General features: G+C 54.1%; 10 protein-coding genes across 21 annotated transcripts in view; 6 read left to right on the top strand and 4 right to left on the bottom strand.

Moving 5' to 3' along the window:
- Positions 1-1,179: 1,179 nt before the first annotated feature.
- Positions 1,180-5,828, bottom strand: ISYNA1 (inositol-3-phosphate synthase 1). Its single transcript, XM_005531652.3, has 11 exons — positions 5,494-5,828; positions 4,526-4,650; positions 4,284-4,445; positions 3,769-3,898; positions 3,501-3,694; positions 3,268-3,417; positions 2,975-3,190; positions 2,733-2,897; positions 2,546-2,659; positions 2,249-2,466; positions 1,180-1,562 (listed from the first exon to the last, which is right to left on the bottom strand). The coding sequence occupies exons 2-11, from the start codon at positions 4,637-4,639 to the stop codon at positions 1,349-1,351; spliced, it is 1,677 nt and encodes a 558-aa protein (XP_005531709.2). The 5' UTR covers positions 4,640-4,650; positions 5,494-5,828; the 3' UTR covers positions 1,180-1,348.
- A 6,104-nt stretch (positions 5,829-11,932) lies between these two features.
- On the bottom strand, positions 11,933-61,657 carry ELL (elongation factor for RNA polymerase II). The gene is made up of 12 exons (XM_005531653.3): positions 61,500-61,657; positions 37,838-37,885; positions 32,903-33,024; positions 32,431-32,594; positions 29,377-29,630; positions 26,190-26,314; positions 23,136-23,232; positions 19,929-20,427; positions 17,385-17,451; positions 14,552-14,723; positions 13,609-13,653; positions 11,933-12,582 (listed from the first exon to the last, which is right to left on the bottom strand). Exons 1-12 carry the CDS (start codon positions 61,632-61,634, stop codon positions 12,478-12,480), a joined length of 1,833 nt encoding a protein of 610 aa, XP_005531710.1. The 5' UTR covers positions 61,635-61,657; the 3' UTR covers positions 11,933-12,477.
- A 618-nt stretch (positions 61,658-62,275) lies between these two features.
- On the bottom strand, positions 62,276-67,964 carry FKBP8 (FKBP prolyl isomerase 8). Its single transcript, XM_014260303.2, has 9 exons — positions 67,862-67,964; positions 67,086-67,364; positions 66,786-66,955; positions 66,442-66,530; positions 65,989-66,206; positions 65,743-65,915; positions 65,592-65,669; positions 63,525-63,662; positions 62,276-63,089 (listed from the first exon to the last, which is right to left on the bottom strand). The coding sequence occupies exons 2-9, from the start codon at positions 67,348-67,350 to the stop codon at positions 63,003-63,005; spliced, it is 1,218 nt and encodes a 405-aa protein (XP_014115778.2). The 5' UTR covers positions 67,351-67,364; positions 67,862-67,964; the 3' UTR covers positions 62,276-63,002.
- On the top strand, positions 67,914-70,441 carry KXD1 (KxDL motif containing 1). Its single transcript, XM_005531656.3, has 5 exons — positions 67,914-68,055; positions 68,349-68,449; positions 68,545-68,697; positions 69,056-69,102; positions 69,670-70,441. Exons 2-5 carry the CDS (start codon positions 68,355-68,357, stop codon positions 69,903-69,905), a joined length of 531 nt encoding a protein of 176 aa, XP_005531713.1. The 5' UTR covers positions 67,914-68,055; positions 68,349-68,354; the 3' UTR covers positions 69,906-70,441.
- Positions 70,442-70,972: 531 nt separating this feature from the next.
- On the top strand, positions 70,973-72,260 carry UBA52 (ubiquitin A-52 residue ribosomal protein fusion product 1). Of its 2 annotated transcripts, none has more exons than XM_005531654.3 (5): positions 70,973-71,085; positions 71,464-71,581; positions 71,732-71,818; positions 71,911-72,013; positions 72,120-72,260. In XM_005531654.3, exons 2-5 carry the CDS (start codon positions 71,479-71,481, stop codon positions 72,211-72,213), a joined length of 387 nt encoding a protein of 128 aa, XP_005531711.1. In that variant the 5' UTR covers positions 70,973-71,085; positions 71,464-71,478; the 3' UTR covers positions 72,214-72,260. The 2 variants fall into 2 exon arrangements, with proteins under 2 accessions (XP_005531711.1, XP_014115783.1); XM_014260308.2 differs by having other exon boundaries at positions 71,034-71,094.
- Positions 72,261-72,948: 688 nt separating this feature from the next.
- Positions 72,949-75,324, top strand: REX1BD (required for excision 1-B domain containing). The gene is made up of 5 exons (XM_005531658.2): positions 72,949-72,975; positions 73,543-73,625; positions 74,039-74,243; positions 74,328-74,416; positions 74,788-75,324. Exons 1-5 carry the CDS (start codon positions 72,973-72,975, stop codon positions 74,858-74,860), a joined length of 453 nt encoding a protein of 150 aa, XP_005531715.2. The 5' UTR covers positions 72,949-72,972; the 3' UTR covers positions 74,861-75,324.
- A 647-nt stretch (positions 75,325-75,971) lies between these two features.
- CRLF1 (cytokine receptor like factor 1) lies at positions 75,972-83,541 on the bottom strand. 2 transcript variants are annotated; one of them, XM_014260304.2, is made up of 8 exons: positions 83,401-83,541; positions 78,823-79,101; positions 77,711-77,840; positions 77,223-77,392; positions 76,888-77,045; positions 76,641-76,809; positions 76,223-76,405; positions 75,972-76,078 (listed from the first exon to the last, which is right to left on the bottom strand). In XM_014260304.2, the coding sequence occupies exons 1-8, from the start codon at positions 83,480-83,482 to the stop codon at positions 76,062-76,064; spliced, it is 1,188 nt and encodes a 395-aa protein (XP_014115779.1). In that variant the 5' UTR covers positions 83,483-83,541; the 3' UTR covers positions 75,972-76,061. The 2 variants fall into 2 exon arrangements, with proteins under 2 accessions (XP_014115779.1, XP_005531716.2); XM_005531659.3 differs by having other exon boundaries at positions 75,996-76,078; positions 76,227-76,405.
- Positions 83,542-87,705: 4,164 nt separating this feature from the next.
- Positions 87,706-94,041, top strand: TMEM59L (transmembrane protein 59 like). The gene is made up of 8 exons (XM_014260265.2): positions 87,706-87,864; positions 88,800-88,905; positions 89,123-89,220; positions 91,275-91,421; positions 91,514-91,613; positions 91,893-92,004; positions 92,125-92,242; positions 92,384-94,041. Exons 1-8 carry the CDS (start codon positions 87,706-87,708, stop codon positions 92,543-92,545), a joined length of 1,002 nt encoding a protein of 333 aa, XP_014115740.2. The 3' UTR covers positions 92,546-94,041.
- An 8,435-nt stretch (positions 94,042-102,476) lies between these two features.
- KLHL26 (kelch like family member 26) lies at positions 102,477-119,058 on the top strand. Of its 3 annotated transcripts, none has more exons than XM_005531660.3 (3): positions 102,477-102,602; positions 114,056-114,238; positions 117,342-119,058. In XM_005531660.3, exons 1-3 carry the CDS (start codon positions 102,556-102,558, stop codon positions 118,921-118,923), a joined length of 1,812 nt encoding a protein of 603 aa, XP_005531717.3. In that variant the 5' UTR covers positions 102,477-102,555; the 3' UTR covers positions 118,924-119,058. The 3 variants fall into 3 exon arrangements, with proteins under 3 accessions (XP_005531717.3, XP_087923967.1, XP_087923968.1); XM_088067841.1 differs by lacking the exon at positions 102,477-102,602 and adding an exon at positions 113,386-113,939; XM_088067842.1 differs by lacking the exons at positions 102,477-102,602; positions 114,056-114,238 and adding an exon at positions 116,280-117,162.
- Positions 119,059-130,465: 11,407 nt separating this feature from the next.
- The window catches only part of CRTC1 (CREB regulated transcription coactivator 1), a 43,217-nt gene continuing 38,453 nt past the window's right edge, over positions 130,466-135,229 (top strand). For 7 of the 8 annotated variants that reach the window (XM_088067839.1, XM_014260336.2, XM_014260337.2 and 4 more), the window contains exon 1: positions 130,477-130,642. In XM_088067839.1, coding sequence (XP_087923965.1) covers positions 130,517-130,642 — 126 coding nt within the window. In that variant the 5' untranslated portion in view covers positions 130,477-130,516. Of the gene's footprint in view, positions 130,643-135,229 lie in introns of all 8 variants that reach the window. The other variant, XM_014260334.2, reaches the window with a different exon arrangement.

Here is a 135,229-nt window from a genome sequence, read left to right on the forward strand (position 1 = left end):
GTTCTCCCAGTGCCCCCCAACCACACCCCAAAACCGGGGGGGGGGGGGGAGGGAACAGAACCAGCGCAGCCCCCCCAGTGTGGGTGCAGCCCCCCTCCCCTAAACCCAGGCTGGGAAAGGAGTGGGGGGGCCAAGCCGTGACCCCCCCCATGGAGCACCCCCAGTCCCCCCAGTGCTGTTTGGGGCAGGTCCCAGTGCAGAGGAGCCCCCCCAGCCCCGTCTGTGTGCTCAGCCAGCACTGTGACCCCCGGCCCCCCCCCCGAGCGCCAGACCGGGGCCCCCCCCCCGACCCCCAGGGACCACTTTTAATATGAAGGAATTTTTTTTTTAATTCTTTTTTTTGTTTTGTTTCTTTTTTTGGGTTTTTTTTTTTGGGTTTTTTCTTTTTTTTTGGTTTTTCTTTGCTGATTTTTTTTTTTTCCTCTTTTATAACAGAAAGGACCTCAAAGCCCCTCCTTTACCCCCCCCCACCCCCCCTCAAGAGCCCCCCCAAAATGCCGCCGCACACCCAGGCCCCCCCCTCCCCTGTACAGCCCCGCACCGGGGGGGCTCCCTTGTGTCCCCCCCCAAATGGGGGGGCAGCCCCCCACCCCCATAGGGGTGACCCGACCCCCCCCCCCCCCTCCCAAATTAGGCGTAGTCGTTCTGTGTAGGGACCCCCCCTCTCATTTCTAAGCCTCTAGAATCCCCTCCCCCCATTGCTTATCAAAACAAAAATGGGGGGGAAAACCCCGCCCCCCAAAAAAAAAAAGAACAAAAAAAAAAAAAAAAGAAAAAAGAAAAAATAAAAAAAGAGCAAAAAAAAGAAAAAAAAGCGCCCTAAAATGATAAAAAAACCACAAAAAACAAAAAACAAAACACTCCACGACCCCCCCAACACCCCCCTCCCCCCGCATCAATAAATGTAATTTGATTTTTTTTCAGAAGGCGCCGATATTTGGGTCTCGCTGGGGGTGGGGTGGGACCCCCAGAACCGGGTGAGGGGACCCCAAAACCACATGAAGAGGAACGAGGTGGACCCCAAGAACCAAGTGAAGGGACCCCAAAACCAGGGGAAAGAACTCGGAACCAAGTGAAGGGACCCCAAAACCATGTGAGGTCCCCAGGAACCACCTTGGGGGACCCCAAAGCCCCCCAAGAGACCCCAAAACCCAAGCGAAGAGACCCCAAAAACTGGTGGGGAGGTGAGGGAGGGGTCACTCTGTGCTCCGCGTTTATTGGTGGGTACAAAGCTTCACAGTTTGGAGTCGCCATCAGGAATCGGGGTGGGGGGTGGGAACAACCCCCCCCAAAACCCACCCCTCCGCCCCCCACCCCCCCTAAAAAGCCGCTCCGGGTGGGTTTGGGGTTACTCAGCGCCGTCGATGTGCAGGGGGGCTCGGGGGGGCCCCGGCCGGGGGGCACAGGGGTGCCCGTTGAGCTGGGCGGGCGCTGCCGGGCTCTTTTTGGGGAGCAGGGGACAGGCGGCCCCCCCGGGACAGGCGCGTTTGGGGCTCGGCGCCGGCCGCTGCATCTTGTGCTCCAGCAGCATGTGGTTCTGGGGGGGCAGCCCCAGACAGGCCCTGGGGGGCACACACGGGGGTCAGGGGGGCACCCCAGGGATGGGGGGAATGGGGTGGGTGTTCAGGGCACTGGGGTGTGCTGGGGGTGAACTGGGGGGCTCTGGAGAGTGGGACCAGCTGGAATGGGGCACTGGGAACGGGGACCCACTTGTGCTCAGATCCATGAGCTTTGGGCACTGGGACCTGCTGGAGCTGGGCACCCCGGGCTCTGGGAACCCCAAACTTTGGGACCCGCTGGAGCTGGGCACCCCAAGTTTTGGGACCTGCTGGCACTGGGAATCCCAGGCTCTGGTTACTGGGAGCCACTGGGGCAGGGCCCGCTGGGCACTGGGTACCGGGGTCTGTGTGTTGGGGCACCCCGGGCACTGGGACCTTGCTCCCCTGGGGCACCCCATGACTGGGAAATGGGGACCCTCAGTCCGGGGCACCTCCAGGGGCACTGGGACCCACCCACCAGCACGTACTGGAACCCACTGGTGCCACTGGGACCCACCCACCAGCACCGGGCACCCCAGGATTTGGGCTCCAGGACCCCCTGGATTTGGACACCCCACGGTGGGCACCGGGACCCCCCTGGCACCCTGGGTATCCCACACTGGGACCCCCTGCAAGCCTTTGCGTGCCACCGTGGGCACGGGGGTGGTGGCACTTGGTGGCCACGAGGCCAGACCCCCCTCCCCGGGTACCTCAGGATGTTCTCGATGCAGCTGCGCTGGCGGAAGAGCGCGTTGACCACGGGGGTGCCCTCGGGAACCAGCGGGGCCTTGCAGAGGAAGGCGAGGATGGACAGGACGCTGTGGAAGCCCTGGAATTCGGGGTCGGCCTCGGTGCAGAAGGTGATGCGCTGGCACAGCTCCGTCAGGATGGCCAGGTCCAGGATGATGGGGCTGGCCAGCAGCGAGTCCTGCGGGCAGCGAGGGGTTCAGGAGCCACCCCGGCACCGAGGGGACACCCCGGGGACAGCCCGGTGGCCCCGCACGCACCTCGCAGGTGTTGTGGATGACGATGGTGTTGGTGCCGCCCATCATGATCTCGGACGTGTACTCGTCCAGCGCCCGCTTGCTGTCCCCCACGTAGGGCACGTACTTGATCACCACCTGCCAAAGCCACGTCCCCGTCACCCCCGCCGTCACCTCCGGGTGTGACCCCACCCCGCGCCCCCCAACTCACGCAGTGGTCGGGTTTGTCCTGGGGGCCGTAGAGGATGGGGTTGGCCTGGACCGTGTCGTCCACCACGTTGCTCTTGGAGATCTCCTTGGAGCGGAACTGCTGCGGCGCCGACAGGTTCTTGCCGTCGTTGTTCCCCAGGTGGTTGTAGCTCACGATGGACTTGGTCTGGCCGGGGGGACACGGGTGGGTCACCCCCTGTCCCCTGCGGGTGGGAACACCCCCCCCCCGAGACCCCCACGTACCTTGAGCCCGGCGCCCACCAGGAAATCCACCAGCACCGACTTGAGCTTGGTCTGCCCCGACTTGAAGTCGTCTCCGCCGATGAAGACGCGGCGCTGGGCGGCCAATTCCACCGCGCCGGGCACGAAGGTGTTCTGGGGGGAGCCGTTGATGTAGGCGCAGCCCTCCAGGATGCTGGCCACGGCGAACAGCGTGGACGGCGACACCTCCAGGCCTCGCTGCGGGGACACGGGGCCAGCTCAGCGCCACCGCGGCCCTGGGGTCACCCTCCCGCGCCCCTCGCCCGGCCCCTGACCTCGATGGCCCTCAGCAGGTTGTCGGCGGTGTCGTTGAGCCCCGGCACGATGTCACAGAATCTCTCCGTGTTGGCCGTCCACAGGACGATGACTTTGTCCACCCCGCTGCTCTCCTTGAAGTCTCGGATGTCCCTGCGGATCTGCTCCACCTGGGACACGGCCGAGGACGCGTCAGCTCGGTGACACCGCCCCCGTGGCCCCTGTCCCGTCCCCTGTCCCTCCCTGCCCGGACCTGCTCGGCCATGGAGCCTCGCAGGACGTTGTCCGCCCGCTCCTCCTGGTTGGCGGCGATGAATTCGGGGATGTAGATGGAAGCTCGGGGCTTCATCTTCTCCATGTGGGGCCAGAGCTGCTCCTGCAGCGGCCACTCCAGCACCTCCGCCCGCCTCATGGCCTCCGCCAGGTTCAGCGAGGAGATGTCCCAGCCTGGGGGACACGGGGTGACCCAAGAGCTCGGGGTGCCCCGCGCCGCTCTGGGGTCCCCCCCGTGTCCCACCTACCGTCGAAGACGATGTCGTTGGGGTGCACCATGGGCAGCAGGTCCCGGAAGGGCACGTAGACATCACCGGAGGGGCCGGTGCCCAGGCACACGGTGGAGGCTTGGAGCAGGGAGCCGTAGTAATTGGCTTTCTGGGATGGGACAGGCAAGGATGAGGCGCTGGCAGGGGGAGGAGGGGTCCCAGCACCCCAAAAGTGGGCTGGGGACTGCAGAGCCCCTGCGCAGGGGCAGGGAGGAGATTGGGGTGCAGGACACCAGTGCAGCTGAGCTTGGTGTCCCCATCCCTGTGGGATGACCTCAGGTCCCCCCCGTTGGGATGTGGCACTTGCAGGGGTCACATTGAGGACACACCTCGTGCAGGGACCCTGCTGGGGACACCCACCTCGCTGGGATCACACTGGGGACATCCCCCTTGCTGGGCAATTTCTGGGGACACCCACCCTGCTGGGGTGACGCTGGGGACACCCCTCTCACCACGGTCACACTGGGGACACCCTCCTTGCTGGGGACACCCACCTTGCGCCCCGTCTTGGTCATCCAGGACAGCCCCAGCTTGTTGGCCAGCACTGCCGCTGTCACCGTGGTGCCGTTGTTGCCCCCCCAGCCCACCAGCATCACCCCCAGGCGCGGCACCTGCCGGCCCGTGCGGAAGGTGAAGCGGGTGGAGCACGGCCGCACCTGGGGACAGAGACAGGGGACAGCTGGGGACAGCGGGGACGAGCGGTGCCCCCCCCGAGCCCCCCGGAGCCCCTGCCCACCTTGGTGACGCCGCTCTCCTTGCAGACGTGCACGGTGCTGTAGGTGTACTTGGCCTCGATGAAGTCCTTGCTGTAGGTGACGTTGGGGCTCTCCACGAGGAATGGCTCTGCCATTGTTCCTGGAGCTGGAATAGGAGGAAATGGGTGTCAGCTCCGCTGGCCTGGCACGCCGGGCCACCCCCCCGGCCCTCCCCGGGCCCTCCGCCCAGCTGGGACGTGGCTTCGCCGCCCGTGGGGACCTTGGCTCCCTGCCCTTCCCCAGCGTGCTGGTGGCACTGGGACGGTCACTGCAGCCCCTGTCGCGGGACGCGGGGGGGGTTGGGGGGGACAGCCGCGCCCCAGGAGCTCACGGAGGGCCCAGAGAGCCGAGGGGTGCACGGTGTTCAGGGACTGTCCCTGGTGTCCCCTCCCCGGGGGTGGCACAGGGGTGTCCCTGCACGCCGGGGGGGGCTGGGGGGATGCGGGGGACGTGGGAACCTCCCTCGATCCCTGCGGGTGACAGAGGTCGCTTCCAGGTGACGTGGGGACAGCCCTGTACCCTGGGGTGGCGCACAGGGGACACGGGGACCAGGGGTGTCCCTCCTCCTCAGGGTGTCAGATCTGCAGGGGACATGGGGACAGAGGCTGTCCCAGCTCCCAGGCACGCAGAGAATTTGGTGATAGGGGCGGTCCCTACACCCTGGGGTGACAGAAGGGACAGGGGACATGGGGACCGGGGCTGTTCCCGGAGCTGTCCCAGGGGACATCGCGACCGAGACTGTCCCAGCTCCCAGGGGTGGCAGAGGGGACACTGGGACAGGAGCTGTCCCTCTCCAGGGGAAAGGGAATTTGGGGACAGCGCGTGTCCCAGCAGCCGGGGATGGCGGGGGACGCCGGGACGAGAGCTGACCCCGCCGAGGGCACGGGGGGACACGGATCCGCAAAGCCGAACCTCTCCGGGGGTCAGTCCCGCCCCGCCGGGCACTCACCGGGCCGGGCCGCGCCGGGCGCGCAGGAGCCGGAGCCGGTGCCTGTGTCTGTATAGGTGCCCGGTGCCCGGTGCCAGCGGCCGTGGCCGGTGCCCGCTGTCCGGTGGCGGGTCCCTGTGCCCGATGTTCGGTGCCCAGCGCCGACAGCCGGTGTCCGGTGTTCAGTGCCCGATGTCCGGTGCCCGGTGTTCAGTGCCCGGTGTTCAGTGCCCGGTGTCGGTGCCCGGTGTCGGTGCCCGGTGTTCCGTGTCCGGTGCTGCCCCGCGGGGACGATGCGATCGCGCTGCGGCCGCCCCGGCTCCCGCCGCTTAATCGGCTCCGCGGCCCCGCCTCGCCCCCGCCCCCGCCCGGCCCCGCCCCCCCGCACGTGCCCACCGGCACCGGCAGCCCCGAACCCCCCCGGACCCCTCCCGGACCCCCCCAGACCCCCCCGGGCCCCCCCGACCCCCGGTCCCGGGGCACGTGCGGGGCTCCCCGGACCACGCCGGCCGCTCGTACCGGGGGGTGGCGGGAGGTGACGGGCGGGAGGGGGAAGCGGCCGCTGACCCGGGAAGGGGAAGTGTCGCCGGGGCCGGTCCCGGCCCGGGACCGGGGGTCCCGCCGCCGCCTTCCGGCCATTGACAGCCCCGGGACGGCGGCTTCCTGCGCCCGGGACCCGCGGGCGCCTTCCCCCGGCGCCGCTCCCGCGGGGCTGCCAGCCGGGCCCCGGCACCGGCACCGGCACCGGCACCGGCCCCGGCTCCGGCACCGGCACCGGCCCCGGCACCGGCACCGCGCAGCCCCTGTCATCCTGCTGCTGCCCCCGGGCTGGGCGCCCCAAAAGTCATGGAGCCCCCGGCACGGACACCCCGAAGGTGGCGGCACCCCGCAGCCCCCGCCATGGACACCCCAGGGCTGCCCCAAATGTCACGGCTCGACCGAGACCCCGGACCGGAGCCCCGGAGCTCCCAGGGCGGACAGCCCGGTCCCCGCGGGCGCTGCCGGGGGGCACCGGCCCCTGTGTGAGGCCGCACCCCCCGCGTGGGCCCGGGGAGCGCAGAGAAAGGGGTCGTGGCCGCCCCCCCCGCTGGCGGCCCCCGGGGTCCCGCTGCCTTTCAATGGCCCGCCCCGCTTCAAAGGGGCCCCCGGAGCCGGAGCAACGCCCCGGCCCCCTCCCCACCCTCGCTCCCCGCAGACACGGCGAGGACAGCTCTGCCCTCCTCCGCCACCCACCCCGCTCCTCGGGGCTCGCTGCCATCGCCACCCAGCCTCCGGCACGCAGCGGGACGGGACCCACCGGGACCGACCCCGGAGGGCACCTGCGGCCGGGCGGCCGCGGGGAGAGGCGGCGGTGGAGGGCACGGCGGTGCCGGGGGCCCGTGTCCGGCCCCTTGGCCATGGAGGAACAATGATCCCTTGGTGCCGGGCTGGAGGACAAAACGAGCCCCGCGCTGGAATGCCAGTGCCTCAGCAAATTATTGAAACAAAAATAACATTTCTTTGTACAATAATCCTGGGGCGGGGAGGGTCCGGGCAGCGCTGCCAGGGGCCCAGAACTGGTATTTTTCCACTGCTTTTCCTCTTTTTTTTTTTTTTTCTTCCCTTATTTTTTTACTTTTTTTTTTTTTTATTCTCGCCCCCCTCCCATAACTCCCACCATTGTTCCTTCCCCCACTCCCTTCCCACTCCTCCCACGCTCGGCACCGCATGAGCGGGGCTCCCTTGTTCCCGCTCGCCCAACGCGTCCATGGGCCGGGAGCCCGGGCCGGCCGCCCAGTGCCTTCGCTCCCCAGCTGCCGGGGGCTGGCCGGGGGCCAGCGGAGCCGTAGCGGAGCCATAGCGACCGGCCCCGCTCCCCCAGCAACGGTGCCCACCCCCCGCTTCCAGCAGACCCCCCGCTCCAAGCCCGGGATGGGGATCCAGGCCACGCAGCCCCCGCCGGGGGGCTCCCAAATTCTGCAGCGCTTCATTCTAAGCAGGTTCAGCCGGAGATGCTGCGAGGGCTGGGGAAGGGCTCGGCTGGGGGTGGGGGGGTCCTGCCTCTGTCTCCCCCCACATCCCCGCCAGCCCCAGATTTGTGCCTTGCGGCAGCCTCAGCGTTCCCTTGCCACGTTTTCCTCCCTCCGCAGTTGGGTTTTTTCCCCTGGTGTAACACAATCCCAGGCCCTTCATTATCCCCGCTGGCAGCTCCTCATCCTCCTCCCTCTCCCTGTGCCATCGCCGGCCGGGCGCTGCGTGCCCAAGGTCGGGCCCACGCCTGCCAGGGAGGGAGCAGAGGGGGATTTTGGGGGTCGTGCCCGGCGCTGGAGGTGCAGCAGCTGCTCTGGGAGAGGGACCAGAGCCATCGGACCGTGGCGAGGACAAATTATTCTAATGAGCTTCCTCCTGTAAACGAGCCACGAGCGGCGAAAGGTGCCCAGGGAAAAAAAACACGGGGGGGAAAAATTCACAGGGGAAAAAACCCATGGGGAAAAAAAAAAAATACCCAACAGGGTTAAAAACCCACGGGAGAAAAACCCCACAGCGCTGTCACCGCGTTTCCAGCATCCCTGAAACCCGGCCAGGGCCTTCCCACGCCTGCGTGACCCCAAATTAGGGGCGGTTTGCGCAAGATGCGGTGCAAAGCGACTTTTCCCGAGTGTGACCTGAGTTATCAGTGAATTATCGGAGCGCGGGGCTCCTCCTGAGCTCGGTTTGGGCGGCCGGGAGGAGCCGGAGCGCGGGGATGCTCCCGGTGCGGCGCTCCCGGCTCCCGGCGGGGCCGATAAGGAGGCGGCGGCGGCAGAGCCCGGCTGGCTCTGGCACAGCAAACGCAGCCAGTAAATTTCCACTGGGGCAGCTCCGAGTTAATGAGCTCAATGCGTGACCCCGGGCAGCGCCGGAGCTGCCAGCGGTTGGGAGGAATTCCCCAGGAAAGCTGGGAGGGGATGGGGACCCTTCCTGTGCGAGCGTCCCCGCGGGGCAGGAGCCGGCCTTGGATCCGCTCAGAGCCCCGGGGGAAGCTCGCAGAGGGTGAAAAGGGGGTCTGGGGTGCAGAGCTTGACTCAGAAGCCACCTCTGAAACTAAAACTGGAGGATTTGGGGATTTGCAAGAGCCTGGGCTCAGCTCTTGCTCCGTCCCACCCAGTGTCCCCCTGTGCAGGTGCTGCCGTGTCAGCTACAAGGACAAGGACACCTTTTAAAAAATAAACCAAGACTCTGCAAAACGTCATTTGACCCCTGGATTATTGTCACCTTCTCCCTAGTTTTCTGTTTTGGAGGGACAATCCCGAATCCAGGACTCAAGCCAAGCTGGTTCTGGACACAGGGAATGCAGCACCTGTGGCCTCCAGCCCCGAGTTTGTCACCCTCTGCTCCAGGAGGGAGGCAGCAGGAACACAGCAGCGATTCCGAGGCCATTTCACTCCTGAGTAGTTTTATCCTTGATTTTATTTTGCCTGCTCCACGCAGCCCCAGGGATGCTGCTGAAGGCAGGGCCAGAGCAGTCCCGTGGTGACAGCACGGCCAGGGACAGCCCTGACCCAGCCCGGCTGCATCCCGAGCGTTTTTGGGATGGTTCAGCCAGGTGAGAGGAGGTGGGAGCTCATCCCCAGCTCCTGCTCCAGCAGCACCGCCGGGATGAGCCTCACACTCCCACAGAGGAGCATCCCCGAGCCTCCAGCAGCATCCAGCCTCTTCCAGAGCCGCTTTTCCTCCAAAATCCCGGCGGGTGCTGCAGTGGGAAGCCCCCAGCTCGTGCCAGGGCTGGAGGCCGAGCCCAGCGCGGCGTTCCAAGGAGCTGGCCCGCTCCAAACACCTCTTCCCTCTCCTCTTTCTTACCTACTCCCTGCTCTGACACTTGAGCTCACTCGAGTGACCCGGTTCCTTCCCGTTTCCTGCTTCCAAGCTCCACGCCAGCCATTTATCACCTTTCCCTTTTGAGTTTCCTTGCAGGGAGAAGCATTGAAAAGAAATCCACAACCTTATTGTCTGCTTGTTTTCCAATACAGTGAATTTATTATATGTTGCAAAATCAGCATTCAGCTTTTTTAGTGTACAAAAAAAGGACACTAGCTCTTAAGAAAAAAGATTAGGAAAGCTGAAGACTATGCTGCCTTGAAATTGTAACATTTTGGCAAAGTGAAAAGCTCTTTTGTAAACTCCAACTCCATGGCTCAATATAGTTTTTTATCCACAGTACAATATTACAAAGTAAAACACAGTATCAATAAGTTAAGATCATACTTAATCACCTAGAACTGGTTTCTATTAACCCAAAAAGCACAAAATTTTGCCTAAGCTTCGTCGTCTCTAAAAAGAAAAAAAAAAAATAAAAAGAAAAATAAAAAAGAAAAATAAAAAGGCAGATTCGACTACAATTCTTTAACACAGTCCAAAAGAAAAGTGAAGCAGGAAGTTGGTGGATGCTAATTGGGTCTCACAGTTTGGATAATTCATTAAATATTTTCAGGGTTTTTTTTTTATATTCAAATTTTTTAGAAGTTCCAGAATATACATGTAAATGTACACAATACATCTTTGTATACAACTCTGTTTGCAAAAATATCTTATAGCAGATGTATAAAGATTGAGATCCATCTCTATCCCCCCCTCCCCAAGCAACAACAACAACAAAAAAAAACAACAAACACCCCTCCTTGCAAAATATTAAGGATCAGGAGAAGTGTTTCCATGGAAGAATTTACTCATCCTGGGTTTGTAGCTGCTGCCTCTTCTGCCATCCCGAGTTCCGCCTCCTCCGCAGCCGGAACGAAGCCCCCACCGAGCCCCAGCACCGGGGAAATTCAGTTTTCCCACCCCAAACTGGTGGAGTTGGGCAGGTGCCGGGTTGTGCAGCGACGAGCCCGGAGCGGGGCTGAGGATTTGGGACATCCCAGGTTCTCCTCGTCCCCTCCCGGATCCCCACGGCTCCCCCCGCGCGCAATTCCCGGCTGGGATTCCCGGCAGGAACCCCACGAAGTTCTCCAGACAAAAACTCCCAGCATTTTCCAGAAGCACCAGAGGCAGCTGGTGAGCTCGGGGTTTGATTTGGGGAAGGAAGGGACGGGAGCAAAGCGTTCCTGACCCCCGGGATTCCCAGCAGGAATGCCCTGGGGGGGTTCTGGGGTGCTCCCCCTGCGCTCCTTGGGCACAAGAATCTCTTCCCACCCTCCTTCTCCAGGGGTTTGGGGCTGAGCACCAGTGGGAGATTGGTGGAATTCCGGTGGCGTTCCCAGGGCCACCGTGTCCCTCGGGCTGCCACCTTTCCCTGGGAGAAGGGGACGGCCAAGCCCTGGATGCACAGGGAGAGACCTCAGAATAAAGTGACAAAGCAAAAAGCAGTGGCCCTGGCTGTGTGACAACGATGAAATTATAATAATAATAATAATTATTAATCGTTTTATCTCCTATTTTTAATACAGCAGATGGACCCACGATTCGTTTGGGGCAGGGAAAAAAAAAAAACAAAAAAACCAGAAAACCTCCAAGTTACTCCTTGTTTGAAGAAGTGTTTCCCTCCTTAACTCTGCCATTCCTCTCCTTCAAAGGGTGAAAGGCTCTTCAGTGCAACCTCCAAGGGAAGGAGACTCCACAGGGAAGGAATCCTTTACTTTGAGATAAACGGAAGCGGGAAGAAGTCAAATCCCACAGGCTGGCAGGATTAAAAAGGGGAGAGGGGAGAGAAAGAAAGGAACAGCAGAGTTAAAGGACACCTTTGTGCTTTTTGGAGTGTTTCTCACACCCTGGCCATACTCTAAAACGTTCCCTTCAATCCAAAGAATTTAAAAAAAAACCCAAAAAAATAAAAATCAGGAAGCAGGACTGCAGGGAGAAGCTGGCTGAGATAAAGCACACCAGTGGAAGGGATCCGTGTGGGAAAACAGCACCTTGCTGCTCTCACAAGGATTTGCTGCTGCCTTGCAAAGACACACACACACAAAATAAAAAATAAAAAATATCCCAGGAGAGAGCAGAGCACCCCCCACCCCCTCCTCTCATGGATCAAGGAATAAAGTCACTCCTCTGGGTGACTCCTGGGTCAGTTTTAGTAATACTGCAAAGAAAAAGGTCCCAAGCACTTGGCCTAAAAGGAAAAGGGAGGCACAGTTTTAGAAAGAAAAAAAAAAAAAAAAGCTTTTTTTCTTTCCTAATTTTTTTTTTTTTTTGATACAAAAATAGACCATAGTCTCATTAGCAATTAATAAAACTGGTTGCCTCATTAGAAAATTAGAAAAGTCAAAAGCAGACGGGTTCTCCGACTTCCCAGCACTGGAGGTGAACTGGGCAGGAGGTTTGCACCGGAACAAAGCAAAAAGAAAAAGAAAAAAGAAAATAAAGAAAAGAAGGGGGGGGTTTGGGGTTGGTTTTTTTGGGATCCACCTCTGCCCTGGGCAAGGTGCTGAGCCCCAGGGGACCCCCTGTGCTGCCACCACCACCCCCCGAGGATGACAATGACAAAGCAGGGCCAGACAAGGAGAGCTCAGGGAACGTTGGTGTATTTCCGCGGAGCCGGGAGCACACAGCTCTCATTCCAAACAGTCCTAGCAGCAATTCCAGTTCCTCACCATTTGTAGGACAATTTGTAACCCACGTGGAGCTGGGCCAGGGGGAAATTACAACTTCATGCCAAACTTTTAATCCATGAAAACTACAGATTCTTAACCTTTGGGAGCTTCGGTCACTTTAGACAAGTTTTTCCCTTAAGTGTCAAACGCTGGCTTCAAAGAAGCAGAATTTTTGTTTGTTTGTTTGTTTTTCTGTTTGTTTGGGTTTTGTTTTGGTTTTTTTTTTTTTTTTGTTATCCATTTTGTTACATTCCAACATTCAGAGAGGCTTAAAAACTCGGGAGGAGCGTGCTGGACGTGGACATGACAGATCTGGCATCTTAAAGTCATCCCCAAGTTCTTCAACCACGAGGAATTAATGCTCGTCTCTGAAAGGGATTTTGGGTGTATAAAAGGGAACTTAAATGTCCAGGGTGACTGGATTTTGGTTTGCCCTACCCAGTCCAGGGGTGAGTGGCAGCTAAAACTGCTGCTGGTCATACTCTGCTATCAGTTTTTTGATGTGGGCCAGTTTGTTGTGGAGGTATTCGCAGCGGTTCTTCTCTTGGCTGTAGTTGGGGTTTGTCTGCAAAACAAAAGGAGAAAAAAAAAAAATGAAAATGCAGAGGTGGGAAAGGTTCTGGATAAATCTTGGCAGCACAGAGTCAGGCATGGGATGGTTTGGGTTGGGGGGAATGCAAAGATCATCTCATCCCATGGGAGACGTTCCACTGCCCCAGGGTGCTCCAAGCCCCATCCAAACACTTCCCTGGGAATTCCACCCCATTCCCTCCCAGGGAAGGATTTCCTGCTCATATCCCACCTAAACCTCCCCTCTTTCAGCTTAAAACCATGGAATGAAGCTCTTTTAGATCCCTCTTTGAAACAGTCCTGCTCTGATCAAACCCAGCCAAGGATAAAATCTCTTTTCAGCATTATCCAGCTCCAGGTGCCTCCTCACAGGGAAGGAGCACACCTGAGTTAGGCTCAGCCTAACTGGGCTTCCAACAATCACCTCCTGCCCTCTGCCCCCAGCTCAGAGACCCTGGAAGGAAGATGAACTTCCAACATGCAGGGAATCCCTTCAGAGAGCTCCTGAATCCCTCAGGACAACAGGGCTCAGGATAATAAACAATCCTAATAAATAAATAATTCACTTATATAAAGGAAAAAAAGCCCCAAATCCCCCATTGGTGTGTGGATGCTCTGCAGAAAAATACTGCAATTTAAGGTATTTTATGTGCTCCAAACTCCAAAAATCTGGGGGCAGAGCTCCAGAGGCTGATCCCAGCTGGGATCCCGTGTCCCAGAGGATGCTGTAATCCCTCAGCCTGTGCATCTGGGACACAAACTGTTCCTTCCCTGGGGAGATAAAGGCCCTGAGCGAGCAGAGCCATTGTGCCACGGCCACGGCTCAGCGATCCCCAGGACCCGTGGGGCACTCCCAGCTCCCCCCAAACCCTCTCTGATCTTTTAGGGACAGGCTGGAGCTGAACAAAGATCTGCTGGAATTGCCTCAGAGCCTGGGTTTGCTCTTGGCAAGGGCCCATCTCTTTCAGTCACACCAGGGGCACCACCCAAAAGCCTTCTGTGGCCAAGGACGTTCCCTTACCTTTTTAATTTTCCGATATTCCTGTAAAATTTGATCGTGGATGGTCTAAAAAAAAAAATAAAAAATACAAGAGGAAAAAAAAAAAAAAATAGGGAATTATTTTCAGTTTTGCAGCTGGCATTTACTGATGGCTCAATGTACACAATTCCTCCAAATTCCAACCAAAATCTGCTCCCTCCAGGGATTCCCTGGGCAGATCCAATGGCTACACCCAGCTCGGATCCCACAGATATCCTGGAGAAGGATGAGGCCCCACTCCCCAGCCATGAGAACTACCTGTGACAAGCACCTGGATTCCAGGATAATTCACATTTCCAAAGCCCCCAGCCCATTTTTTTCTCCCCCACCAAGATCTAAAAACAATCCAGGGAGGAATTTTGCAAGGAGAAGGGCAGGAGGCTTGAGGGAGGAAGCTGTGCTTAGCACAATAGGTACTCTGTAAAAATCTGTTTATTATCCTCGACGAGACTCACTTTTTCAAGCTAATGAATAGCTAAAACTCTTTTAAAAATCACTCTGACAAGTCCAATAATGCTGCATTATTAAGATCAAAGATTGCAGAGGAACAGATGACCCCGTGCTAACTCCCCTTCCAGCCCTGATACGCTCCCATATGTGCAAATATGAGTTTTTCTGGCTGGGATACACTAATAGCTTCCAGCAGCTTTTGGCTAAGGACACCAATTGTCTCACTGAGGCCTTTCCTTGTCAACAAGTCCCATGATGTGGCTCCAGCCTGAAAAAGGAGCAGCACAGAGCTGGGTTAGGAGCATTCCCCAAAGCTGTCAGCTGTGTGCACGTTCCCCTTTCTGAGGAATTCCTGAGGCTGGAATTTCGACACCCAAATTCCCCAATTTCAGCCCAAAGAGAGCAGATCAAAGCCCTGCAGCTCTGCCACGTGCACAGGGAGCTTCTCCCTGGGCTTTTTTAGCTCTGTTTCTACCTTGTACTCCTCAGAGCCTTGCAAAAGTTGCTTCAGCTTGGCGTCCAGCTGGGTGAACCGTCGGGTTATCCGCTCTATCCGGGCGTGCAAGTCCCTGTACTCGTTGTATTCCGCGTTGAAATCGTTTTTGTAGCTCTGACGCTGCTCCGAGGAGGAAATGGCTGCGTATTTTCTGCAGGGAAAAAGGGTTTGGTGAATGGTTTTGGGGGGGATTGATTTGGTTTTCGGGGAATTCTCTCTGGGATGTGGTGGTGCAGAGCACAGGGTGGGGATCAGAGCCTCTGCCAAGTGCCTGGGAACAAAATTGTGGATGATTTAGGATCATAGGATCATCTCTAAACGGGATATTGGGAAGGAATTCTTCACTGTGAAGGGTCTGGGATGGAATTCCCAGAGAAGCTGTGGCTGCCTCATCCCTGGAAGTGTTGGGAGCACCCCGGGATAGTGGAGGGTGTCCCTGCCTGTGGCACTGGATGGGCTTTAGCTCATTCCAGCCCAAACCATTCTGGGATTTAAGTGGGAAAAGCCCTCCAAGATCAAACCCCGGCACTGCCAAGGCCACCACTAAACCACGTTCCCAAGTGCCACATCCACACGGCTTCAATCCCTCTGGGGATGGTGATTCCCTGTCCCAGTGAAGAAATTCTCCCTAATATCCCACCCAAACCTCCCCTGGTGCAGCTTGAGGCCCTTCCCTCTCACCCTGACTTGTGTTAAAGTAGCGAATTATGGAGACATCAACCACCAGGGATTGCTGCCTTGACCTCCTGTTAAACAAACAACGTTTGCTCCCAAAAACTTCCTATCTCTGCCAGATAGGGTGGAATGAGCAGGTACAGCCAAGCCTGCAGCAGCTGGGGGTGGAGGAGGACACTCAGATAGTGCTGCTACAGCTCCTCTGACTCCTGCTGGCCCGCAGAACATGGAGTTCTGCATCTGTGCCAGGCACTGGAACAGCAGGAATACGATGCTTCCAGTGCTAAGAGTCTTTAAAGGAACACAAAAAGCATTGAGCCATCGTTGCAAAACGCTCGCAGGGTGATTATGTGGCAAGAGCACCACAAGAAACCACGGTGAGGAGCTTTACTCTGGTTTTTTTTTTCCCCACCAGTAACTCTATTTCCAGCACCTTGTGGAGACACTCGATGTGTCCTGAGCTCAGGTTGAACTGATGTGCTTTTGGGGGCCTTTTGGAAGTTATTCTGCTGGATAAAAAGCCATTGAAGCTGGCATTTGCAGCCCTCTCTGAAGGTAAAACTCACCTTTTGGCAGGTGAGGGCTCTAATTTGCCTCCTTGCTCTGGCTGCAGCAGGGCCAGCTTGGTGCATGGACATGGAAAAGCTGATTTAGGCCTCAAATTGAGGGGGAATTTTCAGTGCTTTAATTTTTTAAGTGCTCTAAATTTCCAGAAGTGACTCCTTGCCAGGGGCTGGGGTGCACAAAGCAGTCAGATCACACTGGGTGAGACCACAGAGCTCCCAGAGCTCAGAAACCTCTCCCAGTTTCTCTCTGGAGAGAGCCCAAGGAGCTGCAATATCCCTTTTGGGGAGGGAACATCATGTGGGTGAGAGAGAAAAAACACCCCCAGCCACCCAAATTCCCTGGAATAACCCTAAAGATGTCACCTTGAAGGCGTTGTTTGTATGGCTGATGCAGCCCAGCAAAGCAGAAACCACAGCAGAAACATTTATCTGCCCTAGAGCTTCCTCCTCCTCCTCCTATTCACTTAAATAAAGGAAAAAGCCCCAAATCCCCCATTGGTGTGTGGATGCTCTGCAGAAAAATACTGCAATTTAAGGTATTTTATGTGCTCCAAACTCCAAAAATCTGGGGGCAGAGCTCCAGAGGCTGATCCCAGCTGGGATCCCGTGTCCCAGAGGATGCTGTAATCCCTCAGCCTGTGCATCTGGGACACAAACTGTTCCTTCCCTGGGGAGATAAAGGCCCTGGGTGAGAGAAAAAAACACCCCCAGCCACCCAAATTCCCTGGAATAACCCTAAAGATGTCACCTTGAAGGCGTTGTTTGTATGGCTGATGCAGCCCAGCAAAGCAGAAACCACAGCAGAAACATTTATCTGCCCTAGAGCTTCCTCCTCCTCCTCCTCCTCCTCCTCCTCCATCCCTTCCCTCGCAGCGATCCCAGCACAGCCAAACCAGCTCTGATGGAAACAACCCCCAGGGCTGGGACATGCACAGGGAATTCCCTCCCTCCCACCCCCAGCCACGGCTTTTTCCCCACCCCAAAGCTTTGTTTAGAGCAGGTTTGGGTTTATGCAGATTCTGGCCTTCCTGCACTGGGATTTTTTGGGCTTTGCTTGTTTAATTAACCTCGAGGGGATCTGATTAAAAGAGTCAAGAGGTGAAACAACTCAGATCCTAACCCAGGGGTTAGAATATTTCAGGAAAGAATATTTCACTGCTTCATGGAGATGAGTTTGGCTCTGAAGAGGGCAAGAATTAGCAAAGCACCCCAAATCCTTCCTTGCCCTGCCTTCCCCAACACAAAAGCAGATTATTCCCTCTCACAGTTTCCAGCTGGAACGTGGAGATGTTTAATCCTTTCAAACCCCTCTAAGGTATGAAATGTTTCTTGAAGTACTTAAACTTATAGGAGATAACCTTGAACTCCTTAAGGAGGTAAAAACCAGCTTTGATAGCAAGTTTAGTCTCAACTATTAAATCTGCAGAGCTGGGTTTTACCCTTTTTCTTACACCCACCTAACAAAGTTCTATCAAATAACACAAAAAGTCCAACAAAAATCCCCAGCACGTTGTGATTTTTAGCCTGAAACGTGACCCCAAAGGGTTGAAGCAACTGATAAACATACTTACAATAAATAATCTGGCATTTCTGAAGTTGATGTTGGTACACTAGAATTATTGCATGTTCCATTTAAACCTGAAAAAATAAAGATTTGTTTATAGACGTTCTTAAACTTCAAAGCTCTTTGCAATTCAGCTTCAAACTCATAAAACTTGCCTGCAATGGACGGTTTATGGAATTCTAAAGGATTTCTGTTTTGCTTGGAACTGACAGAGGCAGAGGAGCCACAACAAGGTGGCTGAAAGTTCAAGGCAAAACAACACCAACGTCAGCCAGTGCACCGAGCAGAGAAAAAAAATCTGAATTTTTCTGGTGGATAAACAGTGCTTGGAGTGGGATAACACCGAGAGCACCACTGGGAACGAGGAAAACACAGCCCTGAGAGCTGAGCTGGGCACGGTGAAGCTCCTGTTCTCCTGCTTCTACACTTGAGAGATTCCTCTGGGGATTCTCCAGGGTGAGATTCCTGATTTAATATCTCGGAGTCCTGCAGGGCACCGCTGAGAGGGTTTTAGGGAATGCAGCTCCAAGCACAAATCTGAGCATTAATGAAGGCTCAGCTGAGAGTGTTCAGAAATTGAAGGAAGAACAGAATAAACCTAAAAGCAGACTCATCCTCCACATCCACCAAACGCTGCAGGAAGAAAGAATCCAAGTTTGGAAAGGGATATTTTCCACAAACTGTGAATTCCGTTCCAAATCCCCACACCAGAGTCAGCTGCACAACCTGAGTCAGCAGTACCCTGACTGTATCCTTAAAAAAAAAAGATGGATTTTCCTCTGGATTTCCACAGAAAAGCTTTCCTGAGCAGGATGGGAGAATGGCACAAACCCAGCGTTTCTAAAAACATCCCAATCCCAAATTCCTGCTGCAGCTCCTCCCGCTTTTCCTCCCTTCCCGACCTCGGCGTGGAAGATGCAGAGCAGGGTTTAAGGATGGTGGAAGGGACACAGAAGTTTATTTTGCCTGTGAGTGCCACCTACTGACTGAAAGGACCCCAAAGGCCCCTCCAGAGCCTCTGGAATAAAATTCCCAGGAGAAACTCCCACTTCTGGCAGGTGGTGGAACCAGATGAGCTTTAAGGTCCTTCCAACCCAAACTTTTTGTGGTTCTCTGCTTCCCTACAGCTCCAGGGGGAATTTGGGGAAGGAGAAGGATCAGGCTGGTGCTACCCAGAGCAAAACTAGGAAAACATCCCAGTTCTGGCTGTCCAGGATCCAAGCAGGACTGACCACATCCTGTTTGTGATTGCTCCCAGTCCAGCTCGGATTTGTTGCCTCGAAACAGCAGCAGGAACAAAACCCAGCTCCTAATAATTAAAAATCTGGGAATTAAACAGTAAAAAGAGAAGCAGAAAAGGTGGTGGAGGAGGCTCAGCAATCTCCCAAGAATTTGGGGTGTTTGGGGATTTCTAAGACAAAAAGAGAGAATGTGTGAGTGCCTCTCCAGAATCACTCCAGAGGCTCATGGGGAAGAGAAACAACGTGGAAGAAACACAACATTCACAGAAAAAAACTGGGATTAGACACAAAAGTAGAAGAATTCTCAGTTCTGCAGTGCCACACACCCATCAGCCCCACGGACTGTCCTTAGGAATCACTGCTAAAATGATCATTAATCATTTTAACGCATCAAAATGCATTTTGTCACTGCTGCAAAGCCTGTGGGGAAGGGGAGGGCTGGGACCGGTTCAATCCCAACACCCTGAGGAGCTCCCCCTTTCCAGGAATTCAGCAAACGAGGCTCCATTTCAAAATATTGTCCTTTTGGAGCCAAAACTGCAGGATTTTCATGCACCAAGCAGGAAGGGGAATGCAGGAAATAGTAAGAGGGTGAAGGAAAATGCAAAAAAAAGGGAATTTAACAGATATTCCCAGAGGCTGCAGGGAAAAGTCCCAGTGCTCTGGGGAGCTGTCACAAACAGCAGGGAACATGGAAGCAGCAGGAAAAGGAATGGATGGGATCAGCCAAGAAATATTCTCTGACTTCTAAGAGCGCATGGACCCGACTTTGAAACAGTGGAAAATGTTTTCATCCCACCTCAGTGGGGATTCACTGCTGTGTCAGTCCTTGAATAAATAAATCCCCAGCCCCAGTGGGATGTAGGGAAGCTTTTCCAGCCTGGAAGAGCTGGTTCTCCACTGCTTTAACAGCATTTATCACCAGGTTTATCAATCATTTCTTTTGTAGCCAATATTAAAAGCTTTTGTGAGTAACTTTTCATTAAAAACCCAAACAACAGTCATCACAACAGCCAACACAAGCGCTGCACTGCTCTTCCCACTGCTCCCAGCCTTTCATCCCCACAGATTATCCCAGCTTTTAATTTAACCAGGAGAAACATGACACGCTCTGAGGTGGCTCCGAACAGCACGAAAGGTTAAACAGGAAAAACCTGATACCCTCTGCGGAGAGGAAGCACCTCTGGTGATTTGGAGGGAGGGCAGAGCTGGCATTTGGGTCCCCAGAGCAGCTGGGATGGCCCAGGACGTGCCCATTCCTCCAGGGAACCCTGGCACCGCACCCAGAGCACCTCCGGGCCCCCACTCACCTGCCACCTGCTCCTGGGCAACACTAACTAAATCGGCGTTTTTTATTACTTCACAGTTCTGCTTCTCCTCTTTGCACTTCTCCTCGCTCTTCTTCTCCTTCCTCTCCTTCTCCTTGTCTTTGTGCTTTTTGGATTTTTTCTTGGATTTGACGTAGGAGCCGCAGTTGTGTTTGCTGCTCTGGGCACAGTCTGTGGGCAGGGGGTGACTCAGTCTGTCGGGAGGCTCCGTGCTCTCACAGTCTCTGCCGTTGTGAGTCAGGTCGTTGCTGACATCCGAGAGGGGATCGTGGGGCCGGGGCAGCTCCAGGGCCGGCAGGGAGGAGCTGGAGCTCACCGGCTCCGGCAGAGCCGGGGGCAGGGCAGGGGGGGCCGGGGTGTCCTTCCCGTTGGAGGAATTCAGCTTCCCGTTGAGAGTGGGTTGGGTTCTGTGAGCCAAATGTGAGATCCTGGGCTTTTTGTTGGCTAGAGGGTCGATGAACTCCAGAGGTTGGGATCGTTTCTGTTAGGGAGGAGGGGGGAAAGAATAAAAAATAAGAGAAATAAATGGCGTTGAAGGTGCAGAAGTGGAGCTGGATGTTGCCACTAGGTGGTGGTGCAATACAGGGGAGAAGGCAATGTCCATGGGAAAAGCAGTTTATCCATCCCAAACTGCTTCCCAGTTTGGTGGGACAGCTTAAAGAATCCCATCAGCAATTCCTGACCTCCCCCCATCATCCACACACAGCCCGTGCTGCCCCCAGCCTCCTCTCACTGCAGTTTATTTCAACCCCAGCAGTCTCCCCCTGTCCCAGGCAATTAGAGAGTGGAAATATCCCTGGAAGTGCCCAAGGCCAGGCTGGGCAGGACTTGGAGCACCCTGGGACAGTGGAAGGTGTCCCTGCCATGGCAGGGGTGGAACAGGATGAGCTTTAAGGTCCTTCCCAACCCAAACCATTCTGTGATAAAAACGATCTGTCCTCAGCACCTCCGAGTCCCTGTGACAGAAAAACGTGCTCAGCCCTCGGGAGCAGGGAAGGATTCACCAGTTCTGCATTTTATTCCCAGCTCTGTGAAGCCAAGAGCTTCACCCCTTCCCCGTTCCTTCCTCTTCTCAAGAACGAGGCACTGCCCGGAAAGGGGGAGGGAAGGAAGTGCCAACTGCTCAGTTCTCAGAATTTCAGGCAAAAAGGGGACATTTAAAAAGCCACGTCACAGGGGCCAACGTGACCTGAGCAACCCTTTTCTGAGCAAGGAAGTGGTTCCCAGCTGCCTCCAGCCTGGAAAAGCTGCTCCACGAAGAATCCATCCATCAGAATCCACATCAGCTCCTGCCAGCCAAAACCACCTCAGTGTGTGCCCACCTGGCAGCTCTGGGGCTGCAACAGCTCTGAGCCAAAGATTATTTCGTGCCCAGAGGAAAACAAGCGATAGCTTTGGGTATTTCTTTTGGATAATCCATTATTTTCTTTCTGTCTCAGGCAGGATCGCGACGTGTTTGCGAATGGAAATGTTCCATCGCTGAAACGCGGCTGGATGGTGGCTGGAGCAGCCCCTGATTCCCTCTTTTTCCCCTGGATTTTCTCTCTCTTTGCTAACTCAGGGGTCTTGAGGACACTGCTCAGTGCCAGGAATTCTTTCCACCTGTCAAGGTAATTAAGGAAGAGCTGCTGGTTCTGCTGCTGAGCTCAAGGGGCAAGGACAGCACGTCCGACCGGCTTGGCAACATCACCTCCCAGTGTCCATCTCCCCAAGGAGGGGCCACCTCTGTCTGCAGGGCTCTGAACAGGTGACAGAGCTAAAAAAATCTGCCAGATTTTACAACCTTTTCCCTAAAAACAACAAGTATCAGCTTCTCCAAACTCATCTCCCTGGTTAGGAGGGTTATATACATCCATTTTCTAGAATTACCAGACCAATCTTCTTCACCTTCATTCCACAGCTGAACTTTCCCAAAATACTCTGCATTCCAGCCTACCAAATCCCAATCCTCTGCTGGCACTGCACCCATTAAAAACCGTTTCTCTAAATAGAAATTACAGCCAGAGAGTATTAAAAAAAAAGTGAACAGCTCACAACGTTGTGGTTTGCTGTCTGACACGAGAGAACCACGCTGGAAACATTTATATTCCACATTGGATTGTCCTTGTTTCACCAGCCTTTCCCAAATCCAACCCAACTAACCACCCAAAGTTTCAACTGAATTCTGACAGATCAAAACCTCAAGACCTTTGAGTCTTTAAAATACAGACAGCCAGAGAAACAAGATGATTTTTCAAAAATCTTTTCAGATTCAGAAAAGACTTTCAAAAGTCTTTTTTTTAAAAAAAAAAGACACAAGAGCAGGATCTTTCCGAGCTAAATTGAAGAGGTGATCATTCTTCATTCACCAGGAACATGCCCACAGCACAGAGCAGGAGAGGATTTGGAATCAGCTACCTGGCAAACAAGTTACACAGTCCTCAACCAGAGAACTGCCTCCCTCTCAGTGCCAGAGAGCACATAATTTCTTTACCTGTTAATATTCTCTGCCACTAATCCTCGGTGCGTCTGTCCAGACAAGCAGGCATTACACATTCCATTGGCAGGAGAAGAATAAATACTCAACTTGTCTGGGCTGACCCACACTGGGAGAAGGGAAGGCAGCACATTTCACAACGCCAGCAACGCCTGCGCTGGGAGATGCTGCGAGAAGCGGGGACAAGGCTCCGCTTGACACGCGTCAAACGCGGCTCCTGTGTGGTTTATGGTCATGGAAAAAGCAGGCAAAATGTTCTTTTCACAGCTCCCTGCTCTGGCATCTCCGAGCCTGGAGCAGCCCAACCTGCCCCTGATCTGTCACAGCAATTAGGCTGCAAAAGGTCAAGGGTTTTAATAACTCAACCGTGTTTGGGAGCTGCTTATTACAGCTTCGTTCCACTCAATTATTAGTAATGAGGAAAACACCAGCGTGTTCTCCCAGGAACTCCGGGAGGGATGGAGGCACTGCAAAAGGAATTCAGCCCTTAAAACTAAACCTGAGCCTCATTGTCAGAGATCCTCCCCACAGGGCCCTCGCTGAGCCACGTCCAGAGGAGAAACAGATGCTGAGGAAAGCCAGAATGAGACTCCAACTTAATAAAACAGAAATAAAACCCCCCAAGCCCTCCTGACCCGGCAGCAGGTGATTACAGGGTGCAGACAGGCACAGCCCAGCCCGGAGCCGGGGGCTGGGAGAGGGGGATCACCCACCTGAGGGGGAGAGCTGGAGTTGAGGGTGTCCTTCGGAGGGCTCAGGGAAGGAGCTTCTCCCTGGAAAGCGCCGCTGTTCTGGGGCTGGCACAGCTTCCTGCAAAACACAACCGGGGGCTGGTCACGCCCCGTGCCGAGGGGACAGGTGGCACCGCACACCTGGAGCTTTGCTTGGGCTCAAACTCTGCTGGAAGGTGACATAAAGGAGCTCGTTCAGGCCCTGGGCTCTGATAAAATCTGGGGAGGAGAAAATGCTACAGGAAAACACCAGTGAGCAACTGGAATTCCTCGTCTCTTTCCTGCTTTGCCATGGTTTTTGTGGCTCTTTGGCAGTGGAAGGAACATCTTGGACCAACCTTGTCCAAGGCTGAGCTCCTGGACACATGAAAGGATTCCCTGTTGAGGGTGGAACTCCTTTTTCAACAATTTTACCTTTTCTCTCTTGAACTGGTGATGTAAGAATTAAAACAAATTAATTCCAGCCTCAGAATCGTAATTCACGTGGAGATCAGTGAAAGTGGCATTGAACTTTAAGGTGTAAAGGATATCACATATTATTCCTGCTGATTGAAATAAAGCTCAGGAAGACTTTAATTAAACACGTTTCTGCTCAGATTTTGCTTTCTGAGACAACTCAGAAAGCAAAGCTCACTGAAGAGGGGCTGAAACTCAAGCTCAGATGTTGAGGAGTAAGTTCTCCCTCTCATTAGCATCATTAAAACAACATTTTATGGCAACAGGAGCCCTTTCAGCAGTGAACTCCTCTGGGTCCAGGAAAAGCAGCACTAAAAACAAAAACTGCTGAGGTGTTATTGGTCCACCAGGATTTACATTTTGGGCTTCCCAATAATACTTTTAAGTTGCATCATGCAAAACAGAGCTACTCTGGGCAGTATTTGTGGTACTGGATAAATAAAAAAAAAAAACCTTTCTGTAGCAACAAAAAGGACAATTAGAATCATTTGAGTGCCTGAATTCTCCTCCAGGCTGGATCTCTGCTCCTCTGCAGATCTCAGAGTATTTTCCCAGCCCACTGGCTTTGTCCAACAATTCTGACACCAGACTGCTCCTCAATTAATCACCCATAAAAAAACAAAAAACTACTCTTGCATCAAACTGTGCCTGACAAACTGAAAAAATAATAAAAAATAAGAAATAGAATTCAGGGTTAAAGGTTTTAATAAAGCAGCTCTGCAGTCAGTTTGTCAGGAGCTGTGGAGCCTGAATAACCCACTTTTAAATTCTCCCACAAGAAACTTGAATCAGCATTAAAGCTCACTCATATCCTTTAAACACTGGAAAGATTTATCTCAGAGATAACGCCCAGAACTTGACAAGATTTGGCTTTTAACCTGAACTTGAACCTTGGGCTGTGTTGCAGCAATATTTTGACATCTGCAGTGTCACCACTGTCCTGGCTTTGTTTAATTTTATTTAAATCAACCTCAGCAGCCACAGATCAACTCAAGGACTGTGAAAATGGGGACTCTGATACTGCCCAAACACCCCAGTGAAAGTGGCTTTTGTGGGGGAGCTGGTTGATCACATGTTTAAATTGTTAATTATGGATTGAAGGAGTCAGGAGAGCACCGAGTTCAGCAGAGGAAAGATTCCAGAGGATGCTGGAATGGTTTGGGTTGGAAGGACCTTAAAGCTCATCCAGGTACAGGCTGGGGACACCTTCCACAGGGATGGAAAACAGAAAAAAAGGAGGAAAAACCGAGCTGGTTTAACCCAAGCCTAGCTAGACCCAGCTTTAATTTAACGGATGTGTTAATTACTGCAGCTGCTGAGGCACTGAGCGGCCACTGGCCCTGAAATCCAGAATTTGGAATAATTTGTTGGCGATGCAAACCCCAACGCCTGCTGCCCTTTCTCTGGGCCTGTTTTTCTCCTGTCTTCAACCCATCATGGGTTTGGTTTTTTTTTATTTTTCCATTTTGGAGCCTCATTACCTGCACTGCCTGAGCAGGGCTTTGTTTGTACAGTTGAATACATCCTTTCCAAGGTCTATTTTTAGAACCTCGCCCAAGTGAGTGCCACAATTCTAGAAAAAGCAGTAAACATGGCTTTTCTGCAGCAAGAAATTCACTTTGGCTTTTTTTCTTTTTTGAAAGCTATAAAGATTGCATGGCAGTTGTATTTTTCTTTTTAATTATAATTTCACATCAAGGCCATCTAAATGAGTTTTGATTTTCCTTGAGCACACCAAAACATTTAGAGTGCAAGTTCTCTGTTGGCTTTAAAAAAGTCTCATCTCCAAGTCAACTGTACTTTTAAATCATGGGAAGTGCTCAAACAGAGCCATGCTGTGCTTCAGCTTAACCAAAAGTGCAATAAAATAAAGGACGAGTAAAAGCTCTGCCTGCATGACAAAATCTGTACCAAGGCACTGAAGAATGTCAACACTCAGAGCAGGATTCTGTGTAAAACTGGGAGATCTGATCTCTCTTTCCCTGCCAGCCACAAGCTTCCAAACTTGGAGGCTTCACCTAAGGAAAATATCTACAAAGAGGGGGGAAAAATTTTCAGCAATAAGGATGAACTGAGTCTGTTAAGGGCTGCTCCAGGAGGGAACATGGGAGCAGAGATCACACTCCAAGCAGGAGTTTTAAGGGATTTATCCCTACAGAACAACCTCTTCCTTTTCCATGCATCCACCATCTCAATCAGATCTCAGATTTAGGGATGAAACACTTCAGCCTGCACAGGGAGATGTGGAAAAAAAGGAAGGAGAGTTTCAAAGGAGAGCTGAGCATTTAATCCACTCATCTCCCAGGATTTCAGACCAGCAGAATTAACCAGCTCTGCTCCCAGCCAGGTTTCCCCCAAGCTTTGCCTTTAATGATTCAAAGACAGGATGATGTGAAGAGTGGATCCACGTGGATTTCAAGTTTACTCCGCTCCTACAGGTCCCTGGGTGATGGACAGCTGGAAATTGTGTCAAAATAAGTCACACACTCAACTCACAGACCCTGGTCACCCTGATTTCCAGAACCTTCCCTGGCCCAGGATTCCCTGGATGCTATCGGAGAGAAGAAAATGGATAATTACCTAACGAGGATCCTCTTCAACAACTGCTGATCTCCTTCTGAGTAGCCAGGCCAGTCCTTCTGCACTTCTTTGTATACACAATCTTTCAGTGTGAAAGTGCTGTCCTTGGCACTCAGATTTGCCACCTGGAACAGAAGGAATTTGGAAAACCATCGTTAGGGCTTCATTTCCTCACTTCCTCGACCAAACAAGAGCTAAGATGAAGGCAAAATTCTGAGCAGACTTAGCAGCTGTTAGTAGTGTCAGAGAACAAGGAGAGACTTTAATATTTCATTTCCTCATTATTAAGATTATTTAATCAAACTGTGCCTTTCCTTTCGCCTCGTCACTGCAATAATTCATAATGAGTTTCTAAAGCACATCCAGTTGAGTGGGAAATAAGTCATATCTAAAGGAGATTATTCAGTTTGGGGAGCCTGGACCAGCACAGCACCACTTGATGGAAACACCTGGACATAAAGCCTTAATGGGAACAGGCAGTTCACTTATCACACCTGTCCCGTAGCCAAAATGGGGCAGTTTATGGCCAAAGAGGAACTCTTGGGGCGATAACTTGGTTAACGATTGCCAGGAGATAATTTCTCAATAACGAGCCAACAAAACTGGCCACAGAGAGCTGATTTCTCAGGGAGCTGTGAGGAGAATGCCCTGGGATCACCTGGATTTTATGGAGAACTTCTCCAGGGCAAGAACAGAAGCTGGGGGTTCCAGCTTGAATCCAGCAGAGCACTGCAGGGAGCTCAGCACGCTCGCACCAGCAGCTGCCTGATTTATAAGGTTTTATCCAACCTTAAGAATCCAACCATAAATAAGGTTTTATCCAACCTTACCCCATGGAGCTTCCCCACAAAACCCTGCGTGGTGCCTGCACGGAAACGCTGCTGGAATGGGCAGAGCTGCATTAGAATGGAAACCACTTGGGGAAGAGTTATCCCACTTGGATCTGTCTTTCCACAGCCTGACTGAAAATTTAACTTCTTGCTGTTGGTACACGCCTGAAAACCCGGAGTTGGCACAAAGCAAAGAGCCCCAGTGAGGCTTTCCCAGAGGGTGAACCTCTCCTGGGTGATCCAGAATGGTTTGCTTCCATCAAATTCCAAGGGCAGGGACACCTTCCACTATCCCAGATTGCTCCAGCCTGGCCTTGGACACCCCCAGGGATGGGGAAGCTTCTCTGGGCAAGCTCAGCTTGCAGAGCAGCGCAAGTTTCAAATGAAAATAAAGCCTTCAATGTGGTTTTGAAGGGGGATAAGGAGGCCCAGGTGCCAAATGCTCTGCCCACAGCCAGGCAAAGCCAGCAGCTGCAGCCCAAATTCCCTGCTGGAGCCCCTCAGCTCGGGGACTGCTCCCCTTGGAAGTGGAAAATGCTTTTATTCAGTGCATCTTGTGCATCTGTTTAGGGATTACTGTTCTCCATTCAGGACGTGGCTGTGCTCAGGGATTTCTATTATCCACACAGCAGGAAAATGCCTCAAAAACTAGCAAAGGAGTGGGAAGTCTTGAATGAACTGAAGATGCTGCTGATTCCTCTGCTTTTGCTTTAGGGAGGCTAGAACCTAGTATTAAAAAATACTAAAAATCTGGGAATTTCAGAGCAAAAGGCTGCACAACCAACGTGGCAAACTCTCCTGATAAGCGAAAAATAGAAAGCCCAGTTATCAGTTTACATGACAAACAGTTTGTTTTTCCTTTCAGTCCTGTCAGCTTTCCAAAATCCTGAGCCAAAATACAACAAGAATTTGAGCTGTGTTTTACATCGAGGTATCCCTGTAAACACACCCAGGAGACAAAAACCAATCCAGGTTCTCCTTTACCAAAAAACAAAAAAAAGAACAAACCCAAAAACAAAACAACTCTCCCAGAATTTCTCTGTTTCCTGCCTGTTCCTGGGAAGAACAACTTGGATTTTTCTCTGCACAGAGGCTGAGAGCTGCTACCTCCTTGTTTTGCTGGTGTGGGACTCTGCAAGCTCCACCCCAACCCTCCCAAAAATAGAAACCTTGCAAAATGAGGCAAAAAGGCCGCCAGGAACACCGAGTCCTGCGAGAGATGCAAGAGCACAATGAAACCCACACCTAGACAGATTTAGCTTTAACACAGCCTGTAATTTTTAGCTTATCTGTGTCTGCCCGTGGATGGGAGCTCTGGGAGGGCTGAGAGGGATTAACTTTACGAGCACCACGTTTACAGCTAAATCAGCGCTCGGCCCCGTGGCCGGTGCCGCACGCGCCGCTCACCTGCCGGGGGCTGGGGCAGAGCATCCGTCAAAAGTGGTCGTCAGAAAAAGGAGTTTCCTGCTCTCAAACTCACTGATAGAATTGAAAAAAGCACTCCAAAAAGCTGCTGGGAAATCGAGGGTTCTGGGATTAAAAAAATCTAAGGAAGGAAGGAGTTGTGCCAGCTGTCTGTTTTTAATACGACGTGCCCCTGTGCACTCCTGTCTCACTCTTTATGGAAATGAGTAAAAAAGAAAAAAAAATGAGTATTTTTTTTTTCCAGAATATGTTCCAATCCAGAAGAAGGCAGCTGCAGCATTTAAATAAACAGCCATGATGTGTTTAATAAAGCAATGAAGGTGTTTACTGCGAGGCCTAAAATGGCACCTTTAATGTGACTCAAGTGCTAGGAACTGATTCAGCTTGCAGACAGCTTTCACACCTGACACACAAATAATGTGCTTGGCAAGGAGCTGCATGATCTTCACACCTGACCAGTGGCACTCACAAGCAGGAAAGGCCCTGAGGAGCACAAAAAAAACCAAACCTGGGGACATCTTTTCTTGCATATACAAAATTTGTACCAATACAGAGCATCGCTCCTTCACCATGAGAATAAAATAGAGATTTAGAGGTTATAATCAAATAATTTGTAGATCCTCTGTTAAGAGAATCCTCCCCATGACCAAGCAGAAGTGTCCCTCTGAAAGGGACTGATCTGGTGAGCCAAAACCACCCAGCTTGGTTGCACCCCTGTGACCCGAGGCGTAGCCACGGGAGGCTCCTGCTATCTCTGCACCAGCACTGGGAGCTGAGAGCTGTGTCCCCCACAGCCTTCAGAGTCACATTCAGCTGCAGCCTGGAGATAACAGCTTCCACTGCCACGGGTGGGAGGTGCTGAGAAGACATTTATTTTTATTTTTTTTTTTTATTCCCTTTACCTAAATCGTTGCCTTCATCAGAGTACAAACCTGTTGCAGAAGGTTATCCAGCAAATCCTTGTCCTGCTGAGAAAGTCCATCCTTCTGCAATCTGAGAATAAGTTCAGGTTTCTTATAAGGCTTTAGTGCCAGTAAGTGCACAACCCTATCTTTGAAGGGTCTCTGGGAAATCGCACTATTGCCTCTCTTTATTGCACTGGCAAGGTTGACTGGCGTTGGGCGCTTCCTGGAGGGAACAGCATCGGAAGCTCCTGGTGCAGGTTTACGCACCTGAACCTTTTTGCCTAAAATGAGATGAGAATAGTGAAGTGCAGCAGTCGCCTCGCAAAGGCCAGTGGGCTGTCAGCACCAGAGCTCATCACGCCCCTGGGAAGTGCCACGAGGTGACGAGGAAGGACAAACACCACCAGCACACCCCCTCCGTCCCGAGGCGCCGCCACAACGAGCATCCCGTTGAGGTTTATGGTTCATGACAAGCTTGTAACAAGTAAACAGCAACACCAAGCTCTGGAAACCTGAGTATTATTGGCCACCAGCTTACATAAAGCTCCCTTTGTTTGCCAGCTTTTCATTTATCCCAAGTGCACGTATCCCCACGGTTAATCGAACTGTTTTTGCCCTCCCTATGAGAAGAAAATTCTGCATTATTATGTAGGAGAGTGGGAAATACAGAGTGGAAAGACCAGAACTGGTCAACGAGCGGCTCCCCGCTGCTGAGCTCAGCAAAAACGCTCCTCCAGCAGATGTTTCTGCTTTTAGAACAATAGGAACTTTATGGGGCTGGGTCCACCTCCCTTCCCCCTCCAAACACGGCCCCATGAATGGGGCTGACACTGGGCCATCAGCCTATTCACGAGGGTGCTGCCTGTGCTGATGGAACAACCCCTTCTCCACTGCGCCTGCACACGAGTGACAACATAAAGCTGGCTCACAAGTGCATCTCAGCTCTGTCCTCACTGGGGTTCTCGGCTGCTGACAGCACAATCCAAGAATTCATTCCTCCCAACAGAACCCTCACGCCGTCTCTTAGTGGATCCCAAACCAAAGGATTGGGACTGCTTGAAATCCAGTTCCTGCTACCAAAGGCAAAGCTGCAAACAAGACCTGTGGGTTCCAAGGTCTGAAAACCTGGAGAGATCAATCAATAATCACTTGGGCTGGAGAAAGTGACCTTCACTAGGACAAACAACATCCAGCATTTACTGCAAGTGTTTGGGAGGTCTATTCCAGCAGGGCACTGCTCCATTGCTAGGAAGCAACGTTTTCAACTGAGTCATCTGAAGATACTGAGGATTGTCTGCACTGTTTGTTTTACTGAGCTGCACATTGTGTAACCCAGGCCCCATTTCCTGGCTTTTCATTATACACCACAGTGCTGGGAGAGGAAGCACGACCCATCCTCGGCAGGGCTGAGGGGAGGTGAGAGGGGGAACGACACCAATTCGCACGTTAAACATCCCACAATCCAGAGGTCAGCTGGATTTTGTTTCCAGAAATGGGACAAGAGAAGATTCGTCAGCTTTCTAGAACTGCCTTAACTCTTGCCAGGTCACGAACAGTAAAAACATCACGTTGGGAGGTTTCCACTTAAAGGCTGGAGCCAAAGTGAGCAGTGATAGGACAAGAAAAAACTAAGTTGAGCCAGGACACAAAGGATTTTCAAATATTTATACATGTGCATGTCTATGGATGTATGCACACATTTAGTGTGGCTACAAGCATACATCCCCTGCAGCTTTACCTGCAGCTATCTATTTACATATCTATTTATTCAAGTGTCAGCTCACATCTGTAGGTTCTGCTGCTCTCCAATTTCAACATTTCATATAAATTTTTCCACATCTGAGCTGCCTGGAACGACTCCACTGGCGCTCAAGCGCTGAGCTCCGTGTTCTCCTGGAAATGTGAGAGCCAGCCCTGTCCCTCCAGCCCAGCCTGCAGGAATCAGCTGATGCTGCTGGCACACCAGGACCTGCAGATCCCACATGAGGACTGTCCTTCCAAGCCCTTCCTTCTTGGACCAGAGCTCTCCTCCTCAAACACTGACATCTTATCTAGGAGCACCGTGAGCACACGCTCTGCCCTTGCTGCTTTCACACGGCTCTGTCTCCATTCCAGGGCAGTAAAAGGTTTTAGCCAGGAGTATTTTTAATTTTAAAACTGTTTTGCTCCATCTTTCCAGGAAGCAAATTGCTTTGAGAATCTTCTCCCTCAGAAGCTTTAACTTCAGGCACTTACTGTAATGTTCTCAAAGAGGAGCTAAACAAAATAATCTTCTGGCCTACAGGAAATCAATGCATTTCCTTCCTGATTACCATCTCCTTTCTCAGCTTTGAGCACTTGGCTGCTGTGACAATGAGTCAGGGTCAGTTCTACATTTTGCAACTCAACCCTTCTCATCACTGATCCTCTGAGAAGAGACTGGCTGCAGATCACATGGGCTGTAGGAAAAGCAGCTGCCTCAGGGAAAGAAAAAAAAAAAAAAAATACTGAAACTTTGCATTCTGGTTACTGTTTGTGCCCAAAGTTTGTGAGCTGAGGTTAAGCAGGGCCCTGAGCTCCCTGTGTTATTTACCATGGTTTTATTTCCTCTGCTGAGGCTTTCCTGCTGCTGCCACAGTGAGAAGGGCTGTTGCAGGCTGTGTTTATGAACAGAGGGCACTGCCTGTGTTGGTCCTGTGGGGCACAGCTGGGACAGGGCTGGCAGCTGTAGCTGGGCTGGCCAGGAGCAGGGACACTGGGGACACTCCAGCACTGCCAGGGCCACCTCACTGCACACAGACATCCCCCAGCGCTTTGGGCTGGCTGGGACCTTAAAATCAGCCAGGGCCACCCCCTGTCACAGCAGGGAACACCTTTGGGTGGCTCCAACCTGATCTCAGACACCTCCAGGGCTGGGGCAGCTCCCTTGGGGTGACGATGGAAGTGAAGAAAACGCAAGGCGAGCAGCCCCCTAAATCACCCATGAGGAACTACTGGGGACTTCTTAGACTGCCACAAAGGATCCAACAACACCAGGATTTGCCTCCAGAGCCTGCTGAGTCCCAAATGGAGTCCAGAGCCCCAAACTGAGTGGCTGCTTACCTACATATCTCCCCCCAGGTTTAATGACTATGGCGCTCCGGCTGCGAGTCTCCTCCTCTGCCTGTGCCATGCTCTGCCTCGCCTTCTGGTAGGAATCATCAGTAGCACACACGGTGATTTTATCCTGTATGCTTCCCAGGCAATCCAAATGGATATTGCCATTGCTGCAAGAGAAATGCAATGGAAAAGGTACTCCTGACACTGCAGAGGGACACGGGGCTGGCACTGGGGGACAGCTAGGGGGGTGTTAGCTGAATAATAGTGGGGGGCACACACAGGAGTTGAGAGGGAACCAGATGCTTCCCAAAAAAAAAAAATCCCACACTGAAACAGAACAGAAAGACTCTGAAAAGGAAGTACGTGCATTAAGCTCTGTTAAGGAAGAGATGCTCCAGAAGAAAGGGAGTAAAAGAGAAAAATAAACCCAACCAAAAACCAAAAAGGCTGGCTTTTCCTTGGATGCCCCACTCACCTGGATACATACTGCTGGATGCAGTCAAAGCTCCCCTGGGGGCTGTCCTTGCCAATATTGGAGAGATAAAAGGTGAAGGTCCGCACTTCCGCCGGTCGATCGGGCCTCGGGATGGCGATGTGCTGCTCGGGAGAGGAGGAGGAGGGGGAACATTGGTCACTCAGCTAAGCCCAGGCTGAGGAAAGCTCAGTTCTCCTGCAGCCAGGATGTTCTGAGGCATTTTGCAACAAGGAAAGCACCTGGGTTAAGGCAGAGAATTCAAGTTGTCCCCGCTGTCTGCAGGGGTAAGGAAAAGGTAACAGGGAAAGAGCAGCTGAAGGTGGATACGGCTGGGAGAGAACAGAGCCCACAACCACCTTGTTCTAGGAACCTGACCCAATTCTATTGATTCAGGCTCAAAACAGACTCGCTCCCACTGTTTATATTCAATGTAAAACACTCGGGGCTCGTTTCTTTAGAATTACTGATCCAGCACTAAACATAGCACAAGCCAGGTCACTAGGTAGCATGCTTATTCTTTTTTAAGAAATTATAATTCCATAACAAGATTTCATGGCTCACAGTAGAGTGTGACGCTGCTGCTAAATTAAATATTTAATCAAGCAGTAAGTGTGCTCCACAGACAACTCCACAACCATCCTGCATTGTTTTTTTTTCACCCCCGCCACAGCCATTCATTTTTCAAAAGGGAAACCGTCTCCCCTCTGCATTCAGGATCCAACGTAAATGTCAGCATCTGAGCTCCACTATCACATCAATATTTGATAATTAAGATGGCTTCCAGAAGCTGAGACAGAAGGAACACCAGCTCCAGCCTATTTTAGGCCAGGCTTTTACCACACACGGATTTATATTTACGCAGATTGCCACATCTACGCAGAAAATACACGCTGCCAGCAAGCCGGCCCGTGGCATCCACACATGACTGTGCTGGGACAGGAGGGGTTTTGGGTGGTTTCCTTCAGACCTCAGACATCTCCAGCAGCCTGGAAAACCCAGGGATCTGTGTCCCTGTAAACCACAGCGATGTTCTCAGAGGCACCAAGAAGCTCTTGAGCCGAGCCTGTGTGGCGTGAACAGAGCTCCCTTCTTCCAAAAACGAGCCCAGAAACCCAGACCTGAGCCTTGTTTTATACAGGAGCACGAGTTATCCCCAGGATCCAGGTCTGAAAATACAGGGAGCAGATTTTTTGGGTGCTGCTGGGCCCTCCCTGAGCAGCCCCATTATCTCCCCTGCCAAATGCGTGCCGCAGCCCTCGAACCCTTTTAATCTCTCCTGGCATCCTCTGCCCCCACCCAGGCAGGGGGAAGAAAATTCCCTTCTGCTTTAGCAGAACAGGCACAAAGGCAGAGTTATGTAAGCAGCAGACTCGGGGGAGGCAGGGGATTTTGCAGCTGGAAATTTGATGGGAACGGGAAGAAAAGGAAAATCCAATGGGGCCGGTTCTGCTTCCAGGGGGGAATCGAGCTGCACCTGAGCCTGGAAAATAAAACCTGCAGGATGTCACCAAATCACATCTCCACACACCCAAAGAACTTCCTCCTTGCTCCTGCTTTACCACTGGAAAAAACAGTCGCACCAAAAGCCCCGATTTTGGATTTTTGTAAGGTTTTTGCAGCGTTTCTAGAGGCTGCAAAATGAGGCAGAGTCACTTTAGTACTGAAAAGTGTCTCATGTGCGAGCTGGCCGTTATCTCTAGGAATTATTTTTAGCTGAAAACAGAAGGTTTCTCAAGCCACCAAATCAGCATGGTGACTGCTTTGAGGGAGCCCTAATTTTGGTGCTGGGTATTGCACCAGTAACCAGAGACACTTAAAAATAGCTCGGTACAGATGTGACTTCTGTTTTCTTCTTTCAAGTAACATTCATCTGTGGACAGCTCACTCTGAATAAAGATTTCACCTCCCTCTGTTAATACCTAAATTTCATCCCAGGAAACAGGGGAAATGTTGTTATTTTCCAGTCACAAAGATATTTTGCTCCCAAGAGTCATTTTAAAAATGCTGCACAACACTCATGGCTCTGGCACATAAAGGGTATTTTCTGCCCCACCAGTTAAATTCTGTCCCTGCTCTCACCACCCCACAAGCACCTGCAAATTTCAGCCAGTCTAAGCTCTGATTCTGTCTTTTTATTAAAATAGAAGCATTTTCAGTATTTCTAGCACAGTCCTGAACACAATTTGTAATGCTGTGGTACTCCAGCTGTTAAATTCTAACTGATGTGCTCACTAAAACAAGCACAACGCTCAAACCTCCATAAAAACTTATAAAAAAACTAGATCCATGAGGAAAAACTGTCAGCCAGGTGCTGCTCCTAAGGAATATCCATAGTCCCACTTTAGGGGAACACTGGTAAAAACAACCTGGTTATCACAACTGAAATTCTGACTATTACACAGAATAAAAGCCATTAACAACAGCAGCATCACTACAGAGAAACACATCCCAAGGCAAAATCCCAAAAAGTTTTTATCAGCTCCTGTGAGAGCGGATCCAGATCAGGATCCAGGCAGGGGAGGTTTTGTCCCTTGTCACTGGAACAGCTGTTTTGTTTTGGGCTGCAACCTCTGACTTCCTCCTTTCTGCTGCCACCTTGCTGACCCTGGGTTTTACTCCCAACAATTCCCTTCCCCGGTTAATTAGTTCCTCAACCATGGAAGTTTCTTTTTCTGGGTATTAGAAACTGAAAGTATCATTGAGAGCTTTTAGCATAACACTGGAATAGGTGAAAACACGTGGACACAGCAATTTAAAGGCTTCTAGACAATTAAATTCAAGAAACAGCAGTTTGTTTAAATTCTTATTTTATGTCCTGCCTCCCTAAATCATTCTTGAGAAAGGGATCCTTGCACAGAAAATCCCCACTATTAAAACCTCACTGCTTTAAATCACACTGACAGTTGTTCTGTGCACAAACTTCCCACCCCAAAAAGTTAATGGGATTCTCCATAGCTGCATTTTTTGGGAAGCAAAATAGGAATGCAGCAGATTGGGGAATTGAGGAAGAGCGGAAGAAATGATTTAAAAAGTAAAACCACTCAAATATGTTTTAATGCTGTCATGTGGATGTGAGAGGTAAATTCCTGGAATTATCTCTTCAGCCCAACTGATGGAGGATCCCTCGAAAGCATTTCAAGCCTCAGCTCCTTAAAAAGCAGGAGAATCCTGACATGCAGAGTCCTACCCTTAAAAGCAGATGGTTCCCCAGCTGCCAGCTCCTTGTCATACCCAGGAAAAATAATAATAAAGGGACAAAGAGCTCTTTCTGTGTGCTCCCGTGGAGCTGCAACTCTCTTCAAAGCTCTACCTTTGGCCTTTCCTCGTCAGTGCCATTAATTAACCGGCGAGGAGGAGCAGGCAGAGGTCAGCTCTGGCTGCCACATCCTCCCTCCAGCCCAGCCCAGCCCTCCTGGCTCCTCTCCTTCTCCATGGAGTGACACTGCAGGTGCCAGGCAGCTCCTCTACCAACCACTCATCTCTGGGAGTTCAGGGCTTAAATAGGATTAACTCTTTTATTCTTGTATTTTTAATTGCTAGAAGTAACTGGAGCATTTGAAAATATTCTTAATTATCCCCAGGAATTAATATTTTTTTGTTGTATCAGATCCATGTGGAACCCGCCAGGAGCAAAGGCTCAGGGCAGAGGAGCATTTTAAGCTGTTTTCATCCCTTTTGCTACATTTCCTTCAAGGAAAAACATTCAGAGGAGGCATTTCCACAACTTAAACAGCTTGAGAGGAAAAGTCAAGTGTAGATCCTGAATCCAAAGGGAAAGGAAAGCATTCCCAGTGTTTTTAGCTTCTTTATTCCATGAGCAAAGCTCATCAAATAAAGACAACTCACCCACCCTTCGGTTTTCCTCCTCACTTCTGATTGTGCCCAACCTCAGTGGCAGATTTTGATCTCAACTTTCACACTGAGCTTTCAGGGAAGTTTAAGTCTAAACAAAAGTAAAAAACCTGGAAATTGCTCCTTTCTTTATTTCCCAGGATAAGAAGGTTTGTATTTTTCTTCTTAACTTACAATAACAATCATGTCTTTCCTGCTGCATTTTCTATGTACTGTTAGTGAGAATAATATCACAAAGTAGGATGTGGGCAAGGACAATGTGCTGGGTTTAATGTCTACTCAATCCAAACCTTTTTGAAATCTTTAATGTGCCAGTGCATAAAAAATAACCAGAAGTCGCAGATGAATTGAAATTCTTGAGGAAAAAAAAAATTAAAAAAATTTGAATTCTCCTTCTTTATGCAGAGACTAAAGTAAAACACGGGCTTTTTTAGAAATAAAAGGTTTCTAAATGACATTTTTCAAGTTCACTGAAGGGCTGCATTGCTTTACCAGAAACACCACCACGTAAATCTCAACGTTGTCAGCAACTGGCATGACAGACTGGTTCATGGGGCTAAAAATATCCCGGAGTTCTGTCATCGGAACAGAAGTTGGGAAAGTAAAACTCCTAAATCTAAAATAACTTCTGGTACTCACAGAACTGCAGTTATGTTAAATAAACCTCCAGGACTCTCAGAGCAGCCTCCAAGCTCTGCTGCTGCAAGGAATTGGGACCCAAAAAGTCTTGCAGTGAGTTTAGCTCGGTGTTTTCCTGGGATACAGGTGAGGATTCCATGGATTTCTGCATCCTTTCCTCTGTTCTGGCCAACAGCACGGCCTCATAAATCTCAACTTCCCATGGATTCAGCAAGGTGAGGAAATAAAGAGGAGGGAAAAGGTTTTAGAGAGAGAGAATCCATGAGCAAACACCTTCCTGGACCACACCTGAACCTCCATCTCTCACTTGCAGCAATCACAGCATCATTCCTTGAGCTGGAACAGCCCAAATTCCTCAATCCCATCAAATGTCAAGAATTTTCCAGGGACAAACTTATTCCTCAATCCCATCAAATGTCAAGAATTTTCCAGGGACAAACTTACCCCTTGGCTTCCTTGAAACTGGATGACTGGTTTTGACGTCACAGCATCCTACAAAAACAAGTGGAAAAACAAAAATTACCTCAGAGAAATTCTAAGCTCCAAATTTCACCTCCAAGTCACACTCAAGCTTGATTTTTCACCTGGATTTTTTACTTTCCTTACTTTTTTTTCCATGGGGAAAGGTCAGGGAAATGTGTATTTCAAGAAAAACAACAAAAAAAATTCCAGAAACAATGATTTGTACCCGGAAAAGGGATAAACTGAAGTCACCCTTAGCTCAGAGGTGACACTTGGTTCCTCTCCCCATCCCTCCACCACATTTTGGGCACAGAACAGCTCAGCTTTGGTGCTTATGTAAGTTTTGAGCTAAAAAATGGACACTTGAGGGGAAAATTTATTCCAGTTCTCGGCCTGAGAGGACGCAAAGCGAATTTTTTCCAAGAGAAAGCTGGCAATCCTTTGGAAAAGCAAACTGCAGCTCCGTTGCAAAATCCTGTTGTTACGTTGCCTGTTTCAACAATCGGCCTCTTCCTCCAGGCTCAGCTGCTTACATTTAAAAAATTGTACTCCTCTGACACCAAAACTCCTCAATTTCAGCCTTTTTGCCTCGCTGTCAGTTTAGAGATCCCAAAGACTTGTTGATTCCAGGTTTCACCTGAGGTTTTAACTGAAGAAAAAAAATAACAGACCCAACCCAAGCCAGGCTGAGTTTGGATTTCTCCAATTCCAGCAGAATTTGGGCTGTTTTATTTTCCAAAGCATTCCAAGACAGGAATTGTGCACATGGGACCCCATGGGAGACAAGAATTTATAAATAGGTTGAAAGTATCATTTATAAGTGAAAATGTTGCTGTGTGTATGGGAGTCACATTTCCATGGGAAAACCACCAGGAATTTGGGAGAACAACCCCAAAACATGAGTTGTATTTGTGCTGTTTGTGTCACCCAATTTCCAATGGATTAGAGAAATAGATATTTAAATTTTAGCAGCAAGAGAGTTAAGACAGCTTGAAACTCATCGAGTTAACCATCCCTCATAAAACATTTCCAGCCCTGCAAGTGAAGAATCTCAACCACGACATCAACAAAAGAACTGATAAATTCACCAGCAAAATAAAAATCCTTTTATCCTGGAAAAACCTAACAAAAGTTGGATGGATAAACCCAGCCCAAGACAATCTGAGGCTCTGAAGAGCCCATCCAATAAGATTTCACAGGTCTGCATCACACCCAGGATCATTACAGGACATTTACGACGCTGAGGAAAGCAGGAACACGCTCGGAGCCGACAGCACTCCCTGACTGCTGGATAAGGAATTTTATAGACCCAGAACAACCTTTAGAAAGCACCAATAAACAACATCTTGCTCTTGGTACAGAGATCACTGAATTCCTCGAGTGCCACGACACTGCATTCCACAGCACACTGTTCATGGACAGCCTGGCCAGCTTTTTGTTCCCCGTGTCCAGAAATTCATAGGAACATACTTGAGCAAACAAGCATTTGAAACATGAAAAAAATCTGGATTTAAGAAGAAAAAAAGCCAAACCGACCCATGTGGTTCTTGTACAGCAAATTACAGATTTGCTCTTCAGTCTGGAAAGTTGTTTAAGGGGAATAAAAAGGGGGTGAGGAGGATGGAAGTGGAATAAGGAGGCAGAAACAAAAGTCCTGATGCACAAATCAGACATGGTTTAATTACAGAACTTATAAATCCCACAATCTACAAATAAACTGGTTTGAAGTTAAGTGGGTAATATCAGCTTTATGCAAGTTAAGTGGCAAAGCTGAGATTCATCTCCCAAAATTCAGCGTTTCTGTCTGTGATCGCCGTGGAGGAACATCGGTGCTGGAACTGCCAGGTTCCACACAGGGGGTCACTGGGAACAGATGGATTTGGATCCACACTGCACCATCCCAGTTCCCTTCTGAGGCAGGGAAGACTTCTGGCATCTCAGCAGCCCCTGAACCTCCACAGGCATCACACCCCTGATGTCAAATTCCTTGGCTACACCTCCTTCAGGATGTTCATGGCAGAGGAGAACACGCTGCACACCCTAAACTCATTAAGGATGTGACTCTAAGTACCTTTATTAGATGAAATTAAATCCCTGCATGGACACCTTCATTCAGAATAAAAGAGAAAGGATGAATGACGTGAAACCAAATTAAAACCACATTTCCATTTGTATCTTCATTTGGATTAACTTCCTTGGATGTTCTTAGATGGACAACCCCAATTATCAAGAGTTCTTGCTGCCCTTTCCAAAATCCCTGTGTCATTTTCTAAAGAGTCACCTCAGAGCCACTTAATTCCTCTTCCTTAGCGATGCCATGACTGAACTTCCTGCCTTGAGTTCCTAGAAATGCCATTCCATCCCTTTTGAGAGGGAACAAGGTCTTTCCCTCTGCCTTTCCAATTAAACCAAGCCACCTCCTCAGCCCTGGATGCAGTAAACCCTTGGCAAATCAAGGATGCTGATGGAACCTCATCTTTGTGTTCAAACAACAGGAAAACCTCATCCCCTTCCAGTAAATTCCAGCTTTACCCTTCCAGGAGACTCTCTGGGTTTAAAAACAGCTGCTGGAAGCCGATTAAAGATAAAAATCTAAGGAAGAAAAGCACAGTTCGGGTACTTCGCAGCAGCCACCTGTCAGGTGAGAAGGTTTTATGCTGCTGCCAGGTACGAGATATTAATCCCTGCAGCTCATCCCTGAGGGTGACAGCGCTGGAGAGGTGCAGAGGGAAGGAACACAATTCCTGGGATGTGTGGGGAACATCACACAAGAACCTGCAGCCTCCAGAGGTGGAAAAACCCCTTTAAACACACCTCAGATGCAAGAATTCCATCCCTGCCCCGTGCCATTGTTCCAGCTGAAGGCTTCCTGACGAAGCTGGAAGGTTGGCAAAGCATTCCTGCAGCTCCAGAGGATGCCAGGTCCCACAAGGAGCTGAGTCAAACTTCCTCTGGAACGGCAAAGGAGCTGCTGGGCCAGAGCAGAGCCCATCCTGCAGCTCCAGAACTCTGCAGGAACAACTCCCAAAGGAACATCCAAACCACGGCTGCACCTCAGAGATCTACCCAAACTGGAATTACCAGCTTCAGCCTCTCCACCAGACTGGAAAACAGACCCCCAGAAAGAGCCTGGATACACCCTGGCACCTACTCCATAAAATTTCATTTATTTGCCATTTGGAAAGAGAACTTCCCCACGTCCATGCCCAGATTCCTGCTTTCCACAGCTCCCACTGTATTCCCTGGGAATGATGGAGAAATAAAACCCTTAAAGCTCTGCTCTGGGATGCCAACATGAATAAAACCCCACAGACCCAAGTGTTTTTTGTCAGTCCTCCACATACTATGAGATTATTTCCAAAGTCATGAGATTAAACCAAAAAAACCCCAAAATTCATCCCCAGAGCTCCCACAGGATATCTGGTTTTTTATTATCACAGTATTATGCTCATCCTTTAGTTTCCCCAGGCTAGAGGAGAGCAAGAAACCCTAAAGAGAGACTCTGAAAGCTCACAGAGGTGGTGGCAACACACACAAACAGCTCCTCACACTTAAATATTCCAGGTCTGGCACGTGGAAGCTGAGGAAGAACAAGAAAGTGCCAAGAGAAGACAGAAGAATTGAAATTAAACTAATGAAGTGTTTTATCAGGGCTGATTGAAGCTGGCAGAAGGTTTTAAACACCTTTAGTGGAAAAGCTGGATGGGATGTTCCTACCCAGGATCAGAAAGGACACTGGAAATCCTCAGGTCAAGGAGCCAGCTGGAAGCCTCTCTGTTTCTTCAGGGAAATACAGATAATTAAAGAAGACATCATTTTGGGAAGTTCTGTCATGTATTTACTGGAATTTATACTGCAGGCTGTGTTCTATGGAAAATACTTGCCTAAACTTAGTATTGATGTGTTTATCTGTTTTCAGAGTCACCAATACCCAGAGTGCAGCTGAAAATTCACCCTTATTTGTGTTTGAATAAGGGCATTATTTTCAGAATTTAAAGCTTCTTATGAACAGTTAAAATTAAAAAGAATTCCAATAAAATATGCAGAGAAACTATAAAATCCTGCTGATCAAGGCTGGCATTAATGGGATGTTTCCAACCATCCCCTGCAATTCCAGGTACAACCAGTGCCCAGGTAAAGTTCCTGCTGCTCAGGAAGCACTTACAAAAATGGGAACAACCAGAAATCACTTAAAAAGCACAAATTTCAGACCCTGCAATGCCCCTAACTCCAAGTTCCTCTTTAATTCTTTGGTTATGACTGGTTTACGTTTCTTTAGCCCACACAGCAAGGTCCAAATATAGGCAAGGCTCCCTCCCCTGCTTCCTCTGGCTTCCCAGCACAACTGGGCCAAGGGTGGGATAGATAAAAAGATCCCAATCCAGGAGGATCCTCAGTTTAAGCACACCTGGACATCTGCAGAGCTACACAGATTTTACCTTCCATTTATATTTTAGTTTTAAAACACTCTCCCAAGAGCTTGCAGAGCAAACCAGAGTGCAAAGGCAAAGCTGATCACCCCGTCCCTCGCTGTGACAGACTCCCAGGAGACACCTCCGAGTCCCTGAGTTCATTAGCAGCAAGAAATACAAATCCCAAGGGAAAGGAATAGCCTGGAATAGACCCACAGCTCCAAGTGAAGGCTGTGTGAGGTTTGCTGGCAGCCAATTACCCCGAGCTGGCCCAGGAGAGAGCTCCCAGGACATTCCACTATTCCAAGGCTTGTATTTACCTCCTCCCAGAAACCCAGCAGCCAAAAAAGCCTCTTGAATATTCCCTTTTTTCATGTCCCATCTATTACTTATGGAATTAAAGCACAGTCTCCCTGCAACACAATTTCCATCTGCAATTTGAGGCCTCCCAAGGATCCCGTTTGAAGTTGAGCACAGATGGGATGGAGTCTGCTGCAACTCGAAAATTACAGCTTTGCTATTCAAATCCAACATTCTCATGGAAAGAGCCTTGGAAAGCCCGTGTAAATCCACCACTATTTGAGGCTTTCCACTCGAGAGAGGTGCCAGCTGCCCAGGTGAGCCACGGGGATGCTGCTGGAGGATTCAGGATTCACCCACATCCTTCCAGGGATGCTGATGGGATGGTGCAAACCCCCAGGAGCAGAGCAGGGTGTGACAGGAGCTCCTCAGGCAGCAATCCCAAAATTATCCCATGGACACCTCTGCTCACTCCTCCTCTCCCAAATAATCCCATTTATCACCTTGATGATCCAGCGCTGTCACAGACCCCTCACCCCACCCCCATTTTCCTTTCCCCAACATTTAAAATAATTTATTTTGGGCAGAAGTGAATACTCGAGCTTTTAACACAAATAATTATTAAAAAAGCTACTTTTGATGAAGGTTTAAGAGCTGGACTCTCACCAATTACTCTGAACTGTAGTTTATATTTATTATAATTTATCATTTGCTTAATAGGCATTAATGGACACATTATCACCATAACATTAAAGCACCTATGAATCCTGCCCAGAAGTACAAGCAGCAATAAAATGCTCAAAAGCTTTTATGTCAGCCAAAATGCTACGCTGTACATTTGAAAGTTTTTAATTGCTAAACTGCAAAAGGCACACTGGCTTCTTTGGTTATAATTGCATCATTTCAAGTGGGCTGTTACAGCACAAATGTTGCTTCCTCAGTGGTTTAATTTTCCAGGGTTAAAAATCGAGTGTGTTTCTATAAGATAGATAATAAAGGAGTTTAAAGCGTCAGCTCAAAAAAAACCCCTCAACTTGATTTGCTGAAATTTATGGTTATTTTGAAGAGTTTTACCATTCCCAGCTCCTCAGAGTTACAGGATTTCATTCACCATTCCCAGCTCCAAAATTACAGAATTTCACCATTCCCAGCTCCTCAGAGTTACAGAATTTCATTCACCATTCCCAGCTCCAAAATTACAGAATTTCACCATTCCCAACTCCTCAAAGTTACAGAATTTCACCATTTTAACAAAATTACCAATTTTACCAGGAAACATCACGAGCAAGCTTTGACATCACTACACACTGAGCATGCATCTCAGCTACAGCCCCACTCGAAATGCAGAAAAACTCCACCTTTGTGTAAAGTTTAGAGAGTAAGACACATGATGAAGTTAAAAAACCAAACTGTAGCCTAATGGAAATGCTTTGTCCTGCCCTGTACAGCAGAAAGCCAGGCCCTAAATGGACAATAGCCTGTATCAGCAAAGCAGAGAGCAATTAAACTCCACTGTCATCAAGATGTCACCCCACAGGCACGAGAGCTGAGCCAGCCGAGCAGCCTGTCCTCTCTCTCTCGCATGCCTGGAGCTTCTGATCTCGCCTAATCCAGGTTAAAAAGCTCCTCCTGAATAAAATGCAGTGTGTTTGTTGGGTCCCCGCTGCATTAGAATTAGAATTTAGTTGGGGACTCACACTGAACCAACAGAGCTGTGCACGGGTGAGGCTCCCCTGTCCCTGCAGCTCCCGAGCTCCTTCAGTCAGGAATTAGGGGAAGGAGATGGAGTGGGAATTAGGATACATGAACCTCGTGGCTCCCCAAATACACATCCCAAAAATTCAGGATAAGGGATGGAGGTGGAGGCTCTCCAGCCTCCGTGATTTTTGCCAGATTCCCACTGTTTTTTTCATGGAATAATGGAATAGTTTGGGTAGGAAGGGACCTTAAATCCCATCCAGTTCCACCCCCAGCCATGGGCAGGGACACTGCCACTACCCCAGGTTGCCCAAGCCTAGCACAACTTTTTTGTTTCAATTTGGTAACTCCAAGCAAAACTCTCCAGTGCTTCGAAGGAATCTTTGCTTCCCAGCACAGCATTAAATGATGATTTTTTCTGTATTTGCAAAAATAAAGCTTTAAACTCCCAAAGAACAGAAAGCTCCGACACAGTCTGATCCTCTGGTCATCCTCAGCACCACAGCACAAACCTTGGGAAAGGTGGGATCGGGAAGGGAGCTCCAGCTCCCCAAACATCCCAAAAAAATCCTGAAAAAACTGCATCACTCCCAAGCATCAATCCAGGATGTTTGGCCAGCACAAGGTGCAGTAGTTTTCCAGTACGAAGGGAAGCTGGGCACAGAGGCAATTTAGGCAATGCCTTTCAGGAAGAAAATTAAAAGGAGACTCAAATCCTTGGAGAAATAATTAAAGTATTGTGAATTGGTATGGAGTTTACTCAGCCCAGTGTGGAGCAGGAGACTTTGTCTGGCTGGAGCAGAGCTTGGCTCTGGCAAACAGAGCAGCTCCATCCACCGGGCTCCATCCACCCAAGAGCAGGAACCACCAAATGCCTTCCTGCAATCCCTCCTCCCAAATTTCTATGGCAGTGCAGGTACAAGAAGTGAGGAACTCTTCCACGAGCACAGAGATGGATGGGGATTTGCTCTGTGGTAAATATCAACACACAGAGGGGGCTGAAATGGCTGCAAGGAGGAAATGCTCTGTCCCCAAAGAATATTCCAGCTTTGTTTATGCAGAGTGGGCACTTCCAGAGGACACTGAAGAGTTAAATCCATCTGTCTGCAGGGAAAGGCTCCCCTGCCAGGGCATGGGGAGAGACAGTGCAGGAGGACAAGAAGATAAAGGTTCATTTGGAGAGCTACAACACTTTTAATTCTAAACATCAGCACCCTTTGGAATGGCCCATCAGTCACTGGATTTATTGCTGCTCCCTGGACACCCAGCCTCACTGCTGGATGGGATCAGTCTGGCTGAAGATGGAAAACAGAGGAAAACCACCCCAAAACCAGAGGGAACTCCAGCCCCAAAAACAAGAGGGCTTCAAACCCACCCCAAAACCAGAGCGGTGCGAGCTCAGGGGGAAGGTGGATGGCAAGAAAGGGGAAAAGATCCAAGCGGGTTTGTGGCTCCCAATTAACTCAGCCACGGCTCCAGATCTCAGGAACAGAGGCAGGAGTTGGTCTCCTGTGGGAATCCAACTTGGGAGACTCTGGGCACGTTTCCCAACGGGTCAGTTCTCCTTTTTTTAACTTGATGTTTTCCCTCTCTGCTTTTCCGCAGAGTTAAGGCAGACCTGCTCATTAAGGAGAGCAATAATCATAAAGTCTCATCACCAGGCTGCCACAAGGGCTGTAATGATGATTATCTGCAGTTTAATCATGACAAACTCCCACCAATCCCACTATTAACAAGATGGGGCTGCTCAGGGAGGCTTTGTCAGAGGACCAGGAGCCAACTCCCACGACTTGGAAAGGCTTTTGGAAGGAAAAAAAGCTCCTTTGCATCCCTGTGCAGCTTCCAGTGTTTAGAACTGATCAAAGCAGTCAAAAATCAATTAAAAATGTCTATAAGGAAAGAATTACTAAGTCACAGAACATGGTGCCCATTTTTTAGTGTAATAACCCAGGAGTTTCCTTCCTGCAAGTAAAGAAAAACCCAGTTTTGATACAATTACTGCATCTCCCTGAAAAGGAAGTTTCATTTTGTGTGAGTGAATTTTCTGCATCCGTTACTCGCTCCAGAAGGGTGTTCCAGACCCTCCCTGACACTGAGAGTCAGCAGCCCTCAAAGCTATTTTAATTTTATTACTCAGTGTTGCATTCTTGAGTCAAAACTGTCCATTCAAACACCTTTACCTTTATTTCAGTCTTGTCCTGTTCTCCTGTTCTGAGACAGAGGTTCAAGGATCCCTTTCCCTTTTCCGCAAGCACACCAGGAATCAGCAAAATTCTGCACTAACTCTTCTTTTTATCACCCTTTTTCCTGAAGGGATTTCTCTCCTCTAACTCTGACTAAAAGCAATAAAAGGTAAAAGTGAGAAAGCATAAAACAAGTTGCAACAACATTTCCCAAAGCTCTCCTCCAAAGATAATGCTGTGCTGGCAAATACATTGCACAAAGAAAAAATAAGAAAAAAAAATCAAGTACAAACTTAGAAATAAATCCTATTGTTTTATGACTTGCAACTAATTTGAGGAAGAGTTAAATGAACAAATCCCAATGCTCACTCCTTTTTAAAAGTAGCAAATCTAGGGTAGGTTGCTTACAAAGGAAGAGCAAAGTGGATGAAGTAAAATTAATTTTGAATTTAAGTCTGCTCATATGGCCTGAGTCTGTCCCTCTCTTGCAGAGCAGCACTGCCTGGCTTTGAGTAGTTACAGTAAATTAAAGACAGGGTAGGAAAAAAAGAAGGTAAATATTGGTATTTCTAAAGTGCAGGCAAAGGAAAGCAAACCCTCAGATTTGTTTTTCAAACACGTGGACTTGCTTTGAAGCAAAGTTTTCAACAAAAAACATTATTGCAGAATGAAGTTTCCTGTTCTGCCTCCCTATACCGGAAATACTAATACTATTAAATACAATATCAAGTATTCCTTTAAATAGAATATTAAATATTTCTCTAAGAGAAGTCCAGCAGTACCTGCACACATTTGCATTGCAAGACAATTCAGAGAGCCCTCAGCCTGGCAAGGATCCCATTAAGACATCCATGCCCAAAGCTCCCTGGGTAATCATCTCTTGCATGTAACACTGCTTGTTTTTGCAGCAGCATTTTATTGGAGTTATCAGATGATCCTGTTAAATTGGGAAAGGACCGAGGGGGAGAAACAACAGCACAACAAGAAAACTGGCAGAAGGAAATTGAATCACCCAAAATTCCCAACTCTGCTAAAGGTGACCAGCAGTGCTGCTTTTCCCTGGAGGATTCACTCGTTATGAGCCAAGAATTCATGGGTTTAGATGTTCTCAGATTAATATTCTAAGAGTCATTCCTGTCGAACAAGACACCTTGAATGAAGCCCTCTGTGCTTCCTCTGGCAGAAGAGGGAAGTTTGCTGATTTTGAGGTGCTGGAGATGTGGCCACCTCTGCAACAATGCCAAAAACCTTGTGGAAATTACAAGAAAAACAAATTTCCATCATGGAAATCACTTGGCTCGCTGCTGTCTCTCTTGGAGAAGACACTTTTCCCTGATTTTAGCCTTTCTGAGGCAATGCAGTAACACAGTTTTGTGTGTTCAGGGGATCAAATAAAAGCTTTTCCAGGACCAGCCGTATCAAATGTATCTACTACAAGTATTTTGCTTTTTGCACTGTACAAAACCTCCCAACTGCCAGAAGAAAATGTTTCCCAAATTAATACAGAAAAGTGTGTCACGATAGCACATCTTAACTCCCCCTCATCCCCATCATGGATAAATAAGGCTTCCAGAACTGATTAAGACACCCAAGCTCCTCCATCCGAGGCTGACGGCCACACAAGTGATGGGAAGTGACTACAGAACCACATTTAGGGCTGGGATTTGCTCCACTGGCCCCTCCAGAAGTTTTCCTTAAATAAAGAATTTCAGCCCTGCTTCAAACTCCCCCACCTGTCAAACACAGGTAATGTTTCCCAGATAGAAAGCAAGAGCTGGATCACACTGGTACCTGCAAACCAGGGATCCTCAAATTCCAGGAAAATCACTGAACACCCCGAGATGGAAAGGATTCCTCACCAGGAATATCAAAGCCCAGCTCCTGGCCCTGCACAGACACCCCAACAATCCCACCCTGTGCCTGGATTGGGATCCTTGAAAACAACCACAGAGCAGCAGGAGACACATGAAAGAAGAAAATTAAAGTGTCTTAAGAACAGCCTAATAAACAACTTGGAAAAAAAACCTTTTCAGAGACAACAGCTCAGGCAGAATTTTAAAACCACAACCTTTAAGTTAGACTGAAAAGTAAGGATTCATTTAAATCCCATTTATGCTGGAATGCCCAAGTATTCCAACACTGGCTGGCTCCAAGTCTGCCTAACAGAAAGGAAGAAGGATACTCTTGAATTACACCAGGTGGATTTCACTGAACACTGAGGCACCTCAGCTCAGACTTCAAGCACCATTCCAAGAATAGTTTTATAAAAATGCTGAATGGGTCCAGTCAGCTACAACTCAGTTAAAAATAAATCTCTTAAATGCGTTCCAATATACCTGCATTGCTGTGTTCCTCGCCAACCTGTGGGTTTTCAACTATTATTATTGTTTTTAAGCTATTTTTCTTTCACCCATCAGGTTAAAAAAGCCACCCAGGCACAAAAAGAAGCTGGCTAATTACAGCTCCAAAACTACCAGCAAATGTTACACTTAAGAGAAAGCTGGTGGAAAAATCTGTCAGTATGGCATCCCCAGCATTATATGGAACAAAAAAAAAAGAGAATTCACCTTTTCAGCCCCAATCAAGGTAACATGGCTTTTACAGGCACGATGTTATCTGGAGCAGTTTGACTGTGTCAGGCTGCTCACGCAGAGCAAGCTCAGGCACTTCATACGCGAAAATTAAAGCGAGCGATTAAACACAGCGACACTGGGTTACAACTTATAAAACAGGAATAGTGAAATATCAGAAGCTGACGGTTGTTTCTGACCTAGTTTTCACTGGAGAACAGTCAAAGAGCCGAAAAGACAGAGGCGAGGCTGAAGGTGCTGAAATTCCAGTAGTGCTGCGGAACAGGATTAGAGGAAAAGCCTTCAGACATTCAAAGGACTGAGGGAGCGTCAGGGAGAACTGGGAGCTTCAAGAGCTTGGGTTCAAGTGACATCCTGGGGGACAGGAGGGCTTTAGCCAGATGGGGATGAAGTCAGAGGTGGTGCAGAACCTCCTCAATGGGGCAGCAGGAGGCCAAGGTGAGGAGGAGAGAAAACCTCAAACACAGGAAGGAATCGTTTTAAAACCACCCTTGCCTGGATTTTCAGGAGATATTTTCGTTGCTTTTTCTTCTGAGAACACAAACGTGCTGTCAAACACCTGGGCTCATTTGAATAACAAGAGGAAAAATTAAACCCCTTTATGCAAGAGAACTGCAAGTACCCTTCTGAGAGATCCGGGGAGGAGGGGCTGCTGCAAGGAAAGCCAGGTGATCCCATCCCAGTAAGCTGTTCACATGTCTCCCTCTATTCTGCAGCTCCAAATTTATTTCCACCAGGCAGCTCCACGCTGGTTTTAAGCCTCATTAAGGAGCAGTATGTTGCTGGGCTGACATGTCAGATTTTTAAATGACCTTTGTACCGACAACGGCGTTACCAAGCTGCTAAGGACAGGAGGGAATTAAAAAAAAAAAAAAAACAACAAACCACCAAACAAGTGGTTTCCCATGATTACGAGAGGTACATCGTGGCTGTATGCATTTATTTGAGTTCCAAAAAAACTCCCACCTGTCAGTAAAAAGAGCCATAAAAAAAAATAAAAGCAATTCTCTCTGAAGGGCAGCTGTGACGGCATCAGCACTGCTGGCCATTCTTAACGTGGGACTTATCACACAAGGTAAACAGGAGTGACTATCAGTTAATGAACAACACAACCCCCAGGCTGAATTTTAAAGAGCGTTTTCTCCACTGCAATCTTTTAATGAAAATACAGCAGTTCAAACCCACCGAATTTGCTTACGAAAGTCTAATTTATTTTAGGACATATTAAGACACCAGGGCTGATTCACTTGCCTATGTGCTCATAAGGTGGCTTAAATGAGCTGCTGAAACATCAGAACGATCCTTATCTTCCACAGGGCTTTACTCCTTTTCTTGCAAGAGAAAAATATAGAAAGACAATTGAGAGATCAGATTGACGAACCCGTTCAACCATCCCGGAACAAATCTCACCTCACACTGCTGAGCCCAGAAAAACAAGCCTGGACCAGTCCTTTTTTTTTTCTCCTTGTGCCCAGCTATATCCTATTGACACTCGGAGAGGGAAGAGTAATTACCAGTCTGAGAAAGTTCTGCTGAAGATGATCTTCAGACGTTCCTCACGGAGGCACAGACAGTGCTGCTGGAAGATGCTGCCACAAACCAAACTCAGAGCCTGGATGCTGAAGGAATCCCAGGGAAATCCGACCAGCAACACCCCACGAGCCAGACTAACCTCAAAAGCTAAAGCAAGATGCTCAGACACGGATTCTTTTGGCCTCCAGGCAAACAGAGGTGCTCCAATGCCAACGAGGAGAGTGGGAACACAACCTGACAGACACTTGGAATTCAGCAGGGATGTCCACCCAAATTTACCATCTCCATAGGGGAGAAAGCAATAAAGCACTCAAATATTCCAGTTTTCTTCCTATCACCAAGGGAAGATGCCCAAGAAAAAAACAGCTGAAAATACTGAGCAAGAGAACCTCTCTAAATTTCCTACCATGACAGAACCTTGTATTACATACCCTCTGCTAACAGCCTCCTCCAGCTTCCAGGGATGCTTTCTCCAGGAGAAAAGTGAAGGCAGTTGCCTGAAGAAGTTAAATTAGGTGCTGCCTTTACTCCAGCAAGAAGCACAGAACCTGCACTGTTTCAGCTGCCTCTGTATTTGCACTGCCAGGCTGGTCAGTAACAAACCTGCTCCAAAAATAAAGCGACAAACAGTAAAAGAAAGAACACACTCTTCTCAACTGGCAAAAATCTACCTAAGAAATAAGTCAGATGTTTCTTTGCTCTCCACAAGGACACCTGAAAAAGTTCAGGTTACAACGAATTCCAAAAATAAACACGAAAAATTTTCAGATAAGAAGAGGAAAAACATACCAGGGCTGCTGACTAAACAGAGAGAGACCACAGTGCCATGAAAAGACTCACCAGGTCTGAGCCCAAAAACCCCCAGAGAATTCAGACATTCAGACAGAGAATCTCTCTTGCCTGACAAGAGGCAGCTCAGCCAATTCACACATGCAAAAGAAGTGGTGTGGCCACTGAGCCGGCACTTAATTGTCTGACCAGAATTTTTGGTCTAAATTTAACAATCCAGTCAAGTCATAGTTAGCTGGAACGTTTTGCTCTCTTAGCCCATCTGAGTTAGGGTAAATGCATTTCTTCCTGCTGTCAGCGTCAGTAAATTTAGTCTTAATGACAAGTAAAAGGTCTTTTAGATGGAGTTAAATGGCCTTAATTGTATGAGAGAGCTCAAACTTGCAGCCCAATGCAGGCAGCACCCACATTAGGTACAGCTCCAAATGGTTGCAGGAAGATTGTGGAAACATGCCTGGAACTGTAACATCAAACCTTCCAGGTAATAAATCTATTCCTTCTCCCCCTTCACGTTAAGAAACTCCAAAGTGTTCTAGATTTTAATGCATTAAGAACAAAGTCCTTAATTCACGAGCAGAAAAATGTTTGCTGTTGGTTTTAATCACCACCACGCTCTACGTCAAGCCCAGTGCCTGTTCCAAACAGACCCAAGATATCCCATGTACGTCCCTAAAGGTTAAATATGTTTTACTTTATCCATTACTGCCTCCCTCTTCCCACTTCCACATTTGCAAAGATTAAACACCAAGCCGCTTCCTGAGCTGGGTGTTTTTGGGACTCTCCACCGGCTCCAAGAGTCCATGCTGGGAGAACTGGTTTGTGACAATGCAGCTGCACGGCTGCATCATCCCCCTCTGGAAAACCACACTTTATTTCTGGAATAAAAACAAGGATTGGGAGCTGTGACATGTGGCAGGAACACAGGAGCTTTCAGACACTGTCCCTTAGCCACCTCTGTGGCATTAGGGAATGAGAACCTCAAGGAGGCAGCAAGCATTTGGGATTTGCAGCAGGAAAAACAGCAGCAACTTCCCAAAAAACACACAGATAACCCAAAAGTTCCTTTTAGTGTTGATTAAACGTGAGAGAAGGAAGCAGAGCTTGTGGCCAGGACCACCAGGCTCCCATCAAAACACAGCTGCCCTGCAAGGACACGGGGTGGGAACACGGAGCAAGGTCACAGCCACGGGTGTCACTGAAAGCACTTTTCTAAAGAAATTGGTCACAGAGCTCCTACGCACTTCTTAAGGGACTATTTATGGGAGCAGAAGTTGTTCTTAATTCTGTGAGAAGCAGAAGCAGAGGTCACGATTGGGGCTCCGGCAGCTCTGAGGGATGAACATCCCTGGAAGGGGGAACAGGTGCTGCCAGGCTTTTCAAAAATCTATTTTAATGCCACAGGAACTCTCGTTTCAGAGCAAAGTCCTGCTCAGCACTGTCTGCAGTCAGCAGAATGTGCCTCAGACACTGCTGAGGGAAATGAAGACACCCTGGGACAGAGACTCCGACCTTCCCAGCTCCGTCATTTTACAGCAGTTTCGCTCTGAATCACGAATTTCCGCCTCCGTTTGGGGCCGGGTGCTGGAGCCCCACAAAAGTCAGGGAGTTAATGAGCTTGTGCCACCTAATCAGGGTGGCCACACCATCCCTTTGGCAAGTGACAGACGCACAGGGAACACTTCAAAGGCCCTGAAAGTCTCCCTGGGAGCGAGGGCTGCTCCCTGCCCCAGCATCCCAGCAAGGTGAGCCCATGCAGAGCCGGCTTGCTGGCCTTATATGGCTTCCAAGGCACAATTTCTGCTTGCCCAAGCTCAGGCAGGGTGGAAAAATTTGCTTCCTTGCTACTCCGCCCATGCCGGGCTCCGAAAAGCATCCACTGAATCCTGGATCGGAAAAGGAATGGAAGGATTGACAATGCTCAGCTCCCTGGAAGAGGTGAAGGCACGGATTTGGCAGCACCCTGGGTCACCTCAATCACCGGGGGAGCAGAGGGAGCCGAGGCAGGCAGGGGTGCAGAGAGAAACTGGAACCACAGCTTTTATTCTCTGTATTCCCCATGAAAAAAATTCTGACTTTTCTTGCTATTCAGCTGCACTTAAGCCTTTCACGTTTGACAGCAGCAAGCTCTACATGTTAACAAAGAGTTGGGAACATTATTTCCTTTAGCTGATTTAGCCATAATACACTTTATTATATACCAGGAGCACAGAAAACAGCCTTGGCTCAGGTTTCCACACTGTTTTCCGCACAAGTCAGTATGACTGTGAACAATTCCAAAGCCAGTTCTACCTCCTGATCACAGTGAGGTCCATGCTATCCAAGTTTGGTGTCATTATCAACTTCTGAGCATCACCTCCTATTCCCTAAACAAGCACAGCCACATCCATCATCCTCAATATCCACAAGTGCTGGCAAAAAACGAAGCTCAGTGCACGCAGGCAATTAAAAATCTGCTTAATTTTCAATAAATGCTCTCCTTCTGTGGATTATAAAGTTGTTTTTTTACTAGAAATGTCTACACAGCCACTTTTTTTTCCAGCCTTGCTGGCCTGTATCAAGATCATCCCTTTTTTCACAGCAGATTTCTCTCAGTTCAAGAAGCCGGCAGAGATTTATCTGCAGCCATCAGTGGTTAGTCCTTGCTCTCACCTGCTGGTCACCAAATGGCAGAACCCAGCTCATCCACACACAGATTTTCCTCAAAAGGGAGAAAAATGGTGGCAAAGGAGCTTGTAAAACCAAGTTCTTCCCATTCCCTTGTTCCCTTCTCTTTTGGGGACTGGGAAAGGCAGAAACACAGCCCGTTTGATTTTCTCATAGAAACCAGGAGCCAAAACCAACTGAAATCAGCGCCGGAGCTGGAAAGGTACAACAAAACTCACACAAACATAAAGTCTAGACACTGAAATGTGGAAATATGATTCAAATAACCACAACTGGCACGTAACACACTGATTGCAGCCCATCGCAGAACGGGCCTCAGTGGGGAGGAATATAGAAGGAAGATTAAATTAGTTCTTCCACCCCAGTTGTAGAAAATATGGATCCTGTGGGCACAGTGATATGGATTGAGCCTGAGTTTCTTCTGTCCTGCTGGGATTTTTGTTAGGATTTTAAGTAACACACGTCTGCTCTTGCTAAATAACAACTATCAGCTTAAACTGTCATATAGAATCGTAGAATCACAGAATGGTTTGGGTTAGAAAGACCACTAAATTCAGTTTATTCCACCCCATGCCACGAGCAGGGACACCTTCCACTGTCCCAGGTTGCTTCAAGCTGGCCTTTGACACTTCCAGGGCTGGGGCAGTGCCAGTTCCTCCAGAGCTGCTCCTGTCTCCCCATCACTGATCCCATATGAACCTGCCTCGGCTGTCTGTCACATGGCTGCTCTTATCAAAGCGTGGCTGAAATCATATATGCTCAAAATACAGAGCCAAGAGGATGTTTGTGCTGATGAAATCTAAATACTACAAAGATTTAGGCAATTTGCTGTTCTCAGGAAGTTCTGTTGTACCTGCTGAACTGCACCACGTGTGGACGCGAACCTCAAGGACAAAGTCTGCGTCTACCATTAAACCCAACAGCACAGAATGGAGCCCAAAAGGAGAAATAACTCAGTTTTCCTCAAAAATTTGTGTTCTCTCCTGCCTAAAAGCCTGCACAGAGGGAGAGCAGAGGGTTAACCACGATCAGACTGGACCACACCAGCAAAGACCCCATGTGGGTGAAGGTGAGCAGCTCAGTCAAGCCCTGCTCACCAGTGCTGACCTCTTTTTGAGTTAAACAAATGCTGGTTTCTTTAAATTAGAAAAAGGCACTAATCCAATGTAAAGAAAGGAGAGACCAAGCTCACGGAGCTGTGTTTTTTCTAGACTGTAATGCAAAAAGGATTGGATTTTGGGAAGTCTGCTCTCCCAGTGCAGCAGGGATACACACACCACTCAGCAAGCCAACTGCTGAGGGGTTTAATACTCTCTTTAATACACAAATGCTTGAAAAAAAACCCCAAAACCTACCAAAACCCTCAGCCAGGGTGTGCAAAAGTTGCCTTATGTACATGGGATGTTTCTAAGCAACACATGAGCTACTACAGAAAATTCTTATCAGCAAATCCAAGCTACTTTCATGGCTAATTCATCTAGGTCAAGCTAAGGCATGTTGAACATCGAAGCCCAGTTTTGGTGATGCCTCCTCTGTATGCACCCTGGATAAAATATTAGCACAGTTCAGGTTATCAGCATGTATTTTCATGAGCATTAAGTTCACTGCAGATAATGGTTCCTCCAGAAACAGCCATTAACCTTAATTATTCAGAGGTAACTCGATCCCAACCTTCCTGATGTTATGACGCTGAGTGACGGCTACTTTTCCTCCTGCCAACTTCTCCTTCCTCAAAATCCAAACAAATCCGGGATATGACACGACTGTGATCCCAAATAAGGGTATCCAGCACAGGATCCCAGACACAGGGTATCCCTTCAAAATCTACCTAAACCCGTGCAGTCACTCCATCCATTCAAACGCATTCTCCTGTGTATTAGCAGCAAAACCACTAAGTCAGCCAAAATGTATTCTTCTCCCATGGATTAGTTGGCACAAATTAGTACGGGAGTGACGCATGCAGTCTGTCCCTTCCCATTTTTCAACATGCACAAACACCAGGGATTTGGAGACGCTTCACAAGTTTCTGCTTACAAGTTACAGAGTTTAAATGGCCTGAAACGTGCAAACTGTTCGGGAGATAACACGTCCATTTACCAACGAGACCTCAAATGCTCCCTCCAACAAAATCTCCCCTCCCTGGGCGGCGATAAAGGCGCTGCTGCTGCTGTCCCAACAGAGCCGGCACGACGCAAGGGAAGTGTTTCGACAGCCACCAGCCCCGTGCCAAGCTGCACCAGGACAAAAACCAACTCAACAGGACAGAGCACTTCAGAAAAAAAGCTCAGAAAAGCCCCTGATGTTGGAGAATGACTCTGAGCTGACCGGCAGGAGCCACTCCAGGCAGGAGATGGGTCCTTGGGAGACACATTGTTCTGAAGAGACTGCTATGCTTCAGAGAAAAGTTTAAAAAGATGTTATAATAGCTTTCCTTTCTGCTGTTTAAGTGGAATAAGAAATCAGAATATGCTGAAAATGAGCAAGGGTTTAATTTTGCTGGGTAAGGAACACAATCAGCACATCCAGCTGCCATTGATACAACTGATGAAATATCCCACTTGAATTAAAAAAGAACAACCTAGCCCCATATAAATAACATAAAGGGTTAATCTTCTAGCTTGCTTCCCCCTGTACTGCCAGAGAACAAAAATTATTAATTCAAATTCAACCTCTCCAATTAATGGTAGGATATGTTTTACTGATAAAAAGCAGATCACATCTGATTTAAAAAAAAAAAAAAGAAAGCATCAGTCACAAGGATTCTATCACAAACTTTCTATTTTCCCTTGGCACGTCACCAATTAGACCCAGTTCTTTAGTCTGTTACCACCAGTATAAAAAAAAAGCATAATGGGTTTATAATTTGCCACCGAATCCCATAGCAACTGTACATCACTTCAGATGTAAATTACAGACAATTCCTTCCAATGCCATTTGAAAACTATAGAGATGAATCTATAATTTGAGCAGATCCAAATGCTACACGGTCGAGAGAAAAAGCTTCCCTAAATAATTGAAAGGAAACTGCCAGGGGCCAAAACATTCCTCATGCACAATGTTCAGTGTCTCTTTGTCCCCTTCCTTCCAATGGGAGGTGCCACATTCAGGTCAACGTGAAGAACATTGAGCAGGAGTTGAGCAGTTCAGGGTGTTCTGCAGATCCTGTCCCATTTTTGCTGATGAGCCGTACGTGTGCGATGAGCTTCCTCTCCAGCCTCCTCTGATTCATTCAGTCATGTCACCGACTCATGTTCCCGATGTCGTAAGAGCCTCAATTTTGACGGACTACAGCATCAGTGAATTAATAGGACAGGAAAAAACAGGTTACAGGGAAAGAGGAATGATGCAAAAAGCTCTGAGATAATTCAATGAATTTTGATTCGAAAGCCGGATTGTTCTTCTCCTCCTGACACCTGCAAGCAGCTTTCAATTCTCAAGTCAGCATGAATACACATTACCCTAAAGACCCTGTAATGACAGCACAGCCTTCATTTCGTGTTTCGTGCTTTGAACACAGCAAGATGAAGGAATCTCCACAACCTGATCCAAAAGCCAAGGCTGGAAAGTTATTTCAATAAATAGCAACTCCAAGGGGTCGGGTTAACCTTCATTTTCAAGGGATTGTTTCTCTCACGGTTGGTTTCAGAGCAGCAAAAGGAAGATGATTTGGGAAGCCACATCTATCAGACCACAGTCCCAAAATTCAGCTGGGTGAGCACAGTGACAACGTGCTCTGGTTATCTCAGCTTAGTCCCCAATAAATATTTGTGCATCTGCCAAAGTTCACCAGTGAATCAACCGGTGGCTTCAGTTCAAAACATTCCAGGGTAGCAGGGACAGAGAGGGACAACGGGAGCAGGACATGCTGCTCAGCTGCATCACCGAGGGATGCTAAAAACCTCCTTTAAATCCTCCTAAAACCACCAGGCAAGGCAGGACTAGGGCCAGGAGCAGCGTTCAGCCATCCTTAGGTCAACACATAAGGTGACAGGGAAAGGTGTGCAACTCCATCACGTTGCTTGTTATCAACCAACCACCCCTCAACCACACAGAGAGGTTTGTAGAAATAGGTGGAAGTTGGGAAATTCCCAGGTAAGAGTTCCAGGAACAACCCTGACACTGTTTATGTGCCATCAGCATCTTCACCCCAAGGGAGACTGAGCTCAGGGGATGCTCAGGTGTGCCACGTGGCATCTGAACCAGGCAGGATGATGGTGACTTACCCAGGATGCCGCTAAAAAAACAGGTGTGAAAAATAAAGGATGAATGATAACTAAAGGCATTAGGCAAGGATGGTAAAATATCTCCTCATTGAGGATGGGAATGAAAGAGGAAAGCAAGGCACCAGCGAAAGGAGTTCCCCTGAACCTCAACAGGGGCAGGAACAAAGCTGGGGGCAGACAAGAAGTGATGGGAAAAGTCACTGAATCATCTAATGGTTTGGGTTGGGAAGACCTTGAAGACCACCCAGCTCCACACCCCAGCCATGGGAAGGAACACATTCCACCAGATCAGGTTGCTCCAAGCCCCATCCAACCTGGCCTTGGCCATGCCCTGCCTGTTTGGGGGGAGTGGGAATTCCTAACCACGTACACATCCCCAAAAGGAAGGCAGCAGACTGCAGGCTGCTCTAGAATTACACTCCCTGGAGAACCCGGAGTTGTTTTAGGTGAGCACACCAGACTGGCTGCATTTCACCAGTGGACAAACCAACTTGGGACACACTTCCCACCGCTCAGCCCTCTGAGCTCAGTAGCCAGAGCTCTCAGTTTCACAAGTGTGTGGAAACAGTTTCAGGGGCAGCAAGTTTCACAAGGAGCAGCTGGGTGACATCTCACTGCGTCCCCATGAAGCCAGTGCTAATTTTCTTTTCAAGGCTCCTTTTTCTTTCAGGTGAGCTACTGAAGAAACCTTTTCCGGGATCAGGAGAAGGCAGCAGCCCTGTGAGCCGGAGCTCCGCAGCAGCAGCAGCTCCATGTCCTCTGTACATAACACAGGAGTTGGGGATCAATATCACAGAATGGTTTGGGCTGGGAGGGAACCTTAAAGCTCAACCTGTTTCAAACCCCTTACATGAGCTGGGACACCTTCCACTAGACCAGGCTGCTCCAAGCCCCATGTGGATTCCTGACCGTTTTCTTCCCTAGAACACAGACAATTCAGCAGAAACCCAAGAGCACAGCTCAGCAGAGGCCCAACAAGACGAATATCTGTTTCTCCACAGCCCTGCTGCCTGATCCACACATGGTGCAGCTCCACACCAAGCCTGCAACTGCTCTGGCACCGGGGACACTCCAAACAAATGGCAGCTCGCCCGGCTGGGTGATCATTTTTGGATTATGTAATCCCAATACATTATTATTAGACCAAGAACAAACTCAAGCAAGGAACTGAAGACATTTCCCTGCCCGTTCTGGCAGAGGGACAGAGCCTTGTCGCAGGAATCGCCTGGACGTGCCACCCTGGTGCCCGAAACAGGTCAGACTGCACATGCTGGACTCCAGGTAACACAAAGAGCAGGATTGGATTCCAGGCCATTATCCATATTACACAACGCTGCCGTCAGTTCCACCACGTTTCAAACCAAACCGAGCAGAAGGAGCCTGAGCAAATTTTTTCCATTTAACTAATGCAGCCCAAAATTAAAGCGGAGCTGATCTGGACAAACACAAGCTGCAAAGGTGTGTTGGAGGCGGCTCCTGGCAGGGCCGGGCGCTTCCGAGGAAGCTGAGACGTTCAACAAGCTGGGGAAACTGTTTATAGAACCAATGCAGAATGAACATATGTGTTTAATAGCCCACTAATTGTTGCGTTGTTCACTACACAAACAACCAGCTCTTCTGCCCTTATCCCTTCCTGCCCAGTTAATCACCAGGAGCCTCTGACTATTTCTCTTTTGGGTGGCAAGGAAGGAAGCAAAGTTCATTAGTGGCTGCTGGCCACCAAACAATCCTGAGCCCAGACTTCATTTAGAAAATAAACACCACTATTCATGTGTGACACGGACTCGGAATAGCTTCCCAAAATATTTAACGCAGCTGCCTGTAGTCTTCCTACTCTCCCTGCCCCAAAATAAAAGGCTTTCCCAATATATAGGGAAGAATTATTTGGATTATTTGTTTCATTTTTCAGAGAGAAAAAAGCTAATAATTCGGTCTACCCAAGTCACTTATTCCTCCTGACTTCTCATAATGCTGATAAACACTCATTAAAATATAAGTTGATAAACCCTGGTACAGTCATTACCTTCGTCCTCATACAGAGATTGCCCAATTCAGTGATGTGATGTAACCAACACCCTAAATTAAAAATAGTGTTGTGACAACATATGGTTTATCCTACAGAAGCTGGCAGGCAGGACGCTCCTAATGACAAACGGGTTTAGGCTCCCAGCTTCCCCCAGCAAGGTGAGGAGACAGAAATGCTCGTCGCAGGATAAGAGGCGGAAGGAAAAAATAAAATCAAAATAAAATTACGCTAAAAATGACAGCTTTGAACCCCCTCTCCGGTCCATCCCAACACCAGCTGCCGAGCTTTGCCATTATTCTCTATTTACATGACTAATAAGCTCTCTGGATGCATTTCAAGGAAACGGCACGGAAAAGACAATCTGGAAATTTCAAAATACAGTCTGAACGTGCCTCTCGCCCTCCCCGGTCCCGGGAGGGGAGCACCGAGCCGGCGGGCGATGAACAGCCGGCTGTCCCGGGGAGGGGACAGCCACGGAGGGATGGCAGCACCGGGGATGGACCCGCCGCCCCCCCCCGGCTGTGGAAACCCACGTCACGTTCACCGGGGAAACGGGGGGGCACCGAGGTGCCTTCGCCCCCCTCCCCAGACACTCCCGGGGACTGACGGCAGCTTCCCGTCACCTCCCGGGGGGGAACCGAGCGCCCACCCCCGCACCGGCAGCGCGGGGCCCCTGTCACCCACCCCGGGGGGACACACTGGGGGTCCCCGCCGTGGTGGCACATGGGGGATCCCCAGCAATTACCGGGGCGGGGCGGGGGGGAGAGCACCGACACCTCCCGGTGCCCCTCGGGTACTTCCCGGAGGATCACCACCCTTCCCCGGTCACCTACCGGGAGCCCCGGAGGGACCCCGCAAACACTACCGGGGATGAGGAACACACCGGGGTGCTCCGGGGCGTCACCGGGAGTGGCACCGCGAGTCCCCTCCGGTGCCCCCCAGGCACCTGGCACCAGGATCGCCCCCCCCCCCATTCCCGGTTCCCCGGTCACTCACGGAGGGGGGGGGGGCGGCGCCGGGAGCCCCCGCACTCGCTCAGCCCCCCCACCAGGGAGTCCCCCCGCCCCACGCCACCCACCCGCCTCACGAGCGGCTCCCCCCCTCTCACCTCCCCTCGCATCCCCGCCGGTGCCGCCCGCAGGGCTCCGTCCGGGGGCCTCGTGGCGGCCGCCCGCTCGCCCTCGGCGGGGCCGTACCCGCCGCCCCACGCCCGCCATCCCCGTACCTTACAAGCCTGGTAGCTCTCGAAGGCGCGCAGGGCGCTCTCCGTGAGCTTGACGTGGAAGACGGAGACGCGGGTGCCGCGGCCGAGGCGGCCGCAGGACAGCCCGTACCCGCGCTCCGCCTGCAGCGCCGCCATCTTGGGACCGTCTCCCCCTCCGCGCCTGGGCCGCCGGGGCCGCCCGCCGCCGGCACGCCCCCCCTTATGAATTATTCATGAAGCGTCGCTCCGCCGGCCACGCCCACGCGGGGCGCCTGTTGCTGGGGCTAGGAGGTGGGCAGCGGGCGCGCCGATTGGCTGGGTGATGCCGGGCGCCGCGTCGGATTGGTCCGTGGGGAGGGGGAGGCGGGGATATGCAAATATGGGCGCGGGGCATGCTGGGGAGGGTGGTCTGGTGTAGCCGGGGAGCGCTGCGGGAGCGTGGGGAGGGGGCGGCGGGTGGGGGAACCCCGGGATGGACCCCCTGACCCACCCCGGGCATTTAACCCTCCGGGTGTGAATTCCCTGGAACGCCCTTGGTGAGAAATGCCCCGGCATGAGCCCCCCGGGGCTGAACCCCTCGGGCATGAGCCCCCCAGGTATGAACCCTCCGTGGTGAGCACCCCCTGTACCCCCCCAGGTGTGAATCCCCCAGGCATGAACCCCCCAACCCCGCAGACCTCCCCAGTTATGGCACCCCAGCATGGACCCCCTGATGCCCAGGTAGAGCCCGAAGGTCCCAGGCTGCCCCCTGAACAAAAACCCTGTGTCCCCACCTGCGACAATAAAGAGACCCGAACGCGAAGGAATTGTCCTTTATTTGGGAAGTTCACAGTCAGTTTGGGGTGCAAGGACAGTGCTACAACCCCCCCACGAGCAGAGCTGAGGCTGGGCAGGTGCTGGGGGGGCTGGAGGGCAGGGAAGGACCCCCGACAGGTTTGGACCCACAGGAAGACAGCCTGGACAGGGGATGTCCAGCGCTCCCCTCCTCCATCCCTCCCACCGCGGGTTTCTTTGGCTTCCTTTGGACATTGCACGCTCCAAGGATGTGCAGAGCAGGGCAGCAGGTGCCTCCAGGAGGGCTGAGTCCCTGGCAGCCCCCCAGGAATCAGGGAATGTCGCTGCATCCGCCCCTGGGCACATCCACATTCCCACTGCTTCCTTCTCCGTGCCTTCCCCTGCCCATCCCGATCACAACAGCCGGGATGGGCACGGCCAGGACGGACCGGTGTGAGGCACCTCCCGCTGTCCCTGACACACCTGGGGCTGGGGGCTGAGCCCCTGACTGCCAGGAGGTTGCCCGGGGGTCCCTGCTCCGCCTGCTCCCCCTCCCCACAGCTGCACCCACCCGTGCCAGGAGGGATGCGGGGAACGTCGGGACAGAGATCCGGCACCTCCGGCAGAGAAAGCATCCGCGCTCCCGGAGCTGCGAGTCCGCGGGAAGGGGTGGCAGAGCCTCGGGGGAGCCCCTGGGCAGACAGAGGCAGGACACAGGTCCTGTGCCAAGGGGCCACCCCGCTGCCACCCTCAGTTCCTGGCCGCGATGACCACGGACAAGGCCACGCCGCCGAGCGCGATGGCCGTGGCGCCGAAGAGCCACTTCCAGGGGATGGACTGCGGAGCAGAGCACGGGGACGTGAGGGGCTGTGCCCGTGGCAGGGGACACGTGCCACCCTGCCTGCCCTGCCTCCTGGACAGGGCATCCCAAAAAGGCAGCGCTGTGCTGGCTCTGCCCGGCGCGGGGACAGCGTGTGCCACCGCCAGCCCGGCTGACAGCGCTTCCCAACGGGCAGCTGGGAGCGAAGTCCGGGCCCTGCAGCTGGCACGGCTGGGATCTGGTGGACACAGCCAGGAGCACAGGCTGTTATCAGCGTTTTCCGGGCACGGCTCCCGGAGCACGGCCCCCTGCTCCCAGCGGGATCGCTGTCCTGACACAGCCCGTCCACATCCTGCTCAGGAGCAGGGCTGTGTCCGTCCTGCGGGACCTGGGGACGCTGACACACCTCCTGTGCGTCCCCCACCCACTCAGCCACCCCCCAGAAGCCTTACCCAGGGCAGTTTGTCTTTGCACTTCCTGGGAGTGCTGGAGGTGCTGGGATTCCCGAGCATCTTCCTGTACATCTCCGTCTCCACGTTCCTCTGGTCCGCGTGCTTCTTCACCAGCTTGGAGAGCTCAGCGTGGATGGTCTGGGGAGGACAGCGTGGTGTTATCAGCCCTGCACCATCCCTGCCTGCCAGGGAGGGGATGTGTCACCCACAGCAGGTTCCACCACCCCTGGGATGTGCAGGAACGTCGTGGAAGAGCTTAGGAACGGCTGAGGGGGCGATCAGGCCTCATCCTGCCCCACGTCCCAACGCCATGGGGCTGCACCAGGCTGGCACGGGACGCCCCGTGGGCCCAATGCCCCTCTGTCCTTTTTGGCTGCTCAAGCCACTCCCTGCCTGGCAGTGGGGAGCCGAGCCCAGGGCTGATGCCAGACATCAGGAAAGGGATTTTATCCTTTAATCGAGACAGGAAAGTGTCTGCCTGGAGGACAGACATGCACCAGCTCTCCCACTTTCTGTCTGGAAGCAGGCTGGGAAAGCGGGCTTCAAACTCAGCCTGGTGTGAAGTGGGATTGCAGCAAGACCCGCGGCGTGTCCACACCTGCCCTGCTGGGGCAGGAAAAGGCTCTCGAGTCCTGCGTGGGGCCCACAGGCTCCCCAAACGGGAGCTGAGCAGGGCAGGGTGGAGAAGGACGTTGTGGTGGCCCTGGTGGCACGGCCACGCTGTGCCCTCTGCTGGGGGACCCATCCCGAGAACACCGGCTCTGCCCAGCCCGTGCCACGCTGCGAAAAGCCGCCTCCAGCACGAAAATTCGGATTTCTGGAGGACGGAACGCTCCTGCTCGGAGCTCACCGGGGCTGTCACATCAGCGTGAGACAACCGCCAGCATCCCACGCTGCTCCCAGAACACTTCCAAGGGGTCAGGAGGAGCGATGGCTGCGACAGCCTCACGCGGGGCAGGTGGAGCCCAGCGTTTCTGGAGTGCTTTCAGCACTGGTGGCCCCTGAGTCACCCACGCCGTGACTGGAGCGGCACCGCCGCTTCCCTGGGAGCTCTGGCAGCAGCTGGGGAGGGCAGTAATTTGCTGTACTTGTGGTTTCACTGGACACGTCACTGCCGGGCATTTGGATTTTCCAGCCCTCTCCAATTAAAAGCTCCGTCGGAACTGGGGAGCAGCCGCCCTGCCCAGGGACGTGCCGGGGGAATGGTTCCCGGTTCTGCTCCCTCTCCACCCTGACCCTGCTGGGAAAGGAAGGGTTTGGGGTCCTGCTCACCCTTCCAAGGGTGCTCTGACCAGCCCTGAAGGTGCTGTGTGGGGGCACCAAGCACCTGCTTGTGCCACATCCCACCCGTGACCTTCAGAGACTGGATCATGACACAAATCCCGATGGCCTGATGAAATCCTCATGAAAGAAATGGATACAAAAGATCCAGAGAAGGATTAAAGCCCATCTGGAGAGCCAAGACCCCCAGGACGACCTTGTGCAGGCAACACCTCAATGTCTCCTCCCAGTCTCGCTCCTGCTGGGGTCATTTCCTGGCACTGGTTTTTGATTTCTCCCGAGGCTCCAGTCCTGCAGCTGATCATTAACTGACAGGAAATTCCTGACCCAGAGCTCGCCCTGGACCGAGGTCTGGCTGCTCCCACCACCCAGTGATTCACTCTTGGGGCTGCTCAGCGAGTTTGTGGGGACTCAGCTCTGCCCCACTTCCCTCAACCGCAGCATGAACTGCCCGAGCCACCTGGGGAGCCTGGAGCAGCCTGGACCATCCCCAGGGGATGGCTGGAGCGCAGATGGGCTGGCAGGGATCCCTGTCACTGTCAGGACCAAAGGTCAACGAGGGAACCTCGCAATGTGGAGATAAGAGACCCACCAGCTCCACGTGGTGCATCATTCCCCAGGCTCCAGGGGCTATTCCCAGCCTCCCTACACAGAGCTGGGGACAGCTCCAGGGGGTCTCAGCCCACCAGGGGGAACACTGAGGTTTGTAGGGACACAGACAAGAGAGAAGCATCCAGGAGACCCCCAGCTCAGGGGGATCACAGGCAGCACACACCTCCAGCCTACCTTGTTTGAAGGCTCCAGCTTCAACGCTGCCTTCAGGATGGGAATGGCCTCTCTGTACTCTCCCTGCTGAGCCAGCACCTGGAGGGTGACACGTGGATGAGCCCTGTCCCTCAGTCCCCTGCCACTCCACAGAGAGGGGACCCCTCCTCACCTTTCCCTTTCGGAACAGAGCCTTGATGTTCCCCGGCTGGTGCTCCAGCACGAGGTTACAGGACTTGAGAGCTGCCTTGAAATGGTCCAACTTCAGCTGCGAGGCCGCCAGGTTGTTGAGACACTTCACCTTCACATCCAGCAGCTCAGCTTCCTCGTCCGGGCTGAAATCCACTGCACAGAGCCCGGGGCCAGGTTACAGCAGGGCCAGGAGCCCAGGAGACCCTCTCCTGGGGGGGACAGGTACCTTTGGAGCTGGAGCCCACGATCCTGAGGGCAATGTCGTACGAGTTGATGGCCAGCACGTAATCTGCCTGCTGGTAGAAGAAGTTGCCGCGCTCCCGCTTGCGGTTGGCCAGCTGGATCTTCTCCTTCCCGCTGAGCAGCTCCAGGTCCGGCGCGTCCCGAGCCGCCAGCAGCTCCACCTCCAGCGTGAGGGACGCGTTGGGGGGGATGTCAGGGCTCCTGCACAAAGCCAGGGGACCATGGTCACCTCTCAGGTGCTGGGCTGAATGGATTTAGCAGCGTGGCTCAGAAATCCGAGCCAGGGAAGCCTCCCGGGGCAGGGAATGGTGTGGATCTGTGCATGGCAAGCGAGGAGGCAGAGGCCGGAGAGCTGGGCTGTCAGCAGGTGAGCAGGGAACAGCTTCCCCTGCCTGTTTGGGATCACCCTGCTGCACTTGCTGTGCTGCCAGCTCACCTGCCTTGAGCTCCGTAGCAGTACTTGGCTTCTGACACGACCAAAGCCGTCTCCCCCATCTCCAGGAGCTGCACGCACAGGTCCAGAGCCTGCAGGGAACAACACGGGATCATGAAGGGACTCTAAAGATTATCCAGTTCCAACCTCCTGCCATGAGCAGGAACATCTTCCACGAGACCAGATTGCTCCAAGCTCCCTCTAACTTGGCCAACATCATGGGGAGGGAGCCCAAGCAAGGACGAGGGGTCATTCTGGTCCACAAACGGGATGTCACCGACCCCAGCCCCACCTGTGGCCCCCGAGGTGAGGTCCTGAAGCCAGGTGAGCTCCCACCCGGTGTTCACCTGCAGGACATCGCAGTCCCCTAGCGTGAAGGTGAGGGCAGGGTTCTCTTCCACCACGGTGCCATCCTCCAGCGTGGCCTTCAAGCGGATTGTCACGTCCTGGCCCTTTTGGGGCCGGCTGTCCACACCCTGGCCCGGCACCAGCGTCTTCTTCTTGAGCAAACCATTCCCTGGGCACAGAAAAACCGGAGGCACATCGGGACACGGTGAGGAGGGAAAATCCCGATTTCCCCCACCCTTCTCTAGCTCCTGCCCGGCCTTGGTGGCAGAACCGAGCCCGCTCCTGCCCGGGGCTCTCACCCAGAACATCGAGCCACTCCTGGGGGTCCCCGGCCGCGTCCCCCGCGCCCCGCTCCGGGGGCTGCGCGTCCTCCCGCGCCGGCCGGCCCACGTCCTCCAGCGGGGGCAGCTCGCTCAGGTCATCCTCATCCTCCTCCTCCTCCTCCTCTTCCAGGACCTCGAAATCCTCCGCCGTGTCCAGCTGAGCCGCGTCCGCCGCCAGCTCGGTGCCGGTGCCCGCCCGGCCCGGGGAGCCGCTCCTCGCTTCCTCCCCGCTGGACGCCATCGCGGCGGAGCGACCTGGAGCGGGGAGAGAGCACAGCGATCGGGCCTGCTCTTACCGGCAGAGACGCTCCGCCGGCCCGGGGACCTCCGGGAGCCTCCGGGGGCGGGGGATGCGCAACGGGACAGCGGAGACTCCGGAGCGCCCGGGAAGGATGGGGCCTGGCGGGGGCGGGGGCTCGGTCTGGGTGGGATGGGGGGGGGTCTGTCCCGGTGGGATCGGGGGGGAGGGGGGGGGTCACGGCCCCGGTCCGGTACCGAGGGGGGGCGGCCCCGCGCCCCCCGCCCGCCCCACGTGACCGCCGCGCGCCCCCCGCCGCTCCCCCCCGGCCCGCGAACGCGCGGGCGCAGGGCCCGCCCCCCGGCTCCTATTGGCCCGCCCCCCCCCACCGCGCGACGCCATTGGGCGGGCAGCACGCTCGTCAGCCACGCGCCCCCCGACGCCTTAAAGGGGCCGCTACAAGCGCGGCCGCCCTGGCGGGGGGGCAGCGGGGCTGGGGGCTCGGCACCGGTACCGGAGAGGCTCCGTGATGCCCGCGGAGGTCGCGACCCTCTCGCCCTGCCGGTCTCCGGCACTTCCGGCTCGGCGCGGTGACGCCGCGGGGTCGCGCCCCACGTGACTCCGCACCCGGAAGCGGCGCGGAGCGGCTGCCGGTGCCGCCCCCGGTACCGCTCCCGTCATGTGAAGCGGCGGGACGGGCTCCCGCAGGTGCGCGGGCATTGCTGGGGGGAGGCCCCGGGGATACCGGTGGGAGGCCAGACCCGCGTGTCCCCGAGGGAAGCCGGGGCTGGCGGCGCTACCGGGGGCGGCGGGCGGGCAGGAGACCCCCGTTACCGGCGTGTGGGGCCGCCCCGGGAGGGGGCACGGCGGCGGGGTACCCGGTACTGGGTGCACGGCAGGGCGGAGGGGGAATCCGCTGTCACGGAGGGGAACGGAGGCTCTCCGTTACCGGCGGGGGGGAGCTCCGGTGCCACCGGCTGAGCCGCCCCGCGGTCCCGCAGGCCACGATGGAGCCCACGGCCTCGGAGGTGTTCTGCGGGAGGGTGCTGGGCATGGTCAACGCCGAGGACGTCAACGCCATCATCCTGGCCCAGAAAAACATGTGAGTCCCGGGGAAAGCGACCGGTGGGAAACCCGGTACCGGCACCGGGAGCCTGCCGGGATCTTTGCCGAGCTCCCTCTGCCTCCCCCGCGCAGGTTGGATCGGTTTGAGAAGACCAACGAGATGCTGCTCAACTTCAACAACCTGTCCAGCGTCCGCATGCAGCAGATGAACGAGCGCTTCCTGCACCACACCAGGACCCTGGTGGAGATGAAGAAGGACCTGGACAGCATCTTCAGGAGGATCCGGTGGGAAACGGGGGGGGAACGGGCAGGGACACGGCCTGGGGGCGCTGGCTGGGGTGTGGGGGGGTTAAAACAGGGCACGATTTGGAGTTTGGGGGGCTGTGAGAAGGAAAATGTGTGATTAGTGCCGCGTGCAGGGAGTGGAGGCTGGAGCTTTGGATGGGCTGCGCTGCCTCGGGAGCGCGTGGTCACGAAATGTGGGATTCAGGAACACCCCGTGGGCTGGGAAGGGTGGGATGGGCTGCTCCAGGGGCCTGGGGAGGGAATCCCTCGGGATTTCTTTGTGTTGGCCACGGCTGCTGGAGGCTCAGCTCCAGATCCCTCAGCTCCCCACGGACTCGGATTGTTCTCTCCTCCCCAGGACGCTCAAAGGGAAGTTGGCAAAGCAGTACCCGGAGGCTTTCAGCAGTGAGTGATCCCTGACGCGCGGATTCACCGACTCGTGCAATGCTTTGCATTGGAAGGGACCTTAAATCTCATCCAGTGCCACCCCTGCCATGGCAGGGACACCTCCCACCGTCCCAGGAGCTCCCAGCCCCGTCCAGCCCGGCCTTGGGCACTGCCAGGGGTCCAGGGGCAGCCACAGCTGCTCTGGGCACCCTGTGCCAGGGTCTCACCCCTTCCCAGGGATCAATTCCTTCCCAAAATCCCATCTATCCCTGCCCTTTGGCAGTGGGAGCCATTCCCAGCAGTGTCCTGGCACTCCACGCTCAGTTTTCCTCCTGTGGGAACAGAGAACACGTGAGGCATCTCTCAGGAATCGGGAGAAGTCCACGTGGTGGCCCATGGCTGCTTCCCTAAAAGTCCAGAAAACTCCTTAATTCCGTTAAATCCAAGAAATTGCAAACAGCCGCTCGTTTACACGCTGGTGATTTAGGGAGGATATTTTTTTTTTAATCCCTGCTACAAGCAGAATCAGGGAATTTCTCTCCTGTTACCCCACCACAAACCTAACGCCTCCCTCTCCCCTCCCAGACATCCACGAATCCCCCATCCTGGAGGACGACGACGACTTCGACCCCGTCCCCAAGAGCACCACAACCACCATCGCTACCTCTGAGCAGAGCACCGAGTCCTGCGACACCAGCCCCGACATCATCTCCCCCACCACCAGCCAGGATTTCGAGGATTTATCCCAAGGCCAGTACGACGGCCCGGCCGTGAACGGACAGAGTCTGACAGATGAGGACACGGCCAACGGCCTGGACTAGGAGCCACGTCCTGGAGGACTTTCTATCCTGTATTTATATTTGTGTGTCGCTCTTAATTTTTTTTTTTTTTTTTTCCTCTTTTATTTTTTTTATTTTTCTCGGGAAGAGGGAAGCGAAGGCTGGGAGAAGCTGAGGGAGGAAGGTGCCGTCCTTCTGCCTCGAAACTGCCAGCGAGGTGTAAAACCTGCCTCTTGCTTCAGGGGGAATCAGTAAATCCTGGCTTGGAAACGCCTCTTGTCCTCGTTCCTGTGCTCAGGAGAGCGGCTAAACTTCACCGTCCGTGTAGATTTTTTGGTGCAGAAAAGCCGTTTTTGGGGCACGGGTGTTTCTGTTTCGTAAGGAATGCTGTCTCTGAGGCTCTGTGTGCCCACCAGCTCTGTCCCTGCTGCTGATGGACTCTTGCTGGCTGAGTTTTCCACCGCTGGAATGAGGCAGAGCCGTGTTTCCCTTTGGTTCTCACACTCAGCCCCTCACGTGGTGCTGCTGGTTGTTCCACAGGCAGGAACAGGAGCTCTCCAGATCTTGTTTTTCCACCAGCATTGTGGAGGAACTGCTTTGCTTTGGGGTCCTGATGGCCTGGGAGGGGATGGGAGCGGGGGGCTGGGGTTTGGGGCTGATCCTGGAGCTGTGGGGTCTGTCATGGGATTGCGGAGTCAGCATATGGGGATGGTTCTGGGGCTGTGGGGCCGGGCTGGGGTCCATGGGGTCGGTGTGGGCCCGGTCCTGGCACTTTGGGGCCTGTTGCGGGGTCAGTCCTGTGGCCGTGGGGTCGGTGCGGGTCGGTCCCTGTGGGCAGTGTCGGGTTTGGGGGCCGGTCCCAGGGGGGGTGGGCAGGGGGTCGGTCCCGGCGACCTGCAGCCCCTCCCGTGCCCTGTCCCGCGGTGCCGGTGGCACCCCCGCAGTGACGGGAGGGTCCCGGGCCCGTCCCGGGGCGGTGCCGGTGTCACCCCGGCGGTGACGGGACGGTCCCGGGGCGGTGCCGGTGTCACCCCGGCGGTGACGGCACGGTCCCGGGGCGGTGCCGGTGTCACCCCGGCGGTGACGGGACGGTCCCGGGGCGGTGCCGGGGGCGGTGCCGGTGCCGGGGGGCGGTGCCGGGGGGCGGGGCCTGGGTCCCTCCGGCAGTGACGCAGCCGCGGTTCCGGTCCCGCCTCCCTTTCCCTCAGCAGCGAGGCCGCGGGTGCGCGCGGTGCGGGCCCGGGTGGGGGCCCTGGATCCCGGGAGGGGCCGGTGGATCCCGGGATAGGGCCCGGGATCCGGGAGAGAAGCTTGGGACCCGGGGAGGGGGGGCTGGAAGCCCGGGAGGGGCCCTGGGCCGCCGGGGACGGGACTGGATCATGCGGGAGGGCCCCGAAACGCGGGGTGGGGGCTGGATCCCGGGGGAGCGGGGCTGGATCCCGGCTGGATCCCGGGGGAGCGGGGCTGGATCCCGGCTGGATCCCGGGGGAGCGGGGCTCGAGGATCCCCGGAGGGGTGCTCGGGAACGGGGTTTGAGAGGCTTTGAAGGGTCGGGGAGCAGCGGGGCCGGCCCGGGGTGACGCGGCCGCCGCTCCCGCAGGTGAGAAGTGCCAAGATGCAGATCTTCGTGAAGACCCTGACGGGCAAAACCATCACCCTCGAGGTGGAGCCCAATGACACCATCGAGAACGTGAAAGCCAAGATCCAGGACAAGGAAGGTACTGGCGGGGCCGGGAGTGGCGGGGTGGCCCCGCGGGGGTCCCCCGGTGTCCCCAGCACGGTGATTCTGTCCCCCGGGGGTCCCCCGGTGTCCCCAGCACGGTGATTCTGTCCCCCGGTGTCCCCAGCACGGTGATTCTGTCCCGCAGGGATCCCCCCCGACCAGCAGCGCCTGATCTTCGCGGGGAAGCAGCTGGAGGATGGCCGCACCCTCGCAGACTACAACATCCAGAAAGGTGCTCCCCGGACCCCGGCGGTTTTTGGGGGGGAGTTTTTGGGGTTCCAGCAGCCCCCTTACCCCCGTTGTGACACCGATCTCTCCTTGCAGAGTCCACCCTGCACCTGGTGCTGCGCCTGCGAGGGGGGATCATCGAACCCTCCCTGCGCCAGCTGGCCCAGAAGTACAACTGCGACAAGATGATCTGCCGCAAGTACGTCCCTTTGTCCCCTCCCCGTGTCCCCTCACCCCCTCCCTGCAGCCCCCCGCTCCCAGATCCCCTCCCCAGGGTGGGGGCTCTGCTGACCTGTCCCCCCCAGGTGCTACGCCCGCCTGCACCCCCGCGCCGTCAACTGCCGCAAGAAGAAGTGTGGGCACACCAACAACCTGCGCCCCAAGAAGAAGGTCAAGTAGAGCCTGCAGCCCTGCCTGAACTGGCCAATAAAGTGTTGCAACTCTCAGCTCTGTTTTGTGGTGGTTTTTCAATAAATGGGGGGCTGTGCTGGAGCAGCACAGGAGGGTGGGGGGAATGGGGTGGGGTGGTGCTGGTGCTCAGTGCCTGCAGCAACGTGTGCACGGACTGGGACCCCCCCTGCCCACCCATCATGGGCATTGGGACCTGGCCAGGGACTGGACCGGCACCAGGACCACACACAAACCCCCCTGCTCATGCACTCAGACCCCCCAGTTACGGGGTGACTGTCACCAGGACCCCCTACACCCCCCAGCTGTGGGGTGACTGTCACCAGGACCCTCTACACCCCCCAGCTGTGGGGCGACTGTCACCAGGACCCCCTACACCCCCCTGCTCATGCACTGGGAGCCCTCTGGTCACTACTGCAGGGTCTGGACAGGCTCTGGGACCCCCGGCCATGTGCACACACCCCAGACGGGCACCGGGACCCCTCCGGTCACCAGTCCCGGGATGTCCCTGTTACACTGCAAACACACCGGGAGCCCCCGGCCGCGTGTCCAGGGACCGGCACCGGGACCCCACTGCATCCCCCCCCCATCCACCGTGCCCCCGGCCGTGCTCTCACAGCACGGACGGTACCGGGGGCCCGGGACACGGGCCCGGGGCTGGCGGCGCTGCCGGTCGGTGCCTGCAGGTGGCGGCGGAACCGCGCTCCGCCCCGCGGGCCCCGGGCCTGCGCCGTGCGGCCGGGCCGGGCCATGGTGAGCGGCACCGGGAGCGGGACGGGAACGGGAACGGCCCCCGGGGGACGGGAGGGACGTCCCGGGACCGAGCGGGTCCGTGCGCGCGTGGTCGCGGGGGGGTCCCGGGGCCGTGCGTGGGGGATCCCGGTGCTCGTGTGTGTTGTGAACCGGGGGATCCCGGTGCCGGTCCGTGGACACGTGGCCGGGAAGGTCCCGGTGCCCGTCGGGGGTGTGTGAGCACGGCCGGGGGTCCCGGTGCCGCTCCGGGCATACGTAGAGAGGGGTCCCGGTGCCCATCGGTATCGCGGGCACGTGTTCGGGGGGTCCCGGTGTCAGTCCGGTTCGTCCCCCGTGGCCTGGGGGGCCCGGTGGGTGGGCAGGGGGATACGAGGGGTCCCGGTGCCGGTGCTGGGCTCAGCTCAAGCACCGCGGCCGGAATCCACCCCCAGAACCGGTGCTGGGCGAGGACGCGCTGCCCCAGCACTGGGCTGATCCCCCTGGGCGGTACCGGCTCTGCCCGGAGCCCGTTACCGGGTCACCGGTGCCACCGGGTCACCGGGGCCACCGTCCCCCTGTGTCCCGCAGAGGGGCGAGGCCGTGCGGGAGCTGCTGCGGCGGCTGCGGGCGCTGCAGAGCGAGCGGGTCCAGACGTACCGGCTCTTCGAAGAGTGAGTACCGGCGCCGGCACCGGGACGGGCCCCCGGGGGGGCGGCACCCACCGGGGCGGGGCACCCCGAGCAGGGAAGCGGATCCCTCATCCCGGTTATTATGTGCATCCTGTTGGGACGGGGCCGTGGGGGTGGCTGATGAGCTCCAGCTGGCAGCGGGGCTCTGCGCTGGACACCTGAATCCTGTTAGAGCATCCAGCAGACGATGCAGGGTTGAGAGTGGAAAAAACCCAAACCCCCAACTTCCCCCCCCCAAAAATAATCAGTTTCCAACCCTGTCCCGTGTGAGAGGTGAGGCTGCCTGGTCTTGCTGCCAAATCCAGGCAGGAAAACCCTCCTGGTGGTGGGTGGCAAAGGGGGCTCAGCTCCCCGGGTGTGGTGACAGTGGCTTCTCCTCCCCGACCTGTCCGCAGGGGCCACCGGGCATACCTGAGCAGTGCCCCCCACTATGACTTCCCACGGTACCGGCAGCTGGTGCACGAGGTCACCGTGGCCTTCAGTGGCATCTCCCGGGAGGTGCTGGACATCGCCGGGCGCCTGCGGGATGAGCTCGGCCGCCCCGACCTGGCCCAGCACCTGGCCCGGCTCCAGGAGCGGGAGCAGGAGAAGCTGCAGCTGGTGGGTTCTGGCTTGGGGGGCGGTTCCTGGGGCACTGCTGGGGCTGGTTTGGGGGGTCTCAGCTCCCACGGTGTCCCCCTGCAGACGGCGCAGCTGCAGCTGGCCCGGCAGCAGGCACAGGACCAGCCCGAGGTGGACACCCATCAGCAGGAGGTGCAGGAACTCAAGCACAAGTAGGTGGTGGCCCCGCTGCTGTCCCCTCTCATTTTGGGAAGGCAGCATCCCCCTAGCCCAGGACCCCCTTTCTCCCCCCATTTTGGGATGGCACCCCCTCCCCAGCCCGCAGAATCCTGGAGTGTCCCGAGTTGGAAGGGACGCACACGGATCATGGAGTCCAGGCCCGGAGCCCCTTCCCTGTGTTCCCCCGCCCTCCCTTCGGCCCAGGGGGGCCCAGATGGTGCCTTCGGGGTCTGGCGGCGCTGCGTGGCCGCGTCCCCTCGGCCTCCCCGGGCTGAGTGTTTCATAAACAGCGCGGGGAAGGCGAGGCGGCCCACATAATACACTCCATATGGGCTTTATTTATAGTTTCCATCCGCTCTCGTAGGCTAATTAAAACCATTGAGGCAATCAGCGAAATTCTCCAGGACCTTAAGTACGATTCGGAAGAAGTTGAGTGATGGGTGTCCCCGTGGGAACGGCTGGAGGGGCCGGGCTGGTGGAACAGGGGCCCCGCTCATCCCCCACCCGCTCCCGGTGCACCTTGGCAAGGTGGGCATTGTCCTCTGAGCCCCTTTTGTGCAGCACAGGCTGGAAGGGGTGGGGAAACCCCCTCTGGGACAAGGTGGGGGTCCCCCTAAATCCTGAGTATCCCTCAGCAGAGGGGTCTGGCGTGGGGCTGGTTCCCCTTCCTGTTGTGCCGGGGCTGTGCCGAAGGCAGACCACACCCTGCAGTGCCAAGGGGCTGCCAAACTTCGGCCCCCATCGGGGTGGGCTCTGTCCCTGCTGCCAGCTGGGGTCCCGTGGGCAACAGCCACCCCAAAACCACATCTTGGAGCCCGGCTGCGGCCCCAGCCCCACTGCAGCTCCGGTGCTCCACAACTGCTTTTTTTATGGTCACCCCAAATAAACCTGTCCCCACGGAGCTGGCCTGAGTGGTGTGATCTCAAGGGTTCGTGTGGCCCCCAGTGCCGCCCCTTCCAGCTCGGCTCGGTCCCCTGGGAGCCCCGGGATGGGGTGACAAGGGCCACGGGCCCCATTTGGCTGCCCGCTGCATCCCCGTCCCCGCGCAGCGCTGCCGCTCCGCTGACGCAGACCCCGGTGGGGTTTCAGAGGTTTATTGGCATTAAGCTTAAATCTGTTCCTAATTGACTGAAATGGAACCAAAATAAGGCTGGTTTGAATCAAAACTGGAGCAGGCACTGGGCAAACCCCAGCAGCCTCCAATCAGCCCGCGTGGCTCCCCGGGGACGGACCCCCCCCCGTGCACTCGCACGTGGGACCCCGGTGAGAAAACGGCCAAAATCGCTTCCCGGGGGGAGCTGCGGCGAGGGTGGGGTCACCCGGGAAGCCCCCGCCGCCCCTTTCATCCCAGGGGCTGCCGCGGCTGGCGGAGCGAAGCCCCCGTGCCTCCCCCGGCCGGGCAAGGCTGGGGGGTCCCCTCGCTGCCGCGGGGTCGCGGTCCCGCAGAGCCCCCGGGGCTGGCCCAGCCCGGCCCCCCGGGCTCACCCCACCCCATCCCCCAGGGCTGCGGGGCCGCGCTGAGCCCCGGCCGCCTCCCGGCTCCCCCGCGGCGGGGCCGGGGCGGGCGCGGGCGGTCCCGGGTGGGCGCCGGGCGCCCCGTCCCATCCTGCCGGCGCTCGCTCCCCCGCGGGCTACAGCTTATCGCCGGGAAGAACCTGCGGAAAGGAGCAGAGCCCCGCGTCGCCCCGGGGTCGGCGTCACCCCCCAGCATCCCTGGGGTGGGGGGTCACCCCGCGTCCCCCCCCCCCCCCCCCCCGTCCCCACCCAGCCGGGGAGAAGAAGTGCGAAAGGCTCCTTACCTACCTGGTTGCGTGTTTTGTGCGATTTCTGCAGCCACACGCGCCACTGGTCGTAGAGTTTGATGCCGAGGTTGGAGCAGCCGTAGGCGTGTTTCTTCACCCACCCGAAAAACTGCTTCAGCTCCCGCCGCAGCGTCGTGTTCTGCTCGCCCCCTTTGGGGTCGCAGCCCCCCGCCACTCGCTCTGCGGGGACAAGGGGGGTCAGTGGCACACGGGGGGGCCGCGCCCGAACCCCCCCCCCTCCCACCGCCGCCGTGCCGTGGGGAACACCAGCAGGTTTTGGGAAAGCCGAGCTCCAAATTGGCTCCTTTGCAAGAAATCCAGGTGCCGGGCACGGAGCGGGGAAGGGTCCCCCGAGCATCCCCCGGTGCGCGGGGAGGGGAGCGCGGCACCGGCGGGCGCTGCTGCCGGCACTCACCGCTGCGTGGGGTGGAGGCGGCCGTGGGGTTGCTCCAGTCGCTCCAGATGCCGGCTTTCTTGGAGCCGTAGATGCTGAAGGGATTACAGCGCACCTGGACGAAGTAGACGGTGCCGGGGCGCAGGCCGGCCAGGCGACACGAGGTTTGGTTGCCCACATCATCCACCACCTGCAGAGGGAGGAGATGGGAGCGCCCGCACCCCCGGCCACCCCGCGCCGCCCCCCGGCACCGGCGGCGCCCACCCACCTTCCACTCGGAGCTGTCCTCCACCCGGTATTGGATCTGGTACTTGGCTTGGAAGAGGAAATCCTTGAGGGCCGGCGGGGAGCTCCAGCGCACGCTCAGCTGGTCCTCCAGGTCGCCCACCCTGCTGACGTGCACGTCGGACGGGGGGTCCGTGGTCACTGCGGGGACAGCGCCGCGGGGCCGCGAGGGTTAAGGAGCCGCGGATGTAAAAGGCGCTCGGAGCAAAGAGCCTAATTCGATTAGGAGCAATTGTGCTCCCGTATCGCCCATTTCCTGCTGCCCCCAGCCCAGCGCGGCCCCTCCCCGCGAGGTCACCGGCACGGCGCGGGGCTCACCCACGTCCAGGATGTCCAGCATGACCACGTCGGACACGGCCACCCCCAGGCGGTTGGACGCCTCCACCCAGATCTCGTAGGGCGTGAAGAGGGCCAGGTCCTTGGGGATGTGGCAGGAGTAGGTCCCGGCCGTGTGGTATTCCTGGCAGGTGTTGTCCTGGCCGTACCACCTGCGGGCAGGTGATGGATGAGCTACCGGCACCGCTCCCCCGGCCCCGAGATGCTCCCCTGGGTCGCTTTTTGGCCGTTCCACGCCTCCAGAACTGCGGGACCGGCCCCGTGGTTCACCCAGCTCAACCAGGCCCGCAGCAGCTTCTCCTCACCCTCCCCAGCTCCGTGAGGAAACTCATCATAGCAGCACCACCCCCAGCAGGGGCCAGCCAGGAGGCATCGAGCTGCCCGTTCCCTGTTTCCCATTAAATTCCACTCCAGTATTTTGGAACAATAAATTGTTTTTAACCATGACGAGGATGAAGGTGAGCACCCACCTGCGCTTGTACTTGAGGGTGTAGTTGGTGTGCAGGAAAGTCTCCCCTTCTGTCCCCGGCACCCACTTGCAGGTCAGGTCCTTCATGTTTTTGGACCAGCAGGTGATGTTGACTGGTTTTTCTGGGGGTACTGGGAGAGACAAAAACCAAAAAAACAAGAGGTTCCAGAGCTGGTTTTCTGCAGCCACGGAGACAAACCCCAAATCCAAGCTGGTTTCCCAGCTGAGCCTCTGTGTTCCCGGGAACGCGTAGCGACCCAAAAAACAAACCCAAGCTGCATTCCCCGTTCTGATTCCATGTTCCTGGGACTTAGCATCGTCCCTAAAATAGCCCAAGATAAAATCTTACGATTATTGGTTCGGACAAGTGCGTTTTAACCGAGGCTTTTCCGAAACGGCCTCTCAGCTGTGCCTGGGTCAGGGTTCCACCCTGACACCCTGAGCAGCTCCTGGCGCACTTTGGTGAGAACCAGGGAGATCCGTGGGGATCCCCGGCTTCTCTCCCGTGGGGGAGGCGCATCCCGGGGCTGGCTGGAGGCTGGCACAGGGCAGCTGGACACCAGCAGCAGCTGGACCCTGGTACTGAGTGACCAGACCTTGGTACTGAGTGACCTCAACACGGAATGACCTCAACACAGAGTGACCTCAACACGGAGCGACCAGACCCCAGCCCAGAGTGACCCCAGCACAGAGTGACCCCAGTACAGAGTGACCCTGGCATGGAGTGACCCCAGCACAGAGTGACTCCAGCACACAGTGACCCTGGTATGGAGTGACCAGACCACAACACAGAGTGACCAGAGCCCAGCACAGAGTGACCAGACCCCGACACAGAGTGACCCCGGCAAGGAGTGACCCTGGCACAGAGTGACTCCAGTACAAAGTGACTGGACTCTGGCACAGAGTGACCCCAACATGGAGCGACCCTGGCACAGAGTGACCCCGGCACACAGTGACCCCTGCACGGAGTGACCCCAGCACGGAGTGACCAGAGCCCAGCACAGTGTGACCCCAGCATGGAGTGACCCTGGCATGGTGTGACCCCAGCACAGAGTGACCCGAGCCCAGCCCAGAGCGGCCAGAGCCCAGCTGGGATCAGCAGCACCAACGTACATCCAACATAAAGGCAGGAGCCGGCCAGGATGCCGCCGTCTCTGCTGTGACACACCAGGTTGTCCCCTGACTGCTGCCTGGAGCCGTTGAGGCGAGCGAGGGCCACGCTGAGCGTGGAGGGGCCCAGGGCAGCGTAGGACGCGGCCGGGAGGCGCCGCCCGTTCAGAGTCCAGTACAGATCCTCGGCTTTCAGCGGAAAGTCCGGGCTGACCGTGCATGTGGCCACCAGCGAGGAACCGATCAGCAGCGTGGGGTCTTGGGGGGAAATCACGGCGGGGTCTGCAGCCGGAGAGACAGAGAGCGAGGGGAAAAATCAATTATGGAGGGTTTGGTATTGAGCTAATGAGGTTAGAGCTGGTTGAGTATGTCTTAATGTCTATTTAAATACATTTTGTATCTGGTTTACATTGGTTTAAACGCCTTTATGTCTCTTCTGTATTCATTTAAATATGTTTTATAGCTGTTTAAATGCATTGTTTTGCTATTTTACATCGATTTGAATCATCATGTCTATAGCAATTTAATTCATCATATATGTTTTATATTAATTTAAATACATTGTTTAGCTATTTTACATCGATTTAAATCATCACAAGCCTATACTGATTAAATCACACATCTATTTTATATTGATTTAAATCATCACACATCTACTTTATATCAATTTAAACACACTGGTTTCCATTTTACATCATTTTAAATACACTGGTTTCTGTTCTGCATGTGTACATGTTTAAATGTGTTTCATATCTATTCTTTACTTCTGCACATTTTACATTCTTTTTATATCTAAAGACATTTTATATCTTTTATATCTATTTAAATAGTTTTTATATCTATTCTATATCTCAATACACACCTATTCTTTATCTATTTAAACACGCTTACACCTACTTTTATATCTACATACATTTTATATCTAAACACTTTCAATATCTATTTTTATATCTACATCTATTTTAGAAGATTGTAAGTACTTTTTATATCCACTTTTTATTTTTTAATTTATTTTATTTTTTCCCCCAGGGCTGGGGCGGGGCTGGGTTGCAGCTTCGGAAGTTTTTCCACGACAAAAAGATTTCAATCATTGGTTTCAATCCCCATCCCCCATCATTTTCCAGCACTGCCGAGGTCCGGAATTTCCCCCTGGATTGGGAAGCGCTTCCTCCTCACCCCCACCGTGCGCTCCCAAATCCAACATCCCCCAAATTCCCAGCCCGCTTTAACCCGAGACCCCTCGGCCACGAGGTTTCCCCTCCCGGCCCCGCTCCGGGGTGTTCCGTGTCCGTCAGTCCTTATCGGCTCCATCCGCACGCGCCGGGCTAATATCCCAAATTACCTCCCGGAAAGTGCCGCGACCTCCCCGCCCCTCCGACCTCCCGGCCCCGATCGGCTTTCAGCGCCCGGCTCCCACCCGGCGTTCCCCAAATCCCCCGGAGATCCTAAAGAGGGGTCCCCGCTCCGCCTCCCCACCCTCCGCAATTAGCGCTCCCAAATCCTCGTTAGACAGGGGAGGTTTAATTAGGAATTGCCGCCGTGCCTGGGGGATGCTGGCAAGGGGGGGAGTGAGAAAATCCAGCGGGGAAACGCAGCCAGGGACCCCCAAAATATCCCTGGATTGGTGGAGGACACCCCCAGGCACCCCGAGCATCCACGGGTGGGTGCCGGGCAGCCCGGGTCGGTACCGGGTACCCCAAACATCCGCGGGATGGTGCTGGATGCTCCGGGACACCCCGAGCACCCGCGGGTCGGTACCGGGTACCCCAAATATCCACGGGATGGTGCTGGATGCTCCGGGACACCCCGAGCACCCGCGGATGGTGCTGGATCCATCCCACCCCCAGGACAAACCCTTCCAGCAAGGCCTCCGGAAACCTCATCCCCCCTCTCGCCATCGAGCCCGGAGCTGCCGCGCCTCTGCCCACACCGGACCCACAACTCCGAGCCCTGATTCTCCTAAATCTTCACCCAAACAGCCCCAGAAACTCGCACGAGCGCAGTAAAACAGACACATTTCCCATCCTCCGAGCAGGACCCTCCGGAAGGGCAAATTTTCTCTCTCTCTGTATTTTTTTCCCCTGGATTTTGGTTTTTTTTTTTTCCCTCCTCCAAGCAGAACCCTCTGGAGGGGCCAATTACAGACGTATATATATTATATTTTTTTTTCTCCCTGGAATTATTCCCCCCCCTCAGCGCGGCCACAGCGCAGAACATGTGTTTTAAAAGGGAAAAGTGTGAAGTTTTCCGATCGGAGAGGAAAGGGCCGGAGAGACGCAGGCAGGCTGTGGAATGTGCAAGTTGCAACGAAAATACCTGCTCGGGGGTTTTATGGCTTCTCTATTGCAAAAAAAAAATGCTGATCAGGTGCTAAGTAATGCTATAAAGTAAAACCACATTTCCAAGGTGTCGGGAACGTTTATGCTTTTCTTTCGAAGGGCCGGATTTCATTTTAGTTTTATATCGGAGTTTTAAGGGGTTGGGAAAGAAAAGGGGAGTGGAGGGGAAAAAAAAGGGGGAAAAAAGCTCCGATAAGTGTCAGAGATCACACGGTTAAAAAAGATTTATTGAGCTGTGCAGGGGGTTAAAGGAAAATAGAAATAATTGCCCTGAAGAACAAAAGGGAATTTGGGAAGCTCTGAATTCCACAGGAAAAATAAAATTAAATATATATGTGTAGTTAGAGCTCTTCTAAAAGTCGAGCAGCGAGGTTTGAGGGCAGACACGGTGCCCAAAAACGCTTTATCCCTCTTTTCTCCGCTGCTCTCCAGTCTTTTTTCCCCGTTTCTCATCCCCGACTGGCATTTCTCGTGCCCATCCCTGGGCTCGAGGAGGGATTTATAAAAAGCCCAGGCATTCCAGCGCGGCCGAGCTGCACCGAGGGGAAACTTTCGCTCTCTAAAAGGAGATTTTGGCTTCGCCTTCGCCAGCTCCGCACGTCGAGGGGCGGCGGGGCCAGCGCTGCCCCGGACCCCCGTGGGGAGGGGGAGATGGGGGTCCCGGGGGGGGGACGCGGCTGATCGGGAGGAGAAAGGAGCGGGCTCAGCCCCAGCGAGGGTCCGGCTGTGGCCTCGTGTTGTTCCCGGTGGGATCGACCCCTCCAGGCACCGGGGTGGGCACCGGGGTGGGCACCGGGAGCCGCCGGGATCGGCCGCTCCCGTTAACGGCCCCTGAAGGGATTTTTGGAGCTTTCCCTTCTCCCCACCCTACGGCTCCAGTGATTCCTGCCCCAATTCTCGCCCTCGGGGCTCCCCCGTTCGGGGCGGGTTGGGCTCAGGGGTCCGTGGCGGTGCTCGGGGAGGGGGCGCGGGAGGTGCCGGGCGAGCGGTGCCGTTTGTGGCGGGTCCCGTTCGCGCGTCGGGAGCGGAGAACATCCATCGCCTTGAGAAATTCCCATCATAGGGAGGAAGCCAAACTTCCTGCTGCGGGGAGCGGGATCTCGCCCTCCCCTGGGCGCAGGGGGGGCAGCGGGGCGGCGGCCGGGACCGCGGGTTCCGTCGGGTTTTGGGCGCTGTGTGGAAGCGGAGACCCCTCCCCGGTGTGTGTCCCCCCTCTCCGGTGCCGGCGGGGCTGAGGCCGCTCCAAGGCTCAGCCCACAGGTGGCACCTCCCGGACCTGCCGCCCCCCAAACCGGGCATCGCAGCGGAGCCCCCCAGAGGGATTGGGGTTTTTTTGGGGGGGGTCGTTGTCCTCCGTGGGGCGGGGAGGGAGATCCTCATTGTTCTGGGTGGGAAAAGGGGATTCATTGTTCTCTGGGATGGGGGGGCGGCTCTCAGGCGGGAAGGGGGGACCCCGTTGTTCTCGGCAGGGGGAGGGGGGGTCTCAGAGGCTTTGGGGGGGTCAGAGGGGGGCGATGGCTCCCGGGGGTGCGAGGGGGTCGCGTGGGGAAGGGGTTCGCTATTGTTCTCCGGGCGGAGGCCGGGGGTTTCCATTGTCCTGGGTGGGGAATGGAGCCGCATTGTTCTGCGGGAGGGGGGGGCTGGACGGCGGGGAGGGGGCACAAGGGGGGGCCGGCCCTTCTCGGGGTCCCCCTTCTCCGTGGGGAGAGGGAGCACTCGCTGCTCCGGGGGAGGGGGGGCTCTCCTCGCTGCTCTCGGGGATGGGGGGCAGCACAAAAAAGGCTCCTCTATTGTTCTCTGCGGGGAAGGGGAGGGGGGTCCCGGCTGGGCTGCGGGGACGGGGATGGGGGGTCCCGGCTGCCTGTCGGGAGGCGATGGGGGGTCCCGGCGGCCCCCAGCGGGGGGGTCCCCGGCCCCCCCCCGAGCAGGCTAAGCGCAGCCCCGAGGTGCGCCCCGCGCTGCCCCCGCCGCGCCCGGGACGGCTCCGCATCCCGGGGCCGGGGCGGACGCGACCCACCGAGAGGAACGGGACAGCCCCGGGGGGCTCCGCATCCCGGCACCGGTGGGGGGGACGGGACACGCGGAAAGGAGCGGGGGAACCTCGGGGGGCTCCGCATCGCCGGGGCCGGAGCCGGACGGGAGAGCCCCGGGGGGCTCCGCGCAGCGGCCGCGTGGCCCCGACGGGACCCCCGCCCGTCCCGCGCCCACCTTGCGGGAACCGCCCGGTGCTGCCGGTACTCACAGGAGAGCGGGTCGGCGCGGGGCAGGAGCGGGCAGAGCACGAGCAGCAGCGGGAGCATCGGGAGCAGCGGCGGCGGCGGCATGGCCTGCTCCGGTGCCCGTCGGTGCCCGGGGCGGCGGAGCGCACCGGCACGACCGGGGAAGTCCCGAGCAAGTCTGAGCAACCCCCGGTTACCAAAGCCCCAACTGCCGCCCTGGCCCCGCCCCGGGACCGCCCCCGGGGGGGCAGAAAGCCACCGGCCCCCCCACCCCCCCCCACCCCGTCCCGATCCGGTACCGGCTCCGGGACAGACCCCGGACCCGGCTCCAGGACTGGCCCCCGCCCGGTGCCCGCTCCCGCCGCGGGATGCTGGACCCCCCCGCCCTGGCGGGGCCGGTGTCCCGCTGCCCCCGACCCCCCCGGTAGGTGAGTAAGAGCCGCCCCGGGGCCGCCGGCCCACGGGTGAGTCACGCGCGGACCCTCCCGCGCCCCCGGGGCCGCTCTCGCAGCCGAACGGGCCCCCCCCGCCGCGGCTTCCCCACGCTCCGAGCGCCTTTGAGATCCAAACCCCGGTTATTGCTTATTTTTGGGTTGGAAACAGGAATATCATCCCATAAATCCCGATGTTCTCTATCCATCATCTCCAGGCTTTCCTCCTCGAAACCCCAACGAAGTGGAAAAACCACCCTAAGCGGCTCCAAGTCCCCCCAGACTGGGGCTGCGTTTGTCCCCGGGGGTGGTGACATGTCCGGTTGTGCCACCAGCATCGGGACAAAGCCACCCACTCGGGCATCCCCCAGCGTCCCCCCCGTGCCCCCCGCCCGGGGTCTCGGTGGCACCAAGAGCTTTGCAGCCCCCCAGACAGGTCCCAGAGCCGCGGGACAGCAGCTCCTGCTCATGGCAAGGCCACTGTCCCAGCGTGTGGCGTGTCCCCAGCTGTGAGGAGAGGGGACACCATTCCCTGGGGGGAACGGAGCATGGAGGGTGGCAGGGGACGCCTGGGTGGCCCGGGGTGCCCCCATGGACTCGGGGTGCGGGGAACCGGGGGGTGACACTGCGTGAGGCTCCGAGGTGCTGGGCACCAGCAGGGATTGCAGAGAATAGAAAACACAACAAAAAAACGAGAGGGGGAGGGAGCCCAAACAATGCCTTTTCCCATCGTCCTGTTTTTTGGAAGCTTCTGAACTGTTTTTGTTGAAATTTCCCAAAAATGTCAGGCTCCGGGAGCCACCCAGCCTGAGAAACTTCAGCCCCAGCGGCCGCAGTCTGGCCGAGTGAATCACGGCTGCCCCGGGGGCTGGCGGACGCCCGCGATCCCGACCCACCGCCCGCATCCCCCCGGGAAGGCACCCGGGGACCGCAGCCAGCGCTGGGTGCTGGGGGAAAAGGAGAAATTCCCTCGGTGGAGCCGGAGCCGGCAGCAGCGGCCACCCCGGCTGCCCACCTGCACTGCCCAGCCCCTTCCCCCATCTGTTTTCTCCATCGCCGGCCAGGCTCCTCAGCTCGCACCCGGAATTTGGGGGATTTAGCGGAGCCAGGGATGGGCGGGATCCCGGGGAGGGGGTGACCCCTGGTGCCGGCAGGGGGGACATGGGTGGCTCTGGCAGAGGAATCATCAGAAGGTGGCTCGAGGCTGTGCTTGGGGTGCAGGGGGAAGATGGGGGGACAGTGGCGTGGGGAGGGGGCAGCGTCGGTCTCCTCTGGTGTCACAGGGGACATCGCGGGCTGCCACCCCAGCTGGCGCAGGGACGTTTGAGCTCCCAGCAGCACCTGTGGGATGGAGACACGGTGAGGGGAGAGAGCGGTCCCCAAGCCCGGGCAGTGCCAGGGTGGCGTCAGGACCCGTCCTGGAGCAGCCGGAGGTGACCGAGCCGCTCTCTGAGTCAGCGGCGGCCGGTCAGCGGCAGCTGTGGTCAGCGCTGCCCTTTGACAGTGACCTTTAAAGCCGCTCCCTCCGGCCCACGAGCCGCCTCACTCAGGCACCGGCCGGAGGCAGGATCCAGCCCCGCGACCCCCGCGACCCCCGGGCTCCCGGCTCAGCACGGGGGTCCCCCGAGGCCGGCGCGGTCCGGCTGCCCCCCCCGGCGTGGCTCCGTTCCCAGGGCCTCTCTGCCCCGCTGCGGTGCAGGATCTGGCCATGGGGCCCGGCTCCCTGCTCTGCCCAAGAGGGACGTGACTCCCCTCAGAGGGACGCGGGTGACCCTGGTGACATCCCCAAAGCCACTCCGAGCATCCTCGGTCCAACTTCCCACCAGCCGTCACCTCCCCGCCACCCTCCGTCATGTGTCACCAGGGCCCTGAATTAATCTAATTACTTGATTTCCCAGCCAGAGCTCACTCCATAAAATCCTTGGACGCAGACAGCATCTGGCTCAAGGGCCAGGGTGTAAAAAACAAACACTAAAAAAAAACCCAAATCCCGGGAAAAGCGGGAGGAGAGGCGCAGCCGAGCTGCCTCGACTGCCTGCATCCTTTTAAAGTGACCTGGGGGAAAAATAAAGAGGCAAGAAATGCAAAGAATCCAGCAGGCAGAGTTTGCTTTCTATTCCTCTCAGTCACATTTCCACATCCATGGGTAATTTATAACCCGCTTAACCCCTTCCCTGCCGCCCCTCCGCACCTTTTCCCTCCAGAGCATCCTCAGGGTGGCCGCACCTTCCCGCCTCTGTTTGCTTTGGGAAGCACAAGCAGTCCCGTGACGGAGTCTGAGGAGCTCTAGAGGAGGGGAAAAAATGCCAAGAGGGTGCTTGAGCACGAGGGATGGGCTCTGCAGGGCTGGGACGTGGAGTGAAGGGTCCCCTGCCCATGGAAGGGACCGTGGGGACACCCCAGAACAATGCGGGGGGAGCCTGAGGCTTCCCGAAAGGCTCCGGGGAAAAAATGTAGGTCAGTAGTGATAAATGCGAAAGGCATCGAGTGTTTCTGGAGAGGGGAGGAGGGAGGGCAGCAAGTGTCGGGTGTTTTTGCCTGGGAAAGGCTTTTTCTCCCTGGAAAGGTGAGCGGATGGAGCTCGGGCAGGTGCGGAGGGGGCGATGCCCACCGGCCGCTGCAGCGGGAGGATCCCGGTGCCCCCGGGGGGCTCCGGCTGTGCCGCCGGTGGAAGCCCCGCCGTGATTTACGGTGACAGCCTCCAATCTAGCCCATTTTCTCGGCCATTCGTCACCGGTGGCGGACCCGCGGCCGGGGCTGGCGGGGCTCCAGGAGGGGGAAGGGGAGCGCAGCGCCCTGGCAGCCCCGCCGGCCCGGCCGCAGCTCATTTTCCGCCGGCCCTGCTTTGATTAATAAGATGAATAAACTGGCGGGGAGAGGAGAGGCCCCGCTCCCTGCTCCCGTGGGGGGCACGGGCCTCGCCCCCCAGCACCCCCAACCCCTCTCTCCCTGCCCCAGGACACGGAGCACCCCTCAATCCTGAGCTGGGACAGGGAGACCCCCCCGCTTTCCCCGCGCCGGGGTCTTGCCATGTGTTCCCCATTAGGGCCGGAGGTTTGCGAAGCCCCCAGGCCTCCCCCTCCTCCTCCCCCCGGGCCCACTTTGGGGTGCTGCCATAAATAAGGGGAATGGGCAGGGGTGAGGGGGGGCGTGGGGGGTTCCTTTGATGTCCTTTAATGTCCCTTAATGTCCTTTAAAGCCTGGGAAATCGCGGCTGTAAATCCGCTCAAAGCGCTGGCCTGAGTGAGGGTGAGGATGGGAGGCGTGAAGGTGACTTGGGGAGTCCTCGAGGGACACACAGGGTGGCACAGGGTGTCTAACACCGGCTGGGGACCCTGGGGACAAGGGGTTGGTGTGTGGGGGGCACTGAGGCAGAGCTGTCCCTCTGTGTGACACCACTGTGTGACCCCGGATCCCCGCCACCCCCTCAGCCCCCCCTGTTCTCTTCAGTCCCACGCTGGTCCCCAGTCCTGTTGTGTCCCTGCACATCCCCCGGTCCCCCTGAACCCTCCAGGGCCCCCCTTAGCCCACGGTCCCCCCCCCCCCTCTGGTCCCCGTGAATCTCCCCAGGTCCCCTTTGTCCCCCTGCATTCCCTGGGGTCCGTGCAATCCCCAATCCCCGGCATCCCTGGTCCTTGGACCCCCCCAATTCTCCTGCATCCCGGGGTACCCCTCATCGCCCGCTGCTCGGGCACCCCCATCCTCCCGCACCACTCTCTCATCATCCCCGCGTGGTGCCGGTGCCGGTGCCGGTGGATCTGCGGCAGGCTGCGGCGGCTCCCCCCGCCCCCGGCTCCCCCCGCCCGGCGCACGGCGCGTCACGGCGGGGCCGGCGGCGGCGGCGGTGGCGGTGGGTGCGCTCGGCTCCGCTCCGTTCCGCCCCGCTCCGCGCCCCCCATGGCGGCCCCGGCCCGCCGGCCCCGGGCCCTGCCCGCCCTCGGCCTGGCCCTGCTCGCCTCCGCCGCCGCCGCCACCGACCCCTTCTCTCCGCAGCTGGGAGACACCGGCGGGTGCCGCGGGCAGTGCGGCCGCAGCCTGCAGCGCCGGGCCGCCGCCGTGAGTCCGGGACACCGGGACACCGGGGCTGGGGCGGCACCGGCGGCGGGGGGAGCGCCAGCAGCACAGCGGGTACCGGGAGCAGCGGGGGCACGGGGGGAACTGGGGGAACTGGGGAGCACCCACAGCATTGGGGGTACCGGGAGCATCGGGGGCACGGGGAGAACTGGGGGCACTGGGGGCACTGCGGGAACTGGGGGCATGAGGAGCATCAGGAGCATCGAGGTCACTGGGAGTACCAGGAGCAGAGGGGACACCAGGGGGGACACCATGGGGACACCATGGGGACACCATGGGGACACCAGGGGGACACCATGGGGACACCAGGGGCACCGGCTGGAGGGGACGGGGATCAGCAGAGGCAACAGGGCCACCAGGAGCAGTGGGGACACCCCTGACGGGCATCTCTGCCAACGCAGCCCCACAGTGGGCCACCCCCCGTGGGAGCAACATGGGGGGCACCGGGGCACCCCCAGTGGTCTCCTCCAGCAGCGTGGGGGTGCCCCCAGCGAGGGAATCCCCAGTGATTTGGGGTGCCCCGCAGCATCACCCGTTTACCCCGAGCTCGCCCGTTCCCGGTGACCCCCGTGTGGGCTCTGTGTGCCCCCCACACCCCAAATCTCTCCCCCTCCCCTAGAGCAGTGCACCCCCAGCTCCTGCCAGCCCACGCCAGGGCCTGGCTGGTGCCAGCAGAGGTGGGGGGACCCTGCACGCCCTCCACGAGGACTTGGCCGCGTTCAAACCCACGGTGGGGTGCAGCCGGGGGGCTGCGGGGCAGCTCTGGGACCACCAGCTTTGGGGTGCCAGCCCTCACCACGGTGCTGGCGCTGCCCGGTGCCCCCCGGCTGGGTGCGGGGGGCCGCGTGGGGGTTGTCCGGCTCAGCCAGCGGGCTGAGCCCGGTGCCAGCTCCGCGCTCTCCTCCTCCTCGCCGCAGGATGCTGTTCTCAACGCCTGTTACCGGGGCTGCCGGCTGTTCTCCATCTGTCACTTCGTGGATGCGAGCGCCGAGCTCAACACCACCAGAGCCGAGTGTGAAGCAGGTGAGAGGAGCCGGTGGTCGAGCGGCCCCCGCGCCCCGAACGCCGTCCCGGGGGTCCCCACATCCCACCGGGAGCAGCGCGACACCCGACACCCCCCAGAGTGTCCCGCCCCGCTCAGCCCCGCCACAAGCGGCTGCGGATTGACACGGCCCGGGTGTCAGTGGGGAGGGTCCCGGGCATCGAGCACCCCCGAACCCTGACCTCTCCTCTCTCCCAGCCTGTGCCGAAGCCTACGGCAACGCAGAGGAGCAGTTTGGGTGCGTGACCGGGTGCCGCAAGCAGCTGCCAGAGGTGGAGGAGAGCAGGAAGGAGAAGGTGAAGGAGATGGGGAAACCCTTCCTCACAGAGGAACTCAGAGCAGTCCCTCCCCTCCCTCGGGATGGGGGAACACCCCACATGTGCAGCCCATCCATCCATCCATCATCCATCCATCATCCATCATCCATCCATCATCCATCATCCATCCATCATCCATCCATCATCCATCATCCATCCATCATCCATCATCCATCCATCATCCATCATCCATCCATCCATCATCCATCCATCATCCATCATCCATCCATCATCCATCATCCATCCATCATCCATCATCCATCCATCCATCCATCATCCATCATCCATCCATCATCCATCATCCATCCATCATCCATCCATCATCCATCCATCATCCATCATCCATCCATCCATCATCCATCCATCATCCATCCATCCATTTAATCCATGGATCCATCCATCCATTCAATCAATGGATCCATCCATCCATCCCTCCATGGCTCCATCCATCCATCCATCCATCATCCATCATCCATCATCCATCCATCCATCCATCCATCATCCATCCATCCATCATCCATCCATCCATCCATCCATCCATCCATCCATCCATCCATCCATCCATCATCCATCATCCATCCATCATCCATCCATCCATCCATCCATCCATCATCCATCCATCATCCATCCATCATCCATCCATCCATCCATCCATCCATCATCCATCCATCATCCATCATCCATCCATCCATCCATCATCCATCCATCCATCCATCCATCCATCATCCATCCATCCATCATCCATCATCCATCCATCCATCCATCATCCATCCATCCATCATCCATCCATCATCCATCCATCATCCATCCATCCATCCATCCATCCATCATCCATCCATCATCCATCATCCATCCATCATCCATCATCCATCCATCCATCCATCATCCATCCATCCATCCATCCATCCATCCATCCATCCATCCATCATCCATCCATCCATCCATCCATCCATCCATCATCCATCCATCCATCATCCATCCATCATCCATCCATCCATCCATCCATCCATCGTCCATCCATCCATCCACGTGGATGGGAGCTCCAGATGTGCCAGGTTGATCCAGGCCACCACTGGCTGCTTTGTCACAAGTGTGAAAATCAGGGAGACCACAGGGAATTCCCAGGCTGAGAGGATCTGACTGGGGATCGTGGCAGATTCCCCCAGCTTTGATTTGTTATCCTTCCCAGCAATTAGCAACGCTTTTCCCTCCTACATTTAATTAATTCAGCTTTTGCCGAATTAATTAAATTAGACTTTGGCCCACGGAAGAGGCTTTTGGCTTCGTGCATGTGCAGGCAAAGATGAATCCACACCGTAAAAAGAGTGAAAAGCTCCTTTGAACAACCCTCCTTTGAGTTTTAAAGGTTTTAAAGGTTTTAAAACCTTCCCGGTGCCTGATCCCGTTTCCCAGCCCCTCTCCGAGGCCAGGGATGAGTGTCTGGGGGTGACCGGGGGTGACAGGGAGGGCCCTCACCCTTCTCCACCCACCCAAAGCATTTTTCCTCGGGTTCCCAGACAAGCAGGCAAAGCAGATTTAGCATAATAATTAGATACAGAATCTGACCTATTTATTTCCTGTTTGCTGGTTTGACCGTGCAAGGGGCTGTCGGAAAATGTTCGGAGCCAGTGGCAGGGAGCAGCCAAGCGGATTCCAGCAGGGATGCTTTAAAAATAACAAACTGCCGCGACGGCCAAGAATCCAGGGCACCGAGAGGCTGCCAGGAGAGGAACGCCCTCGGCATCGCGGCTGCTCCGCTCCCTTTGTCTCTGGCAGAGGAGGGTGATCCCACCCCAAAGGGACGGTCCTGGGGCTGGGTGATGGCCCCAGAGCTAGGTGGTTACCCCAGGGACCACAGCCCTCGCTTGGTGACCCTCTCGGGACTGGACCGTGGCCCTGGCACATCCCTTTCCATCTCTGGGAGGAGCAGGTTGAGCCCAGATCCGGCTCAGCCCAGCCTCGGGGTGGGACGGTGCCCGCGGGGGTGGGTGACGAGGGGACAGCGCTGATGCGGTGTCCCCGCTTCTCTGCAGAGCCCGGAGCTGAAAACGCTGTCGTTTTCCATCTTGGATTTGGTCTCCACCTTCTGCAACGACATTGTCAGCTCTGCCCAGAGCTTCATCTCCTCCACCTGGACCTTCTACCTGCAGGCAGATGATGGCAAAGTCGTGGTGTTTCAGGTGGGGGCGTCCCCAGGACCCTCTCTGTGGGTGCCCAGCGGGGTGGGGACCCCCTTCCTCACTTCCCTCTTCCTCTTTCCCTGCCAACCCAGTCCCAGCCTGAGATGGAGTATCCAGCACTCGAGGCACTGGAGATCCAGCCAGCGCAGCCGGGATCGGGACCCAGCCCTGGCCTCCCCCAGCCCCACGCAGGTGCGGGGGGGGGAGTCCGGGCTGCTGGGAGGGGGTTTGGAGCCTCCGAGCCCTCCTGGCTCCCATCCGAGTTCTCCAGAGCTGAACAAATTTCCCACTCCTCGGGTCTGATCAGCTTCCCACACCCCCAACCATGAGGGGTGGGGGGCTCTGTGTGGGGCCCTGCTGGGATCCTCTGAGCCCCCTGAGCGGGCAGAGGGTCCCGGGGGAGAGGGGGCAGGAGGATGGGAGAGGGGAGGGTGCCCCCACATGGGTTCAGCATCGCCTCTCCCCCCCCAGGCACCCGGGCAAAGGGGGACAAGCCCCCCGTGAAGGAGCCGCGGGGCAAAGGCAAGGCGCACCCCCCGGAGCCCCCGCAGCAGGAGCACGACTTCCTCGGCTGCATGTCCAAGTAGGTGGTCTGGGACCTGCGGGACTCGGCAGAGCGGATCCCCCCCAGCCCCAATTTCCAGCCCGTGCCCTGCCATAAACCCGTCCCTTCTCTTTGGCGGGGGGTGGTGGGGTGCTACAGGCGCTCGGGCCTTCCTCGCTGGATCCTGGCCGCCTGCCTCTTCCTCTCCATCATGGTGATGCTGTGGCTCAGCTGTGCCAGCCTGGTGACCGCTCCCGAGCAGCACGTCAAGACCCAGGTATGGGGTGAGCGCGGCCCCCAGGGACACCCGGCACGGCTGGGGGGGACATCCCTGCACCCCACGTGTCCCCAAACTGGGGGTGAGCGGGTCCTGCACCCCCGTCCTGGGGCTGCACTGTTGTCTCTGCCTTTCTTCCAGCCTCTGAGCATCAACGGGGACAAGGAGTACCTGGAGGACCTGGATGGCCCCGGCACCTTCCCCCTGCCGCCCGTCATCACTGTCACCCTGTGCCCTGCGCACGGCGGGGAGGACGCGGGGCCGCTGCCCCTCAAAGTCGACCTGGACAAGACCATCCTGTAGCTCTCTCTCCCCTTCCCATCACCTCCACCTCCCTCTCACCATCCCCGTGGCATCGCCCCCGACCCCGCTCCGCTGCCCCTCGGGCTGTCCCCAGCTCCCAGAGGGGAATCTCTGGGTCCGCCCGGCTCCCGCTCTCCTCCCCAGGCACGGCCGCTCCGGACGAGGCTCCAGGAGCCGGGCAGCGGCTCTGCCTGCTCCAGGGATGTGCTGTGAGCTGGGATCCCGGCTCGCAGAGCCATCAGGGGAGCTGCCAGAGCGGGGAGGCCGGAGGGAGCAGTCCCCGGAGCGGGACTCTCTGTCTCCTCCCGCCCGGAGCCGCCGGGGCCCCGCAGCCCTCCGGGCACGGCTCCAGCGCTGGGCAGGAGGGAGCCGGCTGCGGTGGGGGATGGAGAGCGTCTGCAGCCTTCTGAGCTTTGGCTCGGCACATCCCCGGCCTCCCACCTTGGGCTGAGCCTCCGAGGCGCCGGCCCCGGCCCTGGGAACTCCCTTCCGCCGGCCGGAGCCGATTGCCTCGGGGAGCCGAAACGTGGCGAATGGATTTGGAGTTGGCAGCCGGAGACAGGAGCGGATCCCGCCGCCTCCGTGCCCACACGAGCACCCAGCCAGCCCCTTCCCGGAGCCCTGGAGGGGCCCTGGGATAGCTCCTTCCTCTCCCTGCTCCGCGATGCCCTCGGGGAGCTGGCCCCGGTGCCAACGAGATGCTGGTGGGACCGAGTAGGGGATGAGGCGGCTTTCCCCTGACTTCAGGCTCGGACAGGAGATGGGAGCTGCTGGGACGGCTCCATCCTGGGCTCAGCATCCCTGCCCGACGCTGGGAGCAGCCTGCGGGCTGTGGCTGACGGCAGGACCCGGCCTCTGCGCCCCTGGGCTCAAAGCGGGCGGTGGGACCGAGCACGGCTCCCCTTGGCTCACCCTGGCACAGCCCCCGGGCATGGAGGTGTCTCCCCGTTCCCCATCTCCCCCTCATTCTCCACCAGCCGATTTCATGCATCGTTTCGTGGTTTGATTTGCACCGGCATGCGGCTCCTCGGCCCCCGGCGCCCCACGGGGACCCCCCCGTGCCGGGAGGGGGTCGGTCCCGCCACCCCCGTGTCACCTAACACGTCTGTACAGATTAACTTATTACCCCCGACCCCTCCCCTGGGATTTTGGGCTCTCTCCGTGTGCCGGCGGCTCCCGGGGGGCCGTGGCGTGGTGGGCCGGGGGGCTCTCATCCCCGTCCCCACCGGTTTTGTGCTGCTCCGTATCACATTCACCCATCCAACATATCTGGGTTTGGGGAACCGGGTTGGGGGGAGGGAGAGGGGGTCTCGTGTCCGTTTTGGGGTCCACTTTTCGTTGTTGCTTTTCGGCCGCGTGTGAAGCTCGGTGGAATCTGTGATGCTCCATCCCCGGACAGGAGCTCCGGGGAAAGGACGGCCGTGGATCCCTCGGCTCCAAAGGGCAAACCCAGCCCTGAGCTGCGAGGGGGAATAGAATAAAAGGTTTATACCAGAGCTGGGCGAGTCGGTGCCTTCGTGGGGTGCTGGTTGCAGGATGGGAGCAGGTCTGATCCCCCTCGTGGGGCCGGCAGGAGGGCACGGGGCTGTTCCCGTTCGGGAAAGTGAGCAGGGATGAAACCTCTGGAAAACCCGAGAGAAATCCCTGCTGGGCTGTTGGGTGTGGGACGGAGCAAAACTCCTCTCTGCTGCTGGGTTGAGAGACTGAGACTGAGATGCGGTGGGGAAAGCACCCCAAAAACATCCCCCGAGAGCTGCGAGGAGGGGAAAGCCGGGAGGCAGCGTCGGGGAGGGCTCCACACGGAAGGGGTGGGAAATGAGGGCATTTCCCACCCAAAACCACCCGTGGATGCCATTTCCAGGAGGGAAAGTGTCAGTCAGGCCGTGCCCACGCGTGTCACACACTGGAGTGCCACAGCAGTGTCACAGTGTAACACACTGGAGTGCCACAGCAGTGTCACAGCAGTGTAACACACTGGAGTGCCACAGCAGTGTCACACACCAGTGTCACATCTGTGTCCCAGCAGTGTCACACACCCGAGTCACACACCAGTGTCCCAGCAGTGTCCCAACAGTGTCACACACGGCCACAAACGCAGCACCAGGAGGGGCTGGCACACCCCACCTTTCCCCGCGGGGTGTTTGTCCTGGCACGGCGCCCGTGCCCGCGGCACAGCCGAGCTGTGGCGGTGCCAGGCACGGCAGGACAGCTCACGCGAGGGGCTGGAGCCTCGTCTGCAGCACTTCAGTAGCTCAGCGGGGTCCCGAGCTCGGAGCCAGCAGCGCTCGGGGCCCCCGAGGGTCCGCGCCTGGCGCTGCCTGCGCCGCCCGCTTGCCCCGGGATGCGGAGCCAGGGCTGCGGAGGTGCTGGCGATGGATGCCGGAGCGCTTGGCAGCGGTCACAGCCAAAGAAGGATCTCCAAAGGCCTGGGCTGTCCCCTGCCTGTCCCCCCGTGGGGATGCGATGCCAGCCCCTCACGGGAGCTGGAGGGGAGCGTGGCTCAGCGCTGGCACCACGGGGACAGGAGGGGTTTGCCCTACATGGAGAGGAGAGGGATGCGGTTCCCAGCTCGCTGCCCGTGCGGGAGGATGCTCCGGGCAGCCTCGGCCGTCTGGGGCTGGCATGGGAGGCACAGTGGGTGCTGTGGATGCATTTCCCAGCCCTCAACGGGACTTGGGGGCTTGCACGGCGTCCTCAGCAGTGCCTCGGGGTGGGCAGAGGGGTGGCAGGGCAGGATAGGAGGGAAGGGCTGAGAGATGGAGCCCAGCACGGAGCAGCTTTTGAGGTGGGCACAATCTGATGACTCGGGGACAAGAACCCCCTGGCAAGGCCCAGGTCACACCGAGTGCCCCTCAGGGGGCAGGGACACCCTCAGGGGGTGTTTTTCTTCACAGCTTTCACAGGGTTGGTGCCGGCGGAGGTGGGAAGGCCCCAGATCGGTGCCGACAGCTGGCAAACCCTGCCCAGCACGGGTAGCGGCTCCGAGCGTCCCCTCCTGCCATGGGAGCCGGGCTGCAGACCGTGGACAAGCTCCTCGTCTTTAAACTGGAGTCAGATTCCTCCCTGCTGGCTCGGGGTGCAGCAAACTGTGCCCAGGAGCAGGTGAGGAGGGACCCCACTCTAACAAGAAGGAGACGCATGAAATTCGCTGGTTCCACTCCCCCCAGCAGGCAGCCGGGGCCTTTTCCACCCGACGCCTTTCCCTTCTCGCTGCCGCTTTTGTTTGCTCACAGGGGAAGGAGAATTCGTGGTGTGTGGCCCCATCGGGCAAAGCGGGCTGTGGTGGCGTCACCCTGAGCCCACGGTGGTGGTGAGGCCATGGGGGGACCCTGAGCCCACGGTGGGTCACGTCCTTGGGGTGAGCTTTTGTGTGCCCACATTCACATCCGTGTGTCTGTCCTCATGTCCTCGTGTCTGTCCTCATGTCCTTGTGTCCATCCTCATGTCCTCGTGTCTGTCCTGATGTCCTCGTGTCCATCCTCATGTCCTCGTGTCTGTCCTCATGTCCTTGTGTCCATCCTCATGTCCTCGTGTCTGTCTTTGTGTCCTTGTGTCTGTCCTCATGTCCTCATGTCTGTCCTCATGTCCTTGTGTCCATCCTCATGTCCTTGTGTCCATCCTCATGTCCTTGTGTCTGTCCTGATGTCCTCGTGTCCATCCTCATGTCCTCATGTCTGTCCTCATGTCCTCATGTCCATCCTCATGTCCTCGTGTCTGTCCTCATGTCCTTGTGTCTGTCCTCATGTCCTCATGTCTGTCCTTATGTCCTCATGTCCATCCTCGTGTCCCTGTGTCTGTCCTCATGTCCTTGTGTCTGTCCTCATGTCCTCATGTCTGTCCTTATGTCCTCATGTCCATCCTCGTGTCCCTGTGTCTGTCCTCATGTCCTTGTGTCTGTCCTCATGTCCTTGTGTCTGTTCTCATGTCCTCATGTCCGTCCTCATGTCCTTGTGTCCATCCTCACATCCTCATGCTCATCCTGATGTCCTTGTGTCCACACTCACCTTTATGTCCATGTGTCACCTCCGTGTGTCCACACGTCCAGCCACAGCTCCACCACTAATCCCAGATGGTTCTGCAGCCAGAAGCGGCCTCAAACAGTGGGAAAAACCCAGCAACTTCCCAGACTTCCATCACAGACCCCTGTGGCATCTCCCCCCCTCGGCTGTGGCTCGGTCTCCGTGCCAGCCGTGGCTGCTGAGGCTTGTGGGGGTCTCACCAGCTGTAATCAGGATCAACACCCCCCTGGCTGCTCTTGGTGACTGCATTGGGCTGCTGTTGTCCCCTCCAGAAAATCTCAGCTGCTGGGAGCTGGCCTGGCTCCACCAGGCTCACACAATGCCTGGAGGAGCTGGGCCAGGCACGGATTTCCCTCCCCTCCTGCCATCTGCTCCCGACCGTGCCTTTTGCCATATTTCTCATCCCAATCCCCTCAGCAGCACTTGTACCCTTGTCCCGGAGCCCTGGGCCTGTTCCTCCAGGATGTCTCTGCTCGGGAAGAGCACCTGGGATGCCTCAGAGGGCAGAAACCCCAGGATTGGGTCAGAGGGAGGAGAAGGACTCTGAGAAGTCCACGTGCCAATCCCTCTTTTGAGGATTTGGACCCTTCCCAGTCACACCCCAGCGAGATGTTGCAGGACACCAAGAGGGAGCAGGAAGGAGATGATGATCCTCATTCTTCCATGAGAATCCCCAGGCTGGGTGGAACAGCGGGTTTGGAGCTGCAGGGCTCCTGGAGGTGATGGAAGCAGAGCCTGGGCTCCTCTCTCAGCTGGGAAAGGATATTTTCCAGCAGCTCCAGCTGCCTCTCCCTGCTCCTGGCCCAGCTCCTGCCAGCACAAAGCTGCCATCCTGAATTCCTGACCAACACTCAGAGCTCTAAACTCACTTTTAACCCCAATGGAGATAAATCCCCATGCAGGGATGGAGCGAGGATGAGGAGGTGAGATGGGGAGCTGGACAAGGGCTCAAAGCACCTTCCTGACCCTGCATGTGGAGCTGAGACCTTTCCCTCACAAATTCTCCTTTGAAACGTGCCTGGAGCCACCACAAAGCCCACCTGGCCTTCAGAGATGGAAACCCCAGGGTGCTGCTGGAGCTGGGCAGGGCAGCACCACGCCAGGGACGGCAAAACACATCCATGGCTTTCCTCTGCCAGTCCTGCCCCACCGAGCCGGAGCCACGGGTGATTCAACGACAACAAAACCAAAGGAAAAACAATCTCCTCGTGCTAATGGGATTGGTTCTGTCCCTACCACGCACATTCCAGCCCGGCTCGAGGGACCGCTCGGGGGGGAAGGGGATAATGAAGCCAAATTATTCCTCCGTCTTCAAATGTCAGAGTTGAGCGCGGTGCCGCTGGCCGGGCCTGGCGCAGCTGCTGGGCCCTGGCGCTGCCGTGGGGAAGGGGAGCAGCTCCGGAGAGCAGAGCCAGTGACAGGCATTTTCCATTCCCTGGCCTTCCTTGCTTCTTGGAACTCCTCGGAACGCCGGGCCCCGCTGGCCGGGCCGCGAGGGGCTTCGCTTCCCCGCGCGGTTGTTCTGTGTTCTCCTGCCAGGTGAGGAGAGCAGCCAAGCTGGGCTGGGGGCTGGGGTGGGATGGGGTGGCTGGGAACCAGATGGGTTCCCGACGGGTTTGGGTGGGGCTGAGGCACCTGTTCCCCTCTGGAGCCATCCCTGGTTTGAGGGGTGACACTGGAACCATTCCTGGTTTTGGGGGATGTCATTGGAACCACCCCTGGTTTCAGAGGTGACACTGGAGCCATCCTTGGTTTCAGAGGTGACACTGGAGCCATCCTTGGTTTCAGAGGTGACACTGGAGCCATCCTTGGTTTCAGAGGTGACACTGGAGCCACCCCTGGTTTTGGGGGTGACACTGGAGCCACCCCTGGTTTTGGGGGTGACACTGGAGCCACCCCTGGTTTCAGGATGTGCTGGACACAGAGGGGCCCTGTGGGATCCCGGCCTCCCCCGGTGCCAGCTGGCGCTGGGAATGGCCAACGCCGCCAGCTGAGTGCGAGCCAGCTCCTGAGGGAGTCAGCTCTCCAAGTGGGAGTGGAAGGAGCCCAAAATTCCTGCAGAAAGGTGTTGATCCTTCCCCCAGGCCAGACCCAGTGTGGCTCCGTGTCCTGCTCATTCCTGCTGCTCCCGTTTGCTCACCAGCACAGGGCACAGCACTCCCACACTCCGTGTTTTATCCGTGCCGGATAACGCGGCACCGCTGCTCCGTAGGGTGAGGGACGCTGCCTGGAGCTGGGAATCCAGCTGGAGAGCCAGGCTGGCTCCATCCTGGCACGGAAGGGATGAAGGGATGCTGCTCTCCTGGTGTTTTGTGCCAGAGCTGAGCTGGTTGCGTTGGATTGCCTCTGGAATTGGGGAATTTGGGACCTGTGGGGTTTGGCTGCATCCCAGGATGGGCAGAGGGACTCGGGGATCCCACTTCCCTGGGGTTCCCACATCCCTGGGGTTGGAGGCCTGTCTCCAGCGTGGAATTCCAGCCGTGGGACCTGGTGGTGGTGGTGCTGCAGGGGGAAGGAGAACAGCAGATCAAACATCTCCATCCAAAGGGATAAAAGGCAGGGAAAAAGGTTGGACCATCCCCCAGAGCCCAGCCCGTGCTCCCGACCTTCCCCGGGCTGGGATTACACAGGGATTAGCAGGGAGCAGCAGAGCAGAAATCCCGAGGGAATAACAGCAGGGAGAAACGCTGGCACCGAGAAACCCCACCACACCCTCCAGGCAGGCCGGGATTTCACCCAGGAACAGCCAGGGAGGTCATGGCAGCCTCCTCCACAACAAGGGAAAATAAACCAGCCAAAAATGTAACAAGAATTGGGGAAAAAAAAACCCGAAAAAACAACCCATGTGCTGGGAAAAATCTTAAAATATTGGAAAAAAAAAACCCTGGATGCTGGTGCTGGGAGCTGCGAGGAATTCCTGCTCCTGAGGAGGGTGAAATGAGGAGGTCTGAGGGAAAGGCAGCGCTGCCAGTTCATGATTTTGTCATTACTCTCCCAGTGTTGGCTGTGGATTTTAAAGCCCAGCTGTGGGAGCCGTGGGATACACAAGAGCTTGGCTCGCAGCAAAAGGTACAAGGAGAGACCTCATGTTTTGCAAGGGGAAAAACCAAAAAAAAACCCAAAAAAAAAAGGTGAAAATATGACTCAAATAGATCCCAAAGCCTTGAAATCAAGATCAGAAAGGAGAAGAATGTAAATAGTTTGGAGTTTATTCTTTCTTTTTTAATATTTTTTTTTTTTAACCCAGTCCAGTTAGAGTTGGGATTTTCCAGGCAGACTCTCCACAGTAGGAATTCCAGGCCTGCCTGGATATACTGAGTGCAGGGGATAAATATATTACAGTTGTGTGAGTTGCTCAGATTGCTGTGCTAACACTGGTCATAAAATTCACCTTAGATATAAGGCAGGCTGCTCGGGGAAGGGGGCTAAGTGCACTCAACAAATAATGAAGAGAAATAAAAATAAATATCAAATGGCCCATAAAATCAAACAATAATGGTAACTAAAAAGTTCCTGGATTTGCTGCCAGAGGTAAAATCCCATCAGCAATATGAAATAACAAGAAATACCCCCCTTGGTTCCTCCTCCACATGACGCGAGTCAGCACGCCTGGTCACCAGAGTCGTTACAGAATTCATCTTCCTTCCAGGGTCTTATAAATGCATTTTTCCTGCTTTTGAGAGACCTTCTGGGGTTCAGTTTAACTGGGATCTGGGGAACATGTGAAAGGCATTTACAGCATCCAGCCTGGCCCCGCTTTTCCTGCAGAGGTGTAACGCTGCCGGCTCCCACGGCTGCCCCACCTGGGATGGAGAGGACCACAGCCCTTCGTGGCACGGAAATTGCTGCACTTGGGATGTCGGGGTGCACCTAAAAATAACGGGGGAAAGCGTTTGTTTGAAGTCTTTCACAGATCAGGGTGTGCTGATCGGGTGAGGAGCAGCTGAGGGAGCTGGGAAGGGGCTCAGGAGGAGGAAAAAAGGCTCAGGGGGAATTTTGGACAGGAGAGGACAGCCAGGGGACACCAGGACAAGGACAGCTCTGCTCCCAGGGGACACCAGGACAAGAGGGAACGGCCTCAAGGGAGGCTCAGGGTGGATTTTGGGAACATTTCCTCGTGGAAAAGGTGGTCAGGCTTTGGCAGGGGCTGCCCAGGGAGGTTTGGAGTCCCCACCCCTGGAGGTGTCCAAGGAGCTCGTGGATGTGGCACTCTGGGGACAAGGTGGGCACCGGGCACAGCCTGGACTCGCTGCTCTCAGAGGTCTTTTCCAACCCAAACAACTCGGTGATTCCATGAAGTGACCCCAGGGAAAGGGGAAGGTGTCAAATGAAGCCGAGCTGGAAGCGGGACAAGCACGAGGGGTTGGGAAGGAGGGGCAGGAGCCCTCCCCAAACATCACAACAACAAAAAGAGCATCCCTGGAGAGGGGGCAGAGCTGGCTGGGAGCTCCTGCAGCTCCAAATTCCAGAAGGGGCAGGGGATGGAACACCAGGAGGGTCCATCCGTGGCCTCTTCCCTCGCTGACATCTCCTCCTCTGTGCGTCCCCGAGGTCCTGGCCGGGGTCTCCGTGTGCTGCAGCAACACAAAATAGCAAATTAATAAGAACTGCTTCCCTTTCTCCCCAAGGTTTTGCCAGGCTTAATTAATGAATGTCTGTAAAACGCATTTGGAGCTGGGAATGAAATGTGCTGTGGAAATGCCAAATATTTTTAATGCTCCAGCACATTTAGGGGGTTTAAATAAGAAAAATACACAGCTTTTCCTCTTCGAAACAGATTGCTCTCCTTGAAGCAAAGAGCTCCAGAACATGAAGTTTTCATCAGGCTGACTTGAAAGGGACTTTTCACGGCTTTCCAAGCGCGTTTATTCTCATGTACGAATTCCCCCCTTTCCCTTCTACAGATGTGGACACCGAGCATGGGAAATCAAAGAAATCTACCCCCGGCCGTTGGCAGGGCCAGCGCTATGAATAATTTCCTGATTCCCACTGATGACTGGAATGCCCCCTGGAGCAGATGCGAGCCGGCTTTAGGAATTACACGGACCCCGCGTGGCCCCGGTGGCTTTGGGGAGGGCTGGGAGGGCTCTGATGCCGACCATGTGTGGGGACGGCTTTGGCAGCGGGACGCGCAGGGAGCTCCGGTGACAGGACTGCACCCTCTGGAGGGTTCTGCTGCTCCTGCACCTGCGGCTTTGGGCCAAAAGTCCTGCTCCGGGACGGTCCAGGTGGCCTGGCAGCAGGGTTTGTCCCCAGCAGGGCTGTGACCGCAGTCCTGGCTGGCTGCACACGCGGTGGGGCCGGCAGGGGACAGTGAGTGACCACAGGGGACAGTGAGTGACCCACAGGGGACAGTGAGTGACCACAGGGGACAGTGAGTGACCCACAGGGGACAGTGAGTGACCACAAGGGACAGTGAGTGACCCACAGGTGACAGTGATGCTCAGGTGACAGTGATGCTCAGGTGACAGTGAATGACCCACAGGGGACAGTGATGCTCAGGTGACAGTGAATGACCCACAGGGGACAGTGATGCTCAGGTGACAGTGAGTGACCCGCAGGTGGAATCCCGAGGGAAGTGCTGGGATTTCCAGGGCAGGCTGCAGCAAAGGCTGGAAGGTCCCCGTGGGGAGGTGACAGTCCCCAGTTCCCTGGTCCCCGTGGGGAGGTGACAGTCCCCAATACCCCGGTCCCCGTGGGGAGGTGACAGCCCCCGGGCCCCGTGGGGAGGTGACAGTCCCCGGTCCCCGTGGGGAGGTGACAGTCCCCAATCCCCCGGTCCCCGTGGGGAGGTGACAGTCCCCGGTCCCCCGGTCCCCGTGGGGAGGTGACAGCCCGCGCTCCCGCGGGGCGGTGACACGGCGGTGCCGGCGGGGCGGCGCCAGGCCCGGCGGGCGCGGAGCGGAGCCCGCGGCTCCCGGTCCCCGCCGCTGCTGCGCCTTTAACGCGGCGGCCCCTCCGCCTCCCCCGCGGCACCGGCGGCGCTCGGCGATGGCGGAGTCCGGCGGGGCCGAGTTCGGCGCGGGGCGGCCCAGCAGGTGAGCGGGGCCGGCGCGGCCTAGGCCGGGCAGCGGGGCCGGGCCCCATCGGCCCGCGGGGCCCCCGCGCCTTCCCCCGGGCCCGGGGCACGGAGCGCCGGCCTGGCCGCACCGACAGCCGCTGCCTGGGGGCGCTGGCAGGCGGCAGCACCGCCCCGCGCTCGGTTCCCGGTGCTCGGTGCTCAGTGCTCGGTGCTCGGTGCTCGGTGCTCGGTGCTCGGTGCTCGGTGCTCGGTGCTCGGTGCTCAGTGCCCCGGGACCGGGGATTACCCTGAGCGGGGCCCGCGGGAAGAGACCGATGGTTGGAGCTCGTGGGGTGTGTGAGGAGGGAGGATGAGGTTAGGGGGAGGCTCTAAAGCAGAAAACAGTGTGAGTTCTGTAGGGAATCCTGTAGGGAATCCTTTAGTGAATCCTGTAGGGAATGCTGTAGTGAATCCTGTAGGGAATCCTGTAGTGAATCCTGTAGGGAATCCTGTAGTGAATCCTGTAGGGAATCCTATAGGGAATCCTGTAGGGAATCCTGCAGGGAATCCTGTAGGGAATCCCACCCAGTGGAACCCCCGCAGTGAGTCCCAGCCTGTGTGGAGCCACCAGCTCTGCGGGTTCATAGAGGCACCAGGTGTAGCTGTTCTAAATACACCCAATTTTTGGTGTTTCCAGCCCATTCTGCTGCCCCCCATCCCCTCTGCTCAGCCTGCAGACACCCCCCAAGTCTGATTTTGGGGGTCAGTCAGGCTTTGAAGCAGCACAGGGCAGGTGGTACCTGTTTGGGTGATGTGGTACCTGTTGGGGTGATGCTCTGGGTGATGCTCTGGGTGATGCAGGCGGTACCTGTCAGGTTGATGCTCTGGGTGATACTCAGGGTGTTGCAGGCGGTACCTGTCGGGGTGATGTGGTACCTGTCGGGGTGATGTGGTACCTGTCGGGATGATGCTCTGGGTGATGCTCTGGGTGTTGCAGGCGGTACCTACTCACAGAGGAGTTTCCTGTTCCCAGGGTTTTCCTGTCTGTCACCACCCGCAGTTGGAGTTGGTGTTGGACGGTGCTCGGGGAGTTGTGGTGTCTGTCTCGGGGACGTTCCGCTGGCGCTGCCAGGCTGTCACTTCACTTCAGAGCATCGTTCATCCTCAGCTTCGCTGCCTCCTGAAATCAGCACAGGCCGTGGAGGGGAAGCTCTCCCAGGCTTTGTTCAGTCTGGAGAAGCCTCTCTGAATCCTCACCTATAGATAAATGCTATTTCTTCCCCCTAATGACCATCTGTGCTCGGTGAAGCTCCGCTCTGCGTCGCTCGTGGCATCTCATTTTATCCCTCTGCACCTCCTTTCCCTTTCTCAGACAGGAATTCCGGCACTTCTCACTCCAGGTGTTGGTAGCACCGCTCCCCTGGCACTTGGGAGTTCCCTGGGTGTGCAGCAGTGAGAAATGGAAGTAATTTGTTTCGGGGCTGTGATAAATCACCCAGGCTGGAGCTGCAGCAGTTTTATTCCCCCGAGCTGCAGCTCCATCATGTTCCCTATCGCCGTGTGTTTATTTTCTTTGTTCATTTTAAAGCAAAGCCCATTGAAGTTCGGATCCTGCTTCTCGTTGGTCGGCAGTTTAAAGGTTTTTTTAAACTTGTTTGAAGGTGGATTTAGAGGGGAATACGAGGAGAAACCTGATGGAGGACTTTGGATGTGCTGTGGAGCGTGAGGAGGATTCCAAGGGCATTCCCTGCCGGCAGCGATTCCTTGTTGGGTGCTTCCACTCGTGACTCTTTGCACTTTCCCTTTGCTCTCCCAGGCAGGAGGGCAGAGGCTCCGGGGCTGTTTCACACATGCCATTGGGATGGTGCAGCTCCAACACCACGGGCACAATTTCCATCTTTGGAATTGCTGCCACTTGCCCGGGAGCTGCGTGGCTGCCCCGGAGCAGGAAAAATTCACTTCTCTGCTGGGATCCTGCTCTTTTCATTCCACACAGAACAGGCTGTGCAAGGCTGTGGGACAAAAGGCCCTGGACACGCTGATGGCACAAGATAAAGCCACTCCTGGGCATTGAAAAGCAAACAGCTCCAATCTTCTGTTTTGAAATAAACTTGGGGTTTGGGTGTTGTTTGGTTGGTTTTTTTCCCCCTCTCTTCCTCCTTGGGTAGAATTTCATGATTTACAAATGGCTTTCATATTTTACTCCCAGCCCTCTTTGTTTCAGGGAGTTTCAGGCTGCAGGAATTCACTCTGTAGCACTTTGGGATCGGGAAGGGGAAATGTGGAACCCTTCAGGACCCGCAGCAGGAGAAGTTTTCTGTGCTCGAGGCACTGCAGCCGTGGTGAGGTGGGGTTGTGCAAAGCAGGGTGACAAAAATCTGGGAAAAACATCATCCCAGATGCTGGAGAGAATGTCCTTGTGCAGGCCTTTCCGTGGGAATTAATTGAGGTGTCCAGACAAGCTGCTGAGGAGTTAATTGGGAATAATCCCTTGAAGGACACACCGGAGTGTTTGCTGTGAAAACCGGGATGAACAGGCAAGATCTTATCACAAATATCTGGGTTCCCATCAAGGGAAAGCTTCCCAAACTTTATTCCTTCTGAGAAAGTGGTGGGAAGGAGAGAAATATCCAGGGGGATGGAGTAAAACCACAAAGAGGGGAAGAAAAGGGCTGTGAGCCTGCCTTGCTCTGCTGTTCCTGTCATCTCCTACAGCTTCACCCTTCAATCAGACTTGATATTGTTTCCCTTTTGGAGCTGAAGTGGAGTTTTTTGTGGGGTTTCTATGATCCATCCTCTGCCACATGGCAAGTTTCAGACAGATTTAGTTGTTAGATCTGGTAGACGTGGTGTAAATGTTTGTGCTCGAAGTGAATCACTGTAAAAATAACTGCTGCCTGCCCCTGCAGTGCTGGGAGAGCCCCGAGCTGGGGGTTTTATTTACACCAAAAGTAAATTTGGGGCGTTTTACAGGTTCCTGTCCTACCCCCAAGGGCTGTGTGGCTTTGTGAGGAGGAGCCTCACAGGTGGCTCAAGTGTCTCCCCCACTTTCTCATTTATCAAATGCTGGAGTTGCACAGAAATTTGAGATTTTGAAGGAAAAGTCCTTGGGTGGCTCCGTTCAGGGCAGGGTGGCACAAAGGAGCTGGGGGAGAAAACCGTGTGGTGATGGGGACGAAGCAGAGGGTTCAGGTGAGGAGAGGAATCAGGCAGATCTGAGCTGGAATTCCATGCTGAGTGCCGGGACAGCTGCTCCCACCTGCTGGAAAACACCAATTCCTTCATTCCCACGGAAAGAACGGGGGTTTTACCGCTGCTCTCTGCTGTTCCATCACTTTGTGCTGCTTTTTCCTGAGCTCCCTGCCTGCTGCCAGGCTCTAATTTGGAGGGTGGAGGTGCAGGGAGGGGAGAGGAACACACGGAATTTCTCCTCTTCTCCTATTGCCGCACAATCCGTGCTGCACAAACCACGAGCGCTGCTCCCGGGAGCTCCGGAAAAGCTGGGAATTTTCCTGACTTCATCCCAGGTGTGGAGCCGTGGGATGGTGGGGAGAGTTCTTCTTGCAGTGAAGAGCTGCTGGCAGAGCTTGTGCCCACAAGGAAGGTGACCTGTGCAGAGCCCAGGCAGGTCCTGACAGATTTTTGGATGGATTTTTGGATGGATTTTTGGCTGATTTTTTGGCTGCATTTTTGGATGAATTTTTGGCTGCATTTTTGGCTGAATTTTTGGCTGCATTTTTGGCTGATTTTTTGGCTGGATTTCTGGATGAATTTTTGGCTGCATTTTTGGCTGGATTTTTGGCTGGATTTTTGGATGGATTTTTGGCTGGATTTTTGGCTGGATTTTTGGCTGCATTTTTGGCTGAATTTTTGGCTGGATTTTTGGCTGGATTTTTGGCTGGATTTTTGGCTGGATTTTTGGCTGATTTTTTGGCTGATTTTTTGGCTGCATTTTTGGCTGCATTTTTGGCTGCATTTTTGGCTGCATTTTTGGCTGGATTTTTGGCTGCATTTTTGGCTGAATTTTTGGCTGCATTTTTGGCTGCATTTTTGGATGGATCAGCTCTGCTCAGCTCCCAGAGGGGACAGGGTGAGGCTGGGGCTGGGGACAGCATCCAGCAGTGGCTGTGAGTGGCCCAGGTGACACTTTTGGGGTGGCCTTGGTGGCTCTGCTGTGCTTGCTGACACCACTAGGTGCCTCCCAGCCTTTGCTCTGCTGGGAGAGGAGCACCCGCTGCTCCATCAGCAGGGCACAACTCTGATTTTTAGCTCATTTTGGACGTAGTTTCGCTTTTAGGGTTTGACCCTAAGCTGGGGAAACGTGGAGTGTTCCAAGCAGGGCTGTCAGGGAATACTGAGTGTGTAAGGAGCCTGGATTTGGGGGTGGAGATGGATTTTATGGGATGGAAACTCCATGTTTCCTGTCCCTGCTGTCACACTCCCTGTGCCAGCCACAGTCACAGCCGTGCTCCCAGTGATTTTTGTGTTTGCTCTGGCTGTTCCTGGCTCCGAGGGATTAAATTTGGAGCTGAGACAAAAAAAATCATCACCATCAGGAGCATCTTTGTGTTTTCAGCCATGACAGGCGCAGGTCGAGGTGGTGACAGGGCAGGGTGTTGGTGGTGATGAGTGTCACCTCTGCAGCTGCCACCTCTCTGCTGGGACAGCTTTGAGGAGAACCTCAGCACAGGACAAAACCCTCTGTGGGCTCAAAATGTATAAAAAAAGAGAGAAATGTAACTTGTAATTAATCTCACTGTGATATTTATGGCCCTCCAAGCCCCTCTCAGGCTCTCACCTGGTCATTTTGCACCAAACTGCTTTTCCCACTGTGCACCAACACAAAGATGCCTCTGGCTCTGTGAAACATTAAAAAAATCTCATTCTGGGGTTTTTTTGCTGCAGTTTTTCTTTCCCCCACCCCCAATTTGCCCTGGGTGCAGCAAGTCCTGCCCAGAGCCTCACGCTGAATTCAGAGTTGGAATTGTTCACATCTTTCACCCTCCACTTTTCTGCTGCTCTGTTTTACCAGGCCAGGCAGCTTTTTGACATCCATCCAGTTTTATTAGTGCAGAAAGCAAAATCCCACCTCCTTTGGCTTGCAAACAACCTCCTGGTTGATGCCTGGGAGCAGAATAAATTCGTGTGTATCTGCTGGGCCCCGAGTGAGTCCGGCTCAGAAGAAAAGAAAAAACAGATTTTTGGAAGTTTTAGAATTTAGAATTTAGATTTTTAGAAGTCTGATACTTCTAAGGGTATAAAAAAATTAATAATATTTAGCAAATAAATAAATTTAAAAAGCTTCTTGCTGCTTTATCTTTGGGCTCTGGGGTGTCCTTGGTTCCAGCTTGGGGGAAATGGGATGCAGATAAGGAAATGAGGGGGATCAGCAGGACCTGGAACAGAAAGCACTGGAAAATGAACCAGGTGCCTCCTGGTTTCTGTAAAATCCAGCTTTAATTGCTGTTTTCACGAAGTTGCAGGGCTGAGTCAGGCCTGGGTTGCCCAGTCCCATCCCAGTGCTGACCAGTGCAGCTGCTGGAAGAGGGACCAGCCTTTGGGGCCCTGAAACAGAACTAAAGAACCGCTTTGTTTGCTGGGCTTTATCCTTTTTCTTTCTCAAACAGCCAATATTTCTTCGCTCTCCCTTTGCCAAACATTAATTTCCCTTAAATTTTCAGGCTGGAGACTTTTCAAACTTTGCTGTTGCACTTGAGGCGTTTTCCAGAGGTCCATTATTTTCACACAAAGTATCTCTTCTCCTGAAACTCAGCCCCATTTATAATCTCTTTATTTGAGCCCTGCAAATTGCCAGTCACTTTTAAATAGCGATATTAGTCTCAGGCTCTCTCCTTTTATTTATTGCTTTGATGAAAGAGATGGTGTCAGGAGTGGAAAATGAGTGGAGGCAGAGGAGGGAAATGGCAGAAATTAAGGGAAGGAGTTGGAAAAGGGAACAAAGAAATCGATTAAACGCTTTTTTTTTTCAGCACCCATATCTTCCTTGAGGATGATTGTGTTTCCCTGGAAAACAACCCTTCCTTCAGAGTGTTAATATTTAATTAGCTGCTGATCATTAAGTGCTTATTGTGGTTGCTGATTTTAGCTGGGAATGCTGCTGGGAACAGAAGTAGGTTAACAGGGCAGGTATTTTCGTGCCTCATCTTCCTTTTCCCCCAAACTTCCAAGGAAACTCCTTGCTGTGTCTTCCCAGAGAGATCCAAAGGCCACGGGAACATCATCCCAAAATGCCAAATGAGAGTCTGGGAAGCAGCAAATCCGCAGTGGAGGGCTCAGCCTTTCTGCCCTAACGTAGCATTTGTGAGTGTGAAGTGCTGAAAACTCATTTTCATCCTTTGGGCATGTGATATAAAGCCTCAGGATCTGAAATATTACAGTCACCATGGCTACCAGTGACTTATCTGAGGGAGTTTGACTTTTGTTTTGATTTTAAGTGTCTTAATTGTAGTTTAAAAATCAGAATCTAAATGTGTTTTTTTTACTTAGGCATGAAACTAAAGGCATTAAATGATTTGCATTATTAAAATATCTATAATGCTGCCTGTCAAAGGTTCCTAAAGGAGGTCCTTAATATTCATACCTTATGTTCTAAATAAAGTTACTCTCCAGCTTTATGGGAGTTCTGCTTCTCACACCACTAAAAATTCCTTGCAGGTGCCTCTCTGGCTATTTTGCAATCCCAACCCTTTTTTGTTTAGCCTTGGAAAAGCTGTGCCACTCCATTCCTGGTGCTTTTCCACGAATTCTGCTGCTTTTCCTCCTTCCCCTGCTGTCCCCCAGCCGTTCCCACCTCTGGAGCTGGTGTTTATGGAAGAGTTTGGCTGTTGGAAGTTTGCCCTGCTCAGGAATCCTGCCAAAACCCCCCCCTTGAGTTTCTCTGGAAATGAAAAATTACCGAGCACCACCTGCCCAAAAAGTGGGGAAATGTGGGGATGCTGAGCTGGGATGGAGAGCACCAAAAGAAGAGGAGGAACACGACGGGCAAGAAGATTTTTCTCCCTTAATTCAATCACTGAAATTACAATCTGTCCCGCTCTAATTCTCTCCACTTGTACCCGTGCAGTGGTTGCAAACATGCTGAAATATGAACTCATGCTCGGTAAGCCTTTAATTCCAGCTTTGATGTTTTTAATCATCAGTACAGATTTGGTAAAAATGATTCATTAGCTCGAAACGCATCTCGGGTTCCACGTGACGCCGTGGGGAACGGAGGAGGCAGCGCCAGGGGCCACTTGTTCTTGGGATGTTCTTTGTGCCTGAGCTGATTCTGGATCTCAACATCTCAGCTTCAGAGGGCTCTGGCGTGTCCAGGTGCCTCCTCTCCCCATCTGGTTTTGGTCAAAGCTCCTCGCTGGGAATGGTGTGAGCAGAGCCCGTGGTGGCTGAGGTTTCTCTCTGGGTGCAGCAGCAGGAGAATTTCTGGCCCTGTTTGCCTTCCCTGCCTCCCTCCTGCCTGGAACCGCTCCCTTAACCCTTGCTGCTGTTGGAGGCTGAGACACAGAGTGCCTCTGAGATCCAGGAGAACACTGAATTCCATAGAACGTGAAATTTCTGGGCATCTTTTCACGGTGTTACATGAGAATAATTGTTAAAGTTAGATGGAAAAGCTGAAAGTGTGAATGGGTAGATTAGAGAGTTTTCATAAGTCACTTTAAAAGGTGAAAAAGTTAATTTGGAGTTTAGAGAGCAGAAGACAAGATGGAGGATTTAGGGTGTTGTCTCTTTTCCTTCTTCTTTCTTTCAAGCAGAGGTGAGATACCTGTTTTCTTGTTATGCCAACGAAAATCCATCAAGGTAAAACACATCCAGGTGAATACTTATAAATGGGATGGAAAAAAAAAATCTGCCTTCAGAGCCAAATCCTCCATCCCATTCCTGGCACTGGGGGTTCCAGGGATGCCACCAGAGCCTCTGAGATGCCCACGCGGCATCGCCCTTGTGGCTCCAGCTGCCCCCGCCGTGCGTGCCAGGGCTAGAAAGATCCCTTTGACAGCTGTTGCCACATGGAAAGAGGGATTTCTGTTCCTGCAAAGCCACCTTTGTGGCAGCAGAGCCGTGGGAGAGGCCCTGGAGGCGGCTGGGTGTTGGGATCCTCGCCGTGGGATGATTTTTGTGCCCTGGGTTTTTGTGTCGATCCCACGCCTGAGCCCGCTCCAAGCCGAGCTGCTGAAGGACCACAGAAACCCCAACATGGAACTCCGGCTTCTTCAGGACAAAGACATCCCCAGGAAAATTCCAGAAGCTCTCCAGCCCTGCCTCCCAAGGAAAGGGCAGGAGAGGAATAAACACTTTCTCCCCGTTGTGCTGAAAGGCTTTTATCTCCCGGGCAAGTTCTGAGCTGCGAGGAGGAGACTCAGCTCTTCCCAGGTTTTGTCTTCCAGGCTGTTCCTGCTGTAACAAATTGTTAAGCAACAAGTACACGGCATTTGGAGATGTGGGATGAGATAGGGACAGCCTCACAAAGGCGCTCTCACACGTTCAAGGCTTCCTTTTGTGCTCAAGGGTTTTATATATTTATTTTTCTCTCTCTGGCATCCAGCTGCTGCTCCTCTTCTTCCTTCATTCCCGGTGCTGGAGTGGGAGCCAAGGCCGTGGGTTTGTGCTCCTGTGTCCAGCCAAGCCTGCTCTTATCACAAATCCCTTTTTTCTCCCCGCAGAGCAAACACTGCTTGCTGCTGTTCTCTCACCTCTCCTCCTCCCCCTTGGTTTTCTGTAAATCCCTCACTTGATTTCTCATGCTTTCTGTGGATTTTGTTTTGTTTCCAGCTTGTTTTTTTTCTCCTTAAAATCCTTTTGGTTTTTTGTTTTTGTTTTTTTTTTTGCTGGACATTAGCCATGCTTTTTCTTTTGTTTTGCTTTTTCTTTTCCCCCTCCTCAGGGTATTGTGTAATCATTTTATTCCTTCCCTGTAAATAGACAAAGGAACCAGAACACGGAGTTTTTCCTGGTTCTGTTACCTGTTGAAATGAATCCAAACACCTTTATCCCTCACCAACCCGCCCTGAGCTAATGCTGTAAAAGTGAATTGAGGAAAAGGAAATAAAAACAAACAAAAAAGAGGAATATTTGTGCGGGTGACACTCGTTGTTTGACCCTGCGCTGCCAGGGCTGGGCAGCCAGGAACAGCATTCCCATAGGGAAGAACCCCAAAGGCTGGGAAGTTTGAAATGAAGAAAGAAAACAAAAAAGAAAGCACTGAGGAAAAAATTCCCCATGAGGAGACTCCTGCAGGAGATGGAGCGTGCTGAAGTCCCAGCAAAGTCGGGAATTTCGGCTCCCACGGGATCCATCCCTGCGGATTTTGTCCAGCCTGGAGCTGGGGCTTTGCTGGGTGACTGATCCAGAGGGAGCAGCGACTTTTCCTCCTTCCTCCCCCAGCAAATCCAAGTTCCAGAGAGGAGAGGGAAAGGGGCTCTGACGTGTGAGGATCCCTCCAATCTCTCCCCTCTTTTTCCTGGGGAAGAGCCGGAGTGGCCGGGCGTTTCTTGGCGTGCAGAGCGTGGATAAAGGTCCTGTCAGCACCTGCCTGTTCCCTAATCCCGTTTATCCCAGCGAGGAACGCTCCACGCTCTGCTCCGAGGCCCTTCAGAGCACTTTGGGTTTAGGGTGGGCATTTCAGAGCACCCTACCCCGCTGAGCACCATCCCAAGAGGAGCCCTGATGGATTTGGAGGCTCATTCCTGACTTTAAGGAGCTGGAAGCACCTGCCGAGGTTTGCTTGGTGCTGCAGAGCCAGTCCCGGTGCTGTGATGGACATCCCAGATTTCCCCTCTCCCTAAAGCCTGCAGGAAACTGCAGCCCGGTAGGAGCGAGCCCTGTCCCTTGTCCCGCATTGTTTGGGGATTGTTTACATCCCCTTTTTGGTTATCCCAGCTCCCTGACTCCTCCCTGACCTCGCCGGCTCCTTTGGTCCATTGTGTGCGGCTGTTGTTGTTGTTCCAAGGAGTTCTGGGGGAGGAGGGTTGGAGCAAACCCTGGAATTACTCAGCCTCAGCCCGCTCCTTTCTGGCTCTGTTGCTTTATTTCACCTAAATAACAATAAAAATAAAAATAAAAATAAAAATAAAAATAAAAATAAAAATAAAAATAAAAATAAAAATAATAATAAACCAATACCACCGCCACCAATAACAATAACAACAATAATAGTAATAAACAATACTACTACTACTACTACTAACAATAATAATAATAATAATAAACAACAATAATTAGCAATATCACCACCACCAATAATAATAATAACAATAATAACAACAATAATAATAAACAATACCACCACTAATAACAACAATAATAAAAACAATAATAACAACAACAAAAATAACAATAATAATAAACAATACCACCATCACTAATAATAATAGTAATAATAATAATAATAATAAAATCAACAATATCACTACCAATAATAATAACAATAGCAACAACAATAATAATAATAATAAACAATAGCAGCACTAATAACAACAATAACAAAAATACCAACAACAATAATAATAATAATAATAATAACAATAATAATAATGATAATTCCCTCTAAGTGCAGTCCTGAGTGCTCTCTCCCACTGAGGATTTGGGAGCAGCTCACACATCTTCCCAGACTCGGGATCATCTCCTCGGGGTTATTTTTTTTGCTGTCTTCTTTTCCATAAAACATTCCTGACAAACTCAGAGCCCAGGCAGCGGGATGCTCCTGGAAAGCCCAGCCCCATCCCGAATATGGATCCCTGTGTCTTCTCCCCAGGAGCACACAGCATCCTGATCCTGGGAAGTCGCTCAGAGCTGGATGAAATCTGCCAGTGAATTTGGGATTTCCCAGCAGCGGGCTCAGGGAATCTTGCAGTTGGGTCTGGAATTCCTTCCGGAGCATCCCCCAAGCTCTTCCCCTGGAGCAGGGGAAAGTTCCCAGTGCCAAGTGCATCTGAGGCCAGGCAGATCCCGGGATCTGCCGGGGAACACGTGCGAGAGGCATTGGGAAAAGCAAGGAAATGTTTACGCTGGGAGGGGACTGTTGACAGTGCAGCTCCAACAGCTGACGCTGTTCAGGGCAGCCTTGCAATATTCTGCATTTTTTATTGCTCCTCTCCTGGGGGTCAGGCAGAGGGGAAGGATCAGATGGGGCTGGCAGGGCTGGCCAGGACAGGGAAGGTGGTGAGGAGGAGCTGTGCTTCGGTGTCAGGGTGGACTCTGGAACATTCCTTGGAGATTGTGGCCCCAGGAGATGTTTGAGTGGTGTCTGGAGCCCCACGTGTGCTGCAGCGGTGCCAGAGGAGATCTGGAAGATGTGGAAGTGTTTTGTGCTGGGAGAAGGGAACTCGAGGTGCCCGTGTTCTCTGGGGTGGCTCTCGAGGTGGGGAATTTGCCTTCCAAGTGGTCCCAGTTCCCGTGTGTCCCCGTCTGGCCGGGTGGGTTTCTGCCATTCCGTGTTCATGTCAAACCAGCCTGTCTCTCTTGTTCTGTTTTTAGCATGGCTGACAAGAACAGCACCCTGAAATGCACGTTCTCTGCTCCTGGCCACAGCACCACGCTGCTGCAGGGACTGGCCTCGCTCCGAGCCCAGGCTCAGCTGCTTGATGTCATCCTCACTATAAATAATGAAGTGTTTCAGGTTCATAAAGTTGTCTTGGCTGCCTGCAGTGACTATTTCAGGTGAGAATCCCGTAGGGAAGCAGGCACTTTTACCTTTCCCAGGGGTTTTGTGTGTCCCCGTCCTCCCCCCCACACCCCAAAAGTCCCACCCCACGGAAGCCTGTGGAGGTTTGGTTTGCTCCAGGGATGTCCTGCAGGCAGGTGGAGCTTCAGGTTCAGTCCCTCTGCACTCAGGATTGTTCAGCTACAGCTGCTGGGCCAAGGCAGGAGTCCAAGCTCAGCTTTTGACCTCACCTGGGCAGGTGTCGATGCTTTTGTTGTGGTTTGGAGGTGGCAGCGAGGGCTCCAAAATGAGCCACCCCATGCTGCTGTTCCCTTTGAGCACCACTGCTGTGCCTGTAGGGCTCCCTGCCCCTGGGCTGAGGGCACCACGGTCCTGTGTGACCCCAGAAGATCCCAGGAGGATTGTCCCAGCTGGTGGGGTTGGAAACAGAGGCACGCTGAGGAGTTCCTGCACCCAGATTTAGTGCAGAGGGAATTGCAGGGCAGGGAATTCAGTCCTGAGTGGAAAGAGGTGTTTTTTTTCTGTCACATCACAGAATCACTGAGCTGTGGTTGAGGTTGGAAAAGATCTCCAGGTTCATCGAGCTCAGCCTTGTCACCGGAGCACTGAGTGCCATGTCCAGGAATTCCTTGGACACCTCCAGGGGTGGGGACTCCAAACCTCCCTGGGCAGCCCCTGCCAAAGCCTGACCACCTTTTCCACGAGGAAATGTTCCCAAAATCCGCCCTGAGCCTCTCCTGAGGCCGTTCCCTCTTGTCCTGGTGTCCCCTGGGAGCAGAGCCTGACCCTCCTGGCTGTCCCCTCCTGCCCAAAATTCCTCCTGAGCCTTTTTTTCTCCTCCTGAGCCCCTTCCCAGCTCCCTCAGACTGATTCTCTCTGTCAAACGCTCTTGGAACAGCTCTGGCTGGGAGTGACCTTGAGTCTGGGATCTTTTTGGGGTGGCACCCGTGGCAGTGCGAAGTGAGGGACGTTCTGGAGACACCGGGAGCAGGGCAGGCTCAGACTCAGGGAGAGCTGGGAGCCATTCCAGGCTCTGGGAGGGGTGGAAAAGCGGCTGTGGATGGGATTTGCCATCCCTTGATGTGCAGGTAAACAGGACCCGAGAGGTTTCATCCATCCTTCAGCTGCTCCGAGTTCATTTTCCCTGCTCTCCCCTCCTCTCTCCCCGGGGTAACACAAACCTTGCAGGTTTATCCCACACACAATTCATCCCGGAGCTGCTCTCCCCCCAAATGCTAATGGCACTGTTCTGTTCCTCCCTGCTGGCTGCAGGGCCACTGCCAGGCTGGTTTCAGGGTTGAAATCTAATTGCTGAGTAGGTTCCTCCTTAGAACTTCAGTGGTGCTAAAGAAAGTTGTGCTGGGGAAACAATGGCAGAATAATCCAGCTTTTGAAAACACTCTGTGGGTTTTTTTTTTTTTGGTTTTTTTTTTTTTTTTTATCCTGTGGGAAGGGGGAGGGAAAAGATTGAAATTGAAGCATTTATATAATCAGCATTTTAGAACCATAACGCTTTTCGAAGGGAATCGCATTTTAGTTGATGATTTATCTTCAGCGTGGCAACAATAAAACGCTTTCCTCTCGCTGCTCAGCTGGTGCAGGAGCACACACGTGGCCAAGTGTCCTCTGGGCTGAGGGATCAGGGCTGGGATGTGCAGGGATTTCAGCAGGATGCTCTCATCTGCTGCACGGACAAATAATTGGGAGCAGCGTTCCTGGTCACTGGGTTACAGCAGGCTGAGCTCACAGGCAGATATTTCCTTCTTTAGGTCATTTAGGATTTCTTGGGTTTGTGCTGGAAGGCAGCAGGTTTTCTAGCCCGGTTTGGACAGGAAACTTGGAACTCCTGTCTTCTGACAGTGTTCCCAAGATGTTCCTTTATTCCTGTGTCCGTGCAGGGTCTGGTCAGCATTTTTTGGGGCTGACTCGCGCCTTGGAGTCGGCGCAGGCGGCTCTGGTGACACCACGGATTTGCCTTTCCCATGGAAAAGAGAAGGTGGAAAAAAACCAACCCAAAATGTGCAGTTTTAAGGCGTTTCGTGTGACAATTCACGGACTTGCTGGGACTGCCTGGTGGCCGGGAGCGGTGACACTCCCCGTGTCACACTTTGGCTTTGCCTGACCCAAAACTTCTCTGCCCCCTCTCCTGGAACACCACGGGCTGCAAACCTTTCCCCCCAACCACAAAACCCTCTGGGACGGGCTCTAAATGGCCCAAAGGGCCGAAAATGACCCGAACCCCACGAGCTCAGCCCCGTCCCCATCCTGCCCCCGGTGCTGGGAGTGCGGCCTCCCGGCCCCGGGCGTGGAATGCGCTTCCTGTGGAATTTTGGAGCCTCCCAAGGAGGTGATCCCTAAGCTCAGCGTGGCCTGGGCGAGCGATGTGCTCGCAGCTGTGCTGTAACTGAGCCTTTTCCCCCCGATTTTTGTTTAATTGCCTGTCAGCCCCCTGCTGCCGGCCTTGCTGGAGGGGCTGCGGCTCCCATTTTTCCAGGCCTTGGGAAGGAGCCCTGGAGGAGAGGTTCTGCTGGAAGACCAAAGCTGTTCCTGAGATGGGTTGCACCTGCAGTTTTTGAGCCGTTTCGTGGCTCCCTGTGAGGTAACAGGCCCGAAATTTGCTGCCAGGAATCACCGGCCTCCTACCACGGGGTGTTCCTTCCTTGTGCTCCCAAATCCTAAACCTAAACCCCTTCAGGGCACAGCTCCCGATCCCTGCTGGTGCAGCTCCCGTGGGATCCGTTCTTGTCGGAGATCACGGATTCATTGGTGTCCAGAACTGTTCACTGCCTGCTCTGGCAGCTCTGCCTCCTCCTGGAGCTTGGTCCTGTGGTCTGCTCTTAATTCCTGCTGCCAGCGGGATTGAAAAACTTCTCCAGTTGCTGAATATTCCTGCTCAGCGCGCTGTTTATGCAAGCCTTATGTAAGTCATCGCACGCTCTCATTTCTCCTGGCTCGCAGAGATTTAGCCTTGATTTATTCCCCCCTTCCCCAGCCTAGGAGAATCAGAGTGTTAAAGAAAATCCCGTTCCGAGGTGCTGCATCTTTTGCTTCAACGGGGGGCGAGGATTTTTTTTCTCTGTTTGTGTCGCTGACCTGCAGGGCGATGTTCACGGGAGGGATGAAAGAAGCCAGCCAGGACGTGATCGAGCTGAAAGGCGTGTCTGCCAAGGGCCTGAAGCACATCATCGACTTCGCCTACAGCGCCGAGGTGACGCTGGACCTCGACTGCATCCAGGACGTGCTGGGAGCCGCCGTCTTCCTGCAGATGGTGCCGGTGGTGGAGCTGTGCGAGGAGTTCCTGAAGTCGGCCATGAGCGTGGAGACGTGCCTCAACATCGGCCAGATGGCCACCACCTTCAGCCTGGCCTCCCTCAAGGAATCCGTGGACGCCTTCACCTTCAGGCACTTCCTGCAGATCTCCGAGGAGGAGGATTTCCTCCACCTGCCCCTGGAGCGCCTGGTGTTCTTCCTGCAGAGCAACAAGCTCAAGAGCTGCAGCGAGATCGAGCTGTTCCGCGCCGCCGTGCGCTGGCTGCAGTTCGACCCCGCGCGCCGCGCCAGCGCCAGCCGCGTGCTCTGCCACATCCGCTTCCCTCTGATGAAATCCTCGGATCTGGTGGACAGCGTGCAGACCCTGGACATCATGGTGGAGGACGTGCTGTGCCGCCAGTACCTGCTGGAGGCCTTCAACTACCAGATCCTGCCCTTCCGGCAGCACGAGATGCAGTCCCCGCGCACGGCCATCCGCTCGGACGTGCTGTCCCTCGTCACCTTCGGCGGCACGCCCTACACCGACAACGACCGCACCGTCAGCTCCAAGGTCTTCTGCCTGCCCGACGCCGGCGGCCGCCAGTTCCGCGAGCTGAGCGAGATGGAGGTGGGCAGCAGCCACTCCTGCGTGGCCGTGCTGGACAACTTCGTCTACCTGGTGGGAGGGCAGCAGCTGCAGTACCGCAGCGGGGAGGGCGCCGTGGACGTCTCCTACCGCTACGACCCCCACCTGAACCAGTGGCTGCGCATCCAGGCCATGCAGGAGAGCAGGATCCAGTTCCAGCTCAACGTCCTGCGCGGCATGGTGTACGCCACGGGCGGCCGCAACCGCTCGGGCAGCCTGGCCTCGGTGGAGAAGTACTGCCCCAAGGACAACGAGTGGAGCTACGTGTGCTCCCTGAAGCGCAGGACGTGGGGCCACGCCGGGGCCACGGTGGGGGACAGGCTGTACATCTCGGGGGGTTACGGCATCTCCGTGGAGGACAAGAAAGCCCTGCACTGTTACGACCCCGCCGCCGATCAGTGGGAGTTTAAGACCCCCATGAACGAGCCCAGGGTGCTGCACGCCATGGTCAGCGCCAACAGCAGGATTTACGCCCTGGGAGGCCGCATGGACCACGTGGATCGGTGTTTCGACGTCCTGGCCGTGGAGTATTACGTCCCCGAGACGGACCAGTGGACCACGGTGAGCCCGATGCGCGCGGGGCAGTCGGAGGCCGGCTGCTGCCTCCTGGAAAAAAAGATTTACATCGTGGGGGGCTACAACTGGCACCTGAACAACGTGACCAGCATCGTGCAGGTGTACAACACGGAGACGGACGAGTGGGAGAGGGACTTGCACTTCCCAGAGTCTTTTGCTGGCATCGCCTGTGCCCCCGTTATCCTCCCGCAGGTGACGAGCCAGAGGTGACTCTGGGGGGCTCGTGGGACACAAATTGGCTCCAATTCCCTGCTCCAGAAGGTCCCTCCTGCTGCTGGGGAGTCCTGGTGAGGCGATTCCACCAGCAGCACTTGTCAGACTGAGCAGATGTTCCAGCTGGGAAAAGCTTTTCTCTCCTCTCTCTTGGTTTTTGGTGGGTTTTTTTTTTTCTGGGGGGTGCATTTTGCCGATTTCTCGTGTTTTTAACGGCCTCACGCACTGCAAACATTGGCAGCTCAGGAGTCACTCAGCACTGGGGTCTTGTTTCCAAGAGATCAGGTGGGGGTTTTTTATCAAAAGCTCCAAAAATAAAAATCCTTGTGGGTCGCTTTGTTGGGTTTTTAGCAAACAAACACAAAAAAAAAAAAAGCCAAAAAAAAAAAACCCAAACCAAAAGCTGTGTAACACACTGACCTCCAGAAGCAATAAAAGGACAGTGGGAGCTACAAGAGCTCAGGTGCTTGGGTTGGGAAAGCAGATCCCTGTTTTTCAAAGGTGACTTTTCCTTTTCTTCCCTTCCTGAAAAAGGGAATATTTATCCCTGCACACCTCTGGTCTTCACTGCTTGGATCATGCTGTAATTCCTCGTCCCCTCCAGCTCCTCTAGTGCAGAAATTCTCCCTTAATTGGGGTTTGCAGCACTAAAGCCATGGTGAAAGCTTGATTATATATAAACAGGCGTGATTATTTGGGTTTAGAAGTGCCAAAAATTCGGCTGCCCTGGCAATAAGAGCTCTGCAGTCAGCGAAGCCAAGAGCTCCTGCAGATCCTGGGTCAGGATTTTCACCTTTCCCAGCACCTTCATCCCAACTCTTCCTCCGGTAAAGGAGGTGGGTGCTACTCCTTCAGCAGCTGGAAGATTTTCTTCCCTGCCTTGTGAATGAGCTCCTTGGCATCCCAAAATGATGGGAGCCCCACTGGAATGTGTTTTTTTTTGTTGTTGTTGTTGTTGTGGTGGTATTTTAAATTAAGAGATCTCTTTAAGATGGCTCTGTGGTTTTTGTAAAATCTTCACTTGCACAGAACACTTCCTGAACTTTCTCCTCCAAGCCATTTTCCTTATTTAATTTGAGGACCGAATTGCAAAAAATCTCTGCTTTTATCAGGAATTCCGTTTCCAAGGGCTTTGTTTTGTATCTGTGTCAGCTTGATTTGGATGCACACGGCCTCCTTTTGTAGAGAAGCTGTTGCATTCCGCTGCAAAATAAATCCTGGGCTGCAACCTTTAGTGACAACTCATTTGGTGTGCTGATGAATCCTTGAGAGCTCTGTGTAAAGCAGGAGCTCCACACCTCAGAGATTTTTCTGGAATTCACGGGGTCAGAGCACCTTTGGGCGCTCACATTTTGAATTTCAGGTAAAAGCCACGCAGGATTTCCTCCGCTCCTCTCCCCGTTTTTGCCAGTGAGAAATGGATGGGAAGGACGTGTTGCTGTGTGGAATGGTGCAGTTTAATTGACTCCTTTTGGAGTCAGTGGGCCTGGGATGGGCTTGGCAGAGACAGGAGATGCTGAGAGGATGAACTGGAACTCAGCTCGAGCTTCACAGTTACAGAGGAATGGATTTTCCTCCTTTTTTACAAACACGGTGTTTCCTCAGGTGGGTGACAAACAGAGGTGTTCCTCCCTTTCCCGTCTGCAGGATCTGCTCAATCCTCTTCTCAAGGTGCCATTCCCTCGTCCAGAGTGACAGACAGGGTGGGAAATTCGGGATAAATCCATCCCTGGGAGGGTGGGCAGCTTCCCAGATCCCTGGAAGTGTCCAAGGCCAGGCTGGAGCCACCTGGCACAGTGGAAAGTGTCCCCGTGTCTCTTCAAGGTCCCTCCCGACCCAAACCACGCTGGAATTCCACGATTCTGCAGCCACTTAAATATTCTTCCCCGTTTTAATTTGAATTTCCCCCGATCCCTGCGGCAGCAGTGGATGCTCTGGGTGCTCTGTAATCCCTGAGTTTTTCTGGATGTGGTTCCCATGCCACAGATCCACGTGGAGAGCATCCCTGGAATCTCTTCCTGAGGAAAGCAAGCTTTGTTTTTTCCCTTCAGTTTTCTCAGGTAGGTGTGTGTGTGTGTTGGGGGAAAAGAGGAAAATCCTTGGAAAACGTGGAAGAGCCTGCTTGGGCTCAGTTGCAAAGATAAACATAATCCAGGAATTAATTCCTGTTGGAAGCGTTGTTTTGCAGGCAGGAGGATGCACAAAGCCCTTCTGGAATTCTGTTTATTTATTATTTATTATCAATTGCCTGCCATGAAGCAAAACCAAGCTGGGATTCCCATTCCTATTCCCTGAGGAGCTGGGAAAGGATCTGGGAGTCTCTGGATCGGAGCACCGCAGCTCTTTGTTGCTGGAATGTTCTTTTTAGAGCAATGGGAATAATTATTTCTCACCAAAAGAGCTGGAAATCTTCTAAATTTAGCAGAGACTCGAATATTTGTGGATCATAAATATTTTGGATGAGGAATTTTGCTTGGCCCCCCGTGCAGGGGGATGGAGTCGTGGCTCCGGGCTGGGCACAACCTCTCTGATATTCTGAGATATAACATTAATATTAATATTAATATTAATACGAATACTAATACTAATACTAATACTAATACTAATACTAATACTAATACTAATACTAATATTAATATTAATAATATGGGTTTGGTGCTTCAACAGTTGATGGTTTCAGGAGGGTTTTCCCATAAATACGGATGGGATTGTGTGGAAACACTTCCCAGGATGCCCCACATGGAAAGGAGGTGGATTGGGCTTCTCTTTTCCCGAGGAATGAGCAAAGCCAGATAAATCCTTGATTGCGCTCGGAGTCGTTCATGGCTCTCGGAGCAGCCATAAAAATTCTGGGGGTGAATTGGGTAAATTTGGGAATGCCCCTGGGGGTGAATTGGGTAAATTTGGGAATGGCCCTTGGGGTGAATTGGGTAAATTTGGGAATGTTCCCGGGGGTAAATTGGGTAAATTTGGGAATGGCCCTGGGGGTGAATGGAGTGAATTTGGGAATGCCCCTGGGGGTGAATTGGGTAAATTTGGAAATGCCCCTGGGGGTGAATTGGGTAAATTTGGAAATGGCCCTTGGGGTGAATTGGGTAAATTTGGGAATGTTCCCGGGGGTAAATTGGGTAAATTTGGGAATGGCCCTGGGGGTGAATTGAGTGAATTTTGAAATGCCCCTGGGGGTGAATTGGGTAAATTTGGGAATGGCCCTGGGGGTGAATTGAGTGAATTTTGAAATGCCCCTGGGCAGATGGGGAGCAGGGGAAGCCGGAGCATCGCTAGCACAGAGCCTGTGTGTCCCTCCAGAGGCTCCTGTCAGGGCTGGGATAACAATTCCTGTCTCCTCTGATGTTTTATGGGCCTGAAATTGCGCTTAAAACGATAAAGGCAGCCCTGGGAGTCTTGGCAGGGCGGAGAGCAGCGAGAGATTGGGAATGTCTGCATCCCATTAATGGTGTCACTGACCCTTTTCCAGAGGGTCTGCCTGCTCCCAATCCCACTGTCACTTCTCCCTAGCCCAGAGCCCGGATAATTCACACAGACGTGGAAGTTTTTTAACAGCAGTGGAAAAAATTTCCATTTCTTTGATTCAGACAGAAGGAAGGCACTCCCAGCAGCTCCCAGTTAGCCTGGTGCTGGTTTGGAGTGCTGCTGTGGGAGCCACATCAAACCCCAGGCAGAAATTCCCACTTCCAGGGCTCCGATAAGGGCTGGAGCCGCCGAAACTCCGCAAAACTTTCGGGACATTTATCACAGCAGGATTATTGGAGCCAGACTACTGTCAGGATAAATAAAACATGTTCCCCAGTGCAGCTCTAATTATGATTTTTAGCCAGTTGTGTAATGTGCAGAACTTTATTTACAATAAATCTTCCAGTTGCTCGCACAAATGAATGGGATTTCATCGCCGGTGACTGAAGGAGCAGGAAAAGTGGATGTGGCTGGAGAGGGAGGGAGCAGGGCTGGCTGCTCTGGCCTTCCAAGGAGGGCTCAGCTCCCCTGGATTCCACCTGGGAGCACAGAAATATCCCCCAGACATCTCCCCCCGAGCTTTAGTGCGGAGACAGCTGCGGTTGCTGCCACGGTGAGCGGGCACAGCAGCATCCCGCAGCCTCCAGGACTTTTGTTTCTGGTTCCCAGCTCCTCTCTGAGCTCCTGGGACAGGCGTTTGGCACCTCTCCGTTCCATAGCTCAGCTCCAGGGAGGAGTTTCAGCTTTTATCCGTGGGGCAGGTGCGTTCCCCAGCGCTGAGGAGTCCAGAGAACGAACACAAAATGGGTTTTTGTGCTGGGAAACGGCTGCTGGTTGAGCTGTGCCACCCGAAATCAGCCTCAGATCTCGGGGAAAAGGGGCAGGAGCAAGAGGAGGGTGACAATTCCCAGCCCTGGGAGTGCCCAAGGCCAGGTTGGGAGGGGGTTTGGAGCAGCCTGGGACAGTGGAAGTGCCCCCCTGGATGATCTTTATCCAACCCACACCACCCTGGGGTCGTCTGGAAACCAAAAAGCTGCCGGGGCAAAAGTTTCTATAAACTGGAGAGAGAAATCAAAGCTTCTTGGCTGGGTCCCTGAGGCTTTGTAGTTGCTCTTTCACACCCAGGCCCCTGTAATTAGCTAGAACTGGTTTATATGGCTTCTTAAGGAATGAAAATCTCTTTTTTTTGGGGGGTTTGTTTGTGCAGGCCGCCGGCCCAGGCTGTGCTGGCTGCCCCAGAGCCCAGCTGGAGCGAGGCTTTTGAAGTCTGGCTTTGTCCCACAGCAGGAGCACCTGGAGCAGAATGGATCCTTTCATACATTTCATCTTTTTCAGCTGCACCCAGAGGTATTTTCCGTGGGGTGTTTGTGACCAGGCTGTTAATCCTGCCCACTGAGCTTTAAATGCAAAGTTTTAAATTTATTTATTTATTTCTTTAGCTTTAAATGCAAAGCTTTAAATTTATTTATTCATTTCTTTAGTTTTAAATGCAAAGCTTTAAATTTATTTATTTCTTTAGCTTTAAATGCAAAGCTTTAAATTTATTTATTTATTTCTTTAGCTTTAAAATTATTTATTTATTTCTTTAGCTTTAAATGCAAAGTTTTAAATTTATTTATTTATTTATTTAGCTTTACATTTATTTATTTATTTCTTTAGCTTTAAATGCAAAGTTTTAAATTTATTTATTTATTTCTTTAGCTTTAAATGCAAAGCTTTAAATTTATTTATTCATTTCTTTAGTTTTAAATGCAAAGCTTTAAATTTATTTATTTCTTTAGCTTTAAATGCAAAGCTTTAAATTTATTTATTTATTTCTTTAGCTTTAAAATTATTTATTTATTTCTTTAGCTTTAAATGCAAAGCTTTAAATTTATTTATTTATTTATTTAGCTTTACATTTATTTATTTATTTCTTTAGCTTTAAATGCAAAGTTTTAAATTTATTTATTTATTTATTTAGCTTTAAATTTATTTATTTATTTCTTTAGCTTTAAATGCAAAGTTTTAAATTTATTTATTTATTTCTTTAGCTTTAAATGCAAAGCTTTACATTTATTTATTTATTTCTTTAGCTTTAAATGCAAAGCTTTAAATTTATTTATTTCTTTCTTTAGCTTTAAATGCAAAGCTTTACATTTATTTATTTATTTCTTTAGTTTAAATTTATTTATTTATTTCTTTAGCTTTAAATGCAAAGTTTTAAATTTATTTATTTATTTAGCTTTAAATTTATTTATTTATTTCTTTAGCTTTAAATGCAAAGTTTTAAATTTATTTATTTATTTCTTTAGCTTTAAATGCAAAGCTTTACATTTATTTATTTATTTCTTTAGCTTTAAATGCAAAGCTTTAAATTTATTTATTTCTTTCTTTAGCTTTAAATGCAAAGCTTTAAATTTATTTATTTATTTCTTTAGTTTAAATTTATTTATTTATTTCTTTAGCTTTAAATGCAAAGCTTTAAATTTATTTATTTATTTATTTAGTTTAAATTTATTTATTTATTTATTTAGTTTAAATTTATTTATTTATTTCTTTAGCTTTAAATGCAAAGTTTTTTGGTTTTTTTTAACTTTTTTTTTTTTGCCCTCCCCCTGCTGCTGCAGTGGCCTGGGGTGGTGTTTGATGCTCCTGAGGATGCTGTGGCTCCCCGGCAGGATCGGTGCTGCCTCCAGGAGAGCCCTCCCGGCTGGATTCAGCAGGAATGTTGGAATTTCAGGGAGGTTTGGAAGGGAGGGGTTTGCCCTGGGGTGCAGGTAACGTGCCCGGGCTGTTCCTTTTTTCAGGGTTTGGGGTTTGCACGTCAGGGGAGGCTGCCTGGGCTCGGAGAAAATCCGAGTTTTCCCCGGGGAAAAGGGGCAGGATTAACCTCTGGATGGGCAGAGGAGCCCCCTGTGAGAGCTGCAGCTCCAGGGATGATCCCTGGGGGAACAGGGACCCTGACAGGTGATTCAGGTGGGATTTTGGGAAAAAATCTTTCTCTGTGAGGGTGGGGAGGAATGGAATTCCCAGAGCAGCTGTGGCTGCCCCGATCCCTGGAAGTGCCCAAAGGCTGGAGGGGGCTTGGAGCAAGCTGGGGTGGTGGGAGGGGTCCCTGGGCAAAGGGAGCGGCTTTAGGAGCCACAAAATCAGGAATTCCGTGGTGGCTGCTCAGTCTCCTGCTGAAAAATCGACTTTAGCCATGCTCCCACCTCACTGAAGTGAGGGAAACTCTGGACTTGGTTTATCAGGATTTCATGGAAAAATCACCTGTAACTGAAATAAAACCACCCCGAGCTCTCCTTCACGCCTTGGTTTATTTCTTTTCAATACCTGCAGCAGGAAAATGAGGCTTTGGACTCGCAGGTCTGTCCTGAAGGATGGACACAGCAGAGCTTGGGGTGTGAGGCAGAGCGGGATCCAGTGTGGAATGGTTTGGGATGGGACCTTAAAGGTCACCCTGCCATGGCTGGGACACCTCCCACCATCCCAGGCTGCTCCAGCCCGGCCTTGGGCACTGCCAGGGATCCAGGGGCAGCCACAGCTGCTCTGGGAATTCCATCCCAGCCCGGGATTCCTTCCCAATATCCCATCCATCCCTGCCCATGATTCCAGGGAGCCATTCCCTGTGTCCTGTCCCTCCAGCCCCTTGGAAGTTGTGTCTTTCCATCCTTCCCGTGGCTCCTTCTCTTCCTGGAGTTTCAGGTACCTCCCTCATCTCTGGCAATTCCCACATGGAATTCTCTGCCTCCCATCCCTTCGGGAAGGCACGGAGTGACCGCTGCTCTCTCAGCTCCCCACATCACCTCAGCATCCTGGGAATGCTCCCCTCATCCTGGGAATGCTCCCTGGATCCTGGGAATGCTCCCTGTGTCCTGGGAATGCTCCCTGGATCCTGGGAATGCTCCCTGGATCCTGGGAATGCTCCCTGTGTCCTGGGAATGCTCCCTGTGTCCTGGGAATGCTCCCTGGATCCTGGGAATGCTCCCTGTGTCCTGGGAATGCTCCCTGGATCCTGGGAATGCTCCCTGGATCCTGGGAATGCTCCCTGGATCCTGGGAATGCTCCCTGTGTCCTGGGAATGCTCCCTGTGTCCTGGGAATGCTCCCCTCATCCTGGGAATGCTCCCTGGATCCTGGGAATGCTCCCCTCATCCTGGGAATGCTCCCTGGATCCTGGGAATGCTCCCTGTGTCCTGGGAATGCTCCCTGTGTCCTGGGAATGCTCCCTGGATCCTGGGAATGCTCCCTGTGTCCTGGGAATGCTCCCTGGGTCCTGGGAATGCTCCCTGTGTCCTGGGAATGCTCCCTGGATCCTGGGAATGCTCCCTGTGTCCTGGGAATGCTCCCTGGATCCTGGGAATTCTCCCTGTGTCCTGGGAATGCTCCCTGGATCCTGGGAATGCTCCCTGGATCCTGGGAATGCTCCCTTCATCCCAGGAATTCTCCCTGGATCCCGTGTGGAACAAAGCCAAGCCCCAATCCTGGGAAAAGGGACCGGGAACAGAACCCTCGGCCCGGCTGCCAAAACCTCCCGGAGCAGCGCAGAGATCCGAGGTGTGGAAATGAGAATTCATTTCTCTCAGCAGTCGCTGCTTGCTTGGCTTTCTGTAATTTCAGAACTCCCAGGGAATGGGAAAGGAGCGAAGCTGGGAGGGTGACGAGGGAATATCGGTGCAGGGAGCCGAGCCAACCTTCTGTGTGAGTGGAGAGTGCTTCAGGTGCTTTTATTTGCCCTCTGGAAACAAGGACATCTCAAATTAAAGAAATTTTCACCAGTTCCAAGTGAAACAAGAGAATGTTTTCCTACTCCAAGCACGGTTTGGAGCCCGGTTCAAAATAACTGGGGACTCTGAGGATATTCTGCTCCGAGGATAATGGGAATGTCAACAGGAACATTAAGTAGGAAGTGTGAAAGATCAAAATCTTTGTGTCTGCAGGCAAAAAGAAAAGAACCCTGGGCTCCTCTGAGGATCCCAGCACAGCCCCGGTGCTGTGAGTCCCTCACTCACACCTTCCTGGGAAAGCTCTCAGGGACAGCCTGGAAGGATTTTGGCTGCCAGGGAGGTTCTGGAGGATGAAATCCAGCGAGGAGCACCAGCAGCTCCTCCTGGAGGAGGAGGAGGAGGAGGAGGGGGAGGATGAGGATGAGGAGGAGGATGAGGAGGAGGAGGAGGATGAGGAGGATGAGGAGGAGGAGGAGGATGAGGAGGATGAGGATGAGTAGGATGAGGAGGAGGAGGAGGAGGAGGAGGATGAGGATGAGGATGAGGAGGAGGAGGAGGAGGAGGATGAGGAGGAGGAGGTTTTTTGGCAGATGTGGCCACAGCAGTCCCGGCTCTCGGGGTTCCTTTGGTTGCTCCGGAGTCTCAGTTACCGAAATCTTTTCCCAAACACGTTTGGAAAGAGCCGGAGCCGCTGCCCTGGGGATTCCAGCACGGCTTTCTGGTGAGATGGGGCAGTTCAGGTGAGATGGGGCAGTTCAGGTGAGATGGGGCAGTTCAGATGGGATGGGGCAGTTCAGATGGGGCAGTTCAGGTGAGATGGGGCAGTTCAGATGGGGCAGTTCAGATGGGATGGGGCAGTTCAGGTGATGTGGGGCAGTTCAGGTGATGTGGGGCAGTTCAGGTGGGATGGGGCAGTTCAGATGGGGCAGTTCAGATGGGGCAGTTCAGGTGAGGTGGGGCAGTTCAGATGGGGCAGTTCAGGTGAGATGGGGCAGTTCAGGTGATGTGGGGCAGTTCAGATGGGGCAGTTCAGGTGATGTGGGGCAGTTCAGGTGAGGTGGAGCTCAGAGATGTCCCCAGATGTGCTCGAGGTGAGGCAGGAGACAGAAATGAGGATCCAGGGAATGGCACAATTCCCTGGGGCAAGGATGAAGCCTGGCACCCACCGAAACCTCTCCCTGCCCTCAGCAGCCCCCAGACCCACCCCAAACCTGGGCCCTGAGATGCCCCAGCAGCCCCAAATGTGGTGTCTGAGAGAAGTTGTGCTGCAAACCCGGGTAAAACGGGGGGATTTCAGGAAACAGGTCCCTGTTCACACTGGAATTCGATCTGATAAAGCTGCACAGGGAAACAATGAGAATGAAGGGAGGTTTTTAAGGGAGGAAGCTGCAGCCCCCCTCTCCTTTGCCAGGCCATCTGCATTCCTTCCCCGGGAACCAGGAGTGGAGATCCCATCTCAGGAGATCCAAAAAGGGGGGAATTTATCAAGCTCCATCTCAGGCACTTCATCTTGTGGTGCCGTGGGAGAGGCAGAGTGGCAGCTGGGGCTGGAGATGTTTGATATCAGCGCCTTCGGGATGAAATCCAGGACAGCTCCGCCAATTATTTATCATTGTCTCGCTCCTCAAACAACGTGGATAATCAGTATCTCCCTGTTAAATCTGGATGATTGATGTGCTTTTAGCATGACAGGCCAATCTTGCAGGTCGTGTGCTGCTCGTGTACACAGCCAGAGGGGATTTTAGGGAAAATGGTGTTTATTCCCGCTGGAAAATAGGGAAGGGGAAGGAGCAACATCTGCCAGGAGTGAGGGAGGAAAGGCTGGTCCTGCCAGGGTCTGGATGAGCTTTCCCGAGATGGTATCTCACGTTGGAAATGCTAAGTGCAAGTTGGCAGCCAGGATTTAGGCTGGGACGTGACTTTGTGGCTAATGCCGAGCCTGGAATGAGGATTCACCCATCCATCAGCGGGATCTGGGTGGGAAATGCTGAGAAAAAAAGTGTTGGGGTGACTGCTCTGGGGTCTGCTCGGTGGGGTTGGCAGTTCAGGGACTTTCTAAACACGGGGACCAGTTTAGGAAGGAGTTGATTCCACACAGGCTGCAGAAGTTTTCCACAAATCAAGCCCCGAGGAGTTTCAAACCTCCACGCTTCAAGTGATGTTAGCAAACAAAGAAATCGCAATCCCCTGGCTCCGAGTTAGGGGATTCTTTATTAATTAATGTTCTGCCTTCCACCGGTTAATCGATTCTCTCATGTTAATTAGTCCTCAGGCTCAACCTTTCTCTTCATCTGGGATGCTGATGCCCCTGTGCCCCAGGCTGTGGCTGGCACCAGCCATGGCACAGGTCACAGTGTGACACAGCAGGGGACAAGGTGACAACCGAGCAGGAACCCCCCGAGGATGCCATGAAAGCCCAGCTGCTCCTTTTGTGCTTTGAAGTTTCACTGCTAAGGCAGGACCCTGTTCCCAACCCCCTGCTCATTATCTGGGAGAGTTGTTAATTAATCCTGGCTCTTGATGTGGCTGCTCCTGTGACCCCCGCTCTGCCTCACACCCCAAGCTCTGCTGTGTCCATCCTTCAGGACAGACCTGCGAGTCCAAAGCCTCATTTTCCTGCTGCAGGTATTGAAAAGAAATAAACCAAGGCGTGAAGGAGAGCTCGGGGTGGTTTTATTTCAGTTACAGGTGATTTTTCCACGAAATCCTGATAAACCAAGTCCAGAGTTTCCCTCACTTCAGTGAGGTGGGAGCATGGCTAAAGTCGATTTTTCAGCAGGAGACTGAGCAGCCACCATGGAGGGACCGGGACAGGGATGGGAACAGGGATGGAGACAGGGATGGGGACAGGGATGGGGACAGGGATGGGGACAGAGACGGGGACAGGGATGGGGACAGGGATGGGGACAGGGATGGAGACAGGGATGGGAACAGGGATGGGGACAGGGATGGAGACAGGGATGGAGACAGAGACGGGGACAGAGACGGGGACAGGGATGGAGACAGGGATGGGGACAGGGATGGGGACAGACAGAGACTGGACCCGGGGCAGGAATGGGAACAGGGACAAGGTCCGGGATCGGGATTAGGACAGACACAAGAACAGGGGCAGGGATAGGGCCCGGGAGCGGGGCAGAGACAGGGATGGGGACAGGACCAGGACCGGGACCGGGCCCCGCGCGCGCCCCCGCCCCGGGGGAAGCCCCGGCCCCGCGCACGCGCGCGCGCCCCCGCCCGCCCTCCCCCGCGCGCCCCGCCCCCCGCATGCGCAACCACCCCCCCCTCCCCGCCCCCCCCCGCCCCGCCGCCGCCGCCGCGCAGGCGCCCTGAGGCCGCCCCCCCTCCCTGCGCCGGCGCATGCGCGTCGCCCCCCCTCGGCCGCGGGGAGGGGGATGCGGACGGGGGAAGATGGCGGCCTCGAACAACCCGCGGAAATTCAGCGAGAAGATCGCGCTGCACAACCAGAAGCAGGCGGAGGAGACGGCGGCCTTCGAGGAGGTCATGAAGGACCTGAGCCTGACCCGCGCGCACCGGGTGAGACTCGGCGGCGCCGCCCCCCGCTGGGGGGGCGGGGGGGGGGGGGGGGGGGGGGGGGGGGGGCCCCCCCCCCCCGCGGGGCCCCCCGGGCCGGGGGCGGCGGCGGCGCGCGGCGGGCGGGGCGGGCAGCGCCCCCTGGCGGGGGCGGGCGGCGCCCGCGGTGGGGAGAGGCCCCCTCAGCCCCCCCCTCACGGCCCCCGTTCCCCCCCACCCCCGATTTCGCGGCACCGGGCCCGGCCCGAGCCGTCCACCGGCCCCGCCGCATCCCCGGGAGACCGCCCCCTGCCGCGGGGGGAGGCCCCGGGCCCGCCCGCCGGAGGGTCGGGGCAGCGGCATCACGGCACGGCCGGAACGGGCCCGGCGGGGAGGGGGCTGCGCTGGGCTGGGCTGCGGCGGGGGCACCTCCGTGTCCCCTGTGAGGGGGCTGAGGAGGGTCCCGGTTCGTCACACCGGGACAGGCCCCGGGCCGGAGGGGGATCCCGGATGCTTTGCCGGTGTCTGAGGGGAGATCCCAATTGCATCACCCCGGGACAGGCCCGGCTCTGAGCGGGGATCTCGGTTCCATCACCTCTGGACAGGCCCCGGCTCTGGAGGGATCTCATTTCCTTCACCGGGGTCTGAGGGGGTGCTGGTTCCATCCCGCTGTCCGCGCGGGGCTCCTCATCCCGGGACAGTCCCGGCTCCGAGGGGAATCCCGCTTCCTTCAGCCTCGCCTGGAGGCTTCTCCCGCTCCTCATCCTGGCCCAGGCCGGGGGCTGAGCTCGGCTCGCAGCTGAGCAGGTGTCGCGGTTTCCTCGCTGGAGTCTGCGCTGGGCTCCTGGTTCCCCAGCCCGGGGCAGCCGCAGTTTGGGGTCCCTCAGAGCCCCCCGGGGCATCCCCCGCTGCTCGGGCTGCGGACACGGAGCAGCCGCGGGCGGCAGCTGCCGGACTCGCTGCCGGTGTTGTTCCCGTTACACTCCGGTTGTCGTAGGTGCAAATTGCTGCACTTCCAAAGCCTCCCTTGGCTGGTGATGTCTCTGCAAAGCCCATCAGCAGAAATTCCCGGCATATCCAATGCGCTTTCCGGGCACGAAATGCCTTTTCTGGTTCAGATTCAGGAATGTCAGGGCTGTTCTGTTCCTGTCTCACCTGCTTGTGTCAGTGTTTTGTTTTTAACTGTTTCAAGAGAATTTACGAGCCTGCTTGTGGTGGAAGCTGTGCAAGAACTACAGAACACACAGTTGGATTTGCTGTGAAAGGTTCCCTTTTATTCCTGTGTGTCAGGAGAGGGTAAATATTTGTTTTGAATTGGTGGTGCTGTTGGATGTAAAGTAAAGGCACCTGCCTGGGAAGGTGTGAGGCTGGAGTTCTGCTCATGCTCACCTGGATGTTGGATGTTCCTGGTGGACTTAGTTGGGACCAAAGTGAGGATAATTTAGAGGTGTTTGTAGTCACTGGAATCATCTTGTGTGGCTCAGTATCCTGGGATTTTGCCTTCAGTGGTCAGTCCTTGCTGCCACTCCAGAGCCGAGTGTTCCTGAGGGAGTTCTTGGAATCTGCAATTACAGGTTGTCCTTCAGTTAACTCACAGCTTGAGCTCTCACCTTCTGCAAGAGAAGTCAGAATCCAGATTCATTTCTCCTGAATCCCATTTCAGTTTCTCCCAAATCCAAGCGCTCCTAACCCAGGTTTTGCGCTTGGAAACCCATCACACTTTCAAGAACCTGGTTTTGAGGAAAGAACCCAAGATGAATAACTTTTCTGAGCATTCTGGGTACTGAAGTGATGGAAACACTGACCAGAGAGCTGAGTAAAATGTCTCCTTTGTAGACTTTTTCTTTCAAATTCCATGATTTCATCAGGGTTTAAAATGCAGCATGAAAGCAAAAAGGGGTTAAGCACAACTTTGCTGTTTGCTCTCATTTTCATTTGGCAAGCAGCACGTTGCTGTCAGTTTGAAAACGCCTTACTCAGTTGGTGGAAGCAGCCCAAAATTTCTGTTGCCTTTTCATTATTAGTAATTGTCTTTTTTGCAATGTTTACCATCTTGTCTGCTTTATTGTTGGTTACTGCTAAGAGCAGAGGCAGAAATTCTGAACTTCCTTTCTGTCGTGGTCATCTTCCACCTATTTATGATGTTGGATCCATGTGGGATTTTTAAGTTCCGACCCAACCCCTCCTTTACTGCCCTGACCAAAATAAAGAAGAAGAAAAAAAAAAGAAAAAATCATCAAGAAAGAATAAACTTTGTTTTCCAAAGGGTTTCCCTGTTGAGTGGAGCAGCAGAGTCCTGTTTTTCAGCTGGCACAGTGGATTTTTGGCATTTCAGCTCTGCTGGGAGGCGCAGACCTTGCGCAGAGCGGAGGTGGGTGGTCGATGGAAGCTCTGGAGCTGCTTAATTGTCTTGTGAGTGGGACCTTGGTGTTCATAATCCAGAGCTTTCTGCCAGTCCCATAGTAACAAAGTGGGTGAGAAGAGGAGAGGGGGAGTTATTTTTTTTTTTTTCACCGTGACATTGACTCCTGTTTTTTGTTTGTGGCTCTCCTCCTTTCCTTTTTTTTTTTTCTCCGAGGATTGGAATTTCAGCACTGCACTGATTTCTGGGCTTGTTTACCAGGGCTTGTCTCAATTTCTCAGCCCAGGGATGCTTTGATGCAGCTGTTTACTTATCCGAGGCTGTTGCTGTCCTTTCAAATTGTAATTAACCAAAAAATTAACGTGCAGATAGTGCTGAGCCCTTCAGTATGTGACTCTTAAAATGCTGTAAAATGTAGGATTTTTAAAGACAATTTGTGACCTGCATTTTAAGAATGGTTCTTATAGGAGATTTTCTCAGGTTTCCAGGATTGCTTTTTTTTTTAATATTCACTTAAAGTCACTTAATTTTGAGGGCTTTCAGCCAGAGCTGTGTTTGAGCTCCCTCTGATGGGCCTTGCAGTCTTATCTTGGAAAAAAAAGACCCCCCCCAAACTCCAAAAAGCTTCCAGTGGTGCTGTCTCCCAGCTCTGCCTGCCCTGGAACAAACCCAGGGAATTAAACCCAGGTTAATGGTGATGTTTGGAAACATTGTGCAAAATTTCATCACCCTTTGCTTGTGTATTTCTAGGTGTTATCCAAAGCTCTGCGTGGCTTTTGTTGAGTTCCTGGAAACCATGTGAAGTAAAAAGTCAGTGTTTATATTTTAAACCTGGCTAATTTTAATACAAAATCCTGTTGTAGTGTAATTTTGTCAAGTGGAGTATGTTGTAATAGCATAGATTTGATTTTTATCTGAAATAAACTTGAGGCGAAACCCCACAGTTTGTGATGGAGTGTGTGTAAACCCACACACATCCCCTTGCCACAAAATTTGTACTTAAAAATGAGACACTCAGTGGTTTTCTGGTTCTTGTTGGCTGTGGAAGAGATCAAAATGTCTCTGTACATTCCCAGCTCAGCGTTGGATGTAGATAATATGCAAAACAGTATTTAAAAGCTTAGTTAAATCAGGAATGCTAATCTGCTTTTAAAAATGAGAAACACTAATGATGATGATGATACGGAGCTTCAGTGCTTCCTGATGTCTTCAGCAGGTTTTTATTAATTAATGTGATACAAAAGAAATTCCCGATGACGTAAGAGTGGTTTTGAATGTCTTAGAGATATTAAAGAAATGCATCAAAATCAGGACTGAGCTCTCCTAGCAGAGAGATTGCTGCTTCCAGCTGGCAGCTCAGGTTAAAAGTGAGTTTCTCTCCGAACACAAATGTGAATTTTTCAAGCTCTAGAGGGTATTTTTTTCTTCATTAACTTTCCCAAAGTTTGGACCCCGAGTTTGCACATTTCCAGACCAAGAAATGAGTGGTTTGTGCTTCATCTGTGCTCACCCCCTGGTGTGATGTATTTCATTTTCTGATGAATCCCAGGATCGCTGAGGTTGGAAAAGCCCATCCCCAGCTTGTCCCCACTGAGTGCCACCTCCAGGGCTGGGGACTCCAAACTCTCCAGGATCTGAGCACCCTTTCCATACAGAAATTCCTGCTGGTGTCCAGCCTGGAAAACCTGAGGCCGTTTCCTCTTGTCCTTTGTGGAGCTTTGTGGCCATCCTGAAGCAGGAGCCCAAGCAAAGCAGGGTGTTTGGAACCCCCAGAGATGCTCCAGCTGCTGCCACCTCGGGCTGTGGCATCACAGGCTGGGTTTAATTCTTTGAAAGAATGTTTGTAAATGAGCAGGGTGAGAGGCAGAGGGGACCTGCCAGGGCACAAAGAATCTCTGTTCTTGTGCAACCCTTGGCTTCCCTCAGCCTGCCTGAGCTGTCCAAGGTAAACACGGAGCTCTGCTGTGCCATCCTGGGAAACTGCAGTGAGCAGGGCAAGGTTTCTTCTGGCAAACCCAGGCAGCTTTTGTTGGAATTTTTAATTATGCTATTTTTTTTTTAAGGAGACAATGACTTTTTTACTGATTGTCCCATCACTCCCACACAGCACAGCTGCTGCTGGACAAAGTCTCTCTGTGTGCAGTGGCCAAATCCCTGGGTGTTAATGATGTAGCAAAGCTGGGAAGGCTCTGGGAGCACGTGAGGCTGAATTGTACAACTGCTGCATTTTGGGTGTTTGGTTGTAATTC

This window comes from Pseudopodoces humilis, chromosome 28 (assembly GCF_049639895.1).
Source record: "Pseudopodoces humilis isolate 2021_Gansu_Grassland_sample_001 chromosome 28, ASM4963989v1, whole genome shotgun sequence".
NCBI lineage: Eukaryota > Metazoa > Chordata > Aves > Passeriformes > Paridae > Pseudopodoces > Pseudopodoces humilis.

What these genes read in the sequence shown, in the direction of transcription:
- ISYNA1 (XM_005531652.3), bottom strand. Translation starts at nt 4,639, where the DNA reads ATGGCAGAGCCATTCCTCGTGGAGAGCCCCAACGTCACCTACAGCAAG. An exon ending in CAACGACATCGTCTTCGACG is followed by an intron (nt 3,695 to 3,768) that starts GTAGGTGGGACA and finishes CGTGTCCCCCAG; the next exon opens with GCTGGGACATCTCCTCGCTG. An exon ending in TGCATCGAGAACATCCTGAG is followed by an intron (nt 1,563 to 2,248) that starts GTACCCGGGGAG and finishes TGTGCCCCCCAG; the next exon opens with GGCCTGTCTGGGGCTGCCCC.
- ELL (XM_005531653.3), bottom strand. Translation starts at nt 61,634, where the DNA reads ATGGCGGCGCTGCAGGCGGAGCGCGGGTACGGGCTGTCCTGCGGCCGC. An exon ending in TTGAAGAGGATCCTCGTTAG is followed by an intron (nt 23,233 to 26,189) that starts GTAATTATCCAT and finishes TGTGTTTTGCAG; the next exon opens with GAAGCTGTGCCAGCCCCAGA. An exon ending in AATATCGGAAAATTAAAAAG is followed by an intron (nt 12,583 to 13,608) that starts GTAAGGGAACGT and finishes TTTGTTTTGCAG; the next exon opens with ACAAACCCCAACTACAGCCA.
- FKBP8 (XM_014260303.2), bottom strand. Translation starts at nt 67,350, where the DNA reads ATGGCGTCCAGCGGGGAGGAAGCGAGGAGCGGCTCCCCGGGCCGGGCG. An exon ending in TGCTACGGAGCTCAAGGCAG is followed by an intron (nt 66,207 to 66,441) that starts GTGAGCTGGCAG and finishes GGCTTTGTGCAG; the next exon opens with GAGCCCTGACATCCCCCCCA. An exon ending in CGTGGGCTCCAGCTCCAAAG is followed by an intron (nt 65,916 to 65,988) that starts GTACCTGTCCCC and finishes GGCTCTGTGCAG; the next exon opens with TGGATTTCAGCCCGGACGAG.
- KXD1 (XM_005531656.3), top strand. Translation starts at nt 68,355, where the DNA reads ATGGAGCCCACGGCCTCGGAGGTGTTCTGCGGGAGGGTGCTGGGCATG. An exon ending in ATCCTGGCCCAGAAAAACAT is followed by an intron (nt 68,450 to 68,544) that starts GTGAGTCCCGGG and finishes TCCCCCGCGCAG; the next exon opens with GTTGGATCGGTTTGAGAAGA. An exon ending in GTACCCGGAGGCTTTCAGCA is followed by an intron (nt 69,103 to 69,669) that starts GTGAGTGATCCC and finishes CTCCCCTCCCAG; the next exon opens with ACATCCACGAATCCCCCATC.
- UBA52 (XM_005531654.3), top strand. Translation starts at nt 71,479, where the DNA reads ATGCAGATCTTCGTGAAGACCCTGACGGGCAAAACCATCACCCTCGAG. An exon ending in AGACTACAACATCCAGAAAG is followed by an intron (nt 71,819 to 71,910) that starts GTGCTCCCCGGA and finishes CTCTCCTTGCAG; the next exon opens with AGTCCACCCTGCACCTGGTG. An exon ending in GACAAGATGATCTGCCGCAA is followed by an intron (nt 72,014 to 72,119) that starts GTACGTCCCTTT and finishes TGTCCCCCCCAG; the next exon opens with GTGCTACGCCCGCCTGCACC.
- REX1BD (XM_005531658.2), top strand. An exon ending in ACGTACCGGCTCTTCGAAGA is followed by an intron (nt 73,626 to 74,038) that starts GTGAGTACCGGC and finishes ACCTGTCCGCAG; the next exon opens with GGGCCACCGGGCATACCTGA. An exon ending in GTGCAGGAACTCAAGCACAA is followed by an intron (nt 74,417 to 74,787) that starts GTAGGTGGTGGC and finishes CCGCTCTCGTAG; the next exon opens with GCTAATTAAAACCATTGAGG.
- CRLF1 (XM_005531659.3), bottom strand. Translation starts at nt 83,482, where the DNA reads ATGCCGCCGCCGCCGCTGCTCCCGATGCTCCCGCTGCTGCTCGTGCTC. An exon ending in CCGCGCCGACCCGCTCTCCT is followed by an intron (nt 79,102 to 83,400) that starts GTGAGTACCGGC and finishes CTCCGGCTGCAG; the next exon opens with ACCCCGCCGTGATTTCCCCC. An exon ending in GCTGGACATCCTGGACGTGG is followed by an intron (nt 77,046 to 77,222) that starts GTGAGCCCCGCG and finishes CTGTCCCCGCAG; the next exon opens with TGACCACGGACCCCCCGTCC.
- TMEM59L (XM_014260265.2), top strand. Translation starts at nt 87,706, where the DNA reads ATGGCGGCCCCGGCCCGCCGGCCCCGGGCCCTGCCCGCCCTCGGCCTG. An exon ending in GCAAAGTCGTGGTGTTTCAG is followed by an intron (nt 91,422 to 91,513) that starts GTGGGGGCGTCC and finishes CTGCCAACCCAG; the next exon opens with TCCCAGCCTGAGATGGAGTA. An exon ending in AGCAGCACGTCAAGACCCAG is followed by an intron (nt 92,243 to 92,383) that starts GTATGGGGTGAG and finishes CCTTTCTTCCAG; the next exon opens with CCTCTGAGCATCAACGGGGA.
- KLHL26 (XM_088067841.1), top strand. Translation starts at nt 113,872, where the DNA reads ATGTGGAAGTGTTTTGTGCTGGGAGAAGGGAACTCGAGGTGCCCGTGT. An exon ending in TCTCTGGGGTGGCTCTCGAG is followed by an intron (nt 113,940 to 114,055) that starts GTGGGGAATTTG and finishes TTCTGTTTTTAG; the next exon opens with CATGGCTGACAAGAACAGCA. An exon ending in GCCTGCAGTGACTATTTCAG is followed by an intron (nt 114,239 to 117,341) that starts GTGAGAATCCCG and finishes GCTGACCTGCAG; the next exon opens with GGCGATGTTCACGGGAGGGA.